The sequence below is a fragment of the Candoia aspera genome, chromosome 3 (genome assembly GCF_035149785.1).
Source record: "Candoia aspera isolate rCanAsp1 chromosome 3, rCanAsp1.hap2, whole genome shotgun sequence".
Taxonomy (NCBI): Eukaryota; Metazoa; Chordata; class Lepidosauria; order Squamata; family Boidae; genus Candoia; species Candoia aspera.
Genome location: NC_086155.1, coordinates 69578009 through 69722187, shown reverse-complemented (window position 1 = coordinate 69722187; position 144179 = coordinate 69578009). Strand labels below are relative to the sequence as shown.

The window sequence follows — 144179 nt, the reverse complement described above, 5'->3', positions numbered from 1 at the left end:
TCTTTTAATTAAATCAATAATTGTGTAAAAAATGGAATGTAATTACTTAACTGATTCATCACTACTGGCAATATAAATCCGTATGTTCCACCATCACCACCAACAAAATCTAGTACATAAATTAATGAATCAGCAAGAAAAAACGAATATAAGAGATAATAAGATAGGATCTTGTTTGGAAAGTAGGACTTATCATTCCTAAAATTATACATTCTACTTGCTGCATCTCTCATATATTGATGAGACTGATATTCAAATAACAAGTTTACATGTACAAGTACCCATAGAAGCATACCTTGTATTTCACACAACTATTGATGAGAAGAACCTAAATATATATGTTCAGGTTTTGTAAAACAGATCTGATTTTGGAAAACAAAGTTACTATTGCACTGCAAATTATCATGTTTTTAAATGCAAGTTATCCCAAATGCTACCAAGCAAGATTGCCAAGGATTAATTTATTTTATTAATACCTTGCCTTTCTACTCAAATAAGTACTCAAGGCAGCTTTTTTGAAAAAGGAATTGCAAATTAAACTACAAACCAATTTAACTTTAAGAGCTTTCCAACAGAAGAGGCATTTGGATAGCAACCATGTGCCAAGGTGGGCACAATATCAATAGAATTTAATTAAATCTAACCATGGATTACTAGTCCAGATGCCACCTGAGTAAGAAAACCTTAAAAAAAAAAACTAGCTCAATTCTGGTGAAGCAAAAACAAAACAAAACAAAAACCCTTCATAATGTCTTCACCAAATAGATTAAGCAATGTATAATGCCTTGACCATTCACAGGTCAAGATCTATCTCAGCAGATTGACCAATGTGATCAATGCATGAAATATCCAAAATGGAATGGTATCCAAATAAATTAAAACTCATAAAATAACAGCAGTGGCAGAAGTGACTCACAATACTATCTAGATCGCTGTTTCTCAACCTGGGGAATTCTGGGAGTTGAAGTCCACACTGCTTAAAGTTGCTGAGGTTGAGAAATACTGATCTAGACCAAAAGTGAGTATTGAATCCATTCAAACAGACATCAGCTATACATAGATGGCTATGACTGAGCCCACCCTTCACTCCTCCCAAGCACTGTACAGTGACGTAAATATCTAAAACGGGTAAAATATCCTAAGCATTATCAGGATTTGCTGAGAAAAAACATGGGAATTAGTTTTAATTCATCAACTTCAGAGGAGAGAAGCACCTTGAAGCCAACCGGTCCTTTGGGTATGAACCTAGGAAGCTTGCTTATGTTGCTCAGGTTCACGCATCAAAGCCATAACATGGGCATTCTCTTAAGGTTTAGTGTAATATGTAATACAATTAATATGTAATGCCATTCGAGCATATAACCTCCAGCTCAAGGCAGCTTTTTCAGCAAATCATGCTTAAGCTAACCATAGCTTAGTACATTGTATAAACCCAGCCAGTGAGTCAGACCATTGGTCAGAAAAGATGCAGATCACTAGCAGTTCTCCATACAAGGTATCATGACTGAACCTAGCAACATCTGTATAAAAAGGATGGTGATTTTCAAGAAAAAGGACATGGATTGAAATATAACCCAGTGCAAAATTTGCTCCTAAGCCACACCTAGCACAAGACAGCCACTGTAGTTAAGGTGTTGGACTAGGAGCAAGGAGACGCAATTTCTAGTCCACCCTCAACCATGGATGCTCACTGGGTGCCTTTGGGCCAGTCACTCTCTCTCAGCCCATCCGACCTTAGATGGTTTTTGTTGTGGAGAAAAATAGGAGGAAGCGCTATGCATGGTGCCTTGGGCTCCAGATATAAACAAGACAATGAGGCTTCAAGGTTTTGAAATAATTCTCCATCGCCAAATATCATCCCAATCCACTTAATATTTATTTACAGTATTTCATACTGCCAACTCTACATGGGCTCTATGTAGAAGGAAAAATGAAATGATGCAGAGCAACTGGCTAGATGAGGATCACTTCTAAAGCAGAGCTTCCACTCCCAAGTTATCATTTACAGAACAATGTGCAAGACTGAAAGGCCTCCCTATTGAGCATCTTTATGTCACCACTTAAAATATCTGAAATATGTATGTCCGTTAATTCTTTAGCATTAAGCCTGACTGTTATTCTTTCAATGGTTTTTGCATGGGATTGGTAGCCTATATGGCCATAGAAAGTTATAGAAATTTACTTCTCCCCTTCTTTGGTTTAGCAGCCTTGTGATCAGAAAGCAGTTCTACCTTCATTAAAAATCAGCTTCCTTGCTGTGAAAATCAATTCCAACGTGAAGTGAGACATTCACAGTCCCGGTATCCATATTGTAAGAATGGAAGAACTCACTTACAAAGCACTCTTATCTGCCCCAAACTCATACCAGCTGCTAACAAGTGCTCCTCTATGTTGCTGAAAACTGAAACATTTAATCATGCAAATATTTAACTTGCTGATGCATTGTCTTGAAGGGCCACATACCAGAAACCAAGTGGAAAATATCTAGATCCATTTTCACTAGATCTATGGAGGATACGGCTATTGATGAATACTAGTCATAATGGCTAGATAACCAGTCACAGCATCATAACTATGAATATCTGCTATCAGGTGCATCAGCCAAAAATGGCTATTAGGTCATGTCCTAAATACCGTATGTGCTTCCTAAAGTTCCAATTAGCTACTTTGGAAAATGGGATGCTGAATTAGACAAGCAGTCTGTCTAATCCAATAGAGGTCTTACATTGCTAAACTGATAACATACTTGGGATCTACATATTTCAGCTGGCTTAAAAGCTATCCAGCTGTGGCTGCTTTGATGTCTTTCATCTCCAAGTCCTTTTTCCTCTCTCTTCCTTGTGTTGGGAAAGAAAAGGAGGGCTCCACACCTTATACTGAGTTTTGGGGCAGTCTGGTTTAAAGCACTATAAGTATGAGAGACCCTTTCTTGATTCAGGAGGGTAAGAATGGGGATAATACAAAATAAGAACCTTTATCTGAGGTTCAGGGAAACCTCTGTGGAAATCTGTGACTGATGTGGATGAAAATAATAATAATAATAATAATAATAATAATAATAATAATAATAATAATTTGAAGTGCCACTTCATGTCAAAGACAATCCTAAAAGTTTACACTAATCATACAATAGAATAAAAAGAATGATATTACATGCAGTTAATGGCTAGAGAAAACCAACAAAAAGGTGCATTTTTAACAGATGTCCAAAATATATCAGAATTAGGCTTCGGTGAAGCACAAAGAGGACATCATTCCACATTATAGAGAGTTACTGACCAATCTAAATGAAGGCCATCAGATTGTGCAGGATGGTGTATCTTTTCAATTTTTTTCATGTCCCCATTTGAAAGAAATCACCACCTTTTATGTATCCCATTAAACTATAGTTTGGCATGTTGTAAATGAACTACAGAGAACTTCAGGTTCAGCTTGAGTCCATAAGAACTTTCAAAGCGTCAATGGTTTAGATTAAATACAGCTAAACTGTTTTATATGTTTGGACCTGGCCACTGTCTTCTACAAGCTATTTTGAATGATACGGTAGATGGCTTCCACCCAAATTTGCTATTGAACTGATTTAAGCACCAGTGGAACCAAGCAAACCTTTACGTAAGAGAATTTCATTTCAAAGGTATGATTGGTTTCCCTTCCAAATTAATAATTAATATTCACATTTGGCACAAAAAAACCCGCTCAAAGTCCCTCTTTGGGGGAAGATAGGCAGTAGTACAAATTTGAGAAATAAATAAATAAAATAAAATTAGCATGCAAGAGGCTCAAATGCACTCTTTAACATTATTCTTTAAAACATCTCAAGGAAACCAAAGATAAAGGTTATTATCCTACATTAAATGGCGGAATTCTAATAGAATTTTGCCACAACTGAAGTTTACTCTAATGTATTCATTATCATGGTTTTCAAGCTCACCAATATTTCTCATGACAAAACTATTTATGTTCATTGAGAAACGAAATGCATGCTTTGTCAGATCATCTACTGTGTGGCTCAGATGCACAGTGGGAGACCTTAGGCTATCCTAACTATAGCAGGAAAAAAAGCACAGTCACATACTTCCTAATTTAAGCACAAATTTTAGACATATTATTAAATTCACATAGTAATCAGTCACTTGCTATAGATAACAAAGTAACAAGTAACCAAAAGTATTTATTTTATCTGCAATAATTTCTATCTACTTTTCAAACCAGACCATGGAATAATATAGGATAATTGTTTTCAGCACTAACTTAGGCATTTCCTTCCTTTAGCTCCTCATAGTCATCCTAGTAAAACTATATATTGGCACATTTGCAAAAATTAAAGACATGCCCCTACCTGAGCCAATCATGTATTAAGCATTAGTGATATAATATTTATGATATACCAACCCCATTGGCAGCAGCCATCTGAGCTATCAGTTTTATTGCAAACTTATTAAAATATCTCCCATCTCCTCCAACCACCATGGTAGATCCTTGTCGATCTCTTAGGTCTATGGAAAAAAATATACTCTGAATAAAATTGTGCAGGTAGTTTAGCTTGGTCTGAAAAATGTATGTCTTCTTCCGCAAACCACTAGTTCCTGGTTTCTGATCATTATAAGGTGCCGTTGGCAAAGTCAGTATTGGTAGTGCGTTGTCTTCCATGATCCTTTCTGATATAAATACATTAAAAATAAGGAATTATATTAACGATGAACATTTACGATCAGCTTTGATACCAGCAAGAGCAGACAGAGGTTCAGTGAAGTAGTTCTATATCCTAAAATAGCTCCTTGAACCTTCAGCCAAATGTGGTTTCTGTAACTGAAGAGCTTTTCTTGCACTTGCTCTGAAAGATCACTGTCATAAAAAAGACATACAATTTCACACAGAGATCCCTCAGGAAAATGGATGTTCTGGAAGACTTTGAAAGCCTTTTGTTTGCTGCGGTGACCGGATCCTGGGTCTCCTGTATCATCGCAAACAGGATTTGACAGTGGTGAATTCTGCCTGGTATTCTTCTTTTTTAGCAGAGATGTGTATAGAACAGTCTTAGAGCTCTACTCCTCAGTCAGAAGCACTGATGAACTATCTCCAGCTGAGAAGTCCAAACTAAGCTAAAGCTAAGTTATTTTAGCCAGGCAAGCAGGTTTATTGATGACTGGTTTCCAGTTGTGGCTCCCATTTTCACACAGTCCTCATCCAGACATGAATGCCATAAAGGTAAGTCTTGACAGAAGCATGCCAGGCAAGCGCTAAAGTTATGTAGTGGAGACTTTAAAGGTCACTCTTAAAATGGAAGTGAGGACTTCTCAGTTACTTACAGTTTCTTTATCGTCTGTTATTTAAATAACCAGAAGGCTCTGCAGGGCCAAAAGGCTATAATGTCAGCCATAATATTAATTAGATAACATGACAATCAAAATAATTATCTAGCAATGTCAACGTTTTTCTTAATTTTCAACCATTCTCACGTATAAAGCACAGCTTGATATTCAGATTTCAGGCAGTTTGTTTCAGCTTCGTTTTAAGCAAAAACACCTTTCATAGCATTTTAATATAATGAAATTTATATGTTTACAAAATATACTGTAATGCAGATTTCTCAACTTGAACGCACACATTTCTTTTATTCTTTGGAAATACTTTAAAATGATATGAGCATTTTTTGCAAGGAATTAAGACAAATCTATATTCCTGCTATTTACTTTCCTAGACAACTTGGGTCTCTCCAGAGATTCAAATCTAGCTCCCGAACCTGCTTTAAATAATGATATTGAATTAAAAATTTTAATGTAACTGAAGAGGAAAATTATTAAATACACAGGGTGTCATCATGATAAATATAGTAACATTTGATTTTAGTTGATATAAATCAATTGAATTATCATCTACTGATTGGTATTTTTTGGAGTATTTTCTCCCCTGACCCAAGCCCACAAAATGCTGACTGCTGGCCTCAGTTTGGGAAAGGTTGCATACCCTGTCCTGTTACAAATGTGATGTCCTGTCCTGTTCCAAATGTCCAAACCTTTCATGAACTGACTTCCTGCCATCATGGCTGTCCAACCATGTAACTAGTATGGAACAACTGGATAAAGTACATGTTTTGATCCTTTGCAGAGAAAGAGATCAAACTTATGAAAATTCCTAAACAAATATACCTGATAAATAGCCTCTTGTATCCTTTCTGCTAGACCCAGATGAATGAAATACTTCAGTGCAAGATTATCTTCAGAATACATCCAAAGTAGATGCAAAGATGATGCAAAATAAACCCTGTCTTCTTTTGCTACTGTGCAGGTTTGTACTTTTTAATATATGGCTTATATCACCTTTCCTCTTTTTTGGTACATACAATCTTATTACTAAGGGTATTCAAAGCACAATATTCTGAATACTATGCATTTTGTAATCCATTCTGTCAGGAAAAAAAAAGGCTGGTCTATACATAGTATGGAAAATGACTAATTGAGGGCACAAAGGAGAAACAATATTCTTTTTTTTTTTAAAGTTGCCTTTATTGAAAATTCTAGGATACATGTAGGTTAAATTCACAGGTAGAAGCTGCCCTCTTGTGGAATATAGTGCCACCACACAATTCAAAGAGTTTTAACCAGTAAGGACTGTAACCTGGTGAACAATTGACAGCAATTTAATTACTGAAAGTTAACTAATATTTATTTTATTTATATTTCGAATTTAGTCACCACCCATCTCACTCAAAGAGCGACCCTGGGCGGCTTACAATAAAACTAGAATAAACAAAGATTAAAATACAATAAAAGCAATAAAAGCTTTGTCACAATAGTAACTATTAGTTTACATTACATTATCCAAACAGCAGACAGCACTGCAGACAACATTTATACATTTAAGATCTCTGAGTGGTATTTAAATTCTATTTCTTCACTAGTGCTAAGAGTTTTTCCAGTGGCAATTTGAAGGCATCATGGGGCATTTGAGGTCTTGCATTCAAATTCTTATTTAGCTCTGTTACTCACTGCATGATCTTGGGAAAGCATATCCTTTTCCAATTTCACCAGGTTCTTGTGACGTTTAAACAAAAGAAATATGTATTCACTATCTTGAGTTCCTCATAAGAACATGAGGAAAGAAACTTTTATTTTAAAAATGACCTATATGAAATTGTGTGGGATACTATAGATCAAAAGACAGACGGTAAGTCCATTGGCAGCTTATCTCATAAATGGCAAACTGAATCCAGTGGCAAGAAACCTGGGGAAAAGCACTTCAAATCACTGAGATGTCACTTTAAATAATTCACTATAAATATGGGTTGGAAATTCTTCCTATGGTTTCATAGGTTCCATATTTACCTGCAGTAAGATACCTTATATAAATCTGTATTTACTATACTTCCTTGATCTTGTCCAACCATATGAAGCTTGATAGCTTAATAAGTTGGGTTTCTAAGGAACTGTGACATGTTTAAAATTCAGTAAGGAAAAAATATCAGAAGCAGAAACCACAGTTGGATCCTTGTTTGTTTTCACTAACTAAAATTAGGGTCCACTGAACCTAGTAAGATTTACTCCTGTATAGTGATGCCTAGGATCACACATCCCTTCTATTTCAACTTGAAAAGAGCAGAACAGGATTGCTTCATTAATATCTTGTTTCCTGTACCTATTTTTTTAGGTTGTCCTAACAATATTTATTGAGCTCATTTGTATATTGTACTAAACCATGGTTTGAAACAAACTACAACTAGTAAGCTCACATACCAAATCATAAACCATGGTTTACCAATCATAGTATCTCCACTTACACTACACAATGCTCTGAACCAAAGTTATATTATATGAACCATACTACAGAAATGAATTATTGGGCCTACAGAATTATATATTTTCTTCAAATGCTTATTTAGCCCATTACTGATCTGTGGTACTGCTATAAATAACAAATTTTGTTTAGCAAAACAGTAATGAATCTCATGAGTAATCCTATACATTTGTACTAGTGCCACCGTAAGTAAAGAATACTTAAGTTTGCATCCTAAATTGTATGTATTCAACAACAGTTTGCAGTACTTCATATCGTAAACCATCTATCACTGGTGGTAAGCCATTAGCTGTGTTCCTATATCACATGTACTCATGATAGGATTTGTAACTAATTCAGTTTAGCAACTTATCTAGCCATTGTGGTTTGAAAACCATGGTTTATGGCTTAATATTTATTTATTTGTTTGTTGTATTCCTTTACCGCCCATCTCATAACGACGACTCTGGGCAGTTTACAACAGTTAAAAATAGAGAAATAACATATTATTAAAATAAAACAATACAAATATACACATAAATACATATAAATATGTAAGTACAAAAATATAAAATTCAAGATGGCAAGTAAGAATATTATTGGCCCCCTCATGGTGCCAACCACCCCCATGATTGGCTATCCCCTCTCCCGCCCCAAGCAAGGTGGCACAACCAGGTCTTAACCCCCTTCCGGAAGGCTGGGAAAGTGGGGGCCTGCCTTACCTCCGGGGGGTAGCTTGTTCTAAAGGGTGGGTGCTACGACAGAGAAGGCCCTCCTCCTGGACCCTGCCAATTGATAATCTCTCATAGGCAGGGTCCGCAACATGCCCTCTCTGCCTGACCAGGTGGGACAGGTCGATGTGGTGGGGGTGAGGTGGTCCCTCAGGTAACCTGGCCCCATGCCATGTAGGGCTTTAATATAATGTGTGATGACAGATAAATGGGACTTAAATAAACCATGATTTAGCACAATGTGTAAAGTAACATGTGTTATTAGAATGATCACAATGGAAGTAATTGTTAATTACTAATTATTTTTAATTAGCTCGTTGCATACAATATAATAGTTCCTGCAATCAGAATACAAAGCAGCCCAATTCAGAGGTCAAAGGTACTCTCTACTCACAAATGTTATCTTGCTTTAGCTTTTAAACAGGCTATCTTTTCTCCTGAAGGTTGTGCAATGACCTCTCTTCCTATAGCTGGTTTTAATCTCTGAGCTCCAGCAATGGTATTATCAGTATTTAAAACATGAATTATGGGAAAGTGTCAAAGAAAGAAGCTAAGCAAGTGTGAAGAAAATTCTTGATGGATATTAAAGATCAAAGCAGCTAATGATAGAAGAAGGTATTTCGGGTACTAGGCTTCAACAGGTCAAAATCTATGCTAAGAGGCAGCTGGAAAGCCCTGAAGTATTTACAAAAGCATTAGGGTCTGTGATCTCAGAGTCCCACTTCACTCCTAGCATGGGTAGGAGGTAATTAACTGGATTTTACAGCTTCCCACAGTTTAGAAATCCTGCTGATCTAGTTATTTAGCAGGCAATCCCTCTTTTGCGTCCAACATTCCTTATGAAAAACTAGGTGCCTACTAGGACAGTGAAAAGCATTAAAAAGGAACAGTTTACAGTGTGCACGTAGTAGGAAGAGGAGATGGCCTTGAGGAACAGGAGGAAGAGCTGCTACCAAGACAAGGGTCAGATAAAAGAAACTTGAGTCTGGGACAGAACTGTACTTGAGGAAACATCTGAGACAAGATTTTGTTAGTATATTTTTTATAATAAAAGTAATATTGGCCTGCATGACTTTGGTTACCTAGTCTGATCTACCTTGAAGGCTAACATGAATCTTGCAAGGCTGAATGTGCTTCCCTCCTCCCTCCTTTCATCTCTGTGAAAACTAGGGAGGATCTTACCTGAGATGTTTTCTCAGGTTACCGTTCTGCCCTGGACTCAGGTTTCTTTTATCTTATTGTTGTCTTGGTAGTGCCTCTTCTTGCTGTCCCTCAAACCCATTCCCTCTCCCCACTACAACACATCAACACAAGTAAAGCATCCCTTCTTGAGACATAAAAAGCAGCCACATCTTCTCTCTGTGGCTACTTAGCTTTGTGGGCACTCTCAGCAGAAGTGCTGCATATGCACAAACATGCTTGCGGAGGCAGTGAAAGAAAGCCCTACATCAGTCTGAGCCCACTGAATCTGAAATCTCCCAGTGAGTTCAGTGGGATTTATTCTCAGGCAGGGATGTGCAGATCAGAGTAAATCCAACCTGTTTTATTACCTAGTTTACAGGATGGATTTTTGTTCCAGAAGACACCTCTGAATTTGTTATCTATTTAGGGCCAATTTGGTGTTATTTACTTTTACAAATACATGGTTGCTAAGATTCTTGGCCTTTTCTCTTTTTTCACAGCAAAAATGCTACACACCCAGCAGTATGAAGCTCTTATGATGGTCAGTCCAAGCAGTACAGAAAATGAAAAGCAATTTTTCAGACAATCCCACAGTGTTAGGATCTTGTAGCAGATTTTTGCTAAGACAGGAGAAGAAAAGTTGATTTTTTTTTCCTTATAGAAGGAACTGCACTATCCAGACTTCATTGCTGCAAAAAAATTCTGTCCATCCACTAGGAATAGAAAACCCAAATCTAGTCTTAGCAGAATCAAGGCATTCTATGCTTCAATTCACTATTTTCAACAATTCAATTAACAGTCATATACCTGGGCTTCATCTAGAGAACATGGAAGGCTGATCTCCAGTAAGAATCTGGTGAACTAATAATGCAGACAAAATTATGAGCGGATAAACCTGCTATTTTTAGATGTGACAGAGAAATCTGATCTTAGCTTTCAGCAATTTCAGTCTGTGAAGCAGGTCTCTCTATACCTTAAAAAAGAAATTTGGAATATATGAAAGAGGAATCTGGTTTTTTTTCTTGTGGCATTTTCAGAAAAGTGCAGAAAATCCTACTTATAGATACTGAGGAGTCAGACCTTCTATGTTCCTACCCTCTCCCCCACAAAAAGTAGCAACAAAAGAGGAAGCAGCTGGGGACTTGAACATGGCCTAGTTTCGTATTCAATCGTTCCTTCTTGGCAAGCAGAGTGACTGCTACTCTCGGGCTGCTACTCAGTCTGCTGGAAATGTACCACCTTCCATTACGATCCTCTGAGTATGTTTCCAGACTCAGGACAATCCAGCCTTTCTGTTTAGCTAACTGCAATGATTGCCCATTTGCATGCTCCTTGCAGGCAGGAGGGATCTATACAACCGCTTAGCTGTGGTCTGAAAACTAAGATAATACTGTACTACTCATCTCTTTTTCTAAAGGATGTCTCTTACTTTCAGTGAAATAGTCTTATTCAACAGCTCTTCTTCTGGAAGGTCTCAATTATAGGGGGAAAAAACCCTACAGTTTACCATAAAAGAAAGGGAACAATTTTCCTGTAATCTTGAAGAGATGAATTATAAAACAGTAGAGATGCATTTCATTTTTACACCAGCTTCTCAGTAAAATTGTATCAGTTCAAAATGGAACTTTCACTAGGCATCATGGGCATCTGCAAGCTCTCCTGCAGCTTTTGTCAAAATGACTAAAGCAGCATCGTACTGTGCGCTAACATAATGTATGTACGAAAGGGGTACAGCTCAGGCTGGGAAGATGGGATCTTAGTTTCGGCAGAATGACCTGTTGGCAGTCAGGAATGGTTGGTTATCAAGGGTTGGGGATTGGAGGCACTGTTCTGCAGTAGCTCTCCTCCTTCCTGAGTAGGTGGTTCCAATCTCTGTCAGTGGAAAAGAGAAGTTGAGTCCTTGGGTCACCCAATGTGGGGTGCCCCAGGGCTTGGCCCTCTCCCCCATATACATGATCTCAGTGGAGGAGTCATCCATCAGTTTGGGGTTAGAGATCTTTAATATACTGATGATAGCCAACTTCACATTTCAAGCCAAGCAGGAAATGCATGAGGCTGGGTTATTTGAGGGACCGCCTCTTCCCGATTACTTCCGCCCATCCCATCAGGTCTGCCAGAAGAGGCATGCTCTGGGTCCCATCTGCTAAGGAACTATGTTTGGTGGGACCAGCGTTCGGGCCTTTTCTGCTGTGGCACCCGCCCTAAGGTGAGACTGGCCCCCTCTTTGATGTCCTTCAGGAAGTCCCTTAAAATTTAGTTATGCCAACAGGCTTGGGGGTCTCATAGAAATGGGGATTTAATGAGGTGGCTACAATGTGTGCAACACGTATGGTCTCCCTACCCTTTTTAGCTTTTTAATAATAATATTTATGTTTTCATTCTAGAGTATTTTTGTAATTGTTTTTTATGGTTTTACGGTACACCACCCAGAGTCATGTTTCTGTGACAATCAATCAATCAATCAATCCTGACTTGGTGCTTGGAGGCTGTGAGGGACTGAATGGGTGAGATAGTCGCAGTAAGACAGAGCTAGATTTTACAAAACAATAGAACCATTGATACAGAATCCCCTCTGTTGCTCTAGATAGGGATGCACTTCCTTTGAAAGAGCTGGTATGCAATCTGGGGGTTCTCCTGGACTCATGACTCCTGCTAGAACAGAAGATATAAGTATAGCCAGGAGAGCCTTTGGCCAGTTTTGGCAGGTTGGCCATTGCATCCCTTCCTGGAACATGAATCATTGAAGACAGTGACTCATCACCTTGACATTTCTCAGACAGACTATTGTAGTTTCCTTTATGTGGGCCTGCCCTTGAAGAAAATTCAAAAGCTGCAGCTCACACAGAATGTGGCTGTCTGGCTGCCCACTTGCTAAATGGTGCCAGTTGGTTCAGTAGAATAACATAAATTTTTCAGGGGTTGCATTAGTTGCCAGTCAGCTTCCAGACCCCATTCAAGGTGCTGGTGATTATCTATGGCTTGGGCTCTTCTTACACTCTACCTTATTCATGTAGAATCTTCTCACCCTACCTAATCTAGCAGCTGTAACATACTGCATGAGCTTACCCCAGAAAAGACTGGGCAATTGGGACCCAGAGAATGACATCCTGAGTGGCAGCAATCCCACTAGGGAATAGTATGCTCCCTGAGGCCAGGCTGCCCTCCACCCTTTTGTCTTTCAGGAAACTGGTGAAGACAATCCTCTTCCCTAGGACGTTTCACAAGAAGGTTTTAGTTAGGAAAGCAACTGATTTTCTTTTGATGTTGTATTGTTTTATGCAAGTTCTGTGTATTGTAAGCAAATTCTGCTAATGAATAATACAAAATCAACTGCTGGTAATGTCAAACTGCTCAGTGGTTTTTCCAGAAAGCATCAGTTTCCAAGGCCAAGAAGGCATTTCTCATCTGTAAGGTCCCACAGTCACTCTGTCCAGGCCTAGCTAGAGACAGTGTCCACACATTGTATTAAGCTGTGAGCTGGTTTCAAGGTTTGGGTGTTTTAGGTGAATCCATCCACAGTCCATACTTATTACTTTGCATGTGCATATTTCTCAAGCCACTTTGTGGCTGTTTATCTGTAAAATAATTTACTTATTTTAAACAAGCAAGTCCAACCAAGGGGATCCAAACACATCAATATGATCTGTGCATTGCTAAGTTTTCAACCTTTTATATTTAAGATAACCTAAGAAAAGCAGTGTAGCATAGCAATTAGGCAATGGACTAGGGCTGCAAACATTATTCAATTCATGAAGTTCATAGGGTGTCTGTGGGCCAACTACTAGCTCATAGTGAGGTTTCTAATGAAAATGAACTATAAGGTGGCAACAAGTGATGTTACTTCTGGGCTATGATACCAAGCATTTCTACAACAGAGAGATAATGTGGAAGGCAAAGAAAAAAGAAAGTGATGCAACAGGTTATAAGCAATGGCTAAGTGAAAGGAAGGAATTAAAAAATTATAGGTGCCTGTTCCAAGCTCACTTCTGCATTAAATTCTTTATGCCCATTCTCATGATCCATTAAATTGGAACATCTGTTGCATATGAACACATGCATACCTTTTCACTTTCATCTTGTGTGGCTCTTTAACCAGTGTTGATTAAATTTGTTGAACAAATGCAGAATAGCCACCATTTCCAGTTAACTACTGTATAAACAGAACTTAAATCAGGACTGAGATTTCAATTCTGGTAAATGCTAGCCAGAAATGGCAGGTACTCTGCAACTGCACATCATGCTCAGCCACAGAAATCCTACCCACAGTGGTTAAGAAACCTCATGGGATGGGGTAGGCATGCTCATGTTAACCAGGCAGAGCAGTTTAACATGCTGTACATAAGCAGCTATTAGTGTTCTCTTTCAGCTGTGAGGGAATAACATCGACTTATTCTTACAGAGTTATTATGAGGGTTACAATAATTCATGTGAAGTATCTTGATAAATGGTGATAATGATTAGATAACCTATTCTAGTTATAAGCATAGCCATAGCCTGGAAGTATGGCTGCTTCTCAGAAAAAAGAAAAAGTTGAATATGTAGGAAACTTCCTGGAAGCAGTAGAGATTACCTTGGCCAGTTTATGTTCTGGTTAATACTTGTAATTATTTAGCAGGATAGCCATTTTATGAAAGAAAATGTATACCATAATACTGTATATACGGTTTCCAGATGTACCCACTAGATGTAAAAAGTTGGCTACCACCGCATTAGGATTCTAATAGTTTCCCTTCTGGATCTGAAAAAACAAAACAAAAACAAAAGAGTTTTCCAAGTGCTGAGAAACTCTAATAGATGATTGGGAAAAGGGCTGCAAGGAGAGTGACGTGTTCATACACCAGAACACCATCATCCCCTTCCACAGCAAAGGCAAATCCATCTTTCAGTTGTTGTTTTCAAGCTGGTGCCTTTCAAACATGTTGGAATTCACCTACAATAAACCCGCCAGGGGCTTGCTGGCTGAGTGAGGACAGGACTTGAGAACAAAGACATCTGGGGAGCATTAGGTGGGGAAAAGAAAGTCTGTTCAGTTTAAGGGAGCAGCAATTCCATCCTGGCCTTGCTCAATAGCTCTTGTATGAACGTCGTACCAATAGGATAGCTTCTCTGAACTAACACTGATCTTTACTGCGGTTCCTGATTAGAAAGAAGCCAGCAACTGCTGATGAAAAAGTAAGTATGTTTTACGATCTATAGGTCAACTCTTTACACAAACGTTTACTACGAGGAATAGAGAGAACCAGTTTGGTCTAGTGGTTAAGGCAACGGGCTAGAAACCAGGAGTCTGTGAGTTCTAGTCCCGCCTTAGGCACGAAAGCCCAGTCCCTCTCTTTCAGCCCAATTCACCTTGCAGGGTTGTTGTTGTGGGGAAAACAGGAGGAGCAAGGAGTTATTTATAAAAAAATAATAAAGGCGGGATAATAAATATAATCCATACATTTATTTAAAACATTAGATTTGCTCTTTGCACTATCACAATCTAATGACAGGCTTTTGCACAATCAAGTGCTTGCACTTGATTCTGCAGAAGTATTACAATGAATTGTGCACATGCATGGAAAAGTTTGAAGAGTCTGTCCAAAGAGTTCCTGCAATCAGGAAGGAACCCAAGATGAAGCCTATTTCCCTATGTTAGGAAAATCCTATTTTATTTTAAAACAAGGATAACCTTTGGGCAGACTCTGTAAGAGTTGCTTGTATCCCAGGGCAGAAACTGTATCTGTAATGCCTGAAAGGTCAACTTAAATGTCAGAGATTGCCGAGCCTTTTACAGCTAGGTAGCCGAATGCCACCACACTCATCCCTTCAAAACTGGTAAGGAACCAGTGTGTAAAAATAATTATCTCGGCAGTACCACAACCCCAACTCGCCCTAACGTTTCAGCACTGCCTCCACTCTCTGCTAGAGGTCACCTCCCTCAGAAAGGGTATTTGCACCCGCGATGCCAGGAACATCCAGCCTAGAACAAACATTTGCAAAAAGCAGCACCAAATAGGAAGACCCATTGTAAGCTAAATGCACTTCCTCCAATGTAATTTTTATTCTTTGATCGACAGAGACAAGAAACAGGGCCGGGCCTTGCTGCATGCTTAAGGAGGCCTGCGGTGCGGAACCGAAATGCCTTAGGAAAGGATCTGAAAACTGGTCCCAAACGCGTGCACCTCGTCTGCACTTCCACGCCAACCAGCCCCAAAGCTCACAGACTCCATTCATAATAATGAGGCGCCCTGCTCAGGCAGAAGCCAAGTCAAGCCAAGCCTGAGGAGGAGGCCGAAGAACGGATCCCCGCTTCGTATCGCCCCCGGCGCAGCTCGCTTCTTCTCCCGAAAGCAATTCCTCGCCGTCGCTCCCAGCCCAGCGACGAGCTCACCGGCGCGGAGTTAGGCGGAGATGGGGGAGGCAACCGGAAAGAGTCACAGTACTATTGCCGTCTGAGCGGCCGTCTGCACACGCAACGCAACCGTTCCCACAACGGGTATGCAAGCCCGCAGGCATCCGGCAAGGAAGCGGGGGAGGCAGGCAGACAGAGACCGCCGCCCGACTTACCCCGTTGGCTGCGGCAATCCGGAGGATCAGCTGGATCGCCTCCTTCATGTAAAACCGCCCGTCGCCCCCCACCACCAGAGTGGCTCCCTGCCTCTCCGCCGGCTCGATGGTGGAGATAATGCTCTGGATGAAATTCTCGGCGTAATTGGCATTGCCTTGGAAAACCTTGACCCGCTTGCGGAGGCCACTAGTGCCCGGCTTCTGGTCGAGGTAGGGTTTGGTTTTGACGGTCACGATCTTCACCATGGTGGCCGGGGCTGGCGGACGCGTTGGAGAGGAGCTCGGTTAGCAGCAGACTGACTCTTCCTCCACCTTCCGTAGCAGCTGCGGGGCTGGGTTTGCACCAAGCAGCCATCTCCTCCCACTTAAATTTAAAGTCGCAGAGGACCTTTCCCCACCACCGAGCTAAAACGCTTATAAGGGACCCATCTTTGAGTTTGCAGAAAAGTATCCTGACACGTGAGCTGAACCCCTCCTCCTCTTATTGCCGGTCTACCCAGTGATGATTGCCTTCCTCCAACCTAATGGGTGGTGGCAAAGTTTAAGAGATTCTACACACCTTGAGGCTGCTGGATGGTGTAGGAATAAGGGGAATAGTACTTGGGCCAGTCACTTCCTCTCAGCCCTAGGAAGGAGACTGGCAAACTACTTCTGAAAAACCTGCCAAGAAAACTGCAGGGACTTGTCCAGGCAGTCTCCGAGAACAGGACACAATTGAATGGATTAAAAAAAAAACTTTAGTATTAGTACAGCTAAGGACAACTTAAGACCATCTCAAGGCTTTTCTCCACTCAGGGCCGCAACTGGGGGCGGGGCAAGGGGGCATGTGCCCCGGGTGCCGCGCTAGGGGATGGCCAACACCTCCTTCACCAACCCAAGGGGGGAAGCGGAATCCATGTTTGCCCCAGGTGACACACACCCTAGTTGCGGGCCTGTCTCCGCTTGTACCTAACTAGCGTACAAACATGCCCTGGAAATCTAGTCTGACCCCTGATGCTGCCCTTAGCTGCACTGCCATTAAAATAATATTTCATCCATTATTCTGACACTGTCCAAGGATGCCTAGGATATCCAAAGATGACTAGGGCCACAGCCAAACTGCCCACCAGATCCTCAGGGAAAACCCTGAGCACTTTCTGGAACTCCACAGGGTCCATTAATTGACTGGGGCAGGCCAATCAAACAGGCACTGTCTCCCTGCAGGGAGGGGCGACACCAATGAGCTGAAAGGCAACCAGGGAGGGATCTTTCCATGGCAACGGACTGATCATGTCCTCCACTGCCAGATCACATCCCAACCAACCTGAGACAAAAACCAGATGTAACATGTGGCCTCTGGTATGCACAGGCCGTCAATGACTTGGGATAACATCGGGCTGGACTGAAAATCACTGGGTGGCAAAGTGAAATCCCCAATTACCAGCAGCCTTGGGGACTCTATTGCCAACCCAGCAAGGGAATCCAGCAGCTCAGGCAGGGAAGCTGCTGGGCAGCAGGGAGGGTGGTACACCAGCAGCAATTCCAACTGTTCCCTTGAGGACAGGTCCAGCAGGAGCACCTCACATCCAGTTATCTGCAGAGCAGAGCCCCGGAAAGCCTGTAACAACTCCCGGATGACCACAGCGACCCCTCCCCTCCTCCCCTGGGCTCTTGGCTGGTGCAAAACCCGAAACCCAGGTGGGCGCATTTCCAAGAAGGGAGCCCCACCCTCTAAGCCCAACCAGGTCTCAGTAAGATGTGCCAGGTTGGCACCCTCCTCCAGGGTGAGATCATGCATGAGGGCAGCTTTGTTACACACTGACCTGGCATTCAAACGGAACACCCACAGAAGGACTGAGGGTGTGAGAGACATCTCAGAAGGGACCCTCCCTAGTTTCTTGGTCTGTAAAGGTGTGGGGAAAGAGATGTACTTTCAGACTTGCAAGATTCTATTAACCTTACAATAAAGACAGAGCTAGTACTTCTGGACGCGCTTCTTGTCTGGACTACCTTGCAAGGCTGACAACAATCTTGCAAGTCTCCTTCCTACTCTCTTCCTAAAAGAAGCAGAAAATCCCTCTTGGAGTTTTAGAAATGGCCTAATTTCTGTGGCTCCTCCTCTTCCTCCTGTCTCTCAAGGATATTCTCACAGACCATTACAGAATGGGGCTTTGAAGGAGCAGCCAGGCACCTCATGCTCTCTTGCTCACTCACCTGCCTTCTCTCTCTAAAACTGTGATGGCCCAAAGCAGCTTACTTTTTTTCTCCATCTTACAGAGAGGATGAGCCAGGCTTCCCATTTGGGCTTCCTATTTTCAGTTCCACATTACAGCTTTATCACTGCCAGAAAGGTAAAACCTCTTGAATCGAACTTGACTCTTGGTGGCTACATGGACCTGTTCTTGGGGTTTCCTTAGCAGTCATACACAATTAGGTTGCCATGCTTTCTTCCAGAATGTTTTTTTTTACCTCCCAGTTAGCCTATAGATCTGGGAATTCCTTAGATAGCTCCCATCCAACTACTAAGGGGTCTGAAAATGCTTACTTTTCCAAGATTAATCAAAACTAAGTGTTGCAACCTTACCTTTAGCTTAGCCTTGTTATATCAAATCCTTTCTGCTTTATCACCCGAAGAAAGAGACTAAGTAAGCAGTAATGCAAAGAATGAATGATCAATCAGACACATGACCAGGCTGTGGTCATATCACATATTTATGTTTAATTGAATCATGGCTTAGGGAATTAACAAATAAACAGCAACCAATAAACTCTAGTCACTGTGGCTGGGTTTCTAAAACTATGAGCCATAAACTAGCCAACCATGTCTTACCCTGGCATACTGTGCAAACATGTTTCACTGGACAGAATTCCCAACAGTTAATTAGTTACTGTTTCTATCCCACTATTGACATTTAACAACAGGTATGATACTTAAAAGATTTGGAGACTGGAAAATGACTGGGTATAAACATTGCACGAAGAATGGTTTAGTATAACCAAAGACTAAGTGACACACGTATCACATTAGACTTAGCATGATATGTGAATCCACGCAGTCTCTTTTAATGCATGGTGCTAAAATAAATGAATGATATGCCCAATGACTAACTTATACATGCAGTATATAATACATTCCAGGTTCAAAAGTTAGTAACATTATTACTTTTTTCCTGGAAGTTTATAATACTTTGTTCTTTACCATGGAGTAAAATTTGAGGATGAATAAGAAGTTGCAGCCTGGGAATGTGAAATAATTTCCCAGTTCCTGATACATCTCCCTTGTGTTTAACATGTACTGTAAACCTAAAGGTCAAATAATGGTAAGATATTAATAATTAATATCTTAATTATTAATTAATTAATTAATTAACGCGGTGGCGCTGCGGGTTAAACCGCTGAGCTGTCGATCGGAAGGTCGGCGGTTCGAAACCGCGCGGCGGGGTGAGCTCCCGTTGTTAATCCCAGCTCCTGCTCACCTAGCAGTTCGAAAACATGCAAATGTGAGTAGATCAATAGGTACCGCTTCGGCGGGAAGGTAACGGCGTTCCGTGAGTCATGCTGGCCACATGACCCGGAAGTGTCTATGACAACGCCGGCTCCAAGGCTTAGAAACGGAGATGAGCACCGCCCCCTAGAGTCGGATTCGACTGGACTTTACGTCAAGGGAAACCTTTACCTTTACTATTAATAATTAAGTCAGGTAGCAAACTATGAAGGGAAAAATCCAAGCTTTTGCTTGTCTCGGTCTGTGTTCTTTGAGTATAAAAACCAAAATGAATATGCATCTTCATATTGATTAATCAATTAGATTAAAAAAACACTATATTGCATTGATTGACAGTGTCATGTTCACTGATTCGATGTAGTTTATACATCGTAACATTTCACATGCCATGGCGCTGATGCGCGTTTCTCTTTGGGGGGGAGCTGCTGTGAGACCTTGTACCAAGCTCTGTATGTGAAATCAGTACAATGGAATGTGTTTGGGTTATCTTCTCTGCTCAAGGCCTTTTCCCGCAGACCATCAGAGACCGTTAGGAGCACCTGGGGTTGTAAACTTGAGAAGATTCTACGGGGGGAGGGATTTCATTTGCACCGAGGGTTTTTAGTTTGAATTTGGCGCGCTTTCATCATTCTCAGCTTTCTCTGTGATCCTGCATACTATTCTTTAATAAATCAGATATCTTTGAATTCTTGCTCATGATTCTGATGGTGTTTTAGAATAGGCAACCATTACAGACAGACTGACATCAATCAAGGCCATAGAGGCAAAGTACAATTCATTCTGCTGTGTTGCAATTTTGAAATGGCTTTCAGAAAGGTGTAACAAAATCAGACAGTGATACAAATTTAAAATAAGGTTTAACAAGAAAATGCTTTGTTTAAGGATATCATTGAATAAAAAACTAGTAATGTTTCCAAGCTTACTAGGGAAGCTGAAATAAACCTCTGTCTCATTTCCACATGTTGAACATCTGACCGAAGAGATGGAGAAGGGCTTAGAAATGGAACAAAAGTAAATTTGTATGAGAGGACACAATTTTTAAGGTACTTTGGTTGCAGAAAATTTAGTATTTTAAAAGTGATTAAAACAAGTATCCGGGATTTATTTAACAATATTTGTCAACTGGCTCAATCTGTAGAGACTATGGGCAATGTATAGCAAAAAGCAATAAAAACATTAGCAATAAGAAAAACATAAATGATTCTAACTATTATGATCACCCAGATGATCTGAGGCAAAGGCATGATGAAATAAAATTGTCTTAAGTGCCTTGCAGAATGTAAGGAGGGACAGGGGCCGCTTGCTGCAAAATGTGGGGGTGAACATGGAGAAAGGCTGTTGTCTCGTTCATACCCCATGAACATCACCAGTAAGTAAGTTCCATTCTGAAACTGGTACTTGCATGTATAATTTTCCTGGGATGTAAATTCTGATATTTGCTTGTGCCTCATTTGGTATCACGATTCTTGTTCTTGTTCCTAAAGTAAGGTGTTAATTTTCATCTAATTATGAAATTTGGGAGGGGACTAATATAGTAGTACTAATTATATAGCTATGTGGATGAGCAGCAGTAAGCCATGGGCTTGCACACTTTATGTGAATGTGACTGTAACCTAAAAAAGATGGGGGATTCTTGGATTTTTTTGTTGTACTACTTTATAGGTCTGAAAATTGCCTCATACTTTCAGAATAAACTATGGATACTAAATTATCAATCAACTGATATACCTAAAGCAGAAGTACTGGTTTAGTTTGTGTGCTCAAAAACTGTTTTCTAATAATAATTTCATTTCTTCCATAAATTACAATACGGGTACGCTAAGCATCAGTATGAATGCCTCCAGCTTGACTTGAAAGGCAGATTCTGAATTCACTAAGCATGGTTTTAATTTCAGAACTGACATTTACTTGTCTAGTATTCTGTTACCTCCAAAGTCAGAGCACAAGAGGGGCTCTGAGATAAATATAGCTTTTCAAGACTTCTTGCTCTTGAAGGTTATATAAATCTGATATCTTACTGAAATTTTAAGCTTGTTTGTAGAAGGCAATAGATAAAACTATCATTCTTTAGACTGAATAACAAGATAAACTAATGAAATATCCTCAGTGTAAATAAACATTGAATAAAAAAATCTTCTTTCCTCTTTGGTTTATTATACAGCTAGGATAAATCAGTTTGAACTGAAAAAAATAGGATGTTGCACAAATAAACTAGGCACATCCATATGACAGATGCGGAGACTTCCAAGATTCATAACCACTGGACAGAACCACAATTTTTCAGTCTTTTTAATTTGGAACCAAAATGCTACATGTACCAGCCTTTCTCAAACTTTTTACTCTGGAAGAACCCTTGAAATAATTTTCAGGTCTCAGGGAACCCCTACATAAAAATCAAAATATGAAAACTTCACAGTACAAGTCACTTATAACCCACACAATCCACGTTTTACAACATTTACAACAACAGCAAAGCAGAAGGCCGGCATTTGAGTCATTCTCACCACTGTAAGTGTTAGTATTGTGTGTTGCCTGAAGTTAAAAAAAATGTTTATTTTTTTCTCAGTCATGATCTCTCATGGAACCCAGTTAGGAAAGGCTGGTGTATATGCTATATGAAAAACTTTTAAAATATAGGGTTTTTTAATGCGTTTTAAATTGCTTTTCAAAAGTGCAGTCAATGCCTTTACTAATGCCATTTCCAAAATACAACTTAAGACAAGATGGAATACACACAGCTATATATCCATTCTTCTTTTTCATTTAATGGTATCACGTGCTGACAGACCTGTGTATAAAACATGGAAAAATGAAATCAACGTTTACAATTCTTGCAGAATATGAATAATTTAGAACTAACAGTTGTCATTCAGGATATATTAATTGTAAGTATTTGTTTATCCCACATTTCAAAACATGATACTGTATGTGTGTGTGTGTGTATACACATACATACCATATCCTAACAATTGAGTATTATAGTCAAGACTATAAAGCCATACAGCAAATATTTAGACAGTGTGAAATACCCCATAAGACATTCCTTCAGCATCGGTGTATAACCACTGTTTCTCTCAAATAAAATTACTTGTAGGCAGAAATATTAATAACTTTTTTACAAGATTTCATAGCTAAAATAGTAACATACTTATTATTGGCCTAGTACCAATGAACTATAGAATGAATGAGTGAATGAATGAATGCATTTAATTACCATCATGGAATATGGAGCTATTTCAATAGCAAAAGTGTCAAGTCCTCTATTATTGAAACAGTTTTTACTCTCCTTGTTATTGACGTAAATGACTGGTTTGCTTTCAGACTGTGAAGAGAAAAACATCAAACCATTGGAGCAATATCGATCAGTAAGATTGGCAATTATATGTATTAACAACATATAAAACATTGAGGGAAATAAGGAATAATATAATGCAGCTTTCTCCAACCTGGTGCTAGACATCAGTTCTCTTAATTCTTATCTGACATGGTTGTCTCTTGAAAGTGTCTAACATTGATTATAAAGTAGCAATTTCAACTCTTAAGACCAACTCCACCTTTTTAGTCTATAATTTCTCTCTCTCCCCCCCTTTCTGCTCTTAAAAAAACCCAAAATCTTAAGAAAAAGGAAATAGTTGCAAAATTAATATATCACAATCCATCAAAAGAGCAGAGTTGTTGAGGGACATTTTGGGAAATGAATAACCAAGGACACCCTGAATCTGAAAGGTGAAGCCAAGAATTCTAAAGCCGTAGTTCATGATCCTCAAAGTACTCCATGATTTCCTCAAAACAACTTACACTGCTAAAAGGAAAAGTTTAGCATTTAAACTAAGCATTGCTTGACTCTTCAATTTCTTATAGATCTTCAATTACTAATTAAAATGGAAAAGTAATGGCTTTGAAAAAAAAATGAAAAACTGGAGGATCAAACAGCATATTGGACATACCTCATGAAATCTAATTCATGGCTAATTTCAGCAACTGAAGTGCTTTGCCAATAGCTTCTAAAGACCTATCTTAGTGAACTACTGTAGATTGTGCCCATAGATACCAGAGGCTTCTTCAAACACAAAAGAGAGTTCTGTGTTTAGCAACACATATTTACCAACTTTTGCATTCATGGGATTTTGCTTAGACAGTAATACCCAATTTTCTTCCTCTAATCAGCACTCTTTGCTTCCTTCATGCAGGTCCGCAACTAGGGTCTGTGTCACCTGGGGCAAACATGGATTCCATGCCCATTTTGGCGCTCCCCCAGGACAATGCCCGGGGCACATGCCCCGCTTGCCCCCCCTGCCTTCATGTCATGTGCCAATGTTTACCTCAAGCCACGGATATCAAGGCTCAGAAACTGGAATATCCAAAATCCTGATGGCTTAAATAGGTCTCTATTTGTAAAAAGTGTTCCCACTGTATATATCATAAAGTACCTTGTTTTCAATGACAGAAGTGATCCGATTATTGCTTTTGTATGTGTGAATAATAATATTTTCACTGAGATTGATTGGCTTAGTTTCTCCTTTATTAACCATGCTCATACAAATCAGATTCTTAAGTTGTTCACCAACAGTTTCCAGGCAAACAGGTTTAATTCTAGGTCTGCCCTTTTCTGCATAGATGTGAATAGAAAACGGGCATGCCTATTAAAAATGAGGGAAAAAGTATTTAGTAGATCCATCACATTGCTACTACAGTATTTTGTCTATCATTCTAAATATTATTTACAGATATACTGAATTATCCTTTGAAAGTAAAGAAAGATTTGGTAAAATGTAACTGAAAATGGCTTTTGACTGCCTTGATCTGATGGCCAAAAACTACAATATAGCCAAATTAATATATCTGAAACTCTGAAATACTCCTTTTGTTAGAGGAAGGGTTAGGCGTTAGTTGTCTTCCTTGGTTAGAGATGAAACTGATGACCTAATTCTTTATCACAGTTCTGTGATTGCCCAAATATTAGGTCAGTTCTGAAATGAATCCTCCCTCCCTCCCAATGTTTATTATTTATCATAAATGGATAAAATTTTAAAAAGAGGTGATATATCAGTGGAAAGAAGGCTGAATCTACAGTATAAGACTTCATGCCCTGAGGCTGCTTATCTTTTTTGGCAAAAGGCACTACTGGGCCAAAATCAACAAGCAGAACGGTTTTCCTTTTTTCTCTGGGTCTTCATACTCACTTCCTCTGTTTCAGAGTTGGAGGACTTTCCAGAGCTGATAGGGATTAACAGAAAGTCCTGCTACAAATGAAGTTGGATATAACTCCATGTTGCCATTGGTAATATACGAACTGCTAAGAATTCATATAAAGTCAACAGTACACAAATATAATAGACAAATATAATGATTATCTTTCCTTTATAGACTGCACAAAATACTGATACTTCCCTTTGCATAATGGACATAATGACTTTGGGCATGAATATTGTTGGCAGAGTGCTAGAAAGCATTTGGCCCAGGAGAGATCAGAAAAGTCACACACCAGGCATTTCTATAAAAATAATTTTATTTACAGAAAACAAACATATTTAAAGGCTGTTTGCTGAAAGGAGAGATTTCTCTCAGCTGCATATTCTCTGCAAGCCTACACAGAAGGGAAACTGAAACTAAAACAAGTTCAGGCAAGTTCCTCCCTTAGGCAATGCAACCATTAACACGTGAAAAGGGGACAATTAAATTCAACCTCTTCACCCAGCCAAAAATGATTAGTTACCATAGTAACCTTAATCTGTAGTGGAAAACAATATTAACAAATATTTCATATGACAGATCACAACTCAATTTATGATACAATAATTAATTCAGAAACAAAATTTCAAAGCCTGATTTGCACAATTAAGCTTGTCTGTATAACAGCCTACCTGGATCTAAAAAGAGATTAATTTACAGAAATTCTGAAAGAATATTACAACTGAACATAGATATTTTTCTTGAACAATTAACAGCCATACCCCAGTTAATTCCATTGATTTATTGTAGCCCATAGAGCTCAAAGTCAGCCACAAGCTTCTGAGATCAACGTTTTCACTAACTTCCATATTATTCAAATCCATAAACCCCTTTTTTGTGAGTTCGCTGTTCTTCATATCAACAATTTCTATTTAAAATAGAAAACACAAAGCAGTTATATGTTGAGGAATTACAGCAAAACTACTTAATAGGACAAATGTTGGGATAGAATTCTGTGGCTCTTCCCATTCCTCTATTATTCCTTCTGACCATCACTTTTAAGGCTTTCTTTTCTTACCATTTCATAGCTATGCCAAAATTTAGGGCATGTCTAGGCAGCTGGTTTAACACTCTAGTCTGTGAGGAGCTGGTTTAACACTCTAGTCTGTGAGGAGCTACAAAATATGCCAGTGCAAATTTCCATTAAACAAGCCATTATCTGCATCAGTAATGAGGTGAGCGAGTAGTACTGTTTTAATAATTCACTGCAGGCCAAGTTAAGGTGCAGCATTGCCCTGAGAGTAGGAAAAATATCCACCAATTACTCTCCTTATGGTGTATCCGAGGGAAGGGCTGGGGGAGAACACAGCTTCTGGCAGATGGCTAGAGAAGTGGGTTCAGCCTTTGATAGACCTTGTCTGTTTGGGATGTGCCAGGAAAGTAGGAGAGGCTCTCCCCTCTTGCTTTACCAGGAGGCCCTTACCCCTCCCAGTTTCCCTACACAGCGTATGAGCAGGTCACACAGTAGTTCTGGGGAAAACATGTCCTCTCTCAACCAAGTTCAGCCATGTGACTTGCCCCCACACCACTTGAAGGAGTGCTGGCTGAGCCCATAACCCCAGCATAGTGCCAGTGAGTGGGGGGAGCCAGCATGTCACTCCCATGACCTGCTGACAGACCCCATAGTATTGTGAATATTTTCCCCCAACCCAACAAGGCAAAACAAAATAAAAAGGACTCTGTCTTGTCTTTTACTCAGAAGGAACATTTGAAATGTTTAGGTCTGCTTAGGTTTATGTATTACTATTTTTAGCCTTTTGTTATTTTAACTACAGAAGTATTTGCCACATCTTAAACCACTGTTTCAATCTCATTTGGGCGTATGGAATTACTCACTCTGTTCTTTGCATCACATCACTGGAGATCTACATTTGTGCAGGGCCTTAAAAGCCCTGAAAGTTTGCAGAGCAATATGGACTATCGCTGAATAGTGCTGATGCTCTTCCTTAGTCTTTTGTTGTAATCCTACTGGTACAGTTCATTAATTTCCGTTTGTCTTCTGCACTGTAAAGTTTCTTGCCAACATTCATTAATTCACCTATCTGACATCCACGTGCCAGAGAATCTGTTCTCTGGGTGCTTTTCTTAATTTCTTATTCTGAAGGCCAAATAAAAGTGTTTAAAATGAATTATATCTGCAGATTACCTGTATATGGTTTCATTAAAGAATCAGAAGGCAAACATGGTTTTACAGCTTTATAATTGAGCTATAATATACTTAAGCCATTCTGACAGCATATGGAGCTCTGTTAGCTTATTTTCTCCCATTTAAGGATATGTACTTTAGTGTACAAACTCATGGCGTAATTCCAAAAGAGAATTGATTGACATGATTTTGTTGTTGTTGGATCAAGGCGTGTGTAGCTTTGCATGTGGTCACTTGAATGTTTATAGTGAAATATATCAAGACATATAGAAACATTTATGCAGCCAGATTTATTTTTTAAAAGTTCTTAACAGAATCCTATTTTTTTAAGCAGTTGACCAGTGATCCTTCCATTCAAAAGTCTTTCCTATTTTTCAGTGCTTATAATCACACTGCAGCCTTGTTTGCAAGACCCTTTTCTTTGAAAAAGGAGGATATACAGTATGTGTTCTGGACTAGACCTAAAATTGATGATTTAGAAATAGTTTTTCAAAAAAAATAATAAAAGATAAAGCTGCTCTCAAGTTGACTTAGACTCTTGGTGGCTACATCCATGCACTTTTTTTAGCAGCATAATAGTGGACCCAAAACAGCACAGAATTACTATGGAACAGGCCGTACGTTTCCTCTTCATGACAGGCTTTTTTCCTTTTCATTATGAAAGGATATGCAAGCTGCTGAAACATTTAGACATGACATTAGAAAAGCCCCTCAAATGATGCTGAAAGAAGGATGGGAAACCTATTGGTCACCACTGATAATATCAGGAGCATAAGTCACCTAGTGCCTTCAACATAAACCCATATTCCAAAAAGTACTTCTAAGTGTACAAGGTGTGCAAGCTGGAGAATAACATGTTTTTTCCATGAACAAAATACTGCTTCCTGAACGCTAGGAAAATGAAAAGGAAAGAGTTCCTTAAGGGAAACAAATTTACATCCCCCGCAAAAAAAAACAAAACACGTTTATTGTGCAATAGAACGACCATCTGGAATTGAAGGACAGCTTGTTTTAATTTTGTTATTCTCTAACATAAGCATTTATTAAATACATTTGACAGTAGGCACAAGCAAAATAAAACACAAATGTGGACGTTATTCATTTTCCAAGTATGAAGGTGATTATTGGGGCACCTTGTAAATATAACTCCCTTGGTTCTTGATTTCCAGAGTTAAGATCTGACATAATAACATCCAGATTGAGCAAGTAAAGGTCTTCAAGTATCTAGTTATTGATTTTCAATCTCTACACCCTGAAAATTTCAGTCTTCAAATCCTAAGTTGCAGGCATGAAAAGCTTATAACCCAATAACCAAATAAGCCAGCTGTAAAGGGGTAAACTATGCATTCACAGCAATCCAATAATCCAAAGCCAAACAGCAAGCTTTCTGTTGTATGGTACACAGTGTTTTGTGTGCAAGGATATTATGTGTGCGCGCTAGAGGCAATTTGGTCTACATTTCTGAGCTCTATCCTCTGTCACAAACACACTCTTCCAGTTAAGCTTGGATGTATCTCTGTGAGGCTCTTTTGGTTAAAATTCTGGCTCAAACAAATACACAGGCATGAGTCCTTGGTCCAACTTGTAATAACAGATGCATTGCCTCATTGAAGAGCCAAATTAGGTCTGATCTGGTTCACTGTGGATTTAGCCCCCAATCCATATCTATACTGGGTTTAGAAAAAGCTCAGAGTAAAGTCAAGCAGAAAGACTTAGATCTTAATATGCATAGGAACAGAGCCAATAATGCAAACCTCTGCTTCAGTAAGGCTATGTATCTGTCCCTTACTACTCCCAAGTACATTTATCATATATTCTTCGTCTTTTTTAGAAGGGTGCTTATGCTGTCATGCCTAGATAGCTAGTCCTCAATGGTATTGATGGGAGAGTCAGTAATATTCCCCATGAAGCATATTTATGTACTGTATACGCTCAGATACTGAAACTGAATCAGCTGCCCATGTATTTTTGAATTGTCCATGTATCATTCTTGGAGATTGGAGCTAATCCATCCTCTAATACTAAGCTACTAGGGTTACCTCACAGATAACCTTGTGTTTCCTACTAAATGATCAGTGTTCTTAAGTTTCCAAAAAAGTGGCTAAATTCTATAATATAGCAACTGCTGTAGAAGTCACTGGATCTGAACAAAATCCAGTGACTTCTATCAGCAACTCCTGCAGCACAAAAAAATCCAGTGATGCTTAGCTTCTGTGATGAACAGGGTTTGTTTGTTTTTTTAAGCTTGATGATTTATATTTTAACAGTGTTTTTGTCTACAAACATTCTAAAATAAAATGTAAAGCAAGTGGGAATGGGGAAGCTAGAGAAGAGATGACAGTTCAGGGATTGAAGAAGTTTTCTCTGATATAGTTCTAGAGAAATGCAATCTTACAAGAAAAGGGGAACATAAACTAATGAAAAAACAGAATAAAGACAAGAAAATGAAAATGAAACAACTGCCCTGTACCTTAAGACACTGAGTTACATCACTATGGGACTGAACACTGCATTTCAATTACAAACTAATATGTATAGATATATAAATATGTATATGTAGAGATAGATAAACACGCCAGAGTTGTGTTTGAGGTGCACAGTGGAAAAATGTGCTAAATAAATAAATAAAATAGATATATTCAAATCAATTAACATAAATAGAATTTATTATGTAACTTGTTCCCATGTTACTTCATGTCAGTGTAATATTGACATGAAATAACATGGAAACTGAAACACAACTTTTAGCCATCTGAATTTTACTGTATTTTATTATACTTTACTTTTATTGTATATTTATTATGGTATTTATATTGATACTGGATTTTAAATTCTGTTTTTGTAAATTGTCCAGAGTCCTCCTTTGGGGGGGGAGATGGGTGGCAATAAAATTTGATAAATAAATAAATAAAATAAATATGCTGAGCGTTTATATTTAATATATTTATCCAAATATTAAATATGGCCCAAAGTCTGAAAGATAAATGAGACTGCATTTGTAGTCAGAGAAACAAGACAATTAACTGTATATACATAAGTTCAGTCTGACCTTTACATGCCGCCCAAGCTTCTTCATCACACTTCTCACCACCAGTTCTCATTTCAAAGAAGTTGTATTCTTCAAGGCTGAGAAAGCCATTGCTATCCAAATCAATCATTTCAAATATCTGTGATAAGACTGCTCTGAAAAGTGAAGTAACAAAGCAATTCAGCGTATTTGTTTTCTTTTCCTTTTAATTTGCAGGACTTGTCAGTAGACTTCAAAAGATTTGTTTTAAGAGAAAAATCGTAACATAACTGGAATTACAGGAAAGCATGGCTTGGGAGAACAAAATGAAGTGGGACATGGGCTGAAAGAATTTTGCCAACTCACTGCATAACAAACACTCTCTCCAACAAAGCCCTCCTAAGAGAGGGCTTTATACATGGACTTCACCAGATGGACAACACCGAAAACAGATTGACTACATCCTTTTCAGCCAAAGGTGGCGGACATCTATAGAGTTGGTAAAGACAAGACCTGGAGCTGACTGTAGTTCAGATCACAAACTCCTTATTGCACAATTTAGGATCTGACTAAATAGATTACGGAAGACCCACAGATCAGTTAGATATGAGCTCACTAATATTCCTAAGGAATATGCAGTGGAGGTGAAGAATAGATTTAAGGGACTGGACTTAGTAGATAGGGTCCCGGAAGAACTCTGGACAGAAGTTCGCAACATTGTTCAGGAGGCGGCAACAAAATACATCCCAAAGAAAGAGAAAACCAAGAAGGCAAAATGGCTGTCTGATGAGACACTGGAAGTAGCCCAAGAAAGAAGGAAAGCAAAAGGCAACAGTGATAGGGGGAGATATGCCCAATTAAATGCAAAATTCCAGAGGTTAGCCAGAAGAGATAAGGAATTATTTTTACACAAGTAATGTGCAGAAGTGGAAGAAGACAATAGAATAGGAAGGACAAGAGACCTCTTCCAGAAAATTAGAAACATTGGAGGTAAATTCCAGGCAAAAATGGGTATGATCAAGAACAAAGATGGCAAGGACCTAGCAGAAGAAGAGATCAAGAAAAGGTGGCAAGAATATACGTAAGATCTGTATAGGAAGGATAATAATATCGGGGATAGCTTTGATGGTGTGGTCAGTGAGTTAGAGCCAGACATCCTGAAGAGTGAGGTTGAATGGGCCTTAAGAAGCATTGCTAATAACAAGGCAGCAGGAGACGATGGCATCCCAGCTGAACTGTTCAAAATCTTGCAAGATGATGCTGTCAAGGTAATGCATGCTATATGCCAGCAAATTTGGAAGACACAAGAATGACCATCAGACTGGAAAAAATCAACTTATATCCCCATACCAAAAAGGGGAAACACTAAAGAATGTTCAAACTATCAAACAGTGGCACTTATTTCACATGCCAGTACGGTAATGCTCAAGAGCCTGCAAGGTAGACTCCAGCAATTCATGGAGCGAGAATTGCCAGATGTACAAGCTGGGTTTAGAAAAGGCAGAGGAACTAGGGACCAAATTTTCAATATCTGCTGGATAATGGAAAAAGCCAGGAGTGTCAGAAAAAAATCTATTTCTGTTTTATTGACTATTCTAAAGCCTTTGACTGTGTGGACCATAACAAATTATGGCAAGTTCTTAGTGGTATGGGGATACCAAGTCCTCTTGTCTGCCTCCTGAGGAATCTGTATAACGACCAAATAGCAACGGTAAGAACAGACCACGGAACAATGGACTGGTTTAAGATTGAGAAAGGAGTACGGCAGGGTTGTATACTCTCACCCTACCTATTCAACTTGTACGTAGAACACATCATGCGACATGCTGGGCTTGATAATTCCAAGGCTGGGGTTAAAATCGCTGGAAGAAACATTAACAATCTCAGATATGCAGATGAGACCACTTTGATGGCTGAAAGCGAAGAGGAACTGAGGAGCCTTATGATGAAGGTGAAAGAAGAAAGTGCAAAAGCTGGCTTGCAGCTAAACCTCAAAAAAACCAAGATTATGGCAACCAGCTTGATTGATAACTGGCAAATAGAGGGAGAAAACATAGAGGCAGTGACAGACTTCATATTTCTAGGCACAAAGATTACTGCAGATGCTGACTGCAGTCAGGAAATCAGAAGATGTTTAATCCTTGGGAGGAGAGCAATGACCAATCTCGATAAAATAGTTAAGAGCAGAGACATCACACTGACAACAATGGTCCTCATAGTTAAAGCAATGGTATTCCCTGTAGTTAACATATGGCTGTGAGAGCTGGACCATAGGGAAGTCTGAGTGAAGGGAGATAGATGGTTTTGAACTGTGGTGTTGGAGGAAAATTCTGAGAGTGCCTTGGACTGCCAGAAGATCAAACCAGTCTATACTCCAGGAAATAAAGCCAGACTGCTCACTTGAGGGAATGATATTAAAGGCAAAACTGAAGTACTTTGGCCACATAATAAGAAGACAGGATACCCCTGGAGAAGATGCTGATGCTAGGGAAAGTGGAAGGCAAAAGGAAGAGGGGCCAACCAAGGGCAAGATGGATAGATGATATTCTAGAGGTGATGGATTCAACCTTGGGGGAGCTGGGGGTGGCAACTACCAACAGGAAGCTCTGGCGTGGGCTGGTCCATGAAGTCACGAAGAGTCGGAAGCGACTAGACGAATAAACAACAACAAAACATAGTGTAATGAAGGTAATAGGGCGTATGGTAAACAAGCAATATAATATAAAGAAAACAGCCCAAATACACAATATAAAAAGTATGGCAAGCCCAAATTTTCACAACAGAGTGTTACCTTAACTCTTTGGTAAATGTCAAATTTCCATTTCCATCTCTACATACAAGTTGAACTTCTTTAATTTGCTTTTTCACCTTTCTGAATCTGCAGCCAGTTGTGAAAGGGATTATCCAATAGATACCAGCTTCAAGTTCCCCTCTCCATCCAAAAGCCTAGCCACAGAATAACAGATAAAATGTAAGATGTTCTAAAACGTTACCACCATTATTATTTAACTTCATATGATTTGGGTTCCAAGGTTAGAAACTGACACTGCCATGTGGTCCAGGGATGTGCTTCTTGTAGCCTGCAGAGAAATCCACTTTTACAGACAGGGCAGATGAGTAGCAGCTGGGGAGTGGGGACAGGAGACTCTTCCAGCAGCAATGGGATAACAATTGTTACAGATCTTTTGGCATCGCACTCTTCCCATCTCAAATAACTGTTGTTATCAAAAGTGTGATCTGTCTCCTCTGGGGTGAAGAAGATTCTATCATACATAACATTTTATCCATCATGTGTATATGTGCAGATGTTTATATGCCTGTGCACATGGCCTCCAGGGGTGAAAAGTTTGCTCTTCCTTACTGTTAACTGAAGATTATAAAAAGGAATCAAGATAGTAAAATTGAAACCAGAGAAATGCACTAAAATGAAGATGTTCTTGGGCTTAGAAATGGAAAAAACCCTGGGTTAATTTCTCTCATAGAACTGCTTTACCCTTTATGTAATCACCTGAGTATGCTAACATTAGCTGAAGTAAATAGAGTTTCCGTGGCTTCCAAATATTCTGAGGATATCATAGAATCAAAGCGTTGGAAAGGACCTCAGAGGTCATCTGTCCAATTCCCATACTTGGTGCAGTTTCCTGTCCACAAGGTCTGAAGATCTCCAATGAAGGGGATTACACCATTTCATCAAGCAACCTATTTGGTTGTCTGTTCTCCACATCAGGAAATTCTTTCTAATATCCAACTTGAATCTAATTCCTTGTTATTTTAACTCACTGGTTTTGTTCCTGCCCTCTAGTCCACTTCCTTCTCTCCACGACAACCCTCCAGATATTTGAAAACTGCTATAATACTGTCTTCTCTTCTGCAAATTAAACATACCCAGCTTCTTTATTCCTCAGAGGACTTGATTACCAGTGCCCTCACCATCTTGATAGCCCATGTCTGTGTCATGTTCCCGTTCCGATGTTTATGGTTCCTTGTAACGTTTCACATGTCATATCTGCAGTTGCGTGCCTGCCTGGCCACGCTGGTAAATTTCCTTTGTGCTGACTTGTGATCTTCTGGAATGTATGTTTGGGTTATCTCTGCTGTTCAAGGTTACTTTCTCAGGCCGATTCTAACGGTTGCTAGCATCTGGGGTGGGTGGTTGCTATGCTAGCCTGAGGGGAGGGTTCGCAATGGGAGCAAGGCTTTTTAAGTTTGTATTTGGCGCGCTTTTGCTCATTCTCAGCTTTCTTCGTACTTTGCATACTATTCATTCAATAAATTAGTTTTCTCTAGTAATTACTGGTGAGGCTCCTCTTATTGGAATAGGCAACTGTTACAGTCTGAACTTCTCCAGTTTGTCAATATCTTTTTAGATGAGGTACACAGAATTAGAAATAGTATTCTAAATGGGGCTTGCTGACAATTACGTTTTCATAATCTGCTTAAGGATGATTGTAGATCTCAGATTTGTGATTTTTCAGATCCTTATACTTCCTTTTTTTTCTTCTTCTGAAGATAGGGACAACATCTGCTCCCTTCTAGACTTCTGAGATTATTTCTGTGAGTTTTCAAAGATTACAGTTAATGGTTCTGCAATCAACTCCACTAGTTCCTTCAGTATTTAGAATGTAATTCCTCTGGCCCTAGAGACTTGAATTCATTTAAATTAGTTAAGTATTTCTTCCCTATCCTTGTCTAGTCTGAGCTGCACTTTCCTCCTTCCAATAAAGGCACAATAACAGCTAGTTAGGGCTTAGTTTCTCTTCTAAGAAGAGACAGACATCAAATAAGAATTAAGACACACAGCTTTCTTGCGGCCACCTGTTACCAATTCACTCCTTTCTCTTCTGTATGGATGTACAGCCTTTTTGTCTTTTCTTTTGTTTCTGATACAGTAGAATCTTGGTTAACCAGCACCCATGGGGATTGGTAGATGCCGGATAAATGTAGTTTCCGGTTGCTTGAGGGTTACTATTTCTGCTAGAGGGGCAGAGGAATGGGTTTGGGCTGTGCGCTGTGCCGTGCCGGTCTGGTCCCTTTCTGGTGGGGGTGGGCGGGTTTGGGCTTACCTTTAAAAAGGTGAGTTTGGACTTGCCTTTCTGCTGGAGGGTGGTTGGGTTGGTGCGGTGTGGAGCGCCGGGTTTGGACTTGCCTTTCTGCTGGGAAGGTAACATATCGGTGTGGTGCAGCGTGGTGCGGCGTGCCACGCTTAATTTAAACTTATCTTTCCACTAAAAATTGGTTTTGATTTAAATTTTTATTTAACGTATTATTTCTTCATTTGTTTGCTGGTTGCTTGAGAGTGCCGGTTGCTTGAGTTCCGGTTAACCCGTATATCCAAAAAAAGAAAAGAAAAAGGATTTGTTGTTGTTGCTCCTTTGGATATTTCTTGTAAGCCTTAGCTTACTCTGCACTTTAGCCTTTTTAACCTAATCTCTACAGTTTCTGGCAACTGCTTGATATTCTTCTTTGGTTATATGCCCTTCCTTCTATTTTTTATACATGTCCCTTTTTCTTTTCTGCCCTTTAGAAATTTTTCTGGGTATCCACACTGATCTTTTTAGATGTCTTCAATTTTTCCTAATAGTATGAATTGTCTGAGACTATGCTTTCATTGTGTCACTTTGTAGGATTTCTCATACTCCCTGGATACTCCTCTCCTCCAGAATTTCAAACCACTGGATCAGACATACCTTCTACTTCAGTTAAGCAAAAGCTACTTCTCAGAAATCCAGTATACAAATATGACTCTTCTGTATATTTCTTTCCTTTAATATCATGAAAATGAAAACATGGTCACTTCTTCCCAAGGTCCTTCACATCTTCAACCAATTCTTCCCTGTCAGTAAAGACTGCATTCAGGATAGCAGACCATTGTGCCTTCATCCACCTTCTTACAAATGAAGTTGTCAGCAAGAAAGGACAGGAATTTGTTGAGCATCTGACAAATTGTATTTCCACCAGATGTGTAGCTGAAATCTTCCACTATTACTATCCTCTGAAAATTTGGTCATCTGTCACAGAAAGTCCTCATTCATATCTTCTGCTTGTCCAGGTGGTATATAATAAATTTCCATGACAACAATACCTTTTTGTCTGTTTCCTTTTATTCCTACCAAAACACTCTCAGCAGGACTTCCATCAGCATGAGTGTATCCTGATTTTCTTGCTTCTCTGGGTGGTATGTTTCTACTTGTCTTTGTATTCTATGGTATTTATTTCCATTCTTCGCCCCTCCTGAGGAGCTTTATCTGCCCACTGCAGAACCTTCTCAGTGATCTCGGTATGTTGCAGTATGGAAACTCTCACCTCAACCCCTTTTTTTTTTCACCTCCAGTAAGGACACAGGCTTGCATTTCCAGCAGGTATAGTTGGGGATCTCTTCAGGCAGGAGAACAAACATTGCACGTATGTTGCAGATCACATAAAGCTGTCTTTTCTCCATGCTGTTGGGAGTTCATTGGATCTCCCTGCACAATCTCTCTGCAAAATTCCCATGTGTATGTTCAGGACTCAGTTCCTTGAACTCAGTCCCCTGGCAATGTCCCCTGAATGCTTGGAGGCAATCATATTCTTATTATATTTTTAATAGTTAGTGTGACAATGGACTTTGGGCCACACGAAGTAGCTCTAAATAAGAACATTCGTCTGGATTTCCCAGGCCTAATACTGAATCACACATTTTAAAAAATGCTGAAAACACACACACACACACACAAAACCACCTAAGTTGGTGAGTCCTAGGTAAATTTAAGAATATGAAGATTCTTTGGCAATTGTAATTTAGGAAACTATCACTCCAAATCAGTGTTAAAAAATCCTATACAGTACTTGCAGATTCAAATGTCATAGATTCAGCTTCTTGTAAATTGAAAATCATAAGAGATGTGTATTTTTCTTTAAAGTATGTTCTAAACCAAAATTTATATTCTAGTTGAGAGCTTATTTACACATTCTTATTTGTGTAAGTAAACACTGCATGGTTTTCGGGTTGGGTTGAGAATCTACATAGATCACATATGATTTTATATGGCTTTTACTTTCTGTTTACTCAGACAATATTTTAACAGTACACAATTAATTTAATTATGCTAGAAACAACTTTACGTTTCATTGACTTTACTAGTGATTTAGTCACCTTCCTGAAAGAAACATCATTAACTTACTGAGAGCTTATAAATAAGGATTCTGATTTAGCCTTAATTTAAGACTGGAGAGTACATGATGATGATGATGATGAATGAAGACCAGATATTTTTATCATTATAGGAGACTTTAAAATGTTCCTGACCTTTTTATTTTGTAGCTCAGTAAATCTTACAAACTGTATGTTTTTATCAGTTTCATTTTCTTTGACTACGTACAAAGTTGTGTCCGCTGCTAACCACGTGGTATATTTTCCTAAAGAACAACACAAAACAAGTAAAACCCTATTAATCCCCATCATAAATAAAGAGATAATTTTAATTCACTGTTGTGGCTGAATGCAAAATACATCAATTACATATTTATGTAAATAACAAAATTAACACAGCTGATGTAAGTTTGGATTTGATTTAAATTTCAATCCCCCAGAATGGTGTGTCAAACTGAGTTTTTACTGTACTGCAAATATTTAATGTAAAATATGAAATATATCACATGTATGGCATTTCTCAAAAAAATGACCCCATAAATAACGATTTAGAATGTTTTAAGTGTTAGTTTATCTTGGGTCTTTGCTGTCTATTTCATATACAATTCTATGAAATTATAACAGTATCCATCTGATAAAACCAAATATTATTACCTTCCATTTGGCTAAGCTTTATAGGCTGAATAGTAATACACACTGTAGATTTCTGAGATAAGAAGAATTTATATTTATGACTGACTATCTCTCCATTGTCCTGTATGAAGAAGCATCCTTTGGACTGTGTACATTGCCATTCCTAGAGACAAATCACATAATTGTTATAGAAGAGACTATTTAAAATTTTGGTATGATAGCAGTCTTGCTGGTCAAACCAATTATGTTAGCCTGGTCTATCTGACAAGTGTTAAAATACTAGTGGTTGTGACCCTTTTGCAGATTTACATTCTAAACTGGGTTAACCACATACATAATTTTAACTGGCCTTTGGATAATTGGAAAACCTTTCCCATACTGTAAATATCTTGAACTTATATAGAAGCCTCATCAGTGTCTGCCTCATTTCACAATCAGCCCTTTATTATAAAAAAACAGATTTTAAAAAAGTCTTTTTTCCCCCAGTGTAACCAACAACTCCTATGTTGTCTTGCTTGAAAACACTAAACTGTCTGATTTTTACAGTCAATCCTATATACTTTCAAATACTCTTCATTATTTGGCATCTCCTAGATGTGTAGATTTCTGCTCCTGAATTCTCAGAATAGCAATACTACCTGGGGGATTCTGAGAGTTGATGTTTGTATACATCAGTATTTTTCAAAGTTGGCAACTTTAAGATGTGTGGACTTCAACTCCCAGAATTTCCCAGCCAGCAAGAATCCTCAAGTTTTCTGGATCCAAAGTATAACCCTATATGCCCCTTTCAACCCTATTACTAACTTCTCCAAAGATATATTAAAAGGGGGCCCTCAGTGGTAGCCATTCTTGGTGGCTTCGTGGGAATCCGAACAGCTTCATCCCTCCTAGGCTTCAGGAAAGCTTTGACAACCTACCTGTTGTCTTGCAGAGAAGGAAGGTGCTCTTAGACTGAGAGGTGAGTTTGCTGGCTTGCAGTATTTGTATTTATTGGTGCTTGTTTTTTAATTTTTATGCTCAGATATGTAAGGAGTTTCTTGGAGAACTTTATATGTTTATACTGGTTGCCTAGCCTATGGGAATGGGCAGCATTCAAGCAACATAAATAAATAAATTCTGTCCCCTTGCAAAAGATCACTTCCACAACATCCTACAATCAGAAATGCAGCCTAAGTTGAACAAACCAAACAAATTTCTTATGGTTACCAATTTGATAGTTCACTAGCAAGAGAATGGAAAGCTAGTCCTCATTATTTCTTTACTAGGCTGTTGAAATAGAACCTGTTATTAGCAGTACAAAACTCTATATTTTCACGGACAACATATCATCTTTGAACATACTGGAATTACAGGCTAAATTGTGCAGGGGTTCAAATACCTAAACACACAGAAAAAATATCCTCAGAGAGGATGCTTTAAAATTTTAATATAGAACAAATGTCACTGCCTAGCAATATTCAAGATATAAAGGACTTCAGAGTTCAATAACAAATAGAGAGTTGTTATTTGAAACAAAAATGTAACTCCAGAGAACAATCAGTTCAGTCTTCTAGCTGCAGTTATATTATGTGGTCATAACCATTCTCTCTCCCTTACACAGTGGTCTCAAGATGCACATTTTTAATGCATTTTAACAGTTTCCAACTAATGTTTTTTATTTCTCTAGCTATTATTTTCTGTTGAAAGAAAACTAGTAAAGGTTGAATCAGGAAAGGGAAAACAAATGGAAAAAGATCAATATTAACACTCTACAAATATTGACTTAGCAAAGTGACTTTGTTGCTTTTCTCCCACAGGAGTGGGTATTGAATGAATGACTTATTTAAAAGAAATTACTTGTAAAACTTATTAGTCTAAATAACAGTCAATATTTTCAGGCAACAGTGTATATTTACCAATTAATGTCTTCTGATCTGAGTAGGTTTGAAGATATTTCTTTCCAATTACCTTTCCTATAGATGGTTGTGATATATAATCTTTCAGGCTACTTAAGCATTTAAAGTCCTAATAAATTATTCAATTTTACATTTCTCAAACAGTCATTAACAATTTTATCCAAGAATGCTTTCCTTTATGGAAAGACTTAGGTTGTTCTACCAAACTTTCACACCTGAACAATGTTCCTAAATTACAGGAAGTCAGCAAAACCAACATTATATAAACATGTTTTGCAACCAGGAATCTGTGTGGTCTGTTGCTGCCCTTGACAAGCAGTTAATAAAGCATAAAGTACAAAAGAAGGAAAATGTGTTTATTTAAAATGCAGAGCCTATACCTGGTAAGGAAAGCATGAACCGAGTTAACAACAACAAAACCCCTACCTTTGCCTCATTTGCCTCAATAAGCTTTGAATTTCTGTTGCTCCTGGCATCCATACTAACAGTGGAAGAAACACTTCGTTTGCAACTGGGAGCTGAGGAATATTGCAAGGAATTGTTGTGATCACCTGTAACACAGAGTTGTATTTATATACTATCTGGTCTTTGTTTCTGAATATTCACATTCCTAAAAATGAGAAAATAAGAAAATGCCCTACTATCAGCTGATTTAAGTACAATTTAATTCATCAGCTTTAGTAAAACTGTTTGGCCAGAATTCTGTATATTTATCTACAGCAGGTGGGATTTGCAGTGACTTCATTGAGTATTGGTAATAAACCTCCGTCCTATATCTGCCAAGCAACATTTGTACTCAAACATTACCGAATCCATCTGGTTTGAATTAATAAACATCAGAATCCATATTTTGAAATCAGTGCCATTATATACTACAGGTAGTCCTCGTTTAGCAACCACAATTGGGACCGGCAACTTGGTTGCTTAGCACTGTGGGCGCTACGCGGAAAATCACATGACTGTGACAGGTGTATGACCTTACTTCCCCTTCAATTGTTAAGCGAAGTGGCATGGTCACTAAGCAAAAAAATCACATGACTGTGAATTATGATTTTACTTCCACCTTCTCTATTAACTCGGCTTGTCGCAAGCTGGTTGTAAAGTGCGCGAATGGTGATCATGTGACCATGGGATACTGCAACATTTGTAAACGTGCACCAGTTCCGAAGTACCATAATGGCGATCATGTGACTGCCGGACACTGCAACAGCCATAAATGCAAGGATTGGAATAGAATACTCTCTGAAATCCAAGAAAGTTTTTACCAGTTAATGAATAAGATGTTAACTTGTTATATGACTGGGTATAATGAAGCTTCCTAAGTCCCAATAACATATTTATTGCTTGAATTTATATGATAAAAACAGAGCACTGCTAATATGTTTCCACAGCTTTTTTTGCCTTTTTCTTAACTATAATTATACTATTTAAGCAAAACGTGAAACTTTTATACTACTTTCTTTGCAATTGAGGGAACAAGACTAATTAAAATAAAAGTCATAGCCACTGCTGAAATTTCAGTAGTTTTGAGTCCACTTGATTTCAGAGGAACAGTCAAGTATCTAATTAAACTTATTCCACTACAATCAATGGCACAGTGTTTCCTGCTGTCTGTATCACATCAATATTTGAAGCGAAATCTAGTCAATTTGTCTGGTAATTCAGTGGAGTGATAAACAGATTGTTGATATGCCATATTTTATGTTCAATTGTTCCTTCAACTTTTGAATATAGTGATACGTAAGTCAACTAATATTATACAAAGAAAACCAGAATGACAGATATAACTAAAGTTTTTGAAGTCTAAGGCTGTGGAAATACTGACAAACTATAATTTATGGCATTAATGAAGCCAAAGTTGTTAATGAAATAATGAAGCCATACTGATTCTATTCAAAGTATCATTGGAGAAAAGATATGGATGTCCTCTAGCATGAAGGTTCCCTATTTGAAAATTAAATACCTCTTTCTTGAATTGGACTCTTTTTAGTTTTCTTTTCCTTACTTAGCAATGATTTTGAATTTGATGGTGTCATTTCTGATAAAATTTCAGTCTGACTTCCAAATTGTTGAAGTTTCAATTTACTGTTAACTTCCAGTTTCTCTAGTGCATTCTTGAGACACTGTTCACGGGTTGTCATATACAACTGACAAAACTGTAAACAAACACAGATATACACAGGGGTCTCTCAAGTATTTTAGAAGGAAAATAAATGCAGGCAATACTAAGAAAAAATATAACTAGATGACGAGTATTTTCTCTTAAAGTACAATTTTCATTTTCTCATGAATCCCACTGATGACACTCCAATGACACAGTCAAAAGGAGCCATGAGAAGACCATGCATCTGGGAGAAAGTAAAAAGCGAGTTACCCAAATAGAAGATTTATATTGTCCACTGAACACATCTGTGGATAGCCTGACTTTTTATCTCCTATCATTGATGGAGGAACATTTTCTTTTCTATGGATCTGTATGGGAAGCTTTAATGAACAATGAAGAATGGTTTAGATGAGGTAAAACCCAGGTAAGTTAAACAAATATAAGAAAGATCATATTAAACTGCACTTCCAATTTCTCCCATTCATGACAGTCATGAGAGGGTGTTTTTAACTACTGAACCAAAGTGCAATGAGAATGTGGAGATACTAACTTGGTTTGAGCTTCAAAGAGCATGTCTGCATTTTAGTCTTTTTATATTGACACAACTATATATTTATGCTATGGAGCAAGATTAAATGACTTAGCATAGCTGACAAAAGATTTCCATGTATTGATATCCAAACTGATTTATTTATGAATTCTGACTTATTGTGATCAAGCAGTATATACTTAATTAGTAATTAAAAGCTTATGCTCACTGCTTATTTCTACTGTGCATAACCTATAGTTCCAAGAATGTGAACTTACACAGATCCATAGCTTTATTAATGTGGCTACATACGGGCTCTCTGTCTTCCTTAGCAGGTAGCAACATTCTCAGAATACTTGTGCAGCACTATGCAGTCAAAATGGAGCAAAGACACTAAAATGTGGCAAGGAGACTAAATCAACAGAAGGAAAAACTCTGGCCCTAGCAACGTTGATCTGACCCTCAAGTAAGTGAGTGAATGAGTGCTAGGGGCAAATCATGAGGAATGGGCAATGAACTGGGCAAACACTGAGAAGATACTGCAATCACAAAGGAGACAGTCTGACTGCTTTGGGGAAGTTCTTCTCTAACCAAGTTTCTCAAAGGGGGATTATACTCCAAAGTAGTTAGACTTCACACTAGGAATGTAAAAATAACCTAACAAGTAGTAGCATATCCAGGATAGCATCAAACACAGGACTCAGTAAGTTGACTGCTAGGATAAACAAGAAACATTTATCCAAATAACCCAGTTAATCTACTCATATGTATGAGCAAGATGTAGCGATTTAGTTGCACTTGGGAAACACAGTTTCATAAAGGTAGGAAGGTAACAGATGATCATGGAAGCCGTTTGTTTCTAGAAGGCAATAATACCACCTTTCCCAGAACAAAAGAGACATATTTCTAGGTGATGACAACATGGATAAACTTATCAGTACTTCTATGTTGTCCTGTTCACTGTACCTTGTAATAGTCAAACTTTCCATCCTTGTTCACTTCAGGCAATCTAGAGATTGCATTAAGTTCATCAAGAGACATTTTTTCACCTCTCTACAAAGCAATACCAGTATCAGTCAATAATCGGGAAATAACACTACATAATATATATAAGAAACAAGTCATGTGAAATATATTTGTGGACTATTTGGATTCTTAAAACAATAATCATTCCAACTTAGAATTATAATTACTCAATTGGTCACTTACAGTTTCAAGAATTTTACAAAGTTCACAATGCAAAATATAGCCATCATTATTTCCATCTATTTTTGAGAATGCTTCAAGTAGTTCTGTTTCCTTAATAGGGTTTTCTTGTTTTAAAATGAAACAAAAATCATCAAAATTCAGTGCGGTAGTTTGGGGTGTCCAGTATTTACTAACAGTCTTCTGAGATGGATTTTGTCCAGCTTGCTGAAGGACTGTACAATAAAGCAAAATGTTCACATTTGTTGAAACTGATACTGTACATTTGTGTTATCTATTTGTTTTTTTTCAAAACAATCCAAACTTGTAGAGATTTAAATTTCACTTTCTGGGTTATACCACTACTTTAATTCTACTGTGAACTATTTAAAGCCCATTAGTGCAATACCAGAAACCAGATAAAAACTAGTATTTATGCAATCATTCTTGAATTAACAGTTTTTCGTGCAAAAATTATGTTGACTTATTTTTCTACAATTGCCACATTGCCTTGAGAGTCTCAATTCTGTTTTTGAAATTACAACTGTAGTTCTGCTTTACTGGGTTCAATCCAAGCCTCATATGCAAGTATAACAGGTGACACATCTGTTCATTGCTGATGAAGTGCTTATAAAATAGATTTGTATGGAGGCTCTTGATTCCTAGCAGTTTTATCAACGCACAGCACAACAATATAGTTTAGGGCATATGAAAAAACCTGAATCTGAAACAATTTACAGCACCTATTTACATTTTTAAAATCATATCTAGAAATAGTGATCACAATCTATAAATCTCCTTTAGGCACAGTATTACCTAATGGCACTTTTACCTTTTTTATTTTTTTATTTTTTTTAACAGCAGCCTCCAATGCTAAACGATTAACTGCTTCTGAATTCTGCTGAGTTTCTAGCATAGTTTGTGAGAAGGCTTCGTGTTTGGAAAAAGACCTCTAAAGCCTGACAGCATTTAAATCTACTCTCAACACTTCATTTATTGCGATTAACGATTCTATGGTATTTTTTTGCTATGTGGCTATTTAGTTAGCTTCCTTAGAAGTCTGTTAGCTTCCTTCTTTGATGCAATGTTCATTAAAAAAAACAACTCTGGGGAAAACCCTACTCTCTGGAGAGAGATTGTAAAGTTCTGTTACCTGGATATTATTTGTACTTCCTGGTAACCATACTTGCTATGAAATGCTAACTTGTCTCCAAAGACTACTTTTTAAACAAGGTCTTTTACATTATTCTTTAAATGTACTTGTAAAAAACAGTTGGATACTGGTAAGTGCCTTGAGACGTTTTCACCTAGTTCATAATGTTCTATTTCAGCAAGTAAGTAGATTTCATTTATGTACCTGTATTTGAAGAATTCAGGTTATACATGTTATAAATATTACAAATTATAAAGCAGAATTCATCTTATTTATCAAATACAATACAATCTATCCCATTCTGATAATTTGACTCAGAAGTTTGATACATGCTAACAGATGTTTTTCAAAGTCCCCCACATCTCTAAGAATATAAAAAGCCTGAACTCAATATTGTCTGTCCTAAAGAGACCTTCAGATGGTCATGGCAAATGTTTACCATGTACTCAAAGAACATGTGGACAAAGACGAAAGGGAAAACGTTCACACCATTCATCTTTAATATGCAGATTAGCTAAAGCTAATGCTGATATTTGGCAAGTACTCACTGTAAAAGTCTACAAAAACCCACCATGTAAGGATACTACAGAAGAATTTTGACACTAAAACTACCAATATACTAGATAAATATGCAAAACAATTAAAAAGTATGTGCATTTTATTTATCCCTTGCTCTGCACTGATAGCACTGTCAGTTTCTTGAAAACTCAGCATGTTCTTCTAAATGAGGGGTAGACAACCCATGACCCTTGTACCCCAAAAACCTGTAGGAGTACTGTATGATGCTTTGATTTGTGATTTGCAGTGATTTGTGATTTGCAGCAAATCACTAATTTTGGGCAATTGTTTGTTTGCTTGCTTGTTTTTCAGTTTTTAAATGAAATAAGCCTACAACAAATGTGTTAATCCTGTGGTAGGCTTAATGCATCTATTTTGAGCCAAACTCTCCCCCAAACTCTCATCATTCTTCTGCTCCATAAGTGCTCTATGCACTTATGTGTATAAAGTTTGCTGATGCATAAGAGCTCCTACAAACTGGTGAGGCACTCAAGAATAAGCTTTAGATGAACAGAGCAGGATATGTCTCATAAGCTATTCTCCAGGAAATGTGAATAAAGCAGCAATGCTTTCTGGGTTCTTAAGTTCTCATATTGTTGGACAATAAGAGTTCAATTGCATCCACAAATTCAATTATGGTTCTCTGCATGGGGCAGTTCTTATATCTAGAGCTTGATTGGATGGGAGAAGGGGAAAGTAAACATCATGTGAAAAAGGGTTCTCTCCCTCCTTGGACCTCATTTGCTTATCATAACTAATCCTTCCAGATGCTCTCCGCCTGATATTTCACAATTAAAATCCACCAACATTGTATAATAACCTGCCGAAGGAAGGAAGGAAGGAAGGAAGGAAGGTTGAAAAAGTAATTTGCAATTTTGTGTATCCCTAGATGGACACACACTACACCTCTTCTCCGTGAGCTGCACTGGTTGCCAGTTTACTTCTGGGTCCAATTCAAGGTGCTGGTTTTGACCTTTAAAGCCGTATATGGCATGGGGCCAGGTTATCCGAGGGACTGTGTCTTCCCTATTACATCTATCTACCCATCCCATCAGGTCCAGCAGGAGAGGCATGCTGTGGGTCCCATCCGCGAAAGAGTTCCATCTGATGGGACCTAGTAGGCGAGCTTTTTCTGCTGGGGTACCTGCCCTCTGGAATATCATTCCTCCTGAGGTGAAGTTAGCCCCAACGCTTACGGCCTTCCTTTAAGCTCTCAAAACATGGTTTTTTCAGCAAGCCTGGGTATCTCCTGATAACAGGGATCCTGCACGCTGGTTATACTGTATGTAAACATCTTCCCTCTCGTGGTCTTGTTTTATCCATGTCTATTGTTTTAATGAGTTTGCAAAATGTTTTAATTCTTGGTTTTATTGTACGCTGCCCAGAGTTAATTCAAGGGTGGTGGGCGGCCATATAAAGTTGACAAATAAATGAATAAATGCTAATAAATGCACTATGGCACAAGTTTTTGTGACTATAGTGGATGCATCTAATGAAGTGGACTGGAGTTCACAAAAGCCTACACCATGATGAATATGGTGTTTCTGCAGATGCAAATTATATTTAGTTGTTTATATGTATATTTTGCCTTCTACATGGATTCTATATACACAACTCTATATCCTCGGAATGTAGACATGGATTATAAAACTGTATGTCAAGTGGTCCTCACTTTTGTTATTGATCAGTAAAAACAACACATTTCTTTTCACCTTTCAAGAAGTGAGTATGAATGCCTTGGTCCAGACTCTTCTTTAGAGACAATATACTGTATTCACTAACCATCCATAGCAGACCCCAGGCCCTGCTCTGGCAATATAATTTCCTCCAGGCATTCTTCATTCTTCTATCTTTGTTGTTAACCACACATATTGTCTACATGAATTGACTGAGTGCATATATATTCTCACTGATTGGCTGGTGAATAGTTCATGGAATTTAATCCCACCCTTTTTTCTAAGATACAATTAACATCACCTGAATTCAAGGTTTTAGCAGTGAAAATTAAGGTCATTCAGGTTGCATTAAGAGATCTTCATGAAAAAGATGGGAGGGGAAAGTGCTAAATGGTGGGTTGGAAGCAGGGCTGCAACTAGGGTCTGTGTCACCTGGGGCAAACATGGATTCCGCGCCCATTTTGGCACCCCACCAGCGCTAATTTTGGCGCCCCACCAGTCCGGCACCTGGGGCACATGCCCCGGTTGCCCCGCCCCCAGTTGTGGCCCTGGTTGGAAGTAGCTAAAAGAGGAAGGATCTGGTATTTTGGGATACACAAAGCAGCAGAGTAAGTTGACTTAAATGAAACTGGGGATAAGATAGGATCAGGATCAAGTAAGCAGGGAGTAAAATTGGAGTTGCCGTGCCCTTCCAGTCATGCAGGAAAGCACTAAGATGAAAGGCTCTCTGAAGACTACAACGGAGGTAAGATAAGACACCTGCTGGTTTATCCCAGGGGCAGTGAGCAGGTTGATGATCCAAGATATGCTACTATGATTTAAAAATATGAATCAGTGTCTTCCAGATACATTATAAGAAGAAATGGTAAATTAAGCACTCACATGTTATGCACCACTGAAATTCTAGCAACTTTTTAATGAAATTTAAATTTTAAAAAAAACCACTTACCTAAATACAGCTGTTCTTTTGATTCAATGTTTTCTAAGCTGCTTTTAAAGACAGCCAAATAAGCTGCTCTGCAATTTCTATAAAACATTTTCTCTTCATAACTCTGTGACTTTTTTACTTCAGAACTTTCTGAGAGTGGTATTTGCTCACTGAATGGCAATGTACTGCTCTTCTGACTGCCAGACATCCTGTGAATAATGCAAACATATTTAGAGCCCATTCCTTTTTATTTGGAAGCTTCAATACACATCACCATCTGTCCATCCCCTCTGGTTACGGGAAATAATTGGCACTATACTTCCATTTCTGTAAAAAAACATTTACAAGCATCCATGTATCATATAAAAGTGCAATATTAGTATACTGCTATTAAACCACAGTGGTTCTGGAACAGTTCACAATAATAATATCCAACTCATAGGTCAATTATTCTGTCCACTCAGTGATAAATCCAGATTTCAGGTGTAATTCTAAAACATGTTTCATTAAAGAAAATCACAGCATCAACATACCATGCAAAAATGAAAATCCATGAAATTGGTACCAGATAATGTTCTATAGTGAATTGCTAAGGCCCTGCCTCTTGCTTTGGGGCAATGCACAGGTAGTGTAGTTCCTGCTGCAACCCATTTTCCAGGGGTACCTCAGCTGGCATCATTTCCCTAATCCTGGTGTGTGAGAGATAGGGCTCTCACACACTGTGCTGCCTTTCTGAAGATTAAATGCTCAGTATGCAAAAATTAAATGAATTTCAATTGTGTCAGCTGCTCGCCATGTAGTGCAGAGGCCTGATGATTAGAAGACTGAGCCCTTCCTCTCTGCTGCAGTGCTCCCTCAGCAAAGTGGAAGCAGAATGCCCTTCAAAGTATAGATATGCTGGCAACTACTACTAACAAGCAAGCTGTTAGGTTTTATCCTCCCACTGCCTAGATTCACACATTATGCTAAGTCATGGTTTGTTTGACCATGGGTTGAATTAGCCAGTTATTGGATCAGCATAACCTAAGTTGTAAACCACAGTTGAGAAGCTACAGTGGTAAGGTTTACACATCATGCTAAGACCAAAATATAACACTTTACAATTGTTTTGCAATCTAATTCAAAGTATTTAATCAATAGTGCCACCAAATTGAATGGGGCTTGCCTTTTAGAAAGAATGCTTAAGATTTCAGTCTTGTTGGACTAGAACTGGCCCAGATTCAAATCCCCAATCAGCTATGAAACTGGATCAGTCACCATACTTATCCTACAAGACTCTTTTGAGATTAAAGCAGGAAATTCCCTTGAGTTCCTTAGAGGAAAGATACAATATAAAACAGTTGTAGCACCTGAATGGGAATAATTGTGCACTTTATTCTGTATATAGATGATTGAATTGCTATGTATCAATGAAAATAAGTTTTGTTGAAATTAATAGTTCTTTCTGCCAATTATTGGCAGAATTAGTATTTGATTACCTTCTGTACCAAGTGAGCTATTGTTTTTTTTCCAAAAAAGAGCCAGGTGAATGTAAATTCAATAGGTCTATGGAAAAGGGCAACTCATAATCTGCTACAGCTGCCTCAGTGACAATCTGAACAGCATTTCTTTTCAAATAATTACAATAATTCAGCACAGTCTTTTTCTTAAGTATGACTAGTAAATGATAATCGTTTTCTTTTTTTACCAAAAGCAAAGAAAGCTTTTAGAAGGCCATCACAAACTGCATTAAAGTGTAGCATACCATTGGTCTAACTATCTGTAACATTATTTTATCCAGTGCTGACTTCTGAAAAATATATTCTGTTATAATAAATTGAATCTATCAAGTTCAGTAAAAAAAAAAAAAACATAGGTTGGGTCCCCTTCAGGACTCATTGGAGCCTTACTTGGAAAGTCTAAATCACTTGCACTTTTTTGAATTATATAGGTCTTTTACACTTGGGAAAGAAAGATAATAATCACTTCTCATGGATAAAGTACCCTATTTATAATACACAGTTCGCCTTGCTTGACACTTTCGTACTATAATGGTATAAGAGGGACCCCTGGGACACAGTCCAGATACTGCAAATGAGTGTCACTATAATAATTAAGGACCAATGTTAGCACACACAAAGGGCAGCGAGTTCTAGCCAATGTGGGGAAAAATGTTAATTTTCTAGTAACCCATTCCATCAAATATGAAAATTTGTTTATGCTTCTGAACTCTCTCATTACTTAGCCATTTCTTATTTGGGCATTTATGCAGTATGAAGATATTACCAATATGTTTCTAAAGCAAAACAGGTAAGAGTTATTTAGTGAAAGAAAGCTTTTTCACTAGGGTTATTCAAATAAAAACTGCACTGAAAGTTCATTACAAAAAATTTATTACAGGAAATAATTTTTGAGAACCCAGTATGGTGCAGAGCCAGACAAATGGAATTTTCAAATACTAATTCCTATTATTTCTCCAGAGTAAATTAAATATCTCAGACTCACATTTATATTTAAAACTACTTTCCCTTCATATTGCTCTGAGTCATTCCAGCAAGACTAGAATACAACCATACACTTCTAATAATTCATACCGAATATTCTGCCAAGTAGTCCTCCCAATAAGTTATTGATATCACCTTGATATACTAAAGTAGTACATCTGGTTTCTACTAAAGGAAACTGTGCCAGTTCCTACACTTGTCCACGCTGCACAGTTGAGGCAAAGCAGAATTAGGGAACAATTGTTACCCACTGACATAACTTCTCTCGATATTACCTACAATATTAATTAATTAATTAATCTTTCAAATTTTGCCACCACCCATCTCTGCCGAAGAGAGGGACTCTGGGCAGTTTACAACAGAACCAACACATTAAAACAATAACCATAAATAACATCTAAAATACAAATGCAATTACTAGATATAAATATAAAAGTAAAAATAAACATAAAAGCCAAGTGGCCATAAGAGATCTAATTCAGTGAGAAGAGCTCTAAGGCACCAGCCACCCCCAGGAATAACTACTCCCCTTCCCGCCTCAAGCGAGGCAGCAGAGCCAAGTCTTCAGGTTCTTCCGGAAGGTCAGGAGCGAAGGAGGGTGCCTGACCTCCGGAGGCAGAATGTTCCAAAGGGCGGGAGCCACTGCAGAGAAGGCCCGCTTCCTGGACCCCGCCAAATGGAATTCTCTTACAGACGGGTCTGGCAAACGATGTGAATATGATGCTGTTATGCTTCAGATTACAGCACAAGTTTGCAGTCTAATGAAGGCATATGTTTATAAATATATCTCAGTAAAAAAAATCAATTGCATCTGACACTGAAAAGATTAATGATCAAGAGTGATCATAATTGGTAGCTGGGGGAGTGGGGGAACCCACTTTTATTCCACAGTGTCTAAGAGATGAGTGAATGACCGGATCATTGAAAGAAAAGGGTAGGTGGAGGTATTGTAAAATATCCAAACCTAAATTGACAATATCAGGGTAATTAGTTTTGGACGTTTTGGATATTTGAATACTACATTCCTTGTGCTGGTTAATGACCGCAATAAAGACTGCTGCTCCTGTATTGTAAGAGGAAATTGTTGCTTCAATGAGAGCTCTCTTGATATTAGTGGAGAAATAAGCAACTCATCTGAACTGGGAAACTGAAGTGTCATATCACTGTATAGACATGTTGATGTGCTTAATAGTTTATGAACTCAGATATTCTCTGGACAAAAAGCACATATGTGGAGTCCTTGGTGGCCATGCACTGATGATATTACCTAAAAGGTAATGAAACGTCTGCAAGCAAACCACCAAACTCAGAGAGCAGCCAGGACTCCACAGCTCAACCCTGAGCTACATATATTCTCTTCTATTAGAAAAAACACATCCCCTGCAGGCTTATTCAAATAAATATGCAAGGCTGTAGCTGTGAGTCTGTTCAGATATTCAACATCTGTATAGCCTGAAGGCATGGAGGGAGCATTTGCTTGCTACTTAATATCCACTGTATAAAATATTACCCACAAATTCCAAATACTTAGGCACAAAGCAGCAGTCAATGCCTAGATAACTGAGGGGAGGGGAGACAAAAGGTGCCTATCATATTAACTGATCCACACACTGAATCTCAAATTCATATTGGAACACAGCATAAATATCTGCTTTATGGAAATTTTGTGATGGGCAGATATCCCAATTGCTTAATACACCATGTAGACTATCCAGGAATCTAGTTTTATAGGAAAAAAGTGAATTGGAAATAATCTGCAAAAAGTTCTGTGCAAATCAGCTAATTTGTGAATTTATGAAATGGACAGTTTTTAAAAACATTTTTGGAACATATTCCATCTCATGTTGCTAAGATTTTCTATAAATCAATGTATCTCATAATAGCAAGAAATAGGTGTGGCTTGGGAGGATCATATGCAATGACTCATTTAACATTTAATTATATCTTCAGTTTATATACAATTGAGAGCCAGTGTGGTATGGAAGTAGAGAAACTCAGGTTTTAGTCCCCCCTTAGGCACAAAGCCAGCTGGGTGACCTGGGGCCACTTATTCTCTCATAGCCCTGGACTGGGAAGTGAAAAAAAATCCACCTCCCAACCTGCACTGGATCAGTGTGGTTGATTACAGTCCATAACCTTCAATGAAGAGGATTCTGTCCTGCAGTGAATTGATTCAGGGCAACAACAACAACAACATATATATATATATATATATATATATGGTTGATTACAGTCCATAACCTTCAATGAAGAGGATTCTGTCCTGCAGTGAATTGATTCAGGGCAACAACAACAACAAATATATATATATATATATATATATATATATATATATATATATATATAAAAATTATTATTATAAGCAACTATTTTTGTAGTTTCCTTGGCTATTGGCCACTGTGCCTCTCTCCAAAACCTCTACCAGATCCCACTGGCTGTAAGGAAGCAGCTAACTCCTAAGAGAGCACACAGATCGTGGCTTACTTACACGGTAAGAAAAATATAATCTTTGTTAGAGATCAGCTTCAAAATCCTTTTTACAAAATTAGTATTTACACTTGGAACTGGCAAAGTAAGCCAAAACAAGATATTGCGAGACTTGTACAGAGAGCTTTTTCTTTCTCTGACCACAAGCATAGCCACCCCCAAGACATTTGAGATAACAACTGAGAACATTCACTTTTTATTTACCAGGCCTATATTTTCACATACCTGGTAAAAAAAACCATAGCTAATTTTCCTTTCAGTTATTCATGATGTCTTTCAAACATTTGTTGGTGTGCTCACATGCGTATTAGAAGAGTAATGCAATACAATGCTCATGTTTGACAGAACTGGGAGATGAATAGCTGCAGAGCGGCACTGGTCTTCTAGGAACTTTCTTAAAAAATAGAGAATGAAAAGAGAAAGAGTATGAAAAATACAAGGCAGCAATCTTATTTTCATCTGTGAAACACCAAAGGACCTAAGAGACTGCAATTCTTTTTCAGGAAAACTTACAGCTTAGCAGAATTCCTCTTAACCATTGAAGGGAAAAAAACCAACTCTGATTATTTTCATTGTCTCTTTGCTTGATCTTTCAAAGATGAAATCCAGAGTTTTGTGAGCGCCTCTTTTCTGGTTCTTGCCACTGCTCGCCTGCAATAACCACGAGAATTTTTATCGGATGAGAATCTGATGGTTTTTGAAAAGGGTAACGAGAGAGCAAAAACAAGGGAGAGAGAGCGCAGAATATGAGAGACCTGTTCACTGAGGATTTGGAGCGCCTGATTTACCTGCTGCAGCCGCTCTCCTTTGTGGTTCCCACACCTAGCAACTCACTTCGCCTCCAAAGCAGGCAAAGAGGAGCGCCTCCTTCAGACTGAGGGCCGCTGTTCCCGGCCGGCCGCTTTTGAGTGGTGCACCGTTGTGACTTGGGGCGGGAGTCTCAGCTTTGCTGCCGAGGAAGGGCTTGGAAGCGGTCGTGATGCCGCCGTAAGTCCCGAGCTTGAGAGGGAGACTGGCGGGCGGTGGAGAGGGACCATTGCAGGCGGATTCGCTGGCAGTGCAGGGCCGAGGTTGGGTCAGCGCGACGCATTTCAACCGAATGTGTTCTGCGAATCCTGCTCAGTGGGTTCAGTGGGTCTTGCGAAGGCAGCCGAAGACAAACGGGGTCTGAGGGAGCCACGGAGTGTTAATTAATAGTGTATCTTAGGCGGAGGGCAGACAGGGACCTCTCTCCCTACTGCATTAATGACTGTGTTCAACTACACCTGCACTGACAGTGGAGTGCATTTAGGTGTTGCTTTTGTAGGTAGGGTGCTAATTTTTGTATGTGTGGGTGCGCCTTCAAGTCAGTTTTCCTTGCAGTTTTCTTGGCGACCTTTTTCGGAAGTGGCTTGCCATTGCCTGCTTCTTAGGGCTGATAGAGAGTGACTGGCCCAAGGTCACTCAGCTGGCTTTGTGCCAAAGGTAGGACTGGAACTCATGGTCTCTTGGTTTTTAGCCTGATGCCTTAATCACTACACTAACCTCTTGGGGTGCTAATAGCCCAGGAATATTTAGAATATATAGAAATAACCGGTAGTTGTGCTTCAGAGTGTGGGCTTCCTCTCCCCTGTCATAATAAATATTTCCAACACTTACTGAGTAGACTTCACCAGTCGGGCCCCCTCCAAATGTATTGGATTACCAGCCCAATCATTTCCAGCCCAAGTGGCATTGGGTGTTCTGGCTGGGAATAAAAGCCAAAGGGCACCAGACTGTGAAAAGATGGCAGTGAGCATGTGGAATAGGATTTTCAGGTGAAAAGTGGTGTTTTCCATATGCTTGTTAAAGAGACAAACAGGTTTTGGCTTGATAAATCAGGCAAAAGTCCTGCTGGGATTTATGATGTTTAGGCTGTAGGTTCCCTTTTTTTTACTTGAAAGGTAAAAAAAGATGCAGTGCCCTTTGTTTCCTGGTGTGAATTGAAGCATTCTTTTCCAACCCCCTTTTCGTTTTATAATATTTTAATATTGATGAGAATTCCCACTTAAATGCTTGTTCTAAACATTTACTTTTGAGACTTTATTCATATTATTTCAGAAAAGTTCCACTTTATTATATATTTGGCATAATAAAGGATACATAACATTAATCCTGTTCTTCGGGTTCACACATCACATTAAACCATGGTAGATTAGCACAATGCCATTAGGATATTCAGCAACCCGTGATTAAATAAATCATGGCTTAACAAAATATATGAGTCCAACCATTGTGTAAAGTTTCTATTTTTGAACCTAGCATTCCCTTCATAGCTGCTGCTGGTAGAAACTCTCTATACAATAATGATGATCCACAGAGTAAGCAAAACTTACTTATAATGTTAACTGAACCCTAACTAACCATTGAGGTTGGATTCATACAACATGCTATACTAAAATATGGTTTATAGTTTAGTCTGGCATGCAAACGTAGCTAGTACTATCCTAGTAAGATGTGCACCTAAAGTAAAAAGAGAGCAACATCAAAGTTTGGGTTCATACAAAATGTTAAACCATATGTGCTTGATAGTTTGTTTGATTTTGGCTAAATATTATGTGAATCCAGCCATAATGTGCTTACCTATTCATTAGCTATAGCTCTAAAAATGTTCAGGCACATGTACATATGTGAACTGTTTAGACAGACCTCCATTCATTTTCCAAGTAGTCAGTTTTTGGTGAGTAGGAGTTCTACTTAACATGATGGAGAAGAGCTGAGGACTACTTTGCTGAAGTAATAAGGCAAATTGCTCCATTACACAGGTGATAGGCAGGGATTTTCTATTCTGCCCTGATAGTAAAAAGAGTTTTTATTTTTGAAGTATGCTGTGTCTATGTCAGGATTTACAATACATTTTTGTAGTTCTTTAAAATCAGGGGTGTAGAAAGTGTGGCTTAAAATCTGTATGTGACCCATTAGTATTTCAGACTTCCCTAGAATGAGTAGAGTCAAAATCTGGATCCTGCATTTCCATTTTTTTTTTTTAATTGTTGAGGGATTATGAGGTAGAATAGATGCCTGAAATATTTCAGGAGCTTAATGTATCCATAGAAATAGTGATAGTAATAATCTATTATGGTCACTGACCAGAATTCTGCGAGTTAATAAAATAATTAAAAGTTTCTATTTTGAATAAAATAAAGAACAACATAAAATTATAACTAGGTCATTGAGGCAATCAGGGTATGTCTAATTTACAGCCGTGTAACAAACTTTAACTACATTCAGGGAAATAAAATTGTACAAGTCTGATAAAAGTAACTGTACCGAAAATAAATCAGAATTGTCTGGGTACTTTCCCAAATAGGGAGTTATGAAGCAAGCCCTTACATCCTTATAGAAGGAGCTACAGGACATGAGCTATGGATTCAATGGATCCTTTTCCACAAGGGCACAATCTTAATTCGTAAGGGATTTCTTTTTATTTGCTCTTGAGAATAGCTGTTGGGAGGATGTTAAAATGTGCTACTGTTACTGCTCTTTAGAGTTTAGGAACAGTTATTTGGTTTAAATAGCTTGCTGGCCTAAAAAAGAGGTTGACTACTCAGGAACACTTTCTTGGGTAGGGAAGATTGATCTGACTGGGCTTCCAAATCTCTAGTGCTTTGCTTGAGTGAAGAGTCCTCAATCGTAACCCAGTATCAGAATGGCCTCTCTTGAGAACCCATAGTGTTGCAGCTTAAAGTATCCATTTCACACCTTAGCATTCCTGAACCCTCGTAGAAGACAGATGCTGGCCCCACCCACTTGGGAATGTAGCCCTGGACATGCCACACAAGATCTGGTATGGACCTCAGGATAATAGAAGTTGAACACTCCTGGTCTAAATGATGGAAAATTATGCCATCAATTGGGGGGGATGGTCATATTCTGAAGGTTGGGGGAGCTCTAATAAGGGGATTCAGAATTACATATAGTCCTAGTTAATAAGTTATTCACCCCAGTATAAAGCAATACATATTACTCAAAGAAAGGAGAATACAACTGTTTTTAAAAATCCAATATGGATGCTTTTCAACGAGTAGCATTTAAGCTATATGATTCTCATAGAAATATGGATTCTATGTGTTTTTCATGTAGACATATGGATGTAACAGGGTAGATTCCTTGAAGTTTAATGAGCAGAACAACTTACGTTGCTTTTCTTGGGTTGCTGATTCCTAAGAAAGCCAAAGAAATGAAGATACCATGATTCATAAATAATATGTTTCAGACAAGAAGGTTGTAGGATTTGCTTCAGCCTAAATAACTCTGTTGCAGGAATAGGCAACTTGGTGCCCTAAATTAGAACTTCACTGTGATCTCCCCAGTCTTGCTGCTAAGAGATAATGGGAGGAAAATTCAAAACCTTCAAAGTACGCCATATTTCCAATATCATGCTGTCACACCTGCTTTAATAAGTGGGTATATGTGCACCTTACCGCATAAGGACATAATGTAAAAATTGTGTGTCACAATTGAGCCTATGCTCAGAAGACAGAAAATGGTTCCAGGCTTGTTAATCAAATTTAAGATAGCTTCTGTTGAAATCAGCTGAACAAGTTAGTTATAACTTTCACCTCACTGGATTTCTTGGGGAACTAAATTTAATTAAAACAGGCTTATGTATTTTTTACAGGGCACTATATTAAAAAGGAACACACTGTTAAGAATTTTGTCAAATTGTTTCAGCTTTGATTGTCTCTTGGCAAGAATATGAGTGGCTTTTAACATGAAAAATATAAATACCATATAACATAGCTTGTTTGTTTTATAGACAAAAATATTTTTCATTACATTCAGCGGGGCTTAGCTTTTGAGAGTATGAGAATAAGCTCTCTCCAACTAGTAGGCAGCATTAGCCAAAACACTATGATACATTTCATTGATTCACTGTCCCATTTGGCTATTTGATCTGAGATAAACCAGTCCTGCTGAAATAAAATGTATTTTCTTATCCTGTAACTGTATGATATAAAAGAGCAATACAAAAGAAATGTAATGAATGCTTCTCAGATTTCTTTTTCACCGTATAACCTTGAATTAATGCCCCTTCACATTCCCATTTAAGATATGTCATTTCTTAAATTTGTAAAGGTCTCTGCAACTGTTGAGGGGACCTCTGCAATTATTGCATCAGGGAGATATATACCTAAAAATATTTGTGTAACAATGATGTGGCAACATGATTTAGCTTCTCCTGGTAAAGTGATACTTTCTTGGAGTGTGGATGGCTAATGAGCTCAATTATTTCCAAGTTTTCAGCATCTCCACAGGCAGAGGAAGGAAAATTTGGGTATGCTGTAATTCTGCTACCACCCAAAGTCTCTGACAGATTTTAAATAGCATGCTGCTTGACCAGTCTGCCGTTTTTTCTCAATTTTTTTTTCTAGGTTGCTATAGTTTAATGGGATTTTCATGTAGTTTTCCATTTATCCTAATCATAAAGCTATCTTGGGCCCAGATTCCACTGTACTTTTGCTTCCAGCTTCCTTTGAAGTCCATCATAAAAACTTCCATCATAACATGCCTTAGTGTAGAATGCAAATACATGGTCCCCTAGAGCATCTTTGCAGAGTGAATGTATTAATGTATACAATGTTTCCTTGCTGCCACTGGGATAGAAGATGTAATGGAGTCTGCATTCTTTAAGCAATACAGGGCACTATATTTAAAAAGGAACACACCATTAAGAATGTTGTCAAATTGTTTCACCTTTGATTGTCTCTTGGCAAGGATATGAGTGGCTTTTAACATGAAAAATGTAAATACCATATAACAGAGCTTGTTTGTTTTATAGACAAAAATGTTTTTCAGTAATCCCTTTTCAAAATAATTCTAAAATCAAAGCTAGCATTATACAGTCATACTTCAAAGATGACCTTAAACTTTCCTCATATGTTACATCTCAAAGAATAAATGAAGTAAAAATATTTTGTGGGAGCTTTGGCATTGCTCGAACGTGCCATTTATGCATGTAATTTTTTTGTGAGTTTTACTCTTTCTAGCACTGTGGTTAGTAAATCAAAATGTCCTATTTTTATTATGATACCTGCAATGTTCTTTTCTGAAATGAAAACCCTCTGCAAACCTTGTTTAATCTAAAAAAATCTTCTGATGCATTTCTTGAATGATTTTAAAGATTCTTAGTTGCTTTACAGAAAAAAAACCCTTTAAATATTGTTGCTTAAGACTTGAGAAGGTATATGGAAAGTTGGAGTTATCTCTGGGAAAAATAGTCTTAATTTATGTTGACCTTTCTTTCTTTAAAGTATTTAGTCTGCATTCAATAAAATTCTGATGATTGCTCTTTAGAAGACAGCTGTACGATGTAAAGTATTATAAATATTCAGCTTTTCATTACTAGTATTGCCATTAACAGCTGGGCATATAGTTCAGGAGAACAGATTTTACAGAGGAAGCTGGCATGTTCCTGAATCAGTACAGTGAAGAATGCGAGAAAATATTTTCTTATGGTTTAGGGACCTGTAAAGACATAGAGCATCTGTTCCTTAGTTCAGTCATAGTCTAGCAGCACTGAATCATGTTACGAGCTAAAATATAAGAACTGTTTCTTTTTCACCTTGAAAAATAACAAGGTAAGTTACTATGCAATTCTGTATAATTATGTTCATTATTAGTAGTATATGTTGTGGGTAGTCTGATATCCTGGTATCCAAATCATGTGTTCATTCCAGATTGTGTGCCACATGTGAGAAATCGGCACAAATGTGATCAGTTTTCAAAGCAGTACTTACCAGCTTGTTCATGTAACCTTGTCTGAGGCTAGCTCTTACATTGTAAAAAAATGTTGATTGTATGTGGTTGATAGCTACTAGTAAAGGATGTCCTTAGATTAACATTTCCTTTTAAACTTGCTTTCCTTCTTTTCTAGTGCTAAAAGAGCTTTGAGGCTGGAAAAGCTTATCACAGAAAAAGTAAGCTTTTTGTGTTTCTGTTCCTGTGATTAAATTATTTTGTAACGTGTGTGTATGTGTATATGATCAACATTTCAGTGGAATTCTCATAAACAACTTAGCAATCAATGACAATATATCTCTGAATATATAGAAGTGATTGCTGTAGATCTCTGAGGGCAATACTATGCTTATATAATATTCTGACTTTGCATGAAACAATTGACTACAACTAAGGAATTATAGTGGCATTCTTTGTTTTGTTATACACAAATCTCTCTCCAGCACCAAATGAATTAAGGTCTTCTGTGACATTGTTTATTAGAAATTAGCTTTATAATTGAAGCAAATGTACTGCTATCTGAATATACATCTAACAATATGGAATTGCAATAATACTATAATCTGCATATTATAAACTGCAAAATGGAAAGAAAACATAAAAGACATTTTTATGTTGAGAATGTAATTAGCTGAGAGAAGTAATTTAACATAAAATGATATACTGTAACATTGCAATAAATTTCCCATTCAGTTATCATGATAAAAATGAAATTATACTGTTTCTGTGTTTCTCTCTTGTTCTCCCTCATTGATAAAATGTGGCACTGTATTTCTAGACCCACTGTGCCATAACATATGCAGTTTATTTTCTTCCAATACCAGTTGTGGGTGGTGCTGTGAAGCTAAGGCAGGTAGCTTGTGAGAGATAAGAAATAATGGCGAAACATGTCAAAATGTGAATAAAGTGAACCTCCAGTTTTGTCTGCACATGCCATTTTTTAATTTTACAGAAGACCTAGTATTGCTTAGCTAAACTGAAAATTTGACAGTATTAAAATCTGTATACTTTTTTTTTGTTTGGATTGAAACAAAAGTGACAAATAAAATGTAATAACAGTCATTAGCAATGTAATTAGCAATTTCATTTTCCATTATTCATTATGTGCTGTAATACAGCTGTGACTGTAATTTTGCATCTGCTTCCTAGGTCAGAGGGGTGTTTTTGGAAGCAAGTGATCCAGCTTGAAATTATTTTATACTACCCAAAAGCTGTTTTTTCTTCTGAAATGGAAATTTAAAAGGGGAAAATGTTTATTTTAAGAATAATTATTTGGGATGTTTGCTGAGTTAGATCTCTTGCTGCAAGTTTATAATTTCATTAGTTTTTCAAAATTCAGAGGTAAAATTAATCATGAAAACTTTATATGACTTGGGAGAACTACCTTTTTGCTTAGAGTGAAAACCGTATTCTTAAATGTTGCAAGAAAGTGTTCAAATTACAAGATTGCTATATCTCATCCAGAGGTAGCTTCTGTGGGCTATTTTGAGAATATATGTAGGTGATAGAAACTTTAATTTGCAATTCTAAGAATTAAATCCTGAATGTTCTTCATTTCTTCTTTCATTCTACATCTCCCCCTCCTTTCTCCCATCCTATATTTTGAGTAGTAAGACTGGGGTTAGAAATGTTTCACTCTTTATATAGTGTTTAACAAATATTAGGTTAATAATAAAAACTTGCAGCAGAGAGAGATTTTCAACTATAAATGAGTCATAAACATTATCTAATCTTTAAAATATATAAATGCTTTAACTTTTATCAATATGAAAATATGGAAAGGAATATGGAATTTTATATTAAACAGTAAGTCTGTCATGTTTAGTTATGAAGTGAGGGTGAAGGGAGAAAAAAAAATAGTCCGGCATATGTGGAAGAGATGCAAGAACCGCTCAGAGTCCCTCTTCGGGGGGAGATGGGTGGTGGTATAAATTTGAGAAATAAATTTATACATAAACAAGAGGATTCTGCCTCTCTTAGGGACCTCTCTGGTATGGTGTACTCTGTTTGGGATATACTAGCCTGCTTCCATCTTTGTAATGCAGCTGTTGAGATTGAAGATTCCCTTTCTTCCAGATCATCTATTAGCAGCTTCTGAGTGTTTGATGACCCCTTCCTCATGATTTCGTGATTAGGAGCTTCATCCAATTCTGAGGGTGACAATGAGTGTGTAATAGATTGATTAGGGAGGGCTAGGTTGTGGTCAGCCTTTTCTAAAATTGAAATAAAATCTGGAGTAAAATCTGAGGAGTAAGTTAGCAGCTTCCCTCTAAATAGATGGGGTGATCGTTCATTATTATCTAACAAGTTAGTTTGTATAACAGAGTCCAAATCAGTCAGTATCAGAGGCAAGAGAAAATCTTGCCTTTGAGGAATATACTGCTTTAATTCTTGGGTCCTGTTGTAGGTCTAAGCCAACAGGAGTAATTTCCCCTTCTTGGATCTGCATTGAGCAGGTAAGTTGGGAGGTTACACTCTCCTCTAAGTGATTGTCAGTTAGGACAGGCTGAGGGGTAAGAGATGTCAGTGGAGAGGCTTGTTGTCTGAAGTCTGTTCTGAAGATCTATTAACTGAGCATAAAGTGAGTCATTGGGGGAGAGAGAAGGATGGTTGCATTCTCTCTGTACTGAAGCACTGGCTTCTGTCGTAATTATCCTCTGCTCTTGGCAGAAGGCTGTAGCCTTAAGCAAGTGAGGAGGGTTTAGCTGAATCGGGTTGGACTGGAGTGTCTTTAAAAATTCTAGAAGGGAAAACACTGTATTTTTGTGGAAGAGTTTCTGCCATCCTAAAAATGTTCTGCACATTATATGACTTATGAAAAAGAAGACAGATTCTTTTAAACCCTAGAAAACTAGGCAAAAAGTGATATGTATCCAAATCTATATGCTTGGGATGACAGTTTAGGAGCTTGCTTAGCAGATTTATTACAGCTTTCTGATGTGGAAGATTCCTAGGAAACAGGGATAGACAGCAGAGCCTGGTTCTTTTCAAGCACTCAAGCTATACCTTCAGATTGATTTTTAGTAGAGGACTTTGCATTGTTAGATGTTGTGGCATGGCAAGTACTAGCATCAAGAGTTGTTAGAACTTGAATGAGCTTATCAAGTTTGGATTGGATGTCGTTAGGGAAACGAAGATGGTGGCAACTGTGGAACCTGTAAATAAACAAAGTTCTCCTAGAGCCTTTGGGATGGTCTCTTGAAGAGTGATTTTTGTGTGGTCTTTCCTTTCCATTTCCTCCAGTATTTCGTGGCTGATGGCAACTAGGACTATAACAAATTTTGTTGAGTGATATGGAGGTGGGCGAGTGTTATCTTTCCTCAACCTCCTTTGGAGAGGAAGTAGATTCTTTCTTTCTCATGGTAGCAAGCTTGTTCTTAAGTAAAGGGATACTTACAACTCTGTGAGAATCATGGTGTGGTAGGAAACAATTTTTTTGTTGTTTCCCCACCTTGTTTTGTTGTTTCCACACTTTTTTTTTTGCACTGTTGAAAACTGCCTGGGCTGTTTCTCAGTTGCTTCTTTCTTTTGGTGGTCCTTTCCAAAGTAATCTATTTAATTCTTCTTTGACTTGGCTTGGCTTTTTCTTCCTTCCAGAGTCAGTGAATAATCATGATCTTCCTAATTTCTATAAGCATTATCAGTGACTTTATTTTGGGCCAGAGTGACTGCTTGCTCATATTTGCTCTGCAGAGGACATTTCTTATAGGAAAAGATTAATTTTATTTATTTATTTATTTATCCAATTTTCCCACCGCCCATCTCCCCCCAGAGGAGGAACTCTATATACAAAAATACTATGCATGTTTACTTTGGTGTTGGATTGTACGATAAATGTTCCTGTAGAGGTCCAACTTAATATTGTCCTCTGCAAATGCTACCTGTGCTTGTGACTGTAGAAGCACTACTGATCTCTGAATTTACTAAAACAGTTTACTGTTGGTTTACTTAATAGTGATTTCAGTTGAGTGTTGGTCCCTATGTTATCAAACCAATGCCAGCAGCAAAGGGGAAAACAGAGCAATTTTGGAGGAGTCTGATGGTTTGCAAAAGTGCCAGAAGAGAAAATACTCTTTAGAAGTAAAGTCATTTAATTGGGGAGTGGGGTGGGAGTATTGTCTAAGGAGTGTTCTGCCAGAATATGGCCAGTCTGTTAGGAATAAAATCAGAAACAGAGAAGAGGGAGTGGAATAGAGTATCATGAACAGCACCCCATATTTCAGCATTTTGGTACAAGTAACAACATTTTGTTAATATGTGGACCCTGCATTAGCTTCCAGTAGGTTTTTGTGTGTGATTCAAAAGTGCTGCTTTTAATCTCTAAAATATTTGGGATAGCTCTGTCTCATGCAGTCTCCCCCTTTTATGATTTGCATTCACTGAACAATTGATTAGGCTGAGGAAGATAATGATTATGCTGGAGAAAATGACATACCACCCTTGCTAAGGCTGTGGATTGTCTTGGGAGTTATTCAGAAGCCACATGCTACCACAATAAGGGCTAGATTTTGTGGAGTTTTCAGATATTAATCCAGCATCTATAGGAATCTGAAAGTGCATCAAGAGACATTTGTGCCACTTCTTGTAGACATTCACTTGAGATCAACCATCTTTTCCTGTTGTGGCACCCATAACTTAGACCACTTTCTCCCAAGAACTAAAACATGAGTTGACTTTGTTGCAGTACAGGAGCATGCTGAAAATATTTTTATTTACCTTGGCAACTTAGAGCTTTTGATGGTAATCCTGGGCTGGTTCTGGCCTCTGTTATCTGACATGCTTTCATATTGCTGTATACTGAATGTGTTTTATATTACAGTATTATGTTAAAATATATTTAACTATGTGGATCACAAGGAGATGTACTGAATGATAGGTAGGGTATAACAATTTAAATAATAAATAACTGTAGCGGCATTGAAACTGGGAATGTGATGGTGCATTTTACTGCGTTATCCTGCACATACAAAATGTTTTGTTGTTGTTATTTATTGGTCCAGGTGCCAGCAACATCAGTAAAAGGAAAGAAAAATGGCCTTTCTTTTTCACCAACAACAGGAACACATCTAATCAGTCCATTTTCAAGTCCCAGGAGTAATCATGTAGAAGAGCAGAGAAATGGTCTATCAAATGGTTAGTTGAACATTCTCTCCTACTTACTAAAGAACTTTTCTGGTTATTGATCAAGTCAGATTCTTGATTTAGTAATTTATGTCTGACACAGTAGCTATAGTTTCTTTTTCATTCTTTTTTTCCCCCTCCTAATGGTGAATTTGGATTACGAGGGCCAACTTTTTTACACCTTTCACAAACATACTTAAACAGTTTTCAATGGAGAGAATAAAAAAGCTTGCCAGATTTTGTATGAGTTCTTTATATAATGAATATTTGTAGAATCCTTTGGCAGAGTTCCTACATAAATCTGCATGCATTTTATTTTATCCTCTGTGCATCACTCATTTAAATGTACAACAAAACTCAAGACATTGTTTAAACATATACGTTACTACCTCTCCAATTAATTAACTGCAAAAAAATTTATGCTTTTATTAATTGACCCAGTATAACATTTCTATAAAATGTATCAACGTAGAATTCTTGATTAAGGAGAAGGCTTTATGTTGTGGGAGCTCTGAAGTTTTTTTTCTGAGGCAGAATGTTCTCAAATACAAACTGTACTCCACAAGTTCAACCATGAACGATTGGTTGAATTTCTTTTCATTTAAAACTCAGATGGGAAAATTCAGATGAGAAGCTCCTGAGGGGAAGAAATCATTGGTCAACTAGAGTTCCTTGATAGCTTTAACGTAGGGAAGTTCTGTGTAGAAAAACTGACATCTGTTCAGCTGCAGTACTGAAAATTCTATATCTTTTGCAATAGCTGTGGCTGAAGGATCTTAAGGTACCAGTAAAAAAAGAACAAGATAGCTCCCACAGTGTTGAAATCTGCTCAATATTTCACTCAAGTGTTGCAAATATCAGGTTGTTAAAAATAATAAAAATGGAATAATAGACTACGAAGTTGAAAATGCTTTGGCAAAATTGTGGCGAAAAAAAGTACACGGACATTTCCATGAAATCACCAGGAGTTAAGCAATATTGGAAGGAGCCTTTATCTTGTACGTCAAGTACAGAAAGAAAATATGCTTTAGAAAATTGTGGCTTAATGTGGACCAAGTAAAATAAGGAGAATCTGTACATCATATTGCAAGCTAGAGCTACTTTGTAAAAACAGTTATCATACATCGGAGAGTTTATAATATTCACTCAGTAATTCCTGTCGTCTTAGTTGAATGCTAATAATAGATGTATCTGTCCTAACAGTCAGAAATCACGCTGAGACGAGGAGTAGGTCTCTGTTTATTACTGCTGCATAAAACAGAATCCTAACAAACTGAAGAAGCGTGGGAAAAACCCAGACAGATAAACCCCAAAAGCTAAGGCGGGTCTGATCTGTGTCTCTTTGAATGGCTGCTTAATTCCTCAGTACTATGCATGCGTTTTCCCCCCTGGATAGAGGCCCCCTCCTGCTCGCCATCAGTACTCATGACAGTATCTATATTTATGTTATCTATAGAGTAATCTACAATTTCAAAAGTCCAAACATTGAATTTCATGAATCAATCTTTTATTGACAATATATATAGCTTTTGCTTTTACCAACTATATGATTTCCAGTTTGTGTACGTGAGCACACATATATATGACATAGAGATCAACTCAATTTTTCATATGCTTGTGTTCTGAGTGGGGAGAAAAGGGGAAATGCCTGAAGTAAAATCCCTGAACATTAGGTGTCAAAGGCAAAGGTGAGTGTATGCTATATTTCCATACTGTAATTAAATATGGGCATAAGGGAACAGTCCTTTTGCACATAAAAGAAGGAATCACATGTTCGCAGCTGACATTTAGATGGATAATTATTCAGCAAAGCCTCAATAGCTTTCCTTTTTTTAGTTCTACCAAGCTGCAAAACTGATGCCAAGGAATCAGATTTTAAACTGTTTTTTTTCTTGTTGCCCTCTTAATGCTAAATGTAATTTCTTACTAGTATGAGTGAACACAAGTAAGTTATGTTTGTATTATGATAACAATGTAATAATACATAGCTGGAAATTGAAACACATACTTCAAAAATCCTAATGATATTCTATTTAGCGTTTCTGAATCATCTTGTTTTGACATGTTACTTGGCCTTCAGCATGGTTTTAAAACAAGGTTTTAAATAAAAATCCCTTATTGTTCCACACTTGTTTTTAATGCATATTACAGTACAGGTAGTCCTCATGTAACAACCGCAGTTGAGACCGGCAACTCCGTCGCTAAGTGACGCACTCATTAAGTGAAATATCACATGACCACGCCGGGCTTACTATGTCAGTTCCACTGTGGTCCTTAAGCGAATCACCTGCGGTTGTTAAGCACAATATAATGTGACCACAACTTGCGACTTAACTGGTGGCTTCTCTGTTGACTTTGCTTGTCGGAAGCTGACTGAGAAGCTCGCAAATAGCGATTCTGTGACTGTGGGATGCTGTGACTGTTGTAAATGTGTGCTGGTTGTGAAGCACCCGAATCGTGATCATGTGGCTGTGGGAATGCTGTGATGGTTGTAAGTTTGAGGACCAGTCATAAAGCTACTTTTTCAGCGCCATCATAAGTTTGAACGGTTGCTAAACAGGGTAGTGGTTAACTGAGGACTACCTGTATTTTCTGTATCTGATCACACACACAAACTCTAGAATGAGGTTCCCCTGATATCCATGTAGGTCCCACCCTGATGGCAATCCAGAAGGCCTTAAATATCTGGCTGTTCTCCCAGGCCTTGGGCTAGGGGGGTCAAGGTCTCTATCAAATTTGTTTGAGATTGTCAGTGTGTTAGCCATCGGTTCTTATTTTTTATCATTTTCTTATTCCTTTTTATAATTATTATATTGTCTTTTCTATTCTATTTTGTTTTATTATACACTGCCCAGAGTCAGTTTCGAGTTGGGTGATGCCTAAATTGAATAAATTAAAACAAAATAAAATTAATTAATATACGATCCCACAGCTATTATTCTGTCTATATTAGCATGATATAATGAACAACAGACTATCTTACTAATTTAATTACATTTCTAAGCATTAATGTTTTAAAAACTGATTTTTAGCTCTACTAATCTCTTAATGGCTATACATAAAATGCAGAAATCTATGATGCCAAATTCAGCAACCAAATAGAAAGGTAATTAAAATACTTTAATGAGAGAAAGCTTCATTTCTGTATCAAATATGTGAAAGTACCAGATTTGTCAGGCTAATAATGGTTATTTGTGATCAGGAGGACACATTTTGCAAATGCTCAAGAGCACTTTTCTAGGATGTTCAGGACATTCAGATTAAGTCCAGTATAAAAGCCACTGTTATTCATGAATCAAACATAAGGCCCATCTGATTGTGTTTAGAACAAAATTTAAATTTGGGATGGGACCTAATGTGTTGCAGTCTGCAGAAAGTTTGTGTGAAGAGATCCTGCAGCCTTTCTCTACTTTAGTTCTTCACTTAAGAGATATTCTTGAAGGAGTCAAATAACAGAATGTTATACATTTTAAGCCATGACTTTGACATGCATACAATCATTAGATGCAGTGCACTGCAGGAATATACTCCTAATGATATTCACATGCTACTCTACCCATCACCCACCCCTTTCAATTTCAGATAAACTTTAACTTTCCCTTAGCTGGGATCATTTGGTTTACAAGACTTGGAAGCAAGCTGTGCTCAGTGGATCTCCACCTCCTACATGTGCCTTATGCTAAGCACTATACCTATTGCCTCTTCTTTTAAGCCCAGTCCATTCTGTCTCCCAGAGGGAGGCGACATAGACCATACAGTGATTATTTCTTTGCCTCGTTCCTCAATGTGCTTGCTTAGATAGGGCAGAACAGGAAGAATAGTTGAGCCAGCAGGCTCCAGGATTGAGAGTGATATGAGCCCAATAATTTAGAGGTATGAGCCCAGTCATGTTGGTCTGCATTGTCTCTTCCTGTTAATTTGAGCACAATGCAAATTATGACATTTTAGTTTTGCAAATATAACTGTGTTGCAACTGTTTTTAATAAACAATTATTAAACTTCATGTGTGAAGTGTGAACACATTTTTTGCTTACTTTTGCTATGGCTTGGTTGGGCGCATCCTGTGTCAGGACATGGGCATGCCTCTTCTTCAACTTGCCATCAAGACAGAGTACAAGGATAATACTTGCCCAGAAGCTCAACAGCAGCTGTTTATATATTTATTTGGATTTCTATGCCAACCCTCTCTGGGCAGCTTCCGTAAATAAAAGAATAAAGCCATAACCCTAACCATTATTAAAAGAGTGAAAATAAAATAAAGGTAATTGATAACCTGGGGCAACAACAATCCTCTTACGAATTATAAGCAAAATCCAGGCAAAAAAGGATTCTTTGACATCCCTCCTGAAGTAATAGGAGGGGACCATTCTTACATTGGGAGAAGACTAGTTGATACCCTGGGACAACCACAGAAGGCAAGTTTCCTTGTGCCTTATGACTCCAGAGTATAAGATGGGCAGATTCGGTTTGGAACAGGTGGGCCTAAAGGTACCTAGGACTCAAACTATGGAATGCTTTATAGGTGATAATCAGAACTTTGAATTGTGCCTAGAAACACACAGATAACCAGTTCAGGGACCAAAGAAAGTGTTAGCTGACCTGGCTTTTGCTTGTCAGCACACTGGCTGCCACATTTGATGAGACCAACTGAAACCTCCAAATACTCTTTAAAGGCAGCTGTCTGTAGAGCGCATTGCAGTAATCCAAGTGTAAGTGATGAGGGCATGATAGACTATTACCCGAGCATTGGGTCCAAGACCAGCATTGGCTCCAAGAACAGCCTGTGCACTAGTCAAAGCTGGGCAAAAGCATGTAGAACCTTTTCACATTGTACAGGTCTAATTCCAAATTCCTATCAGAAAAGGATTGGTTTTAAACTCCTTTAGCCAGAGAAGAAAGCAGTAGAGAGAGGGAAGTAACTAATGCCTGGAACCCCTCTGTGCTGCTTTCTTGGTTAATGGATAGGTTTTGAGTTTGGAAGAAGAAAATTTCTCCCTGTCTCCCTGCTACAAAATCATCTAGTTCTCTAGAACAGGGCTTCTCAACCAGGGTTGCGTGGAACCCTAGGGTTCCACAAGAGGCCACTAGGGGTTCCTTGGGAGATCATGATTTATTTAAAAAATTATTTCAAATTCGGACAACTTCACATTAAAGAGGTAAGTTTCATTCTTTAGTTTAGGAACACTGTTAATGCATATATAGAGGCCTACACGTGAAACGAATATAATAATGTAACTTCTGGCCTATATTTGAGCCTGAATGTTCAGGGGTTCCCCAAGGCCTGAAAAATATTTCAAGGGTTCCTCCAGGGTCAAAAGGTTGAGAAAGGCTCTCTAGAATGTTGAATTCCTTTTTCATGTCTTTTGGGCTTTCTGTGGATAGCGGGGGAAAATACATCCCTAACTTAAAAGCTACTGGTTTGGGATTTAAACCTCTGTTCTGTAGAAAATGCTTATCTATCTTACCCAGCTCTTGCAATGAGACTGACTGCTAAAAAACTATACAGTTGCTAAGGATTGGCCTTCATAGGGTTTTCTCCATTTTTTGGTGAGATTGCGCATATTATATGTTGTGATGACACTGAGTTAAAATCAAAGCCTGTGCACTGATTCCTTTTAGTGATTTCAAAAATATGAGGTAATTCTCCATCTGACACTTTTTCAAACCTAAGATAAATTGAATGTCTTGTTATTTACTCTGCTCATCCCAGTCCTTCTACCTTAGGCGACAATGCAGTATCTGTGAGTGGAATCGGGCTGGCTGATGTTAAGAATCCACTTCATTAGAAGCATCCTAATCCTTAGATACTTCTGATTTCCAATGTTTAAAAATATAGTCCATATTTTTCATTCAGGAGGGAGGGAGGAAGCAGAAAGAATTGCAGGTTTTGTATGTGTGTGTGTGTGTATTTTGGAGTTTTCACTTTGTTAGATAAAAAATTAACAGTAATATGAGAGGAGCTTGTGTTTGTCTTGTCAGAAAACTGGGAAATGTTCTTTATTGACAAGGAAAGTAAGTAATTTATTTCTACTTCTTTAATATCTCCTTCTAGAAATTAGAGAGCCTTCCAAAAACTTGCCAATCCAATCACATAGAAAGGAGCAACATCAAATGGACAACTATGACAAGTAAGGTTTCCTATTGGGGTAATTATCATTAAGCCCCAACTGTAGGTGATTTGGGAGGTTTATAATCACATCTACCAATGTTTTAACATTTACTCCCCTAAATCATACAAATGGTGATAATGGGCATGTAATTAGAAAACAGCATCTGTGAAAGGGGGTTCCTAGATAGTGTATGCTGGCTGGGGAATTCTGGGAGTTGAAGTCCACACATCTTCAAGTTGCCAAGGTTGAGAAACACTGGATTAGACAGTCATGCTCCCCAAAGAGTTAAAAAGCCACTTCTAGCACTCCTGCCTTATTTGTTCTTGAATACTATTTGGGGAGCTCATCACTACTTTTGTCTGCTGCTTGTAAGGGAAAGTCTCCTTCATGTCAAGTTCTGTTCCTGGTGACTTTTTGGACATATCTGTGTGAGATTTTTTGGCAGTAATATGAAAGTTGTTTGCTTTTGTCTTTTCCAACTTTTTACAGTCTAGCCTAAAACTCCTACTCCTTGGTTTTTCTTTTGGTTTTTCTTTTGTGCATTTCTTGTAGGTATTCAAACATTATAGGGAGTGTACTAGTAATATATAGTAATCATTACAGGGAGTTTGTTATGAAGGTCCGCATAAGCCAGGTACATGGGAGGATGTGAGAATGATTTGGGCTGAATTGGTCACCTGTTGCATCTTATTCCTCTAGACTTAGGCAGAGCAGGAGAGCAATTCAAACCATAACTTTTGTTGAATGCTGCCTTCAGTAAGATCTAAAGCATTAAACATTCTCAGGATTGAACTCTTTTGATAGGAATTACATGTGAAGATGGTACATGGAATTATCTCAAAAGTATACAAATACTTTTTGCACTAGTATTTTCTCAGCATTTCCATGTTTTTATTTTCTGAAGGGCACATTCACCCAGGCCTTTGGCGAGGGAAAGTAAGACCCTCACTTTATCATGCTAGCCATATTTTATCTTCATATTTTTTTATTGATTTTATTTTCTTTCTTTGGTTGTTGTGAGCTGCCCAGAGTCATTGAGAGTTGGGTGGCATACAAGTTTAATAAATTATTATTAATAATTATTAGTTCACTTTTCAAGCTTTATCTGTAGCATCAATGATATAGGAGTTTGCATTTACATGTGGTCATCTTTAGCTGCATTAAATCATTTATACAGGTAGTCCTTCGTTAATGATGGTAATTGGGACCGGAATTTCCGTCACTAAGCGATGCGATCATAAAGTGTGATGCTTAGCGATGGAAATCCTGGCAGTCCCTGTTGCCATTGTTAAATGAATCCCACTGGTCATTAAGTGAGGACACATCCCGATCCAAGCCATTCCCGGCTTGGTCCCTCCCAGCCCCGAGCCTCGGTAAGGCAAGGGACTGCCTCACCTTGAACTTCCCCCACCCACCATTCTCCCCCACAATCTCTGCCCTTTTGGCCACCCTGCAAAAAGGCACTCTTTGGTGGTGGTGGTGGCAGTGCTGGGGCTGGGGCTGGGGCTGAATAGAGGTCTGGAGCCTTCAGCAGTCTCAGCTGGCCGCTGCTGCCCCCGGACATCTACTTCAGCCCTGGTGCTGCCACCGCTGCCAAGGAGAGGCGCCTCAAGCCCTGCACCACCTTCTTGAGAAGGCCACGCCTGCCTTTCTCCAAATTGTGTGTTCCATTCTCCAAATCGTGTGTGCCCTTCTCGCAGTGCTTCAAAAGGTTTCTGAGACCTTCCGAAACATCACGAGAAGGCCACGCGCGATTTTGAGAACAGCATGCATGGCCTCAGGAAGAAGGCTTAGTGCGGCCAGCAGCTGCCTTGCACAGGGCCAGGCCAGGTGCACCTCATCAGCAACAGGAGGAAGAAGACAGCAAAGGTCAGCTGGGCGTGGCACGGCTGGTAGAGCACAGGGTGGTGGTGGTGGCTGGGACTTCATGCTGTGTTGCTGGCGTGGCTGGCTACGGGGCTTGAGGCGGCTCTCCTTGGTGGTGCTGGCTGCGCTGGGGCTGAAGTAGAGGCCCGGGGGTGGCCACTGGCAGCTGAGTCTGCTGAAGGCCCCGGGCCTCTACTTCAGCCCCAGTGCCACCACTGCCACCGAGGAGAGTTGCTGTGCAGGGCGGCCAGAAAGGCAGAGATGGAGGGGAGATAGGTGGCGGGGAGTTGAAGCATCCCTGTGGTTGTAAGTGCAGGCAAGCTGCCAACTACCCGAATTTTGATCACATGACCTCAGGGGCTCTGCAACGGCCATAACTTCAGGGACCAGGCATATATACCATTTGTTCAGTGCCACCGTAACTTTGAATGGTTGCTGAACGATGGTCATTAACCAAGGACTACCTGTATCATAAGTTGCCTTATTCTGCGACAGAGATTGGAAACTGATATTCCTTCAGCAATCCCATCCAATGTGGTTGATGATAGGAGAGGTTAAGAGCTGTAGTTTAGCAACATCTGTGGAATCCTCATCATTGTCCCGCAATATCAGTTTGGTTGTTTCAGCTGTTCAGAGCCAGTAATTGCTGCTTGAGCTTTCACTTTTTACATTCGTACAGTGTTGTGCATCTGCTGAGGATCGACCTTCTGATGGCCTTTAGAATAGTGCTGTGTTTTCCATTATTCCTTCTTCTTTGTTCTTGTATTCACTCTTTCTTTCTCCTTGATCTTAAACAACCATGCACTTGGAATGGGGCTTGGTTGGAATCCTTATGCACAGTACCATCGCTGGGATATAGAGTAACCTGGGCAAGATATAGATAGTAAATTAGTGCACTGAAACATGTTTGCAACCTTAATGCAACCAGGAAGGAAACCTAAACATATTTTTCAGATGTATGCCATAATGTAAATAGTTGCAACTTGATATGGGTGTTGTTTTAACTTTAACTGGGGCAGGGAGAGGTTGTTTGCTAGAAGCCTGATTTTAACTGCAAGGTCTTGTTTTTGCTTGTTTTATTTTGTTGATTCTTATTTCAGGTGTTCTGCCATTAATGTCACATTTGTCTTTTCACTTAGACTCTTGATGCTGCAATCTGAAGTTGAACATTCCGTGGAGAGATTCTTGCAGATCCGAAAAAACCTAACCAGCCTGCAGGTCTGTCGTTATTCTTTTCCACTTTATTAAATTAATTAATTTTTCTTGAGCTTTTTTCTTTATTACCGCTTGGTCTTTATGTTCTTCATTTTCTCATTGTGGAAACGTACTGAGTTGAGTTCAGTGGAAATACAAAATGTTCCGTAGATGCATACCTGTAGATTGGGGGCAGTGTATCCTTGTGCCATCCCTTCAAGGTAGACCAGACTAGGAAACCAAAGTCACGCATGCTAATTCTACATTTATTATAAGGTTATAATAACAGAATCTTGCAAGTCTGAGTGTGATTCCCCTCTCCCTCCCTCTATCTTTGTGAGAACTAGGGAGGGTCTTGTCTGAGACGCTTACTCAGGTTACAGTTTTGCCCTGGATTTAGATCTCTTTTATCTGACTGTTTTCTTGGTTGTGGATCTTCCTCCTGTTCCTTAAGGTTATTCCTTCTGCCCATTACATCTTTCTGGGGGGTCTGGAACAGCTCTCTACATCCTCACAAATTCTTTGCTAAGTATCTGCTCCCTTCTGCCTTCACCTGCTACTTCCACTGTCTGAGAGGTGCATGTGTGTGTAAAGGGATTTGGGGGAGTTGCTCATTCTTTCTAATTTTTTTTAAGTTGGTAATAATTGAAAATATGGGGATTACTATAAGTGTATGTGTTAAAATGTAACAGTTAAATAATTGAATTAATTAGAAGTAATAATAGTAAAACATCTTTAAAATATTTAAGTAACTCTGCTCTTTTGCAATGCAGCTTCTGACATGCTCTTTAAAATCTGGTGCTTCCCTTAGCCCTAAAAATGTTGCATCTGCTGAATTTGGATTGGGGGGGGCATATGAACTGAAATCCCTGTTCAACCATCCCTGCACTTTCACGTGTCTATGTTGGTACATAATGTTAAGTCAGAGTTATGGGGAACCCTTCATTATATCTGATTCCAAGAGAGATGGCAAAATAATCCAGACTCCCAGCAGGCAAAAACTTCAAATCTTATCCAAAATGGGATTCCTGCTTTCTCAGTTCCCTAACCAGCCAACTACAGCGGGGAAGTTAACTTTCAGCTTCATTGTGCTAATCATGTTGGGCATATTTCTAATACAGTATCACATGTTAGTAATACGGTATATTTGTGTAGCCATTTAAACTATGAAGCAAAAAGAGTGGAAGATCTGAGGAAAGTTATTTTTAAGTTAAAAGCTTTAGCACTAAGATTACAATAACTTTTTCAAAAAATCTGTGTTTTTAGGCTTTAGAGGGCACCAGAGAGCTGGAAAATATTCTAGGCGTTTCAGACAAGTCTGGTAATTTAAAAAGTGAAGTGAGAAGAACCAGGAAACTGAGTAAGAAGGATTTTATCTAATTCCATTTTCTGTAACAGAATTTAAAGTTTACATTTTTTAGGAGGGCCTCTAGTTATTATGGATATGTATTGCAATATGCATTATTTTCCCTTTATTGGTTTATTTCATATAACTTAGAAGGCTTTAGAGACACTTTACATGGAACAAAACAATTAAAAAGATAAGTTTTTTCTTTTTTTCTTTTCTATCCCACCTTTATTATTTTTTATAAATAATTCAAGGCAGTGAACATACCTAATCCTCCTTCCTCCTTCTATTTTCCCCACAACAACAACCCTGTGAGGTGAGTTGGGCTGAGAGAGAGTGACTGGCCCAAGGTCACCCAGCCAACTTTCATGCCTCAGGGGGGACTAGAACTCACAGCCTCCTGGTTTCTAGCCTGGTGCCTTAATAATAGAAGTTATCATTTAAGGCAACACAGCTCAATCTTGTATTTATCTAGTTAAATATTAAATTTAGTGGGACTCCCTCTCATTCATACAGGACTACACACTTAAAGTGCTTTGTTGAGGAGGTTGTAAAGTAACTTCATTTTTAATTCTTCATAGATGAAACTGCCAAGTTTGGCATCCTATCTATATTTCTCAACTTACTGTCCCATTCATATATAAGACTGTTTGTAGACTTCAATTTAGCCAATACCAGTATTATGGCTATTATCTACGTATTTTCTTCTAATAGTAGAATTTTGTTTACAAACTCTTTAATGCATCCTAACAGCCTTACCACTGTGTGTAGTAATGTGTACTATATGTAAGATAAATACATGTATATGTATTTCCAAATGTTAAATTAAGGTATATTGTTGCAATTTATATGAAACTTTGCTGAGGTTGCATTTGCAGCTTTTTTTTTTTTAGATTTTTTATCCCACCTTTATTATTATTTTTTTTATAAATAACTCAAGGCAGTGAACATACCTAATACTCCTTCCTCCTCCTCTTTTCCCCACAACAACAACCCTGTGAGGTGAGTTGGGCTGAGAGAGAGTGACTGGCCCAAGGCCTCCCAGCTGGCTTTCATGCCTCAGGCGGGACTAGAATTCCTGATTTCTAGCCTTTAATTTATTTTGGGTAATATACAAGTGATATAAAGTCTAAGGGTGATTTTCCTTCTCATTTCCTTAAATAAGATGAGAAAACTGGAAAAAATTACAGACTGTGATAATATTCAATATAATTTGAAGAATAGTTGCAGTAATGAAAAACCAGTTAAAGAAACATATAGGCTGGGTTATTAAAGTCTGTGAGGTGAAAGGTCCCCTGTGCAAGCACCAAGTCATGTCTGACCCTTTGAGGGGATGCAGCTTTCACGACGTTTTCTTGGCAGACTATAGTGGGGTGGTTTGCCATTGCCTTCCCCAGTCATAATTACCTTCCCCCCAGCAAGCTGGGTACTCATTTTACCAACCTCGGAAGGATGGAAGGCTTAGTCAACCTGAGCCGGCTACCCGAGAATCCAGCTTCCGCTGGGATCGAATGCGGGTCGTGGGGAGAGTTTTGGTTGCAATACTGCTGCCTACCACTCTGTGCCACACAAGGCTCTTTAAAGTCTATTAATTAAAGTCTACTTGACATAAAATCTCTGAGATTTGATTAGTATTTAAAACTTGGCCTTTATGCCTAAGGCTGGTCATGTACAGTAAATAAAATGGCTTGATTCCCTATCCACTTGGAGCCCTCTATTATCATTTCTTATGCTTTCTCAGAAAACAGAAGGAAGACAACTCATTCTATAAGAATATCACTCATTTTTAATCTCATTATTTCATTGGATGTTATATAACACCTTTTTATACATTGCAATCACATGACTAGAGATTTCATAATATCTGAATATTGTTTCTTATTTAGTTGAACAAGTCAGAAAAAGAAAGCTGCAGAAACGGAGTGCTGTAAGGCTTTCTGCCCAAGGTGAAGTTTTTATTCCTTAATATTGTGTAAGATTTGCTTTGATGGTTAACTTATCAGAGGATTCAATTTCTTGACACATTGTTTCACAAGGCACCATCCCCACCCCAGTATAATGTGACTTCCTTTCCTTCCCCAAGCACTTAAGCTGTTATATAAAGACAAAAAATTGTTTCTATTGTCATATTTAAGGGTCTAACAGAACTGATGAGGTCTGAGGAGCTGTGTTTGGTATTAGTTACTTTGCAGTTTATCAAACGGCAAGAGGCTACATGCATTGGACAGCTGTTCCATTTTTAAAACTCCAAATGGAACGTTGAATACACTTATTTTCATACTCCTTCCCCCTCTGGCTGGCGAGGGGAAGGAGAACCTGCAGCTCCTTGTGATGTCGACATACTTTCTTGATGATCGAGAACAACGGAAGCAGAGGTGGCAGACCCAGTTTTCTCTAAGTAGGTGCATAGGCACCTAGAGTGATATTGCTAGTGAACTGCAAAAACTGCATTCCCATTTTTCATTATAATCAGTTATTACAAGCTTCCCCAACTGGCACGCTCTCCATCAACATGTGGAACAGAATGGCGAAGCTGAAATCCAACACAACTGAAGGGACCACATAAGCTGGATTTATCTTTGTAACAGGGATTATGGGCTGGTGGGAAAGCAACTAATGTAGGCTATCACAAACTGAGTCGAGCCACAGGTGATTCTATGTATGTATGTATGTATGTATCTATCTCTATCTATCTATCTATCTATCTATCTGTCAATCATATTTATGTATCTGCAAATTCATTGGAAGCCTTGGCTGGGAAACTTTAGAGGATCAAGAAATCAGGGACAATTTCAATTTGCATTGTGGCTTTGCCTGCACATAATAAAATGATAGAATTTACTGCGTGGCATCGGGTTTTGCAAACGATTACCATGGTCTTTGAAGCTGCATGAAGTCCAGTTTGCATGAAATCCGGTAATTCTTATATCTTTGGAAGATTTAGTCCTACAGGATGAGCATTGATAGCACTGGTATTTATTATTTGTTGAGTCTGCATTATATCTGCAATAATCTGACAGTTACAGTGGCTCTTGACCTTTTATTTATTTCTTTGATTGCCAAGTGTAATTATTTTCTAAAATAAATCTGCAGCAGTTTTTTTTAAAGGATACCAGGGCCATCCAGAGATCATAAATAATATCCAGTGAAGTACAATTATATTCTTCCCCATGGAGCCCTTGCATTCTCCAAAATATTTTTTTGTAGAAGATTATTGGGCCCTCATAAAACAATGGAACTGTGGAAGAGAGGACTGTAGAGGGAGGAAAAAGTTGGGAACGTTTTGCACAGTGCTCATAACCTCCCACTATTTTGATACTGTTCTGTGCTTTCTGGAGGTCCTGCTCATGAATCCAAACATGCAGATTACCTAGACTTTTTTCTTATGAAATTATTTTCATACCAAAATCTTTTTCTTCATAATGTTGAACCCCTGTAGAAGAACGGAATGTATACCATTGGGGAGTTTCTTAGTTTTTTTAAAATTGTGCTATCTTTATTTTAGGATTTACACAACAGGGTTTGTGTTTCTCACTTCAAAATTGTGGATAACATGGCAAAATGGTAGGAAATGTGATTCAGCAATCATAGTCATGAAGACTCTAGAGCAGTGCTTCTCAACCTTAGCCATTTTAAGATGTATGGACTTCAACTCCCAGAATTTCCCAGTCAGCATTGCTGGCTAGGGTATTTTGGGAGTTGAAGTCCATACATTTTAAAATGTATGTTGGTAAATGCTGCTCTAGAAGCTGCATGTGGCCCTACTAACCCTTCAGTTGCCCCTCTTTATGCTAAGGCAATGGTGTAGTTTTCCTACAAAAGCAGTGATATGGCCATTTGTGGTAAGGAGCACTTTGCACAAGCTCCATTCTCTTTATTTCATACCATTGGAATCCTGCCTTGGCCTTTAATACAGATTAAGCCTGACTTAGTACTTGACTCCCTTTAAGAAAACACATGCTGCAATTTTTCACTCAGGTATCTTTAGTTCACTGATCTCAGTAAAAGCTACTTTTCTTTGCAGTGTTCTTGGAGAGGCTTACAACAAATAGGAGCCAAGAACATACAATGTTTTCAGTATTCTTGACACTTTCATGCAAGCAGCATATTTGAGAGGAATACCTTCTGTTAATGCCTGGACTTGCACCCCCCACCCCCTTTAACTTTTGTACCTCTTCTCTCCTACCCACATCATCTTAAGTTCAAATCTTTCAGTGAACAGTACAGCCTTGGTGCAATTCAAGGCTTTAATAATGATAATATTTCTCTAATGTCTATTACTGGAGGACTTGAGAGCACTAAACATTTATGAATACAGCCTTGCCACATTGCAGAGACATATGAACTCTATTTTACAAAGTCCAATATCAGCAAGGCACTTAAAAAGATGAGCTGTATAACATCACTGCTTAGCTGACCCACCTGAAGGTTTAAGCATATCTTATTTAAAAATAAGCACCTTATAGTTTTGTTTCATATGGTGCACTTCAGTGACTTAAAATCAGGAGGTTATGAGCTGGTGAGATAAATGATCTGTTTTCATGGTCTTGAGAAATATTTCTGATTGCCAGTTTTTCACAGACATTCTTCTTAAAGTTGTCTAATTAAGTTTGACAGTGGAGGAAAAAGAAAACCAACCTTGATAACATCAGTGTTACACTGCTTCATAGAATTGGAAGGTCTATTTAGACCAAATCCAATCCCTTGTTAGTGCAGGAATCGAAATTAAAGCATCCCTGGCAGATGACTATCTGCTTGAGCAGATCCCGCACCAGAGAACCCACTGCTTCTTAAGGTTATAAGTTCCATTGTCTAATAAACAGGTCTTACTGTTAAGAATATTTTCTTAACATTCAAACAGAATATGACTTCTTTCATATTAAAATCATAATTCCATATCCTATACTGTTGAGACAATCTTTGTCATCTTTTCATATATGGAAAATGTATTTATTTGATTTATCCTTCCTTCATTTTGTCAACTCAAGGCAGTGTATATGCCTAATATTCCTTCCTCCTCCTATTTTCCCCACAACAACCACCCTGTGAGGTGAGTTGGGCTGAGAGAGAGTGACTGGCCCAAAGTCACCCAGCCAGCTTCCAAGCCTAAGGGAGGCCTAGATCAGTCTCCTGGTTTCTAGCCCAGCACCGAAGCTACTATACCACACTGGCTCTCTGAACTGAAATACAATATCCTTCTTATAACTTCTGTTAATCCTAAATCTACCACGTTTTTTCAATTGTTCTTTGTTGGGCTTAATTTTTCTTTATATATATATTTATATCGATTTATATGGCTGCCTATCTCACCAGTGTAACTCTCAGTGGCTAACAAGAATTAAAATACAGTATACATTCAATATATGTTTTTAAAAAAAATACAGTTCTCAGCCAACACAAAGTGGCTCCTGAAAACACCATTCTCCAACAGCATTGGCTCAATTATTCTGGCCCCCGTGCCTGGAAAAACAGGCCAGTCTTCAAGGCTTTCTGAAAAATGAGCAGAGTCAGGGCCAGCCAAATCTTGGGCATTATGGTGAAAAGGCATCCTTCCTGGGTCCTGCTAATTGACAATCCCTAATAGATGGGATTTGGAGCATGCTCCTCCTGCATGACCTAATGGGATGGGTAGAAACAATAGGAATAAGGCAGTTCTTCAAATATTCTGGCCCCAAGCCATGTTTGGATTTATGGGCAATAACCAGCACTTTGAATTGCACCTGGAAGCAGACCGGAAGCTAGTGCAACTTGCATAGCAAATGTGTAATGTGGGCATAGTGAGACACATGAATAATTGGGGTGGGGGAGATGGGCGGGCATAGTGAGACACATCAATAATTGGGGTGGGGGAAATGGGTGGTGATATAAATTTAAAAAATAATTGCCCATGCCGCTGCATTCTGGACCAATTGAAGCTTCCAGATGTTCTTTAAGGGCAACCCCATGTAAAGCACATTGTACTAATCCACTCAGGAGGTGATCAAAGCATGAGTGACTCTGCGCAGTGCCTCCTGATGCAGGAAGGGACCCAATTGGTACACAGCATGAAGCTGTGCAAAGGCTCCCCCATTGCAGCTTCCACCTGCTCTTTGAACAGGAGCCATGAATCCAGGAGTGCCCCCAAATTGCACACAGGTTCAGTCTGGGATAGCGCAACCCCATCCAGAAGTAACGATGCATTCACCACCACCCAGACCTAACCCCATCTTGTCTCCCAGGCAGCCTTTGCCAGCCCTATCCACTTCCCTATCCACTTTCTAGAGACTAACGGGATCATGCTTGCTGTGGCATATGGGTGTGTCATATGGGATCATGCTTGCTGTGGCATATGGGCTTTTTGATCATGTTTGATATGATCATGTTTACAGAAAGACTTGAGCCCAAGCTGTAATTAGCCAATCACCTAGAAAGGAAATTTCTCAGCACATGCAGTGGACTAACAGTATAGCTGCCCATGTAGCATTGTTTCCAAAATATTTGGAGATTCACTTAGATAAACTGCGAGCCTAACTGTACTTTTGGCACTGTACCCACTACTTAAATACATCTGAGTAATGGATATGGATTAGGAGCAAAACCTCTGACTGATACAAGGATAGGGAAAAGAGCATGTGTGTTTTCTTTCTCAAAGTTTGGTTAAAGGCTAGGAAGATATGTGGCTTTTCTGTCCTCACAGGCAAAGAGTGAAATGAGAAGACAGCTGACTCCCAATCTTGTGTCTTAAACTCAAGGCATTGCTTCCTTTTTCCTGAGCTTGAGGTCATTTCGCATTTCTATTGATATCCGAAATCTCTGTAGCTCAGCAGTGTGTTCTTGGTGCCAGACAGGCAGCCACACATCTTGATCAAATAGATTAGTTTTCCCTTGTAGTTATGATTTAGTTTTTAAAAGAAACAGAATAAAGGACATTTCAGCAATGAAGACTTAGCTTGCTGGGTGTCAGATGTGTTGCGGGGTGTTTTCTCATTCTTGTTAATATGTACTGAACGGAAGAACATTCTTTCCTTGTTTTTTCCCCATCTTACTACGTTCTTTTGTACATGCCTTGTGACTGTATATAGAAATCTTCAAGATAGACTTTTCAGTTCTTAATCAAAACATTACATTTAGTAAAAGTTATTGCTGTTCAAAAATTACTTTAAAGATGAGACCATCACTGTAGCAGTTTGTACCTTAGCTTAGAATGGAGTATAGTTTATTAGAGAGCCCAGCTGTGTAAAGCAGAAATAAGCATGGCCCAAAGGTTGAACACAACCTCTGGATGATATGTGTGGCCCGCTGAAGATCTCGTAATCCTTCACCGTTCAAGGCAAGCCGCTAATCAGTTGGTTGCAAATACCTGGAAGCCCTTCAGTGGAAGCAAAGGACGGTTTGGTTTGGCTTCTCTCTTGCTGCTTTTGCTGCTTTTGCTGCTTCTCTTTTCTTACTTTTGCTACATCTCTGTCGCTAGTTGCTTTGGTGGGAGGAATGGGAAACCATGAAGATTTCCATTTCTTCACAACAGAAAGGACTAAAAATCCTTTCTCATTGCTGGGTTTTGTGTAAGGGTATTCATATTCTGTGATGTGCAAAGGCAGCCCCTAACGTGTGACCAGGAAGCTGCTGCAGCCTTCAGGGCCCCAAAGGTTGCTCATCCATGATATAAATCTTACATATAGTTGTAGACAGAAGTATACAGTCTTTATTTGATACTGAACAGGATGGTGAAAGGGCAGTTAAATCTGGGTTAAGAGTTGCTTTAGAAATTTCTCCTGGTCATTTTAGCCACCAGCCCCTCTTGGATTGCAGGCCTATTTACCACTGTCACTTTTACTGGATCACTTTATCTTGGATGGTTACTTTTATTACTGCTGTTCCTTTCATTTTCCTTTCTGTGATTATGCTTCTATTTTTCAGTATTTTCTTAATATTTATTGTGAGCCACTTCAAAGCTTTATTCAGAAATGTGGCCTTTTTCACTAAACAAAGGGCAAAGTTTCCTTATTTTGTAATTATAGCCAGGCTTCAAACCACAGCTGGAAAACTAGTTCAAATTGTGGTTTCCAACTCTGAATTGCTTGAGTCAGGAGTGATGGAGAGTAATGGAGAGTGAAATCATAAAAGCTTTGAGGGTAGTGCTATGTGTGAACTAAACTTCTGTCCTTTTTTCCCTCTCTCTCGATCATTGGGGAAAAACAAGCGAACATTTACTAATGTATAGCATAGCTACAAGAGGAAAAAAAACACTATTATCTGTGGATAATAATGAACTATTTTATGTTTTCAGAAAAAATCAGTCAAACTGGATACAGTCCCCAAATTCCAGTGAAGATAAAAGCAAATCAAAGGAGCTAGTTGGGATTTAAGAATGTTAACATGATGGAATTCTACTGGTCTTGAAATCAGTGGTTATTTTAAAAATTGGGCATTAGCTAATGAAGAGAACTAAGAACATAAGCAGTGGCCTGCTGGATTGGACCCCTGGCCCATCTAGTCCAGCAGTCTGTTCTCACAGTGGCTAACCAACTGCACAAGGAAGCCCACTAGTCTCCTAGTAGATGGCCTTCAGAGGCAGGCACACTTCATCAAGGCCAACAGCCTGATCTGCCTAACTTCCATGAATTGGTCCAACCTTTTTTTGAGGCCAGCCAAGCTGGTACCCAGTACCACATCTCATGGTAGTAAATTCCAAGTTTATTTATCAATAAAGTATTGATTTTTTTTGTGCTCAAGGACAGCTATTAATAAAATGTTGAATTGAGATGATTTCTTCCATCTTGAATGCTAAAGGCCTATTTAACCAAAAAAGCACCTGGAATTTAGCATGGTGTATGAAATTGGTTGTGGAGGACAAAATATTTTTTTAAGATTTTAACAACATTGATTTTAACTACCATAATGGGACTTGTATCTGTTTTGCTGTCCTGATAAGAATGGGAGTGTCAAAAATAATTGTGCAAAGAGGGAAGGGGAACTGAAGAAGGAATGTAGCTTTTATTTTGCTTTTTCCTTTTGAATGTGGTTTTCCATAATTATTTTTAATTAGTTACACTCAGGACAGAAAACTTATGACTGTTATTTGGCTTGGTACTAATGGAATGTCACATTATCATCACATGGTGAGGCATGAAATTTATTTACTTTACATAAACAACCTCTACTTAAAACAACTTAGTTCAGAGCATTCCTTCATCAATGGACAGCATTATGTAGACCTTAGTATATCATTTTGTATTAGCAGCATAAAAAATAGCACCATTGTTTGCCCATGACTAGCATTTACAGTAAACAAAATGTTTTTCAAAGAGAATGTAAGCAAACTTGAGAGCAGCTGCCAGTAGATGAAATCTAGTTGTGTTGCTGCTGTCTAAAGCATGCCATGTATATGTGTAGGATGGGTGCTGCATATTTCCAAGGAGAATTTTTGTTTCAGCATTTGGAGGAGCGAATCCAAACACAATTAACCTTTATCCTGCTGCGTCCCGGACAGTACTTGAACTCTTGGGGAGAGGCTCCTGTCTTGTGCTAGATAGAAAAAGTGGTGCTTATTCACTGGGCCAATTTCAGTTGATTAGGAAACAGAAGTATCTGTTACCAGTGGGTTTGTGGTATCCAAGACAAAGCACTGAAATTTTGCAGTCTTTTTTTAAAAAAAAAAAAGCCATTAGTCCATCTAGTTAAGGGCTAACTACATTGACTGGCCATGTTCTCCAGGCTTCAGCAGAAGTCTGTCCCAATCCTGTCTGAAGAGGGTAGGGAGAGAAGAGATTCAGGACAGAAATGACAATTTCAAACTTTTTGATTGAAAACTATGGCCATGGTTTCCTCTATGTGGCAATTCAAAGAAAGTGCAATGGCTCTTGCAGCACAGGCAGTGGAAGACCCCCTGTGTTTAAAACACAAGTTGTCTACTTTGTAATTTTTAGTGTTTAAAAAGGGTAGAGAGAAAAGAGATTCAGGACAGAAATGACAGTTTTAAGGGCTGGATCTCTGAACAGCTCATAGGCTGCTGAAAGCTTGCATTGGCTTCTTTTTAGTAGCATTCAGTCAGTTCCCTTCTGATATGCATAATCTTCTTATATTTGGGGATAGTAGCAAGAAAGCTTCAGGGTTTGTTTCCTGTGTTGGACAAAGTGAACAGTTTTATCTCTTTATTAATGATGGTATAATACTAAAACAGCTCTGTTTGAGCTTGATTCCTAATGACTACATGGACATATTCATGCAGTTTTCTTACTAACAATACAGACATGGTTTACCTTTGTTCTCTACCAAGATGTTTAGTCAGGTTTTTTTCCTTTCCCCACATTAGGCTATTGCCTGGAATTCTCTGGTGGCCTCCCATCCAAATACTCACCAGGTCTGACCCTGCTTGACCTCCCAGTCCAGCCAACATCAGCCAGGTTCTGCATCAGCTGAGAAGTCTGGAATGCAGAACTGCAGGTCATAGCAGTTGCCTTATAAACTATTGTCTTCTCCATTTAAAAAAGTATATTCTGAGCTTGCTGTGTAAGAGATTCGAAATAGCATTGGCTGGAAATAATGGAAGCTGTAGTCCAACACATCTGGATCAGGGAAAAAAATCACTTCATAACTTAGTAAGGCATTTTATAAATTTAGCCAATATAAGAGGGGGTTTTGTTGTTATTGTTTAATGACCTTTCAGCATTTTGTGCCTGTCTATCAAAGTTTTTTTATACTTACAAATCACACCTGATTACCTATAAAATAATAGTGTTCCTTGTGGCATTATCTTTCTCATGAGTACTGATGGTGAGCAGGAGGGGGCCCCTATCCAGGGGGAAAAGCGCATGCGTAGTTTAGAGGCTTTGAACTTTCCTTTGAAGAAACTCAGAGCAGACCCGCCTTGAGTTTTGGGTTTATCTGTGTGGGTTTCCCACGGCCTTTCAGTTTGGCAGGATTTTCTGTCTACTAGAGTAGGACAGTAAACACTAGAGACCAAGATACCATCTCAGCATGGTTCTTCATTCTAAGATAGGACAATCTTTGTTACAATATTTTTAAAAATCTTTTTACAATTTTAATACATTCTTAGAATCCAATCCTATCCATGCATATTCAAAAGCAATCCCTAGTATGTTCAGTACGACTGATACTGTGGTATCAGAAATGAATTGCAATAGCACGCTGTAAGATGGAAACTTTGCATTGCAATCCCATACATGTCTACTCAGGTAAAATCCTTGGGGTTCAGTAGGACTTAATCTCAGAAAAATGAGTAGAATATTGAGGTCTTACTTCCCTTTGAAGACTGCGCCGCTCTTGAAATTATTTTGTAAGAAACTAAGTTTGGGCTGTATTGATTTTTGTGTGGCATTTTTTGCTTTAGGTGAGATTTTAATCTGTCTAGCAGAGAAATGCTACTTAGTAGGAAGAAAAATGGTTAGTACTCCATTATTCTCTTGATCTCTGAATACTGTAGGATATGATGTTTTTTTCATTGTATAAAAATGATTGTCTTAATCTTTGGCACAGCAGTAGTTAAGATGTTAATTTTAAAATACAACATTCAGGGTATGTAGCATCATAGATTACAGTAATGTTAGATATTTTGAAAGCAAACCATACATTTCAATTGTGGCTTAATGTTCTATACTTTGTAGATTAAATGTTATTCATCTTGTTGGTTGTGATACACATTTACATAAGATATATAACTGAAGGTCTCCAGATATATTCAAAACCAACTGTACAAATGCACCCAAACATACACTGACTTATAAGATTGCATTCCTTATAGGCAAACCTTCCAGCACTGCATCATGAGCCTGGATCCAGTTGTTGTATGCTCTCATTTGTTGTAGTTTTTATCTTTCAGTGAGCTTTACAATAACACAGGAATATGAATATAAAGTGACACGAAAACTTAAATTACAAATTTTTATCAGTGCTGTGCTCCTACATGACTGCAAATGCTGCAAAAGAATACCTGTTTCTTTTGTTTCAGACATGTAATGTTTATTTGAAATAAAACAGGGTGTGGGAAGGCACACTGGAGGCGATTAATAGCAATTACATTTAAAGAGGTGTAAATAACTTGCTATCCAGACATTACAAATATCCAGGTGCTCTCTATGTGCTGATGACAACAAAATTGAAAAGAAAGACGGTAATAATTCTGACTGGTTTTCTCTGCAGAAGATATTGATTATTTGTGTGTGGTGAGAGATTTGGAAAATTCAATTAAAGGAGTTGTGCAAAGGTTTCATAAATTTTCCTTGTACAGCGTGTACACAGACAATGTTGCGTATTAAATCAATGCAGCACTTCACAATATATTTTCTTTGAAACATAAAAATAAATAACATTTAAACAGTTCTGCTTACTACAGAAACAAGTTTTATTTTCTGTGAAGCATTTAGTCATGTTCTATCACTGACTCATACACATTTGCCAGCTGTAACAAATTTTATAGACATTTTCTCCAGAGACATAGTTCATGTACTATGAATTTTTAAATGAGCAAATGGTGAAGAGGAGATGTCAGCAATATAAAAATTGATCAGTTAAAAGATAAAAGCATAAGTAAAGAGATTTGTATGATAGTCTTAATAGGTTTTATTAAATAAAAATACTATAAAAGAACCATAATGAATAGACTAAAGATTTTAACTGTGCTTGAGGGTTATGGAGAAAAATTATTCTGGCACATTTAAGAAAAGAGAGGTTTTATATCAGCAGACAAGTGACCATTTTTTCCTGTCTCCCTTTACCCACTTTGGAGTTGCACGCGACTTAAAATGCTTGAACTTTGCACGTGCTTGCAAAAAATAAAGCAAAAATCCAGAGTTACACTTTCAGTGAGCTCGTTGGTCTCTTGTGATATGGGTGAGATTCTTACTGACTTCACCCAATGGATATAACTCCCACTTGAAGTTGAATGTCCTGTATTAACTTTGGGGAGGCCATAACTTCCCACAATTTATCTTCTTGTGAGACAAAATTTTAAGAGAAAGGGTCAAAAACAGTTTTAATAAAGGAGGGTCCTTTCTCTGTATCTGTGATTATAATAAAAACTTGACAAAATGATTAATGCAGAGTAAATGGAATGGGATTAGCTTTGGGAGTGTTTTGGTGGTGATGTTTTTTTAACCCATCTAGTTTCAAGGTTATGGAACACCAATAATCCTAAAAAATTAAGTAAACATCCATTCTGGCCATTGCTGTTCAGGTGAAAAATCTTCAGCCTTTACATTTAGTTGAATTTAATAGTAAGTTATATTCTATAATAGTATATATTCTATATAACGTCGCAAAAGTGGCATCCCCCAAAGAGTCAGAAAATGACTCGGGGACCTTTCTTCTTTCTTCTATATTCTATAATGGCCCATTTTGAAATCAGTAAATAAGTAGGAAGAACTGAAACCAAGATTGTGCTGTATTTTGTGTTTTAAGTGTGTTAAAACACCATGTTAAATATAAGTTGTTCTTATTCTGCAGAGAATCTCCAACCTGTCAATAGCTTTGAGTTCCTGAAATCTCTCATTGGCTAAGGTGAGGAGGCATTAATGCTTTAAAGTACAGTAAAGAAAATCATGTATTGGGAACTTTCTGAGGCATGATAGACCTCTGACAGCATTAAACGTGTAGTGTTACAGTATTCAGAAAAGACTGTTTCAGTGGTGTTTATTGGATTGAATGTAGTCAATGGAAAAACAACTCAATTGTGATCATAATTATTTTCTCTGCAAATTGGTGATTCTCTAATGCCCAACATATTTTGCAATAAAGATATTGTGGTGCTTCAGATATGATGTAATCAAAAAAGCATTATTTAATCCAATTGTATATTCATATGTTGTAATTCCATCCTTGCATTGTTCAAAGGAAACACCATTTTTGTGTGTATTTTAATTTGTATATCTAAATATTTGTTAGGATGTTACTTTTAATTTTAAAAAATTTGGATGGGCATCAAAGTGAAGTTCCCAAGGATTTCAATCAATTTTTTTTCTGCCAAATTGGAGGGTTCTATTTTTACATGTGTTCTCAAGATGTACAGTTTGACATTTGTTTTCAGAAATGGATTTCATTCAGCTTTGATCATATGGTCACATTTCAGAACAATGTTTGCTTTTGTACTTTTGTAAAATCATGTTGTGCTCGACCAGTCCTAGTGAGAACAAACTGGCATGAAGTAACATCCATTAAGTTGAATGCAGTTTATTCCTTTCTAAGTCAGGATAAGGTTGTACCCATTTAAGTATATAATATTTTCAAGGCCATGTCACAGGTACTGTATCATCAAACAAAATTTACACACAATACATAATCAACACTGTATCATCCCAGGCTGATTAATATATTGGAGTTTAATGTGGCAGCACCGTGCTTAAGCATCACTGAAAGGTGGGTGATTCTGAATTGCATGGTGGCCTACTCACCCTCTCATTCAGTGAAGTAAATATTGCTCCCTTGTTTGTTACCCCTGCACTACCAGAGCAAGTGGACTGCTACTGGACTTCCAACATGCCAAAAAAAAAAAAAGAGGCACCATTTATCTCCACAAAAGAACAAGCAGAAGCAGCCCAGCCAAAATGTACTCTTTCCTGTATGTTTGAAGATAGTTTTCTATTTTTTAAAAAAGTTAAAAATCAGTTTGCACTGCAGCTGTGCTATTTATAATTCTCTTATTAATAAATATAACTTTATTGAACAGTACAAAATTAAAGAAAAACAAGAAATAGTACTGCCTTAGGTTGTTCAACTAGCAAGAAAAATACACCCTGAAATGCTCAAGGGATGAAAGAAGCATACATACTTAGAGCTGAATCAGCAAAAGTTGAGCAACAAAACCTAGTGCAGCACAAAACAAAATCAGGTTATTTGCTGCTAGTCCCAAAGCAATATAGATTCTTCATCCTTGGCATTTTTAAATACAGTCTGAAAGCTCAGCAGGACACAAGAGCATGCACAAAGTGCATATACCTCCTAAACACTCAACAAGCTGACAGATTTGGCAATCTTAAAAATACCCTGAAGCTCAACCTTAGTAAGATGCCAGAGTGTGGGTGTACACCACAGCTCAACAAATAAACCAAGACAGCATTAGTAACCTGTTTGAAGCACAGTAATACATGTATGAACCCACACACACACTTTTTGCATTCCTTGTCTGCAAAATAAAATGCCGTATAGCACATAAGCATACTGTAACTTGTTCACCCATAACAAGTTATAACTTTCCATGCAGAAAATAATTAACAAACAAACCCAAAGTGATTCCCATGCCGAGAAGCCGCCTTCCATTTGGCCATGTGCTTAACTGTTGCTATCCTCTCAACACTCCCCTCCTCCATTATTCCATTAAATCTAAACCAGTAGTAGCAGGAATGACTGTCCCTGCTGCTGTACCAGCTACATGGGGAAAAGTTTGGAAAAAGAAACTCCTAAGTCACAGAATAACAACCCAGACATAGTACTCAAAATGGTCAGAACATTTGAAACACCGTTCAAAAAAGCCAGGTTTTGTTCATATCCGCTCACCACAAATGTATTTTGTTGAAACTACTATTTCAATGTCAGAGCATTTTGCACATTCTTAACATGAATCAGAGCACTGTATCCCAATATGACTTTCTCAGGTGTGATTCAATGACCACTGTGAGTGTAACCCAAATGAGTTAATGTCTAGGAGACAGCATTCCTGTTGGCTTTGAGAGGTAGGCAGTGGGCAAGTGGCTGCCAGGGATTTGCCAATGATTAAAAAGCTAGCCATCAGTCCCAGAAAAGATCATAGAGGCAGTTTTGTCTCAGGAAGCATGGGTTAACTGTGCCACTAAATCATGGAGTGTCACTATGTAACCTGCTCCAGACAAGAGTCTTGCTCAGGGACCTGGTTAGCAGATAAGAGGCATAACCACAACAGTTGCTAGATCTAATTAGATATGAGCACTGGTTGCCTAAAACTGGAATGAGTCTATCTTCTCATCTTCTTGCTCAGGTAGTGCAGAATAGAGTGTTTAGTGTTACTATTCAAGCCCACAGATGAATTCTCTTTTCTCCTCAACAATACAACAAGCATGAGGATAGTATACCTGGGTCCACCAATGAGAATCCTAGATAGAGCAGGGCTTCTACATGGGGCTACCCTTGAAGAGTATCCGGAAGCTTCAGCTGGTCCAGAATGCAGCTGCGTGGGCTATTTTTGGCGCCCCTAGAAGGGTGTGCATGACACCTTTGCTACGCAAGCTGCATTGGATACCAGTCTGCTTCTGGGTCCAATTCAAGGTGTTGGTTATCACCTTTAAAGCCCTACATGGCATGGGATTGGGTTATCTGAGGGACCGCCTCTTCCCCGCTTCCTCAGCCTGTCCCACCCGATCATGCAGAGAGGGCATGCTGCGGACCCCGTCAATAAGAGAATTCCATCTGGTGGAGTCTAGGAGGCGGGCCTTCTCTGCAGTAGCACCTGCCCTTTGGAACATCTTGCCCCTGGAGGTGAGATTAGCCCCATCGCTCCTAGCCTTCCAGAGGAATTTGAAGATGTGGCTCTGCCACCGGGCTTGGGGCAGGGAGGAGAATAGTCATACTTGGGGTTGGCTAGTGCCTTGAAATGCCCCTCCTACGCAATGACTGAATGAGACCACAGCCATCGGGAATTTATTATATTTGGTAGTTCTGTGAAATTGTTTTATAGTGTGTTTTATATTGAAATTTTATTATATATATATTGTTTTATATTGTAAACTGCCCAGAGTCCCTCCGGTCAGAGGAGGTGGGCGGGGACAAATTGGATAGAGAGAGCAGGGCCTTGGCTGCTGGAGTGGAGCATCTGCTGAATGGCTCATGCAGCCAGGGTCATTTCTGCAAAGGAGTTTTCTCCACAGAGGAAGGGATTGTTAGTATGATTATGCTTCCCTTTACTCTCAGATCACACAGGCTGACAAACACAAATGCTTGCTCATCACTGAAGAGTTTCAGCTGGTATGTAGCTCAAGTATGAAGTGGGACTACTAAAGCTTTTCCATCCTTGGCAAGCAGCTTCTCCAGAGATAGCCAAAGTATTTCCCAGTAAGAGCATTTTTATGCAGAAATATTGAAAATTCAAAAGGGTTCATAAACGTTTAAGCACCACTGTATACCTGATAACAATAGAGTTCCAGTAGATCATGTGTTATCTGTTTCCTGACCTAGTCTATCTTGTCAGGCTGACAGTTGACTCTGTACCCCCCCGCCCCAACAGCAGCAGCTGCAGTAATAGTAGGAGGGCATGTTCCCACTGTATCTCATAACCCTTGAGTTTTTATTAGTCAGCAGAGTGCATAATTACTAGAAAAATAACCTCCGTTTCTTGCACACACACAAAAAATTTGCTGAAGTCACTGAAGAGACATAAACTCAAGAATACCACGTGACATCTTTCACTGAACCTGTATGTATTATAGTAATTCATAATACATGTTTCAGAATCCAGACCTTCCAACACTGAAGTGTGATTATTTATTTTCTATCCTGCCTTTATTATTTTGTTTCTTAGCTGCTGTAACTTGCCAATTACCAAAACAAATAAGAGCATTTTATCTATTTATTTGCTGCAAAGACCAAATAATCAGCATAAAAATAACAGTATTGTAATAACCATCATTTTTTTCTCTTGAAATATTAATATTATAATATTTAAATTATAATATTGGAATATTATGGCTGTGCTCCCATTTTAAATCATAAACTAAAATAGTAACGTGCATTTGTATTGTAACATATACATTATCACACTTCAAGGAAAACAGGATATTTTATTTTCCATGGTTTGTGCGTGCTTGTATATGTGTATAATTGTAAATTGCAGTGGTAAACAGTGTAACATTGGTGCTATTTCCTGTTATTTTAACCTTTTTTTAAACCTTCACAGGCCTTATCTGAAGAATATATTGAGCTCTGTTGCAAGATTCTACAACTGCCTGATCCTACTTAAAAGGTTAAAAAAAACGCCTGTAAATCTATCTCTCCAACAAATACCAGCTAAGCATTGCTCAGTGTACTAGGCAGGTGCACATCTAGATACAGTTTCTTGCATCTAATTTAAACTTTACAATCTGTACAACCAGTTAATCTCAATGTAAATAATACATTTTGCTATAGCTTTTTATGCAAACATGTAATGGCACAAATTGTATTCCTTCTGTATAGCCAAAAGGTAAGAAAACTTGCCATATGTTGGTAAAATGCTGCGCTGAGCTTTTCACTACACTTAGGAAGGGCTACTCTCAGAGATGGATGCTATTTCCCAGGCCTTCAAACGAACTGCAGATTTCACAGCAATTATATGCTCCATGCTGTCTCTGATGGCCTGCCAATTTTACCACAAACAATGAAGATGCCTTGCCAACTTACAGCACATTGTTTATCTTATCAGCACACACAAATTCAAGCAAATATGCCATTTATCTTCGGATATAACCATTCATTTGCTAATAAAGACTTACGAGTTCCAAACATCGTATTTGCAATTACTGTTTTAGCAATGTTGGCTTCCCAATGAAGTTCAGTTTTTAATTGTCAATGAAACTATCTAATATCTGTTTTCTGTTGTTGGAACTTAACTACGAAATATATTAAAACTCAATCCTGTAAAAATTAAGCATTTTTGTGAAATAGTACTTGTAGGTATAAAAATGAATTAAACTAGTTCCAATATACAGGTAGTCCTTGTTTAACATCCACTTGTTCAGCAACTGTTCAAAGTTATGATGGTGCTGAACGAGGGGTACTTACGACAGGTCCTCAAATGTGGCCATCGCAGCATTCCCACATTAACATGATCATGATTCGGGCACTTTGCAACTGGCTCCCAATTACGGTGTTGCAGCGTCCTGCAGTCATATGATTGCCATTTGCAACCTTCACCACCAGCTTCTGACAAGCAAAGTCACTGGGGAAGCTGGCAGGAGGTTGCAAATGGTGACCACGTAACTGTGGATGCGATGACCGTGTGGAATTCACCTAACAGTGGCAACTGGAACTGTTGGAACTGCCATTGCAAGTTGGTGTAGTCACGTGATGTTGCGCTTTATGACTGCATCTCACTTAGTGTAAGTGAGGAGTACCACTATATGCTTTGGGACGAAAAAATTCAGTCTGCATATTAGAGGAACATTTTTCAAGACAGATGATTTTGAATGAAAGTGATGAAATGTTTTGTTTGCTTTATAAAAACCTATGCTTTTCCAAATTACTGATAGCTTTATTGTTTAAATGTAGCAAAGACTAGAAATTTGAAATTTACTTTATTATGGTCTTTAACCAGCATGGTCTTTATTATGGTCTTTCTCTTACTAATAAGAGAGAGAAAACAGATTGCTATAGAAAATCCATTTCCAAGAAATTATCATAAAACAATAGAGCAACACATCTAAGGCAAATGTTTTGTGTAGTTGTACAGCTCAGTAAAGGTATTTGGCAACCAGAATGTGAATGAAGAGTTAGTATCTCTTTTTAAAAATGAACACACAATTTATCTGTATGACACTCAACTTTGGAAATAATTGGGAAGACTAGAACCGTAATATGCATCTCCCTAGAGCCACAGGGGCAAAGTCTCTGAGGATAGGAATTTCATGAAATCAGAAGAGCATTAAAAGAAGCTTTAGAAAAAGCTCATCTATACTTACTCAGTATTAGGTTGTGCAAATACACTGCAGTAGAGGGCTTGCTGCCATCCAACATTGGGCAATAAAATTTAGGAGTATGGGTGAATGCTTTATCATTGATTTGGTCTCTATAAGGGTTAACCAGCCTAAATATTCAGGAGAAAATCCAAGACTACATAATTCCTCCATACAAGTTTGATACCGACATGATTGGTAGCTGTCTGTCAACCACAGAGATAACAGCCCTGTAGGAGACTGGAGCTTTAAATTTGCATTTGCTTTTTGTACATAAACCATTCTTTATTGTTGCCCGTTTTCCTTCAAGCTGCAGCTGTTTATGCTTCTTGAAAAGCCACTAATGACAAGGCACTATCAAAAGAGCATAAAAAGCAAAAGAAAAAAGTAGGAAGTGCCTTCTGCTTGTATAGAACAACTGTTCTGTACCATATTGGAGTGGTTGAGAAAAATCATCATCTGGTTTCAGATTGTATGAATTAGTGTAGTGTAGTGGTTCTGGTGTTGGATCAGGAGTGGGGAGACCCAGTTCAAGTCTGACCTCAGCAATGAAACTCACTGAATGATCTTGAGCCAATACACTCAGTTCAACCCATTTCACAAGGTGGTTGTAGGGAAAAATGGGAGGAGGGAATGCTCTGTAAGGCACATTGTGTTCCTGAGGAAAAGCGAGATATAAATCTGATAAATTATAACGAAGTTTGATTTTAATACAGTAAAATTTTTGATAATTTTCCATTTACCAATTTTCATTTTGACATTTCAATATTAAAAAGGTAGTTTTCTACTGAAATGTCAAAATATCAAAACCCCACACACTGAAGGACGGGTTGATCATAGTTTTAAAAGCAGGAAAGGGGGATTATTCATAAAAGGTAATTGCTAATCGTTTATGTCAACCATAATTCCAAGGAGCTTAATATATTACATCCTTTTAAGTTGTGACAGAAATTTAGTATACATTATAGCTAGTTCTAAATATGCTTAATTACAAGTTAAGTCTCACTGATTTTAGTGGAATTTACTTCTTTACAGGTTTCCAAAGGATTTCAACTTTAGTCTATTAAAGCACCATGGTTACCAGTTCTAAGCTTTTCCCCCTTTTCAATAATAGCTGGGATGTTAAGAACCATTTCATATTTCTACATAAAGTACAGTATGTCAGATAACTCTCACTATATTGAAGGCCATCAGAAGGACAAAGAAGAAATATACATAAAACTAATGTTTTTCTATGCTGATGAACACTTGCTCTTGACCTCTGATTACTGCAGGGGGAAAAGGCTAGAATAGGATAATAAAGGATAACAGAAACATGAGCCCAGTACTTTGTCACCAAGAGTTGGTGTTGTACACTTTCCTACCCTGAAGAAATTAACCAAAATATGTACTTGGGCAGAATGACAAAAAATATCAATAAATACCCATCTACATACTCTTCTGAAGCACTATAAAATGCATCTGCCTAAACTAAAAGCCTAAGATACCAGCTTTTTGTTTGTGGATAAATACTAGGCAGCAAGGCAAGACCTGGGCTAGGCCAAATTTACACCTAATTTGTCTCCAACAGAAGGATATCAGAGTTAAGTTTGGTACTATTTAATAAGATTAATATGGAAGGATCTCCATATAGTTTTTTCCATGCATGTATTTCTAGCAGGTAGCTGAACCTAGGGAAAAATGTAAGAAAGGTAGACCTACTGTGTCTATATTTTAAAAATCTTTATCCAATAGAAAAGTTTGAATCTAAAAGCCCACTTGCAGAATGGGTGTTTCTGCCCCCTCCTCTATGCTGTAGTCCAGTGCCACTCAACTCAAACCCAAGGTCTGACAATCCTTGGAATAGTGCTTGAAATGCCAGTGCAGGCTGAGGATGGATCTGGGACATCAGTGAAAATCAGTCTTGCGTGAAAAGACTTGCCCACTTACATAAGGCATCCTTCATGATGGACCATACAAATTAGCTTTAGTTTAATGCACTCAATCAAGTACACTTGATATGTGGCACTTTTACTTTTAATAGCCGATATACCCATCATTGACGACCCAGAGAAGGCTAAATACCCAACGTCCATAAATCCAATTAAAATAAAAATATCAACATTACAGCAATAAAAAACAAAACCATATACACACATATCAATTACATTAAACAAATACTCCAAGGAAGTATAGAGGTAATAACAAATATCTCAACCCCCAAGGTTTGCTGGAACAGCCAAGTTTAACTGCTTTCCTAAAAACCAATAACAAAGGTTCCACTTGGATTTCCAGAGGAATGCTGTTTCAAAGAAAGATGCCAGCCATCAAGAAGTCTTGGTTCCCTGATCCCTGTTGATTACATTTCCCAAGAAAAGGAATAAAGAGAGCCTGCTGTATCAGATCTTACTGGATAGTCAATACTACTTGAGCCACTCCATTCTGGACAAGAAGTTTATAGCTCCTGAATGCTTTTCAAGGGGACCCCATGAAGATCACATTGCAATAGTGCAAGCCAGAAGTGATCAAGCCAGAAGTAACTTTAGAAATTCCCCACTCCAGGATGAGTCACAACTGGAACACCAGATGGAGCTGTATAAGCACCCTTCTAACCACAACCGCCACTCCTCATCAAGCAGAGCTATGAGTCAAGGAGGGTTCCCAAATTATGGGATAGCATGACCTTGCCCAGAACTAAAGATGGAATCTCTCTGCAGTTGGATAAATACTGAAACTAAAGCTACTTTGTCTTGCTGGAATTGAGCCTGTTCCTCCCCATCCAGTTCCTAGCAGTTTCCAGGCATCAGATTAGCACTTTGATGACCTCATCTATTTGGCTTAGGGTCAATATGTAAGTGGACTACCAGCTGCAGACTGATGATACATCACCCTGTGGCTTCATGCAGGTGTTAAACAGAGGTAGAGAGATCATCAAGCCCTACGGCACCATCACAATAATCTCTCCCTCCTACCACTACTGAATGAAACATCCTTTAGGAAGGAAGAGAACCACTGCAAATATACGTTTACCATTATTATACCTCAACCCAGCCCCTAACCAGTTACCTGATCACTTTACCAACTAGGAATGCGAGGGATCCAGACTACAGGTGGAGCTGATGTCAAAGAGAACCCCATCCATTTCTTCAGAACTTAAAAGTTTACATTCATCCCAGAATCATGATCTAAAGCCTGGGGCAAGCTAACAAACAAGCATACATACATACCTATGCATTGAGAAAAAGGAAAAGAGAATGATATCCAAGCTCAACTGAACATGGAACTTTGGCTAAGAAGGATTTACTTATTTGCATCTCTATTGAGGATATGCATATATAATAGAAATGCAAAATTTAAATCTTTCATTAGGCAGAATTTATAAGATATTAAAAAGCAAAGAATATTTTTTGTTAGAACCTAGTATTACAAAGACCCCTTCAATCAGTCACACCATGAAAAATCAAGTCTCATACAAGATGGTTTACAAAACAACCTGATTTTGCAACATGATTTGAGGTTCTCCCAGTGATCTGTTAATTAAGCTTTCTTGTTTTAGTGCTGAGAAATGAGCACTAGTACTTTTCTGTCAATCTACTAAAGGATGAAGGCCTCTTCATTAAAGGTTATGGACCATAATCTACCATGCTAGTCCAGCATGTTGGTGCATAGATGTTTTTCAACTTTCCAGGCAAGGGAAGAGAAAACGTGACTGGCCCAAAATTATCTGATCAGCTTCCGTGCCTAAGGGAGGCCTAGAACCCAGGTCTCCATACTCCTAATCCAATATCTGAACCATCATGACACCACACAGACTCGTGTGTATGTGTATGTGTGTAGATCTCCAGTACTATAATGTTTACATGTTGATATATGGAAAATATCAGCCAAAACTATACTTTGGAACTCTTTTTAGGGCCTTCAGATATTATAGAGGTTAATACTGAAATAAGACTGTCAGAAAAGCATGAACCATGACACTGAATCATGACTACTGACCTTTATGATTTTAAGCATATAATAGAGAGGATAGTGAAATTTAATATAAGGCAGTTTATTGTATGTAATCAAATACTGTATACTGTAAGAGACAGCATTTAGTAGCAACAGATATGAGTCATTACTGTAACATATAATCAGTAACTTCAACATGTTTTATTTTGGGAAGGACATTAAACCAATTCACTCATAACATTATTAAATTATTTGGGTATTATATCTGTTTAAAATAAACTTGCACAGATTATTGAGATGGTCCTTATTTTCAGGATTTATTTTGAATGAATTGTCAAGCATTCTGGCTCTTTTTTAGTGCACAGAAAAGTGCAGTAAGCACAAATCTCTTGTGAAACAGCACATATTGACATATAAACATTTTCTTCTAGATTTTCTTAGAAAATACATGAAATTATTAAAAAAAATATTCCATTATAGAACACTTTAAGACAAAGGTCTATAGAAATATTAATGGTATGTCCCCAGTAAGAGCCATTAATTTTCCAAGCTGGCACTTAAACTACTTTATTTTTTTCTGGTTTCGGCCATCTTTTGATTCCCACATTGCAAGGATGTTAAAATATAGTAAGAAAAAGAGAAAGTGCAAGCAGGATACAACAGAGACAGCTAGTGGAAATAAATCTGGCAGCCGCTTTGGAGGATCCATCGTAGCGCTCATTAGAGTCAGGATGCCCATCAGAGTTATTGAGATGAAGAACTGAATGTTGGGGTAGGAGAAGAGAAAAGGCATTATGGTTAACCACTGTTTCCCAATGCCCAATAAGTGGTTTCATTGCTTAGATGTTGTTTTCATCATCCTTACATAGGATATTTCAATGAATTCAGTGCCTCTGCAGCACAACATCATATTTACCAGTTGCCAGGGTTGATGCCAATAAAATAACATTAAATGTACAAATTTTTCAAGTAGAAAAAAATCCTAATATTGCTAATGTATATAAAGTGCTCACTGCATTACAAGCATGCTAATGCACAGGGATGGAGTCCATGTTATCAGTCAACTTGAAGGTTTATAAGCTGCTAGATGCTGCCCAGAAGTAATGCTGAAAAGATACAAGTTCTAACAATTCTTCGTTAACAGCATTTCCATATAATGGAATTCAATAGGTCAACTGGGAAGTCTGGCAACTCAATATGGTGGCTTATGCTTTGGTAAGAAACATAAATGCAAAGCACAAATATACTCTTGCTAAAATTAGTGCCCAGAATCTATTTTTGTAAGTTACTTACTAAACTCTTCATAAGTTTTGCAAATGTCTTAAACCAAGGAATGTATCTTCTTATGAACATGGAAAGTCTTTTTAGTTGCAGATCTTCTTCAGATGTTTTTTCAAATATTGAAAAAGAAGTTGTACACACCATGAGAAAAGCCAACATTGTCACAGTGTAAGACAAAAGAAGGCCATCCTTTAATAGAAGGGGAAGCATGCTGTAAAGGGAAACATGAATTACTGTGAATTCTAGCAATGTTATACAACCAAAAAAATTACAGTGTGAAATAAATCTTAAAATGTCTTCTCAAACTATGAAGAATTGTTTAGAAATAACATTCAAACTCACCTGAAAGTTGAAGTTAGAAGAAACCATGTAGACATAAAAGGAATTTCATGTATAACTAAACAGACTGGTCTAGGGAGAAAACAGAAATATAAGCACAAAAGCATTGTTTAAGAAACATCATAATTCTCCAGCTGCCGCTCACATGTCTCTCATAATGGTAAAGGAATTATTAGGGCAATAAAATAAATGAATTAACACACTGAAGACTGCATCTTTCTATGGGGGTAAGCAATACTCCAACTCTCCCTTGACAGCTCTGCAATATAAGAATTTGGTTGCATGGTCATTGCTGATCAGCTACAGCTTCAATGCACACTCAGTATTCTGTGAGCTAAGAAAAGGCCATGATTTCACATTCCTGATTCTATCAGAATGGGAGAGCAGAAATTCACATAGACACGCAGCTCACAGACTATAAAAATGTATTAGTCCATGTGAGGAGCTTGAGCCTTATTCTAGAACCTCTTCGTCAACATTACAGTTTATACACACACATTTCCAGGTACCAGTGTGAAGTGTTTTAAAGGTATAAAATACTACTTACACTGAAACAAGAAGAATAGATTTTTCATGCACTTGGAATGAGAAGAGAAAGAAAGACAATGCACAGCAAACCTGTGAAAAAGAAAGTTAACAATATTAAATGCTAGACAACAAGATCTGTTTTTACTTTTATTGACAGGTCTATTTAGAGGATTTTTGTGCTATTAATCGTGGCCAATCAGTATTCAAAACTGTTTGATACTAAATGTAAGTACATTTCAGAAATCAGTCAACAGAATCAAGATTATTTTGAAGTAAGTACTGTATATGCCACTATTGTATATACAAAAATCTCAAAGAAGATAATGCCATTTTTAAAAAGCATGAAATGTGAAATCTACTATTGGCCTCACTTGGTGATTACATGGTTAGCCTGAAAAATAGTTTTAAACAAAAGTTCTTAACATGTGTTACAAAAAAACACTTGTATCCTTCAATGACATATAGAAGGCTAAAATGTTACTTGTTTTCAAAAATATTATTTTAGGATTTCAATAACCAATGTGTTGGTACATGGTGAGTTCCACACTTTTATCACCAAAAGCTTTTATTTATATCATAAAATATGACTACTTGGCCACAGTTCACAAAATAATAAAAAGCTTTAAATTAGTAGCAGATACCACTGGATGCCTTTATTATCTGATTGGCTGTTGATGAGAGCTGCTAGCATGAGCCATCAGCCAGGCAAGTGACTCACCAGGGCATCTAAACAAATTAACATAACTGACAAATCACTGATGTACAAACTAAGCATTCTAGATAAATTGAGAAGAATTTAAAATAGGCTTCTGATATGGTACAGCTCTACTTTCCCTTTCTGATCTGAAATACAGTATTAGAAATTTGGCTGAGAAGTTTTATGGTCAGTTTTGATGGCATCTTAAGCTTTTGAGTATTCTGACATACGTTGGAGGTAGCTGCCCCATGTCAGGGACCACTAACAGGATATGGGCCTATCATTTAAGCATGTTATTCATTACCCAAGGTTACTGTTCAATAAGATATCATGGTTTTCCTTAACATGGATTATTTACTGCCAAATAACTCCAGGGACATGATAAATAGACAACTGTAGTAATGTCTATGGAGGAGAGTATCTCCTAACTATTTGTGCAAGTAGATGATGACAGATTAGGGACCATAGTTGAAGATCCATGAAGAGTTCATAGGAAAATAGCTAGAGAATATATGTAGCTCAGGGTTGAACTGTAGAGTCCTTGGTGCTCTCTTGAGCTTGGTTGTTTGCTTGAAGATGTTTCATTACCCAACAAGGTAACATCATCTGTGCCATCATCATATGCCATCATCATGGCACTGATGAAGCTACCTAGTTGGGTAATGAAATGTCTAAAAGCAAACAACCAAGGTCAGAGAGCATCAAGGACTCCACAAATAGCTAGCTATCAAGCTCTCATGAAATGCACTCTAGGATAAAGGAACTTGCTGAAGCGCTTTCAGGACATCTTCAAAACAAAACACAAATCTTAAAAAATGGACAAGATACCATAAGATGGGAGACAAAGCATCATAAAAGATAGATTTGGAATATTTTCCTAACTCAGGATTCTCTGCACAAAATAACCAGTAAAATCCCTTCTACTTCATGATAATTCCCAACAATACAGTACAATTTGTACCTTTACTAAATAAATATTTCATCCCAAACTTATTTTTACCAATTTTACTATGATACTTTGCTTTAGTAATGGAAAATTAAAGGAGCTCTTGGTGAAAAAAAGGAATAAAATATGGAGTTTTAAGTTAGCTCTGATGGCAGGTATGATATAACCTAACAACAGAAAGACAGTCCCCATGCCAAAGGCTGAAGGACTACAATTATTAGGAATGCTTCACTGAAGAAATAGTGAAGATACTCAATTCCCTAGACAATATTCAATCATGGAAGACTGGTTAAAGAACTTTCTAGCAAAGCTGTAAAAGCATGAAGTACATGGCTTCTACCAGCTGAGGCCATAAGAATATTTTGCATTCTCTTATTAGATTTGTATCCAGCCTGCCACTCAAAAGCTCAGGGCGGTGTACATAGAGCTCTCCCCCATTTTTCCACACAACAAAAACCCTGTTAGGTAGGCCAGGGTAAGGGCACTTGATTAACCCAAAGTCTCTCAATGATCTTCCATGGCTGAGGGTAGACAAGAAATTTGGTCTCCCCGCTCCTAGTCCAACTCCTTAAGCACTATACCACACTGGTTCTCTACATTTCCTACTGTGTAACAAAATTAAGTGGGCATGTATGTGTGTGTATTTCTGTTCTCTCCTTGTGGTGCACCTTATGTATGTGTGCACTGGGAAGCTCTGGATCACATGACCAGGAGGGAGGGGGCTTAGACTGGAACAGTCAGCAGCATTCCAGGCCATTGCCCAGCTATCTCTCCCACAGGATTGGACTGGAGAAATTTTTCAGGATTTTTTTTTCTCTGCAGCCTTCAAATAGATTCAGCCCATTTTTTAATTTGATCCTTTTGCTGAATTCTCTCCACTACTCCACATTTGGTTTTCTTCTACTCAATTTTTAAAGAGTATATCCTGCTGATGGTCAGACAGAATCCCAAGCTCCTTTATAAAATTTATTTCCCCAACTTTGGAAAGAATAAATAAATTAGAGGAAGCATGCAGAACATGGCTTCTCAAATTCTTTCCAACCCCTTAGTCTCCATGCTAGATCACATGATCAAGTGGAAGCAGGAAGGGGGTGATTAACAATGGAGCAGTCAGCAGCATTTTGCCTATCTGACTCTTTTATAGGGATTCACTGACTGGAATTGACCTTCCTTCCTTCTCCGCATCCCTATCAACCATAATACAGATAAAGGGAAGAAGAGAGATTATTACGTTATTACAAAACTATGAATTTTTATATTTAAATATGTGTTATCATACACTTACCAAGCCATAGTTAAATCCTCGGAGAGAAGGTTGCAGAGTCAGTTTTATGCAGCTGGGAAGTATGGTCAGGAATGTTAAAGCAAAACTAAAAATAAAGTAATAATTTCATCATATTAAAACTGTTGATTTCAATAACTGGATTAACCTTAAATCAAGAATCAGATGAGAATTGTTTAAGAACACCTTGGTATTGCTCAGTTTTTATAGTTACTGAAGAGAAGTAAGAAATAAGATTCCTTATAAAATCATAAATTAATAAACCAACAAGCAAAGAACAGCACCACAAAATATTAATATATTTTTATTAAGGTTGTTTAACTAGTATCACAATTCTAAATTGTTTATGTTCTTTGAAATACATCTTTTGCCAAAACCATAGTATGAAGTTGCTTGGGGAGTTTTATTCCTACATACCTTAATTTAAGTTGTGTTTCTGTTGTCAGGATTGTCTTTATTTTGGAAAAGACACTTACAGTGCACCAAATATTGGCTACTTTATCCTGAAAATACATTTAACATATTGCATTATTTTGAAGGTGGAGATGTGCAGAATTTTATATACATGGAATGGCAGAGACCATTTGCATGAAATCGTATGCGTGTGTGCTCTTGTCACAAAATCATGGATTTTTGAGGAGACCACAGAGTTGAATGCTATAAAACTAGCTATCCTAGGCATTATCAATAATATTTTAAAAAAAATGAAACATCATTCCAAATGTGAAACCATGCTATATTCTGCCACATTCTCTTACTAGTAAATATTTAGCTCTGCTTGCTAGTCGCCAGCAATGAAAGAGTTAACCCCTAATAAATCAAGAAGTCTAAAGACATTAGCAGTTGTGCTAGGATCACTTTCCAAATTAAATTTGTAACCACACAGCTAGCATGCTCATGAAACTCATCCCTAAACAGCTGCTTGAATCACAGCTGTGTAGACATAACAGCAAAAAAGCTACTACAAACAACTGAACAATCTCCTTGTTCTCTTACAAGAATACAGAACACACACAGCAAATTTGCTGAAGGTGACAAGTGCTTGGCAGCACCCACCAACATAAAAGGTACGAGCATAATAGCCAGTGAAGTTTTACAACTATCAGCATTTGAAGACATCTCTGTAAATGGGAATCAATTCAAAGAACCTGTCATAGGCACCCCAGTATAAACTTACTGTGCATTGCTTAGGTAGACAGTTTCTTAGTTTATCCAGATTAATATCCCAATCAGCCATTCCTCTGCCAGCTCTAAAAATCTTTCAGCTACCACTGAAGAAATTGTGTGAAGTTTTTAAATCATATAGACCCATTTCATTAAAATCTACAATGTGTTTCTTTTGTTTTTAAAGCATGAGGTGAGATTAACAGCCAGAAAAACAAACTGGTTGACAGTTCTTTGGTTTATGAATTTCTATTCTTCATGTAACATTTCTATTTCTATTTCATCGTGGAACATTTCAGTCAAGTGTATGTCTGGGGAATAAGATCCTAAGTGTTTCTTACGATGTGCCAGCGCTACTGCTGTGCTTCTTAATGGTTTTCAGATGTAAGTCTGCTGCAAACTGTATCACTATTTCTCTGTCTGGTGCAAACAAATTAATAAATGTCATACTAGTAATAAAACCATCTACTTTATGGTCAACCTCTTTAGGCTTTACTTCAGCCAAGCAAGTTGCAAAATTTCCACCAAGACAAATTTAAGCCATGCAAAATTTGAGCATCAACCCAATGTCTATTTTGGAAGAGTTTAAAAAGAAAAAGAAAAATGGAATTCATTTTTTCATGTTTGATTAATTAATTATTTTTTTGGAAAAAAAAAAAACCCTCTAGATTGTGCAAGGACACTGTTTATTATTGTGGAATATATTTGAAAAATGTATGTCTGAACTATAGATCTGACGATGGGATTAATGCTGTCTATTTGTATAATATCCTAGAAGATGCCAGCTGAGCTAGGGGTTAAATGCTGGATTAAATAACTGGCAAGAAATGACAGTCAGAGAAGCCAGATCATATTACTAGCCTTCTGGTGTATCTTCCACATGAAATCCCTAAGGGTCAAAGTGAAGGTTTCTCAAGGGAGCTAAAAATATAAAACATTTACAAGAAGCTTGGGAGGGGGAATGAGACATACCTCAAACAAACCTCGATCTACTGGAAAGAGCCTTCTGAGCACTTGCAAAATTTGTTCAATGTCTGTACAAAATGGGAGCCAGCAGAGAGCAAAAGAAAGAATGACAATAAAGGCCAATTTCAACAACATCCACAACCTGTAAGAAAAAGAGGAAAAAGAAATCAAGCCCTGAAGAAAGAAAAATTTTATATACTGTACAGTACTTTCAAACTTAAAGCTTACTTTCCCAAGTAGGGAATCTAGAAGAGTTAAGAAAACTGTTAAGTATGCTCTCTCCACCCCCCAAAGAAGAAAAAAACATGCTAAACTCTTATCTTCTAAATATGGATGTACATTTGTGACCTGTGCTTAACTAATGACAGGTGTTGAAGAGAAAAGATAGTTGTGTGTATTTTGATACACTATAGACACTCTTAAAACTATTTAGTATGTTATTTAATGACTTAGAAGAAACATGCTTCTCTGGGGGAGGGGGATGAAGCATTATAATGACATGAATCCCTACTCCAAAAGCTAATCAAGAAATGAATGACATGCACAAATTCCCAAGGCAAAACAGCCTAAGTGCATTCCAGGACCATTTTCTGGATGTCACTTTTCAAAGGTACTCACCCCTTGCCCATCAGGCCTTTTTTGAAGCACTTTCCCAGCAGGTAGCAGAAGAAGGGCAAAGCATGGTAAAGCTCCATTTGTTTGTAGTTTATAGCTAAGCAAAATGCTATTGAGCCCAAAAGGTCAAAGTCATGAGAGAGAAACAGCACTCCCCACACAGCAAAACCAAGACTCACAGAATTATATATGTTTGTTCTGTTAAGGACAACAGTCTGTAAAGAGCTTGCTTATAAAGAATATACAACTGTAACAGAATTCTGTTGGTCATCTGCTGCCACCAAAACCTGCTCTCCATGCCCCAAGATTAACACAGCGTAATTCTGAGATGGCATGAAAACAATTTTTATGTTTTAAAATAATAAAATGGGGCATACAGAAAATGTAGCTTTCACTCTAGATATGCTACTTGTTGCTTTGACTACCCTCATTTCCCCCTCTTTCTTCCCACACACAGCATCAGACTTATTCCACAATATTCATACATTGCAAAAAATTATCTTCACAGAATATGAAAAGATACTGAAAATGTCCATAGTCAATCAGAATGAGACCTGGATAAAGCAATGTGCAGAGAGCACTAGAAATCTGGGGGGGAAAAAACATTCAACAAAACAGGTAAAATATGAATATTTATTGTTCTTTAGAAAGATTATGTAACTGGTACTATCAACCTATTTAACTCTGCCTTCTAAAAAGATGCAAACAAAGTAGTGTTAAAATCCAGTATTGCAATGGACACTATTTTGCTTTCGATTATTTTTTCAAAAGTGTAACTTAATTACCTCACATGTTTAATGTTTATTAAATTTATATCCCACCTTTTGTTCATGAACTCAAGGCAGTGTACATAACACTCCCTCCTTCCATTTTGCCCTACAACAATTCTGTGAGGTGGGTTGGGCTAAGAGAGTGTGATGGGCCCAAACTCATCCAGCGAGCTTCCATGTCTGAGGGTAGACATGTGAGACTCAGAAACATAAAATTATTATGGCACACAGACATTTCACCACAATAAGATCTGAGATTTGCTTGGGGCAAGGAATTAGAAGTTACAGTAGGCAATAGTAAACTACTACCTTATCTGATACAAGGACAGACTAGACAAGAATGGCATGTCTCCCCGATGATTTTACATACAAAATAACTCACAGCCGCTCTGAGTTGGATGCTACGTGGACAGGATCTCATGAGATGGCAGAGGAAGTGTCTTGTAGTGTTACCTGGGAGGTTTTGGAGCCTGTGACTCACAAGGAAGTGGACAGGGTTCTCTGTAGGCTTATCTCTGCTTTTTTTGGACTTGACCCCTGTCCCTGCTAGCTAGTTAAAACAGGGTATCTTTGAGACCACCTATCCCATATAAAACTTCCAGGGCCAAGAATATTATATTAATTATAATATTTACCATAATACATCATCATCGTCATCTTACATTGTATGACTGTTATTGTACATTACTGTTATTAAATTGGCAGTGGCTATTACTTCTGTATACCTTTTCTAAATTCATAAATAAAAAGTGAACAACCTGTCCCAACTATGGGCTGTAATTTATTCATTGTTAAAAAAAAGATTTGGCCTTTAAAGATTGTAAGAGATGTATATGATCATGCTATTGGAGGTGGGACCAAATATGGTCCCTTTTTTCTTTGGGGAGGGGGGTTAGAGGAAAGGTTAGAAGAACAAAATGGGTATGTTAAGCATCACAGAAGCTTAAAGCATTTCTTCTTCACTTTCTGGGAATACAGTGAGGTTTCAAAAATTCACAACGCTGAATTTCATGATGTGGGGCACTCAGTGGGGCCTCATGAGACTCATTAACTACCTATTCCTAAGATCTCCTTTTATGTTTTGCCAAAATCTGAATTCTATTTGGATTTAAAGATTGATGCAGTTAAAGCTGTTATAAGCAATACTGTGCCAGGCACTGTTTATTCCTGTTTTTATGCACAATTATTTGTGTAATCTGAAGATGTGGAAAAGATTTATGAGAACCGATGTCTAGTTCCTGAATTCTACATGCTACTCCATCTTTTAACAGGACAGGACCAAGAATCTGGATCTGAGAGTAGGAATGGTGCCTCCCTGGCCTAGAGAGATTATAGTTAAGAACTTCTTTAAAAAGCCAAATTTGATTCAGCTACCTATCTTAAGCTTTGAATAAGATTCTGGAGCAGTCCTACACAGTTTTAATCCATTCAAGTTTGGTTTAAGGCCTAATTCTGGATCTAGGCCACCCTCTAGTTTTCAGGATTCCTCAGTAGTTTTTGATACAATAAACAGTGATATCCTTCTACGTAGTCTGGCTGGACTGAACTGAGAGGTGATGCTGATCCAGTCTGGCAGAATAGTTTGAGATAGTGCTTTGAAACACTTGCTCTCCCCAGCAGCCACTGACCTGTGGAGTGGTGCAAAATTCTATTTTATCCTCATGCCATTGATGGTTTAACATCTACACAATGATGATGGGAGAAAATTTGGGTTGCACTGTCATCAGGAAAAAATGACATATATGTAGATGATTTATGTTAATTATTTGGGGAGGGTTGTTTATTTTGTTTTGTTATTATAATTTCATAACTAAATGATTTTTAATTTGTTTTTATATATTGTTTTTTCTGTATTTAAAATTGCAATCATTTTTTAAAATGAGAACGCAGGCAATTCTGCCAGTTTTCCCATCTTTTAATCTCAGGAAGGCTACAGAATATCTGAATATGTACTTGAAATAGTTTTGTGGTAGCTGAGAGTGAATAAGCTGAAGCAAGATTAAAGTAATGTGGGTAAGAAAATCTGCTGTTAAGGAATTAAACAGTCTTGCCTGTCCTAAAGGACTTGCTTCATTTTTTTTTTAGTGCTTCTTTATTCTAGCGATTTGCGGAAGCACAGAGCAACAATAGAATGGCCTTTTATGAATTTCAGTTGGTACATTGGCTACCTTTAAAACATGAATAAGAGTCGCATTTAATCAATCAATGGAAAATCTAAGAAATACAGACCAAGCCTTGCTCACACATGTACTAATCAGCACCATGTCAAATATATAACACTGGTCTTATGCATATCTCATGTATGTGTTAATATTTTGTTCTTTGCTTTTTTGTTCTACTTTTATTTTAAAATACTTTAAGCTTCCATGGGCATTTTAAAAAAAATAGAGTAAAAATAATATAATAAACACAAAAGAAAATAACTAGGGCCACATTTGGATATAATCTATTGAATTTAACAGAACCTACTTTTCAGTCCTGTAAGTGTATTTTAGGATTATGCTGCATGTTTTAATTTTGTAATCCTTGTTTCTTTTATTATATATAAATAGGTCAACTTGTATTTGTTTGTTTTGAGAGTGCAATAAACATTGTCAAATCAATGTTTTTAATTGTAATTGGACTAATATTTATTATTCATTTGATTATTCACTACATTCCTTCCTTTTTTCACATAAAAACAAAATTATTTTTGTTGCAAGGAAAAAAATCGTACTAACCTTCTTTTTCACCGATGTCTCTTTTAAATAACAGCAGTATAAGATTACTGCAGGTATATAAACTAGCAAATCAGCAACAAGAACTGCAAGACAGAAAATTATACACAAGAATCAAACCAATATTTCTCATGACTCTATTCTGCTTTTCCTTAATTATTATCATTATAAATCATTTATGGAATTTCCCTTCATACTTTTCCCCTGCACGCTATGGCTCAGGGATGCCCTGATCAAATGGGGACCAGCCATGGCTGGGAGGTTGCCACTTTGTCTCTTCTTATTGGAAAAAAAAAAGTTATAAACATTCCATGGAAATGACCTAATCAAGGTTAAACCACCATGGACAAAATGGGGATGGCCTATTCTCTCCCACTCTTTCTGCCCACATTTCACATATACCTAGGTGACTATAATATGTGCATGCATGTGTGTTTCTGTGCGTGTGTCTGTGTGTGTGCATACAATAATCAGAGAAGTTCCTAGAGAAGACTTCTTGTTTAGGGTTGATTTAGGTACTCATCTTTGCGCCAACGTGAAAAGAGAAATTTAATGGAGGGTTTGTATTACACTGCTAACCAGGGGAAGTTAGTTTAGTTACTTCACACACAACATAGTTAAACATGTCATGCAAACTAACCCTATACATTATATTATATAAAATGAGTGCAATTTTGCTTGTGCTATAAGATTTCTAGTCTTTTTCCTCCCCTTTGTCACTCTGTAGAAGCTTCTATGGATGTCAGAGAGTCTGGGGTATTAAGTATCTTTTCTATTGGCAAACCAGCATCCAGAATGAATTGCTGAATTATTTGGATCCACTGAATCCACCCCATTAACTAAAACTCTTCAATTCAGACACAAACCTTAGAATACAGCAGTCAGGGTTCTTGTACAAGACTTTCTACAATGTTAAATGCTTTGTCAAAACCTTGTGGCTGCAAAAGAATCCAGCCATTTATTTACTATTTTATATTGTGCTTGCCACTTCTCAACTGAGGTCAGTGTATAATCCATTAGTCATATGCACCAGTTATGCCCTTTCCTGGATTGGGAGGCCCTTCGAACAGTCACTCATGCCGTTGTTATCTCCCACATAGACTATTGCAAGGCTCTCTACATGGGGCTACCCTTGAAGAGTATCCGGAAGCTAGAGCTGGTCCAGAACACAGCCACGTAGGTTATTTTTGGTGCCCCTAGATCAGCACACATAACACCTCCAGTACGCAAGCTGCACTGGGTACCACTCTGCTTCCAGATCCAATTCAACCCGTCCCACCTGATCATGCAGAGAGGGCATGTTGCGGACCCTGTCTACAAGGGAATTCCAGTTGGCGGGGTCCAGGAAGCAGGCTTCTCTGCAATAGCTCCCACCATATGGAACATGCTGCCCCCAGAGGTGAGTTTGGCCCCATTGCTCCTGGCTTTCAGGAGGAACCTGAAGACTTGGCTCTGCCATCTTGCTTGTGGCTGAGAAAGGAGTAGCTCCACTTGGGGATGGCTGGCACCCTAGAACACTCCTCACATACATGGACTGTGTTAGATCTTGCCACTTGGACTTTATTTTTACTTCTATCTTTATAGTTATTTATTAATGGTATTTATATTTTTATATATTGTATTTGTATTTTATATTTACCGTTTTAATTGATTACTTTTGTTGTAAACCGCCCAGAGTCCCTCTGGTGAGAGGAGATGGGTGGTGACAAATTTGATAAATAAATAAAAATAAATAAATAATTTATCCCTACTGCACTTTTTCACCTTCTCCCTTATGAACAGTGTGACAAAAAAGGACTCACGTTACAAATAGCAGGATAAAAGGTAATGGGAACAACAGAGTAGATAGCTGCTGTTAAATCTATATAATTGATTAAGAATATAAAAGCCATTTCTAACAGAAAACTTGGCAAACCTAAGAAACAGTTAATTCTTAGGAATAATGTCTTGATGTTTAAATATATATCTGGGATATATTTTAAACATATTATATAACCTTCCGAATTTCAGAAAGTGGATACTTCAAAAATGCCAGCAAAGAAATTGAATTCTAATAAGATGCATTCTTGTCAGTAAAATCTGTTTATAGGTACATGCATATGTGTCTGCATGACTGTCTATGTGCACATATGTATATGCATACAGTATGTCTCTCTGGGTGTATGGATATGGATGCGCTAAGAGAGAGAGAGAAAAAAATCAGTCCCTGGGAATATCCAAGCCATTTATTATGTGAGTTCTAGAGCAAAATGATTACAGGGTTGCTCCTGAATCTAAACTGATTCCTTTCCCTTTTCTGACACAGGTTACTGAAGAAATAAAGCAACATACTTATACATTCAAAATTATGTATATTGGAGTTAAAGCTCATATTTGAAATTTGGCACACAGGTTGCTTCAGCTTCACTGAGTCAACGGAATTAAAAAAGACTAACTGTACACAGAATAACAAATTGCCATGTAAGCCCTCTCTACAACATTCCTCCAAGATGTCTTAATATCACCTTGCAATTTCTCTTAAGTTACAGGCATTACTAATGTTCAAAATGCTAGGAAAACAACAACAGCAACAACAACACTATCATGTGTCTGGTGGGTCTCTGGAACATGGAGACTACTAGAGTACTTGATGGGATTGTTCCTGTAAGACCTCCTCCCAATTGCTGATCCTGGGTGGCTCCTTGGTTTACTGAAGAATTAAGGGAAATGAGGTGACTAAAAAGACATATCCAGCAGCAGTCATAGAAAACCAGAAGTAGGTGAGACCGTGTTGGTAAGGGTTCATTTTTAAGCCTATATGACAGCAATAACAAAAGCAAAGCATGAATTCTCTGCCTTACTGCATTCACAGACATCCTCTCAGCAGCCTCATTCAAAGCTATCAGAGCTTTTTAGGGAAAGGGCAGGATAAGTGAATGATTTTGTAGTTTTCTTGGCAGATGTCAGTTGGACAAAATCCAATATGGTGAGCAAATCTGGATCCTGTACTGTTATCTGAGATTCTTTTGAGCTTATTACACTCAATAAAATGAACAGGGCTTTCTGTCAGATCTCAAGGAGAGAAGTGTGTGGTTCTTGGTCCTTTAGGACCTCTTGTTGGCTTTTGAAACCATAGATCATTATATTCTGTTGGGCTGCCTGCAAAAGTTGGGAGGTTGGAGGCCATCAAGGTATCTGGAGGCCATCAAGGTCTGGACCCTAATTTATTGCTAGAAGCATCCATTTTTGGGGAGGTGTTTAGAGTTCATTTATTGTTCTATACTGCTCTGTATTTATTCTGTTGTAACCTACCCAGTTTTCTGATTGGACTATGCTATAAAAATAGGAAATACAGTAACAGAAATTCATAGCAAAAGATACCAAAACTAAATATCACCTGGAGCTGATATTAACCCACTGGAACAATTGACTAGCTTGCAAATCAAAAGAAAGGGAGACGTACAAGTGGTACATGGGACAGAGGTTCATTTTCGTAATACCAAGCTCGATTATTGCCACTATACCAGCCCACTTGAGTATGTGTACCTCACGGTGTGGGAAGCATACTTATTTATTTTATAATAATTATAAAATTATGGTAAATAATAGTTATTTAATTATTTAAAATTTTATATTTTATAATGCCAAACTATTACATGAGTGATTTTTGAAGAAATTGTTGTTGTTTTTCAGTATATACGCTCCCTAGAGAGAGAATTTTCTAAAGTGGATAAAAATAATGGTCAACATTTAACAATATTGAATTCTGTAACCTTGATAACACACATTTAATGGTTATTGTTAAAAGAATGTCTATCCATTTGCTTAGTTGATACATCAATGATTTGTCAGGCGTGTTGATTTGAGCATTATTAAAGATGGTTACAAGGGTAATTTGGTTCTAGTGATTTTTAAAATGTAATCAATTACTAGAGACCAGATGGAAAGGTTTGTGGCCAGCATAAGAGGTGATATGGAGGAGTGTCTGATTCTGCCCAAGATAATCAGCAATAAGAAAAAGCTAACATAAGATTTTTTTTACAGGACTCTACTCAGTCCTAGAGAAAGAATAACACAAACCAGTTAATGTGTTGTTTAGGATGCTTAATAAATAACTCATATGACACTTCTGGGTTTATTTTTCTTTCATTATTAAACACCATATTAACTACCAATTAATATGGTTATGAAAATAATAATCATTTTGGTTTAATTGTAATAGTAAGCACTACTGAATGTTATGATTCTGTATAAGAATACTAGCAGTTTTTAGAGGGCTAGAAAAAGCTATTACATAATAAGAAAAATACTGATACAGTATCAGTGAGAAGCATTTAATTTTGTATGTGCACATTAGCATCCATTTCAACAGCATGACCTAAAAATAACCTAAAAACATAGGTTGGGCCCAAATTAGCCAACCTGTGAACAGCAGGGAAAGTACTAGTAGCCAGTTACAGTTTTGCTGCAAGAAGAGCATTGGAGAAGCAACACTGCTGTTTGTTTCTTCTCTCCTTGCTGTTCCAGTCCGCTATGGAAAGTCCCCAAATCCCTGACATCTTTTCAGGAAATGTGGAGGGTAATGTCTAGTCTAGTATTTCCAGAAAAACTGAAAACACTCGAAGGAATAAGCAGTATGTATGTATGTATGTATGTATGTATGTATGTATGTATGTATGTGAATTACTCAAAGCTTCTACTTCATTTAGCATTCTCATCATCTTGTACACAAGAGGACATCTGTAGATAATAATTGACATGAACTCCAGAGTTATCAAAAATTTAGTTTTATATAATATGGAGTAGTGGGCAAGCTGTCACTCTGCTGCCATTATTTATTGATTTCTTTGTATTCAAATATTTCTTGCATATTAGACAAAGCAGATTTGATTATATAATGTAAAATAAAACAATGTAACTGCTTTTATACACAATCATGTATGTTTGTGTGTGGGGATAGGGTGTGGGGGGGTTCAAAAACAATATTTAAAATAAATTATGCTACCAACATATTTGTATAATGTTGATTTCAACAACTGAAAACAATTTAAAACCAGATTTATTGCTAATTATTCAACATTTAAATGACAAAATTTAAATTTTGAATAAAGAGCAATTAAAGCTACCTGTTACATTAGTCAAAACTGAGTAAGGTCAAGCATATAGTCACTAAGAGAAATTCCACAATATGGAGAAAACTGAAAAATCCAATCTCTGTTGCTCTCTCAGTATAATTGGTTTTAAAACTGAACCTATGGGAAGATGAAGATTTACCTCAAGTAATAGCATTATATTTGGCAAGTCATTCAGAATCATATAATATAGTTCCTTACCTTGAACAATCCCTTTCATTATAGTATTTTGCTAGCATAAAGCTGTATTAGTGTTCAGAAAGTGATGTCATTAGAGATTATCATTACTTCTCTCATACTCTGCAATGGAGCATCTCCAAATGTATAGTATAGGATCAAATCAAATGCCCTCTATACTTAGATTGAAAAAAAAATCATTTCCTACCTGATGCACGCATGAATAACTTGTGTGGCTGACTCTCATACCCATGAGATGTGTGCAGAGTAATCCAACTTGGATTTATTAACTTTGCCCTAAAAAAAATTACAAGTGAGAAAAAGTAGGCAATTTTCAGAGGTGAATACTTATATGGCATGATGGCACAAATTAATCTAAACTCATAATAACTGTACTTCATTTGATAGTATTTAATCATCAAGTGTCAAGAAACTGCATAGTAGCTTTTCTTTTGTATATTGTAAAGACACATTCTTCAGATTTTTAACAATATAAACAAGATAGCAAAGACCTACAAATTTTGAATAATATTCTTCACCTTAAATGAATTGACAAGAATTCTTGGTTTTTATTCCAGTTTCTGAAAACTAAAAGCAACAATAAAACACTGCTAATAATTCCAACATATTTATTGCAGCGTTTTCCTTAAAAGACAGAAAAATAGCTATGTTGAACATAGGAAAAAAGTAACACCCACATTGTAGCAATAGCATTATGAGGCCAGTTCAAGGTAATAAAATGGCATACAATCTTTTGAGTTATGCAGAACTTTTATCATCTAGTTATATTTCTTTTATAAAAGAAAAAGAGGAAATTGTAACTATTAATTTTGTTCATTACAACTTCATATAGAACAAAGTAGGCAACCTGCTGTTCTCTTGATATTTTTAATTTCAGTCCCCACCAGCACAAGGCAGAATAGCCACCAGCATAGAACTGCAGTTCTAAACATCTGGAGAGCACTAGATTGCCCATCTCTAAAACAGAATATAAGAAAACAGTGTCCTTCAACACAAGATTTCTATCACGTTCAAGCTTTAAAGGGATAACTCTTTAAAGCTGCTTCCCAAGTAGCATCTGCAAACTAGAAACATAGGTACATATTGATCACTTTATCTTGCTACAGATTAAAACATGTAAGTCCCACTTAAAGCCTATGCTTCTTACCATGATAATGATGATAATTTATTAAACTTGTATGCCACCCAACTCTCAACATCTCTGGGCAGCTTGCGATAGTGGATTGTGTGATCAAAATTCTAGAGTGTTCCAGTATCTTAATTAAAAATGCCTGTGGCCACATACAGTAATATACAATAAAATACAGTCTTTGTAAACATAAGATACATGTGTTTATATAATTGGACAAACAAAATTAGATGCTTAAACAGAATACATAAATCCTGGGCTATATACAAGATCTATTTGCAATGGATAATCTCCTCTGTGTCTCATCTGTAACAATTTTGATATATGGATAGTAATTTCATGTACAGTTTGTTAGCAAATGTGAAATAAGTGTGAATACCTTAACTAATATATTGAAAGAAAAACTGTTACAGGGGTGGGCAACTTGCAGTCCACAATTGCCTCTTGCACCTAAAGCATGGCCTCTAGAACCCTTCAGAGCAGCTGGCATGTGGCTTTTGGAGAGATTTGGAGGATTTAAATTGGAGGAATTTCCCCCAATTTAGAGAAAGTGGAAGTTAAGGAACAAAATGGGCATCAAGTCCCTGCAACTACAAATATGGAAATATTTTCTTGGTGTGACCCCAATCCAGTGATCCAGGAATTCAAACATCGTATATAACATCCATATCCAATCATTTTCCTTATTCTCCGTTACATTAAAAGGGACATCTTGTGAGGGATGGCAGTCTCTGAATGTACCACAGAAACCTATGGGTGTAAAGAGCTTCTGAATTAGCTTTCTTTTTTTCTCTTTTAAGAACTGTTTCAAATAATGGCTATATAATAATTAACTTACACATAAGCACACAGAAGACTGTGATAAGCAGTAAGAGGTGGATAATCAAGGCCCCAGTACTGTAAATTATTGTCACTGGTGTTAAAGTACCTGAAACATAAAGTAAAATCCTGAATAAATATACATTTTCAGCATGTTTTAGCATGTTTCAATCACTTTGGTTTTACAAATCTGAGGCTATTCTGTGAACAAAAAAGCCTTTTTTATCCCCCCACGCCCCAATCATCTTTGGCAGCTTTCTGAACAAGTGTTTCTTCAATAACAGACTGCAGAGTGATAATGGAAATAAAATATGCTTTTGGTTATATTAATTGTACATAATTTTATAAGACGCCACAGTGTGGAGTGAAATCTACAATATAGGTATAAGATTTCACAGAGGTTTTTCAGTCTTCAGTATAGGTTGTCCCATACTTATGAAAAAGTACGAAAAACCTTTGAAAAAAACACAAGTTGTCCCATACTTATGAAAAACCAAGATGTAATTCCATTTCTTTCACTGGAAAAACACAAAAACATCAGAGATAAAGAGGAAAGGTTGACTGCTTTTGTCAGCACACAAACTGCTGCGCTTAGAGGAAAAAACTGCTCCATGTCAAGTATATCCAGATGGTACTTGTTGGCTTGTAGAAAGGATGTGTTTTTGAAAACTAAATGTACCTTAACACAATGTAACAAAATTGTAGAGACAGTAGGAATTTCAACACAATAGGTGATAAGAATCATGAACTTGCTCAGACTGGTCCTGTAAATTCTCTAGAGAACAATGCAAAAGTGCAAAGGCAAAGAATTTCCATCTGTATGATCTTTCTCTACTGTACATTTCAGTGGAGAATAATCAGAATTTAGACACATCTTCAAGTTGAAAGGCTTCAGAAGATTTTATTCAATGAAAATAAAAATTACAAAAATAAGATATCAGAACCTTTAAATCTCTGTGAAACAGAGTGACTAGTATTTTATAATTGCCAGGGGCAAGTCCTTAGTTTTTCCAGTCTATCCAGTCAAATGCAGCCAGTTTCTGACATTTATTACAATAAATGATATTTCTTGAATACCTTATAAGCAGCCTGAAGTATCTTATGAACAATTCATGATAAATCATATTTCTTAAAGCTGCATCTCTACCCTTTTATCCCACCATTTCAAATTTTTCACACCAGGATAGTTTTAACTTCTTCATTACAGTATTAATATCCTGCATTTTACTTGTTAATATCTCATTTATTCATCCAGCATTGCCCTCTAATTCAGCCTTAGACTCCATTAGAAAAGGTTCGTGCATACTGATGAAGGGAAGGCTAAGAAGTTCCATATTTCTAACTAGCAATAAGGAAGAAAAGATGCTGTCAAGATTGTCTTTGATAAATATATGCATGGACTCCAAAGCAAGATAGGGAAGGCAGCAAGATTTAAATTCATGCCTCTGGCTCAGGAAAACCACATATAGGAAAACTACATACAAATCACATTTCTAGTTTATTGCCCACCTTTTTAATATACTTTGCTTCTGAACAAAGGATGCAAACGTGAAGTACATGGCAATACCACTTGAGTATTTATGCATAGTGTTAACACTGTAGCCTCTTCAAAGGCAAAGACTTTTGGGGACCAATTTTCTAGAAAAGCCAAGCTGCATGTAGTGTAATGAATCACGAAATATTTGTTGCTGTGGCAAAACAAAGCTAATATAAAATTGCTTCCAAATATACTTTCCATACTGTTATACCTTGTTGCTCAGCAATATATGAAGGAAAATTCTAATTGCCCAATATTAAACTAGTAGAACGGATTCAGTAATTATAGTTACATGTTTTGATGGCAGATAAGCCCACTTTCACTGGCTCTTATTCCCTTACTTGTAAATTCTTATGCTTTATTAATCTTCTGGAACAGAAGCAATTATTTTCTCTTTCCCATCACTTCATCAAACTCAATTTGCCCATAATTTAAATATAATATTCTTTATTATTAAATATAAATAGAATTCACACAAAAACATTTACCATTATTATATACAGTAAATAAGCTTTATACTGAGACAGAGTGCATTAGCCCATTAGCTTCCGGACTCTGTGCTCTGATAGGCAACAAATCCCAAATTTTCTAGTCTTAGAACTGTCTTTTCTTTTAACTGGAGAGCAATTTTTTGTATTTTTATTTATTTTTATCCCGCCTTTATTATTTTTTAATAAATAACTCAAGGCAGCGAACATACCAAATACTCCTTCCTCCTCCTCTTTTCCCCACAACAGCAACCCTGTGAGGTGAGTTGGGCTCAGAGAGAGAGACTGGCCCAAGGTCACCCAGCCAGCTTTCATGCCTAAGGCAGGACTAGAACTCACAGACTCCTGGTTTCTAGGCCAGCACCTTAACCACTAGACCAAACTGGCTCTCCTGTTGAGTCTGAGTCTTTATGTACTCTACTTATGGACCGACTATTAAAGATCAGTTACAACCTTGCTATTGATAATTTGATGATATAATAAATTTAATAAACATTAGGGCTGTGCACACTTTGAAAATTTTGAAAATGCTACTAACTTCATGTGGGCACAGCATCTTCCTGCAATTCTTTAAAGCAGCCCATCTTTCTTCAGAATTTTGTGCAAGCCTGAGAAAAGGTGCACTCGCTTTAAAGAGTTGACTCATTAAAGTTAATGTGATTCTTACATCTTCAACCTTGATATAGAAGCTTGAAAAAAGAGGGGCTACTTGCTGTGCCTGCACTCCTGCAATGTCCAATGGACAGCACCTTTCAACCCATTTTCAAAACATGCATAGCCCTAATAAACAAAAAGGGGTGGGGGTAGGGGGAGAACTTCTGTATCAGTGTTTCTTCTGATCTTTCTGGATAGTTTATTACAGCTGGAAGATGAGAAAAACTTGAGAATGGGCTCTCACCTTCAGGCAGACTCTTCCATTAGCATACCCTGTGTTGGCAGAATGCTGGGAAAGCCTATAGCCCAGGAGAGATCAGAAAAGTCACACACCAGGCATTTCTATAAAAATAATTTATTTACAAAAAGCAAAACATATTTAAAGGACTTAGCTCTCCTGGCTTGCTACATATCGGCAGAGAGAAAAAAAGAGGAAGTAAGAACAAGTCTGGGCAGGTTTCCTCCCCCCAGGCAATTTGCATGAAGCACGTGAGAGGAGACAATCAAATACAACCTCTTCACCCGGCCAAAATGATTAGGTACAATAGCAGTCTTAATCGTTAGTAGGAAAACCTCAACACTCCCCTTTTTACACTATAGATTAAGATGCAAACCAATCTTCTCTGACAACTTTATATGTCTTTCCATTCACATTACTTTACCATTATCTCCCCTTTGGTTTAACAGAAAGCTACCATTCTTCTTCCTGTGTTTTTCCAAACCTAGGTTGTTATAATTCCAAGACTTTTTAATGTGAAATGGCTTTTCATGCAGGCTTCAAAATCAAGCCTTTGTTTTTCTGTTGATGTGAACAGCAGCAAATCATCAACATAAATGCACAGATACATACAGCCTTGTTTGTCCTTCTTCATATATACACAGGGATCTGCTTTTCCTTTTTCAAAACCAAAACTCTGCAGTTTTTCATCTACTTTTTGGTTCCAGGATCTAGCAGCTTGTTTTAACCCATAGATTGACTTCTGCAGTTCACAGACTAGATTCTCCCCTTTTTCATAGCCAGGGGGTTGCTGCATGTATAATTTGTGATCTAAATCTCCATAGAGAAATGCAGTTTGAATGTCATAGTGGTTAACTGACATTCCCTTGAGTGCAGGAACTTTTAACAGTAATCTAATTGATTCACCTTTAGTAACTGGTGCAAAAGTCTTGTCAAAGTCTAAATCTTTCCTTTGAGTGAACCCTTTTGCAACCAACCTTGCTTTATATTTTTGGATTTTGCCATCAGCATCCCTTTTCAGTTTGAAAACCCACCTACAACCCAGACAGCATTCATTGGGAGGTAGATTTACCAGTTTCCACGTTTTATTTTCTTTCAAGGATGCTAATTCCTGTTGCGTGGCAGAATGCCAATTTTGTGCAATCTCAGGTGGTAAAGCATTCACTTGTTCTAAACACTCAGGTTCTGTGAATATGTGAAAAGCCTTTACTGTTTCAGCCTGAAAACGTGATGGAGGAACGCCTTTATTACTCCTCTGAGATCTGCGAGGTAATACAGGGCTTAAATTTTGACTCCTATCACTTTCCTGAGAAGCATCTGTCTCATCAGACAGATCTTCAGTTTGCTTTTCTGGTTTAATTTCCTCATCAGGCAAAAGATCACCATCAGCAAGTCCTTGCTGTTCTCTTGTGGTGGTCAGATCAACTGGAGAGCTAGAATTTAATCTCCCCCAGTTTTGTTCAGCAAAAGAAGCGCTTTTGCTAATTATTAATTTCTCTCCCATTATGAACCTGTAGCTCCTTTGGCTTTGTTCATAGCCAAACAAAGATGGCTTTCTTTGTTGTGGGGCCTCCTTTCCTTCTCTGCTGTTTTGGAATGTGAACCCATGCAGTGCTACCAAACACTCTAAGATGGTTTACCTTTGGTTTCACACCATAAAACAAATGGAATGGAGTGTCCTGAATCACAGAGTTATACAACCTGTTCTGTACATAACAAGCAGTCGATAAAGCTTCTCCCCAGTACTTAAAACATAATCGTGAATCTTTTACCATGCGTTCCATCGCATTTTGCAAGGTTCTGCCCTTTCTTTCAGCAACACCATTTTGCTGAGGGCTGTAAGGGTTAGAAAGAATTTGTTCTATCCCCTTTTCCACTAGGAACCTTCTGAATTTGTGAGAAAGATATTCTCCTCCTCTATCACATTGGAGTGCAGATACAGGCCTAGGGAATTTTCCATTTGCCCATGTCACAAAACTTTTAAATTTCTCAAATGCTTCATCTTTATGTTTTAAGATGTAGATAAATATGTATCTTGAGAAATCATCAATGATGGTCATTGCATACCTTGCTTGTCCAAGACTTGGAGCAAAAGGACCAATAATGTCAGAGTGTACAATTTCCAAAGGTCTAGTTGTAACTCTGTCACTGTGCTTACTCACAGGAGCTTTTAGTGTTTTGCATTCTTTGCAAACTACACAGTCTAAATATTTATCACAGGGTTTTATCTTTAGGTCAGCACACAGCTGTGGCATTTGTGCTATATACTTGAAATTAGCATGACCAAATCTCCTGTGCATCAGGTGTACATTGGTCATGATATGGCGTGTTGCCAACTGCAGCCTTGCAGCTTGGCTTCCTTGCATTTTGCACAATGTACAAGGAGTCTTTTAACATACCAGTAGCACACAATTTCCCATTTTTTTGTATCTCACAACCATTTTTCTTAAATGTTATGATATACCCTGTTGCAGCCAATTGTGCCACAGATAAAAGGTTTGATTGTAAATTTGGCACATACAACACACCTTTTACAGTTTCTCCTAAGCAGGATAAATACAAGTCACCTTGTCCCATAATTTTGGTCACAGACCCATCAGCCAAAGATACACTTTGTCTTTCAGTTTTAGACAGTGACACAAAAGAGCTTTTACAATTACATAAATGACAACTGGCCCCAGAATCTAACACACATACATCAGAATTACCCTTCTCAGCAACCTGTGCAATTTGGGTTGTCTGAAGAGCCTTCTTCTGTGTTGCCCTTGTGTTCTTCTTCTCTGTCTTTCTAGTCTTGGGTCTCATGGCACAGTCTCTTTGCAAATGTCCAGCTGAACCACAAGTGAAGCATCGCTGGCTGGCTAGTGCTGTGGCCTCAGGTTCCTTTCCCTTCTTTTCCCTCGTTTTCTGGTATTGCAGCTTTCCAGAAAAGATGGGGGGGGGAATCTTTCCTCTCTCTTCTCCCATTCAGCGAGTAAGGGCTGTGTAACATACGATGGGGTGAGGTCTGTTTCAGGCATAGCCTCCAGGGTACAAATCAGCGTGTCCCACGTTGCATTTAGTGAGGACAGGAGGATATAGGATTTTGTGAGAGGTGTAAATTCCATTCCTCTCTCCTGCAACTCAACAAACAGCTGCTGAATATAATGCAGGTGCTCAGGAAGGCTATCTCCTTCTGCAAGGTAGGCTCTGTACAGCTTTTTCGTCAGAGTAACTTTACTCCCTGCTGTTGCCTTTACATATAAGTCTCTCAAAGCGTCCCAAAGTTGCTTTGCAGACTGCATGCCTTGCACGTGGACTAGCTGATTGTCCTCAACTCCCAAGATAATGGTGGCTCTAGCCCGCTCATCCTGTCTCAGCCATTCAGCACTGGGATTTTGGGGAGTTTGCTCACCAATTGGCAGCCAAAGATTCTCTCTGCGAAGATTCATCTCCATCTTCAGGGCCCAATTCAAATAGTTGGTCTCTGATAGGCGCTCCAGAGGCATCACTGAGGGCTGGGAGGTAGCCATGGCTTCTTCCTTCTTTTGCAAGTCACCTCAGCTGGCTTCTTTGTCCTGTAGACCGGCAGTTGCTGGAAAATCTCCAGGCGGCTCCAAAGAAAATCTTCACAGGTCTTTGCTACCTGCCTTTAAATTGTGCATGAGGTGTGGAGCTGATCTCTCTTGGTTTTACTGGGCTTACTGGGCCCATAACCTGTTGGCAGAACGCTGGGAAAGCCTTTAGCCCAGGAGAGATCAGAAAAGTCACACACCAGGCATTTCTATAAAAATAATTTATTTACAAAAAGCAAAACAAAAGCAAAACATATTTAAAGGACTTAGCTCTCCTGGCTTGCTACATATCGGCAGAGAGAAAAAAAGAGGAAGTAAGAACAAGTCCGGGCAGGTTTCCTCCCCCCAGGCAATTTGCATGAAGCACGTGAGAGGAGACAATCAAATACAACCTCTTCACCCGGCCAAAATGATTAGGTACAATAGCAGTCTTAATCGTTAGTAGGAAAACCTCAACACCCTGCATATACATTATATATCCTGAATCATAATCTTCCCCTGACCCATGATACTTTGAGAGAGTATTGCTATATTACATTCCTGTTGACCCATTAGATGAGCAAGGCACAGGAGAGAAAGATAAAGCACTGAAGATACAGTTAGGAAGAACTGTATCTTCAGTGCTTTATCTTTCTCTCCTGTGCCTTGCTCATCTAATGGGTCAACAGGAATGTAATATAGCAATCCTTTTTTTCCCCTGTTTTCAGATTCCAATCAAAATAGATCTCTTAGAGAGAAGCAACAGCACAGAAGACACATGTGCTTCTATTCAAAGACAGAGCATAATATAGAGACATCAGATATAAAGCCAGAGATGAAAAACCAGTGGCTTCTGGTTCAACTCCCTATTTTAGAAATGTTTTAACACTTGAAATCTGTTTAATCTTTTTTCATTAATCTGCCCAATGCTTCCTAACCACTGTAGACATAGATACTGAATACAAATATATGATTGTAATGACATATTTTGAGATAAATCTGAATAGACATACTACAGTATATTGGATCTGAAAAATAATTGCAATTCTATAACCCTGTCTGGGGTACCCCACTGAAGAAAATTGGTCTTACTTCTGCATAGATGTGTACAAAGCTATACTGCTAATCTAAGATTCTTTTTCCTACACTTTATGGGCACTCCTTATATAAATGGAAATAGAGACATACCACTGTTTGACTGGCAGATTGTAAGTAACTTCTTGCCAGTGTCTTTGAGCTTCATAGTCTCCATACATAGGTGGTTTTCCTGCACCTAAAACACAAAAGGAAGAAAAGATGAGAGAGATGTTAAACTAGAAATTATACTGTGCATTGTTATGATTCTACTAGTGCCTTTTATTTAATACTTTAGAAATGAATATGTTTTCTTTTCTAAATGTCTGTTCAGGGTTAAAGAGAAAAATATTTAAAATTCTTTCAGATACAGAAATGAAAACTTTTTTTGTATACTGCAATATGAAATGTACAATCATACAAGTCAGTGGGGAAGCCAGCAGAAAGTTGCAAGTCCCAGGCCCGTAGGCAGGTTAAGTGGCTGCTGCCAGGTAGGGGAGGGGGTGAGGGGTGCAGGGGAGGGTTGGGGTGGGTGCGTAAGGGTGTGAGGGGGTGCACGAGAGGCACTGCACAGGTCAGGGAGGGTGCGCAAGGTGGTGAGAGGGTGCGCAAGAGGTGACACGTGGGTCGGGGTGCGAGGGTGCAAGGGGGTGCGTGAGAGGCACCGTGTGGGTTGGGGTGGGTGTGTTGGAATGCGGAGTGGGTTGGGAAGGGTGCATGGGGGTGCACAAGTGGCCAATGAGGCATGAGCACAGAGGGGCTGGAAGAGGGTATGTGGGTGGGGGAGACTTACCTCAGCAATTTGCAACCTTCCCTGCTGGCTTCTCCACTGACTTTCTGGGGAAACCAGCAGGGAAGGTTGCAAATGGTGATCACAGGATTGCAAGGCACTTGGCAACAGGTCATAAGTGTGAATGGTTGCCAAGCATCATGATCACGTGATTGCGGGGGTGCCGGGACAGCCAGAACTCCAAGGACCGGTTGTAACTACCATTCATTCAGTTCTGTTGTAACTTCAAACAGTTGCTGAACAAATGATTGTAGGTCAAGGACTACCTGTACCATGCATTTGTTCACCCTAGATTTTATGAGTGATTTCCTCTAAGAAAAAGATATTATTCTATCTTATTACAGGTAGTCTTCATTTAGCGAATGCCTCATACAACGACTGTTTGCAGTTATAACAGTGATGAAAAAGTAACTTTGCAACCAGTCCTCACATTTACCACCTTCACGGGTCTGTAAAGCAAAGGAAAGCTGAAAAGATCATAAGCACAGTCACGGTTTCACGTAGTGACCACTTTGCTTAATGACCAAGCTGCCTGTCCCAATTGTGATTGCTAAACAAGGACCTGTAATTCACTTGAACAAGTAAGAGACAACTTCAACAATAACACTGAATACAGTGTTTGAGTCTTTCAATTTTTGACATCTACTTCTGAGCATAAGAAATATTTTTTTACTGGAATATGTTTAATACCATACTTTCAGTTTTTATTCCTGAAATGTCTGCAGTTGCAAGACTTCACAATAACATATCCTGTTTAAAAGATGATTGCCATAAAATGGATTGTATCTGAGGAACAGAGACATATTAAGGTGTTAAAAATATGTGATTAGAATCCATGGAACAGGAGAAAGCATCTGTCTTCACTAAGCCCATACCCACTAGCAGAACTGAGGAAGACATTCTACCCTATGAGCAAGAGATTTACAACTATGATCCAGTAGGGAGGCTACATATATAGAACTGAATCCAACCCCACTTCCTCCAATCTTTGCTTTTAACATATGAACAACGGCAGAAATAGACTTACCGAATAAACAGAGTCAACAAGTATGAGCTTGCTTTCTTCTTCACATGATTTCAATCATGTTAAAGATGAAACAAATAGAAAAGGGGGGGGGGAGAGGCAGAAGGCTATACGTGACCTCTCAACTGTGTACCTGGGAGGCACAATTTAACATGTAGGTTCGATAAGGTCCGGACAAAATTAAATGTTTTAATTTAAATTTAATTAAAGTTAAATTCATCAATTTTTAAAATATTATTTTTGTATTTCTGCATAAAACATTCTCTCTTTTCTTTTTCTCACTTTATAATATTTTAATATTATTATTGAATTTCTGCATAAAACATCTCAGGTAGTGCATCCTGGACCTAATCCTACATAACTACTAGTACAATGATGAAATACTAGATTAGTCTGTTCATATGTGGACCATTCTTAAATAAAAAAGAATGGTTTTTAAAATCATCCTAGTTTTATAAGATGCTCAAACAATACACCGTGCATTTACTTCAAACAAACATTAAACATGGGATGCTCAGGATATACCTGAATAATACTGAAAAAATGAGCAAACATAAGATATTTTTGTTTATTTGTATAGTTATGCTGATATTTGTAGTTCTATAAAAATACAAAACAGTTGTTCATACTTCATACATTTTGTATAACTATCCCATATTTATTTGATTTTAAGACTTCCCACTATCATAATCTGAACGTCTAAAAAAAATTATCTTTATGCACTGGCTCAAATTCTGAATGTGTACTACCTGAGTAAGGGCCAAGTGACACAGTCCAACGGACAATAAGTCCAAGTAACACAGTAATCGTGATTAAGCTCCATTTCTCCATGGCCGTTCTTCAATCCAGACCCTGGAAATAAGAAAAGGGACAATTATATCACACATTGTTTTATCCTAGTCTATGACCATAATAAAACCATTTATCTGTGATATCACACAACTCTGTTCCTAAAGGCAGCAACCCAATATAGCCTTTCCATAATGCTATTATGGGGAAAATAAAACCAGTGAAGACAAAGGGTGAATCCAGCACAATAGCAGATAATAGAACAGCAGCCAGAAATGCTGCTGAAACAATCATGATCCACTGATTTCTTTTTATGAGAAGGAAAAAGTAGCTGACTTGGTTAAATATTAGGACGACTGATAAGGAGAGGAATTGGTTGAGCTAAAAAAGATAAATAAATGGAATGTGAGCCCCTGTAATAATATTTAGAAGTATAGTTAAAGTAATCATCTCAATTCTAGAAACAAAATTCTACAATTTTATAAGAACTGCCTCTTCTATAAAATTTATAGCAGGCAGAGATTATGTTTGCATAGCATACTGAACAAAAAGAGTTAGGTTATGCATGAAACCTCAGTTATGATAAAAATTTATACATAATGATATGCATATTCCATTAATAAATAAATTCTCTTGATGACTTACTCCCAAATACAGGTATAAACGTAGGAAAGGGAGCTGAAGTGTTATATTAAATTTATTTTATTATGTTTTATTATAAATTAATATTATATATATATATTACATCTCAATGGATGTTGTGGAACATTAATTAATTGATTGATTATTTATCAAACTTATATTGCTGCCCATCTTACCACCATGACTCTGGGTGGCTTACAAGGTTAAAAATCCCCCCAAAATACAAAAACAACCAGAAATAACCACAAAAATAATTGAAAACATTTTAAAAAATGAACTGTTTAAAACCATTAAAACACAATCTGCAGTAGGGTACCATTCATTTTCTTAGACACATAGCCATTTAGTGGGCTTCCCACCAACATCACCAGATCCCCAGGCCAGATGGCAAATTAATCAATTAACTCCATTTCTGGTGTTTACATACACTGAACTATAAGCTAATTAATAGAGTTTGCACAACACTAGGCTAAAATGTGTATTGTGCAAAGCCAGCCTTTGTTTCTATTTGAGAAACATATATATGTGGTAGCATACATGACCATACCTCCTTTACTTTTGAAATCTGACCTAATTGCATCGTAATTTTTGTCCAAAAGATAACAGGCTGGTTGTACTAGTTTATGACTGTTTTGCATGATGTAGAGTTTCTGTCCTGCTTGCATTTAATCACAAGATTAATATACCTTGGGGACTTCTTTATTTTACCATATCCCCAAGGCATTATCTTCATCTCATCCCCACCCTTGCATGACACAAGCTTAAATCCTTAGTTGTTCCACTTTTAAAACCATGTTTTCCTACTTAAGCTGACAACAACCCATAACAAGTGAATATATTCTGACGTTTTTCTACTATAGTTCTGTTGGCACTGCAATCAAGAGACCTCTGAGAAGTGTTTTCCCTTCCCTTCCCTTCCCTTCCCTTCCAGCAAACTGCCTAGTAAGAAGGGAGAGCTCTTCCTGATTTTCCAGGCAGCCAACTGAAGCCCTCAGATTTAATCGCAAAGACACTGGACAGCCAGTCTACGGCAAGTGCAAGCTGCTTGGTAAAGCTGCAGGATTGTTCTTGGCTCACCGCAACTGACTTCTGCAAGATTGGAATGGGCAGTGTGGATAGCAAATTTTCTGATTTTTGTTATCTGCTGGCTCAAGGGCAGGTGAATATCATTTTAACTGAGCTACAGGGAAAGGGCTATACTAAATACCAACTATCCAAAGCAGTGCATTTTAGAAATCCTGCCAATATAGTTAATTTGTGATTCAGTGTGTCATATGAAACCAGAAAATTGGGTTGAATAAACCAATGTCAAGTATACTATTTTTTATTGTAAACCGCCCAGAGTCCCCCTTTTAGGGGGAGATGGGTGGTGATAGAAATGTGAATAATAAATAAATAAATACTATGCATACACCTCAGCCTTAGAATTAAATATTATAAGATTCAAATAGAAATGGAGTACTTTTCACAAAGTATTGACAAGTGCTACATTTCAAAGCAAATTAAGCTTGATTTTGACATACCTATACAGAAAAGATGTTTGTTCTTCACCCATTTAATTAAACCAGATTATCTGTCTCATAATATGATAGACCCAAACCACATTATGGTTTAGCATTCTGTATTAAACCCAGTCATTGTTGCCTGAAAACCATGGTTGGCAACTTGCGTGAATCCAGCCTCTAACTTCTGTTAAAGCAACCTTCTCCAGCCAGGAATCATCCACACTGATAGTCACATCAGTCCTGGTCACCATGTCAATGACTACATTCACGCAATGTACAAAACCACAAAGTAGTCAATCACATTTTAGCTACATAATTAGTTTAGGATTCAAGTTTGCACAAATGCAGAAAACTGAAAGGTAATGAAGCATGCCTGAGAATAAACAGAATTCTTAGCAAAATGGTTCAGCATTAAACAAGGAGTAAGACAATGGTGTGTAATGTCCCTTGATTGTTTAATATATTTATAGATAAATGTATAAGGAATGCTTGTGGGGTCATTAATTTTTGGTTATCTTTTTTTGTTCTTGCTTTCAATGTATTGTTTTCTCTTATTTGCAAGCCACCAAAAGTTTGATTAGATTGCAGTGATATAGAAATCTAATAAATTAGTACAATGTTAGGCAGAATGCACAGTGTAACAAAGAATATGGATCTGAAAATTAAAGTATCAAAGGTCAGAGTAGTTGTGTTTGACAGGGAATATGGAGTGAAGGATTGCAGATTACAGATGATGAAAAACTATAACAAGTATATGAAATTGCACACCTTGGTAGCATGAGAAAATGGCTGGAGAAATTTAAAGAAGGATAAATGTTGGTATAAAGACAGTAGGTAATACATGGTCTGAACCAGGAACAAACACTTATCAAAAGAAGCAAAAAAAAAAATAGTTCTGCTTCTGCTCACTTTCTTATTGGGAAGTGCAAGACTGATGCCAGGAAAAATAAAGAATTTGAAGGCAGTGGGAATGTAGTACTTAAGAAGTATGCATGGGAGCCAGGTGTTAAAACAAGAAGAGATAAAATCAAGAAAAAGTGGGTGCCAAATTAATGTGGGTCAAATAAAGAAGTTAGTGACTGGCATGAAAGTAGCATGTTGAAGTGATTTGACCATACAGAAAGAATAAAAATTGTACTGCAGAATAAATAAATATCTGAGGAGTGAGTGCTGAGAGGACAGGGAAGACTGAAAGTTGATTGGTGTTGATGAAATTCTAAAGGAGAGGTGAGAAATTTAAAGAAGAAAAAGCAACATATGGACATCATAGAAGCAAGGATGGTTCATATGGACAAGATAAGTAGTATCTTGAATGGTATTGATGTAAACTAATTTTAGCTATACAGTATTTCCTTTTATTTTTCTGATTTCATGTTTTAAATTTCTTGCTCTTTCTCTGCACACTGCATAACATTACATACCTCAGAGGGAACAGCATGATGGGTATGTATGTTTATACAAGAATGTATAAATATTCCACAGAATGTAGCAGAATTATCTAGGAAGCATCACTGGTATTTATGGAAGGAAACCAGATTAGGGCTCCTGTGGACATTTAACCACTGCCCCATATGCAACCTGTGCATACAATTAATGTTTCCTCAACTCCCATACTTTCCGTAGGCAAAGCCTTCATTCTACTCCATAAGAGTCACATCCCACACCAGGAAACGCTGTGGTTGGGAACACAGTTCCTAAAGGCAAAGAAGCTCTGGAAGAAAAGAGGAGGCTGGTAACAATCTCTGTCCTGCCATAGTCCACGAAAGCTCTTCCCTTCCTGAATGGAAGATTTCGCTTCGTACCAAAAGTCGCCCTGCTTTTGTATCGCTTGCCCTGCCTGCAGCACAGCCATCCCCAGCCTGGCGCCCTCCAAATCAGCACCACCATTGGCGTAACTCCCGGCCATTGGCAAGGCTTTTGGGGATTTCTCAACGGTTCCGGAAGGGGAAGGATCCAATTCCTGATTCCCGAAGGGGAACAAGCGCTCCTCCTGACAGGAAACGACAAACCCCATCGAACCCAGAAGCGCGTGCTCGACCCCCTTCCGGAGCGTTTATAAATCCCGCCTTTGCCTCACGCCACGTCTTTCCACCGCGAGCCAGCCAATCGACCTCCCCACCCGCCATCGGACACTCTCCGACTCACCGGAACTGACAGGCGGGAGAAGGGACTCACTGGGCGTGCGCGCGTCCGACCCGCTCATTGGTCCCGCCTCAAAGGCCGGCCGCATGCGCAATAGATTTTTTGGGTGGGTGGGGGCGCGTCGTGACGTTAGACTTCTCTCTTTTGCTCCCTCGAGGTTGAGTATTTCAGCAGACTCGTTAAAATCAGTGGAGATAGTTACATTGGCTTGTGGCTGCTGATTTTAGGTGAGGCTAGCCTCGCAGGAGATTAAGATGAATATGTGTGTATTTACGTTCGCAACATTAAGCTGTTTATTTTGTAAACAACACAAATATAGTCCATTATTACTGTATTGTAGACTGGGATCACACATTATACTGCACTAAGCTATGGATTTGTTAATCGTTTCTTGCACAAGCCACAGTTCTCTTGGTACGTGCAATATGTTAAGTTATAAGCAAACCACATTAGTTCAGTATCATAGCACCCATCAGAATGGGAATAATAATATCAAAGTGGTGATAGAAGATCTTACGTATATTGAACTTACATACAAATATATTTTATATTTAGTATTAATATATTAGAAACATTTGCACTCTTAATGATGGCTCTGAAACCACGTTATATTTCCTTGAAGAATTGTGTTGGCCTTACTCTTCCTTTCTAACAGACCTTGATAGATAGCTCTGCCCATAGAAACAAGATAAGGTGTACATTCCAAAGATAGATTTTCCAGAGGAAAGGTATTGTTTAATAATGGTCAAGGGGCCCTAGTAGGGAAGGAAGGAAGGAAGTTCCTAATATGGAATGATGCTAAGGTGGCGTATGGGTAACTGAGTAAGGGGTGGTATTCTGAAGGAGGAGTTGAATGGAACGTATATAATGTGCTGTAAGAAGGGGGTCCTGTGCGATCACCCACCCAACAGCTTGCTGTCATTGCTTTTGCTCTTGGGTGAAGAATATAGAACTTAATTTCATGCAACTGCCTGTTTCTTTGGTCCCGGCTCAGAAACGAACTTGGTAAGGAAATAAAAAATTCTAACAGTGGAATTTTTTTTTTAAAAGGCATTAGAGGTTGTTTGGCACACCCACAGGAGAAAATGGGTAACCTCCCTACTGCAAAAAATATCATGTATCTTCAGGCCTTCTACAACTACAGAACATTAAAAGCAGAAATAGAATCTGATCAAATATATAAGTTATTTGGATTACATTGGCAAGGATCTTTAAAAGTCTGACCTAAAAGTTGAGCAAATTAATAAAAATTCCAAGATAGATAACATGTTCTGCCACGGCTAATCTTCTGGTCATAATTCATCTCCTCTTGTCTAGTGATTTTTACCTGTACAATATTAATATTAAATTGCCTTTGGTCAGGTCCTTTGTAATTCTGCTGCTCAGTTTTATAGTCCCGTATGAGAATCCTTATTTATGGTAACTCATATGTAGATTTCTATTTGTATTGGCTCTGTTCCTTTGGCACTATGTTGCTCCTACTTCTGTTTGTTGAACCTCAAGATTAAAATAAAAAAACAATTGCTAATCAACTTTACTTCAGAAGGATCTAAGAGGCTGTATTTCTTTTAGTTCTTTCTCTTAAGGTTAACTCTGATAAGCTTTGACAGAATGTATAAAAACATTAAGAAGTCCAACAATGTTAGTACAGTTCGATGCTCACCTCTAAGTTGGTAATATGTGCTTTAATGCACTTCCAACAACCTGGGCATTGCCCAGTTGTGGTCAAGTTTTCTTCCCCAGTAACCAACTGAGCTAAATAGTATGAGAAGGGGGGGGGAAAGGAGGAAAATTGTGGATATTAATGGTAAACAAATTTTGATTTCACTTCATATATAAGACATTTGAAATCCCAGTTCCTGTTCACTAAAACATTTGAGTTTGGCCAGTACATTTACTTACAAGGGATCAGTATCAATTATTCTTGTGTTTTTTTTAAAAAAAAAGGAATGAATAGTGATGTCTAAATTACTTTGAGACAGGGCCTTTTGAGAGAGATAACGGGGCAACTGCTTAGAGTATGGTTCAGTATATGATTCAGTACTTGAAATGATCAGATGGAGCAATATTATTCATGTTGAGTACAACTAATCAGTTAGAATACATGCCCAAGAAGTAATTCATTTATTTTGACTTTAGTGGAGAAAAATAATGGAGGAAAAATCATTGACACAGCATGCTGTGAGAAGAAGGGGAAGCTCATAAGATCATTCAGCCTCCAGTCTTCTCCGAATCTTAGAAAGCCCATGCTCTGAAACCTCCAGACATTGAATTAAGGGTATTTACCTAGCAAAAAAAAATTGATGCTTGCATTCACCCTCCATTAGTGCAGTCTAATATGATTAATACAAGAGCAAGATGTCAAAGTTGCTAGAGTTCCCAAGGTTGAGAAACACTGTGCTGTAGTTACGAAACTGGTGAATGGTGCTGTCCTTACCCAGTTATTGTGAGCCAAGCTAAGGAAAGGGATTGGTAGATTCCCTAGCTTCAGTTTCCTTCCCATCCTGCCAGTGTGAAAACAATAATCACTATTTTGATGTGGGATGAAGTTTTTTTTTTATCTGTTCAATCGTGTCCAATTCTCAGAGACTGCCTGGACAAGTCCCTGCAGTTTTCTTGGCAAGGCAGAAGTGGTTGGTTTATTTTATTTTTATTTATTTATCAAATTTTTATCACCGCCCATCTCGCCCTCAAAGGAGGGACTCTGGGCAGTTTGCCATTGCCTCCTTCCTATGGCTGAGAGAAAGTGACTGGCCCAAGGTCACCCAGTTGGCTTTGTACCTAAGCAGGACTAGAACTCACAGTCTCCCGGTTTCTAGCCTGATGCCTGAACCACTACACCAAACTGGCTCTTGGGATGAAGTTAGTTGGATGCTTAGAATGGCAAGTTTAGCCCACTGTCAAATTGCCCAACAGGCAGCAAGCACAAAGACTGTGTGGGGTACAGCAGGAATGAGCTGTTTGCACCCCATTCTCTGCACCTGCTACATGGGTATAGTCCTCTTCCGAAACGCTGCTAATTGTAGGTTCAGGAACAGGCCAGCTGACAGGAGGTGTAAGTGAAGTGGAATGGATCTCTCCCAATATTCCTGCTTGGTGCAATTCCTCCTCTGTGCCTGTTACCTTGTCAATCAAGGTGTTTCTGAATACAGGTACATGCTCTTTCAGCCCACTGGTTGAATAGTGTCAGTTTTTATGGCTTTATGGGTTTAGCACTCTTTTCAAAGAGTTTACTTGCATCCTTTTAGGGCCTTTTTCTGATCTATTGTCTTCCTGTATGTTTCTTTAGTTCACATTACTTTAACCTGTGAGATGCCGGGGGGAGGGGGCAGTTGGGAACAGTGGCATAAACCAGTCTAGAAAAATCAGATCCTGAAAATAAACACTCCCCATTCCTGCTGCATGGTGGATCTTCTCTGTGTTGACTGGTGATTTACTGAAGTGAGACTACAGAGGAGAAAGCCAACCACCTTGCCTATAATGCCTGGCACACTCACAAATCACAAAGTCCCACTGAACATAGTAAGACTAGCAGATGAGAAAGACGTTCATAGTCCTACATTTTTAAGAATTTTATTCACACTTTCCTGGTAATTAGCCCCTAAGCCCCACTACTCAGAGGTGCTTATTGTTTAGACTTAATAGGAATGGTTTCCAATGACAGTCATAGACTTCCTTCTGTACAGGTCTGCATGGCAAGAGACCCAACCAGTTTCTCTCTCCCTCAGTGCAAATCTTCAGGACTTGAATGGCAGCTCTAAATTTGCACAAGTGGCCATGCTTTCAAAAGAAGGGAGCAGTAGTTCTGTTTCTCCTCCCCACCATTAATGGATCTAGCACACGGTCTTGTCCCTGTAAGCACACAAGGAAAAGAAAGGATGGTGCTGAACCAAGAGCAATGCTGACATATCTTTTCTCTAGAAGCTGACCACAAGCCAGCCTCAAGACCAACTCACACATATACTTCCAAAATGCAGTTTCATTGGGTAGAAATGGCAAACTGTTCTGGAGAACTTCCGGGGAACTTCCAGAGTTCCCAGTCCATTCCATAGAACTTCTGGGGAAGAAATGGTGAACTGAAGATGTCTCCATTAAAAGCAGAGCTAATGACTGTGGCAGAATGAAGAGCTGGCGAGTAGACCGGCTCTTTGTAATTCCTCTCTGAACAAGGAGAGGACTTGAGATCACCCACAAGTGCTCCATACAGTTGCTCCTCGCAAGGAGACCACAAAACAGCATTCTCTGGTGGGTTTAGAGCTCTGGGAGAGAAGGGAACTCCATCAAGCCCAAACCACGGTCAGCGCCTTTTCAAAGGACACTGGGCTCACATACTTCCTTTTCTAATCACTTTCAGAAATTGCTTGTTAACTGCTTTTCAACTATTAGGAACTTTTGGATCAACAAGTTTTACAGCACCAGGTGAGTTTCTTTCAATCCTTGGTGAAAGAAGTTTTAAATACAAGTTTAAGTATTTAAAAATATATATTTTAGAATAAACAGCAAAAGGGTAATTAGAAGTTTGATTTTGGAAAGTTACAAATGGACTAATGGTCCAGATGGATTTGAAATAAGATTTTGGAATTAATTATAAGAATCCTTCCCATGGGAAAATGCTTTTGTTTTTAATTCTCTTTTTTAAAAAATGATAGGATGGGACTTTGAAGGTTGGACACTAGAGGGAACTAGAACTAAAGATTACAGTTCAAAGAGAAGAACAGTTAAATTTGACTTACTAATACAGAATGAAGCAAAATATTTTAACATTGGACATATTGAAGAATATTTTTGAACAATGGACCCAGAAATTAATTTTTAAGAGTGTGCCTCTGTAGATGGACTGTGTTTAAATGATGTTATGAAAGACAAACTAGTTTTACCTGACAAAATTGAGACTGATCTGAAAGTGGATTTAAAAATGTCAGACTACAGGTATGATATGGAAAAGGATGCTATGCTGGACATATAAAAGAAACTGGCTGCTGTCTTAATAATTCAAAGGGATATACAAATAAAAAAACCAAAAGAATGACCTGGATAACTTTCCTGTATTGGATTTACAAAAGAGGCCTTTTAAAGCTTTGAAGAATTTTGTGAGAAGGGACAAAATAAAAATGGAAAGAAATCAAGTTCATTATTTGAAGGGACTAAAGATCAAGATTGTTAAAAGTGAAAGGAAGGAATATAAAGTTTGTTTATTTGATCACTCCTTTTCAACATCTACATGAAACTGCTGGGTGAGATCATCTGTCACCATGGGATGAGGTATCATCAATACGCTGATGATACTCAATTGTACATAACCATCCCGAGTGAGGTAAGTGATGCTGTGACTGCCCTCTCTTGGTGCCTGGGGGCTCTAGGGGTCGGGATGGGGAACAACAGGCTTCAGCTGAACCCTGGTAAGATGGAGTGGCTGTGGGTTAATGGCTCTTCCATATCTGGGACTTTGTGATCTTTAGTTCTGGATGGGGTTGCACTGCCCCAGACCCGATGCCTAATCTGTGGGTCCTCCTGGACTCACACCTCCTGCTTGAAGAGCAGGTGGCAGCCATGGCCAGGAGGGCCTTTGTGCAACTTCATGTTGTGCACCAGTTACACCCCTTCCTGGATCAGGAAGCCCTTTGAAAGGTCACTCATGCCCTTGTTATCTCCCATATAGACTATTGCAATGCACTCTACATGGGGCTACCCTTGAAAAGTATCCGGAGACTACAGCTGGTCCAAATGCAGCTGCGTGGGAGATCTTTGGTGCCCCTAGAAGGGCACATGTAACACCTTTGCTCCGTGAGCTGCATTGGGTACCAGTTTGCTTCCGGGTCCAATTCAAGGTGTTGGTTATCACCTTTAAAGCCCTACATGGCATGGGTCCAGGCTACCTGAGGGACCGCCTCTTCCCCGTTACGTCAACCTGTCCCACCCGATCATGCAGAGAGGGCATGTTGCGGACCCCGTCAATAAGAGAACTCTGTCTGGCGGGGTCCAGGAGGCTGGCCTTCTCTGCAGTAGCTCCCGCCCTCTGGAACATCTTGCCCCTGGAGGTAAGGTTAGCCCCCTTGCTCCTGGCCTTCCAGAGGAATTTGAAGACCTGGGTCTGCCACCTAGCTTGGGGCAGGGAGGGGAGTCATCATGTTTGGTGATGACTAGTACCCTAGAGTGCTCATCGCATACAAGACCTGAGTTATCATCTGCCATTTGGATTCTATTTTTATCTATAAGTATTGTGGATTTGTAACTGTATGTCTAGATATTCTATTTTTATATATTGTAATTTTATTGTATATTTATTGTTTTATTGATTATTATTGTAAACCCCCCAGAGTCCCTCTGGTGGGAGGAGATGGGCGGTGACAAACTTGATAAATAAATAAATATAAATAAATAAATAAAATAGATATGTTGTTATCTCTGGTAACCCTTAATGGACTTTTGCTGATCAGGACTGAAACAATGAGGCTTTAAGGATTTGTTTATTGATAAGAGATGGGAGAGAATACAACAAATGATCTCTTCTTCCCATACGTTGTACTTTAAGAGAAGGTGATAAGTTACTAAAATTGTTTATACCTGTTGTGATGAAGGGGAATTCATATATATATATATATATATATCCACACACACATATACATGTACATATATACATTTTTTTTCTTTACTATATTCTTATTTTTTCTTTTATATTTTTCTCTTTTCTGCACTTTCTCTTTTTTCTTTTTATTCTTTTATATTTTTTGGTTTGTGTTCTTATCTTTGCAATTGTAATTTTTAATAAAATCACTATTTAAAAAAAATGCAGTTTCATTGGGTAGAATTCATAGCCCAAATCACCTTGGCTAAAATGTTTCGTGCTGAAGGTAATATGGAAGGCTAGTTGGTTATAGTGGTGTTTGACCCAATACCTGTTTCAGGCAAGCAATTCATCACTTGAGGGCACATTTAAACCTAGCCTTGGCACATTTTCTAAACATTATAAGATGGGTCTGCTTGGGCAAAATGAATTTGTCCAAACGATTAAGAGTTCTTTTCAGGAGTATAATTTGGTCATACAGTCATGGATAAAATTCGTTCATTTGATTTATGTTACAAGTACTGCTTGACTGTCATCACATCTTTAGAAGATAAGCCATTGTATTATTTTTTCAGAAAATCTACTGTACAGTCCAATACAGGACTTCTCACAACAAGTCCCATCTGTATGAAGACAATTTGTACTTCCCAAGAAGTCAATATTTTAGAATTGGAATGTACTTCTTTCAATCGACCAAGCTCTGCTAATGTCTGAACCCCAGAGTGTGATTGCTAATATATTTCTTTATTTATGTTTCAAATTTTATCACCGTCCATCTCCCCCCAAAAGGGGGACTCTGGGTGGTTTACAATAAAATTAACATTAAAACCATAAACATACAAAAATACAAATACAATAACCAAATATACATAAAAGCTAAACATAAATATAAAATCCAAGTGGTGATAAGATCTGATTCAGTGAGGCAGGCTCTACAGCACCAGCCACCCGCAGGAAGAACTATTCCCCTTCCCACCCCAGGCGAGGTGGCAGAGCCAGGTCTTCAAGTTCTTCCGGAAGGAGCAAAGGGGCCTGTCTCACCTCTGGGGGCAGAATGTTCCAGAGGGCAGGAGCCACTGCAGAGAAGACCCCCGCCAAACGAAATTCTCTTACTGACGGGGCCGTAGCATGCCCTCTCTGCATGATCAGATGGGACGGGTCAATGTCATGGCGATGAGACGGTCCCTCAGGAAACCTGGACCCATGCCATGTAGGGCTTTAAAGGTGATAACCAACAACTTGAATTGGACCCAGAAGCAAACTGGCACCCAGTGCAGCTCACGCAGCAGTCACATGTGCCAATCTTGGGGCACCAATAACTGCCTGTGCAGCTGCATTCTGGACCAGCTGAAGCTTCGGGATACTCTTCATGTAGAGCGCATTGCAATAGTCTTTATGGGAGATGACGAGGGCATGAGTGACTGTTCAGAGGGCCTCTCAATCCAGGAAAGGGCGTAGCTAGTGCACAACATGAAGTTGCGCAAAGGCCCTTCTGGCCATGACTGCCACCTGCTCTTCGAGCAGGAGTAGTGAGTCCAGAAGAACCCCCAGATTCCACACTGGATCTGAATGGGGCAGTGCCACCCCATCCAGAACTAACGATGACAACTTCCCAGATACAGAGGAGCCATCAGCCCACAGCCACTCCATCTTATCAGGGTTCAGCTGAAGCCTGTTGTTCCCCATCCAGACCCGCACAGCCCCCAGGCACTGGGAGAGGGCAGTCACCACATCACCTACCTCACCCAGGATGGAGATTAATACTTGAGTATCATCAGCATATTGATGATACCTCATCCCGTGGTGACAGATGATCTCACCCAGTAGTGTCATGTAGATGTTGAACAGGAGAGGAGAGAGAACCGAACCCTGTGGCACCCCACAAAAGAGAGGGGTCGGATCTCTCGCCTCCTATCACCACCGATTGGGACCAGTCCTGTAGGAAGGAGGTGAACCAGCTCAAGACCATGCTGCCCACCCCCAACTCCCTGAGCCGACCCAAAAGGATACCATGGTTGATGGTATCAAAAGCCACTGAGAGGTCAAGGAGAGCCAGAATGGATGCACTACCCCCATCCTGCTCCCACCAGAGATCATCCATAAGTGCGACCAATGGTGTTTCCATCCCATATCCTGGCCTGAAACCTGGCTGAAAGGGGTCTAGATAATCTGTTTCATCCAGAATCCTCTGGAGTTGCAATGCCACCACCTTTTCAACCACCTTCCCCAAAAAGGGGAGGTGGGAGACTGGATGTAAATTGTCCAACACAGTAGGGTCCAGTGATGGTTTCTTGAGGAGGAGGCACACAAAATATTTATTTAGTGCTCTGCTCTCACCACTCAGGAGTGCTCTAAATCCAAGAGGAATTTAAAAGTGATCTCTGCTACAATACCCCCCTTCCTTTGGTTTAGAAAAGTTCTTATAATACTTTCTTGCTGGCCTCCTAAATCAGTTATATTATAATTGAATTTCATTCTGTAGGAGTGATGTCTTCTACCACCCCAGTTTTGCTGAAGTCTGCATCCAGGGTGCATGTGTGTACTGGGGTGGGGGTGGAAAGAGGAGGACTGGTCCAGAAAGCCAGCCAGAGTGTGGAAAGTTAGCATACAGTGTCTGCCTTTCCAATCCTTTTCTCCACTTATCGGTCTCGTCTTCCTTCTGCAGTGTCCTGAAGTGTCCTCCTTAATCCCTTTCCCAGCCCACCACAATTGCAATTGCCAGGCAAGCAGTCCAAAAAGGACACCCCCTGCAGTCTGAGAGAAGCCAGTTGCAGGGGATTGACAACAAGCAGGCAGGACTGAAATGAGGCCCATCAGCATCCTAATGGGGAGGGCAGGTAGAACAGGATTCAATAGCCTATTAGGCCTGAAAAACAAAGGCAAAACAATAGGAATATGTGGGGTCTTTCCCACTGAAGTGTCATCCCTCCCATCCTTGAGTGAGCAGGAAGCTATACCAGATGAATTTTGCTGCCCCTACTACAATCCCTAACCTGCCTCTTCCCAGCCATTGCAATCCCTTGACTTCCCTTCAAGGAAGAGTGACAAAGCCTAACAGATTGAAAACCTGTTGAGGTTGCCCTTGAGTGATGTCAAAATAAGGGGGGAAATAACCACTTCAGCACCAATTATACCTAAGGACAACTTAAGCCTCCCTTATTTATGGGTTGGGAAGAAGGTGAAGGCAGCATCACAGGGCCAGGGCAGAGAAAAGAAGTTGCCAGTGCATGGTTCTGCTGTGTTAAACACAAGTGGAGAAAAACCCAACGCTTGTCCTTACTGTCATCACAGCTCAGTGATGTCTGGATGATCCTGTAAGATGCAATAAATCACAAGTGAGGAAAGGGCCTGAGTTATTTAATCTTGCAGAGCAGGTGGTTGTCTTGGTGGTTTGCAATAGATTGGCGAGGATGCCTGACCCAAGCATTTAGCAACGCCACAACGGAATAACATCCATGGTCATACTGAAATGGGGAAAAGTTGGTATAACCTTCATTAAAAAGATATTGTAGCATGCTGTTTGGAAGGGACCCCAAATGATTGTACTCAGAATTCTTTAGTATTAAATATAAGCCTTTGCATCAGGTTTTCATTGGATGGATCACAGCGCTCCAGCACACAAAGAAACCCAAAGTGAGTGACCTCAGAAACTTGAAGCTTATCCTGGCTGTTGTGGAAGGACAAGTTAGAGAGTCAGGCAGAACGATTACACGGTTCACATTCACTGACATCTTAATAAACTATGTCAACTTCTAGCTGTATTCCTCTGCCTACTTATGGGGGAGAAAGTCCTATTAAACAAAATGGGACTGGTTTTTAATTAGACACAATTCCATTTGCAGTGTAAATCAGTCAGTCAATTCATTTGCTGAGGAGAGCCACTGCTGGTCAGGTAGGCAGAAGGGATAGTGTGGCATGCCATAACTTCCTACTCCTAGCTGATTTATAGATGCACAATGTATATATGTGAACACATTAACATGTGAACGAAACCAAACTTATTTTGGCGGGGAGGGATCCATTCCATATGCAAAATCTGACATTCCATTAGGACCATTTTAAGATTTCAGGAGGCTTGGGGGCAAAATATTCATTTGAGTACTCTTCCTCCACCCCACTTCCTTCTTCCTGTATCCTGCGATAATGTATTTTGCTCCATTGTTCTTTATCCATTGGAGTCAGGAGTTCAATAATTGGGAAACTGGAAATACTGAAATAGCTCTTGGCATTACATACGAACTGATTGGTTTTAATGTTTTGAAGTAAAAATATTGATCCATCTAATCATTTCAAACAGTGAATTCTACTCTTACCATGGACCCCCCTCTATGTGTGGGACCTGGGTTATTGTTTCATTGCTTCCCCCTTTGAAAAGACCCTGTATATCAGCATGATTAAAGGTAGGATAATATCACCTGCTCTATAAATAACTAAAAAAAAATGCCAAGGGAATGAACTCAAAACGGATAAAAGAGTAACAGGAAGATCCTACATTTACTCAAAAAAAATAGTTCTGTTGAACTTAATGAGGCTTATTCCCAATCCTAATTAAAGAAATAACTGAATCCCCGTGCTCCTAAAGGTTGATCATAAATTATAATACTAGCAGAAGCAGCTTTGTGGGAACTCAATGTATTTGGAGGCCAGACTTGTTACTTGGTTTTAATTGTAATGTCAGCTAGACATCATCCTGCTTTAGGAATTGGGAATGAGGTTATTATGATGTTTCCTTTTGCAAGATGGGAACTATGATGCCTTTGGCACAATCGTCCAATGCACATCTATTGTGAATGAAGTCCCAGTTCAGTACAGTGAATTCCTAGTTTGTGTGGATGAGCATGGTTACTCTCAGGTATGTCCATCTGAGATTGATGGAATGGGACAGCACCTAGCCATCCTTAGCTGATTTTGGGCGGGGGGGGGGGAAGCTAAGCTGGGATGGGAGACCACCCAGAAATCCTAGGGAGGTAGGCTATATTGGGAAGATGAAAAACATCTTGGAAGAAGGCAAGGCAAACCATTCCATACTGTGTCAGTAGAGCTACATGGACATGTAGGAGTCAAAGTTGATTTCAGGGTGTCTTTACTTCTGAATAAACATGCACAGGATTACACTTCAAGGGGAAAAGGCGTGGTTGGGTCATCTCTATTGAGCCAAAGAGTAACACAACAGAGGCTTCAGCCAGGCTAGAATAAAGTATATTAGCAATTTTCTTCTGTCCAATAATTGGGGATATAGTCTTCCATCACGACAAATCTTCTCTTCCATCTCCTCCTGCTCTTCCATTTAATTCTCTGTAAGTCATATTACTCACTGATTTCCTAGAATAGCCACACAATACAAAGTGGAAGAGACAAACTGTCAGATGATTGTATATTCTGTTCCATGTAAATTTTGCATTCATGACACAGGTAGAGGAAATAAAAGAATTGATTTGATTTGATGCAAGTTTACATGTGTCCTTTGGGACCAGGCTGTATTCCCATTTAATTAATCTTGTTTCCCATACAAGCCAGTTGGATGCCTTTCCTAATCCTCACTGCAGGATATAATAACTGTCAGTACTAGTATGAGCATCCAGTCCCTCTGGAAACAAATGCTCCTGGAAGTTTCGTATAGCTAGTATGAGAAGTACAGTAGCCATTAACAAAATAGGATATGCTACATAATGTTGCAGCATATATGTTCCTCCCATCCACTCGAAGAGTTCCTGATGAGGGTTCAGGCTCCATAGCCATTCCCTCCTTTGTGTTATTATGGACAAAATTATCTCTTTATCTAGCTCTGTAATCTTTACTCCTTGACTGTCAGTATTTCCTGGCTTTGGGGGGAAAAAAAA

At 38.3% G+C, this 144179-nt stretch overlaps 4 protein-coding genes across 7 annotated transcripts in view; 1 reads left to right on the top strand and 3 right to left on the bottom strand.

The window, feature by feature from the left end:
• PGM1 (phosphoglucomutase 1) overlaps positions 1-16564 on the bottom strand; it is a 40187-nt gene extending 23623 nt beyond the window's left edge. Inside the window, exon 1 of one of the 2 annotated variants that reach the window (XM_063298060.1) lies at positions 16233-16564. In XM_063298060.1, coding sequence (XP_063154130.1) covers positions 16233-16478 — 246 coding nt within the window. In that variant the 5' untranslated portion in view covers positions 16479-16564. Of the gene's footprint in view, positions 1-4392; positions 4666-16232 lie in introns of those variants that run through there. The other variant, XM_063298059.1, reaches the window with a different exon arrangement.
• Positions 16565-22429: 5865 nt separating this feature from the next.
• Positions 22430-48099, bottom strand: EFCAB7 (EF-hand calcium binding domain 7). Its single transcript, XM_063298061.1, has 13 exons — positions 47913-48099; positions 43601-43812; positions 43358-43444; positions 41722-41914; positions 40185-40309; positions 37885-38026; positions 37387-37496; positions 32893-33047; positions 30144-30277; positions 25671-25816; positions 24147-24356; positions 22931-23038; positions 22430-22504 (listed from the first exon to the last, which is right to left on the bottom strand). The coding sequence occupies exons 1-13, from the start codon at positions 48097-48099 to the stop codon at positions 22430-22432; spliced, it is 1884 nt and encodes a 627-aa protein (XP_063154131.1).
• A 16548-nt stretch (positions 48100-64647) lies between these two features.
• On the top strand, positions 64648-93697 carry ITGB3BP (integrin subunit beta 3 binding protein). The gene is made up of 7 exons (XM_063298058.1): positions 64648-64753; positions 70794-70869; positions 73857-73935; positions 75178-75271; positions 77146-77205; positions 88700-88753; positions 93114-93697. The coding sequence occupies exons 2-6, from the start codon at positions 70853-70855 to the stop codon at positions 88750-88752; spliced, it is 303 nt and encodes a 100-aa protein (XP_063154128.1). The 5' UTR covers positions 64648-64753; positions 70794-70852; the 3' UTR covers position 88753; positions 93114-93697.
• A 5397-nt stretch (positions 93698-99094) lies between these two features.
• On the bottom strand, positions 99095-131821 carry ALG6 (ALG6 alpha-1,3-glucosyltransferase). 3 transcript variants are annotated; one of them, XM_063298055.1, is made up of 15 exons: positions 131778-131821; positions 127446-127548; positions 124997-125081; positions 117378-117467; positions 115598-115686; positions 110105-110187; positions 107138-107202; positions 106618-106803; positions 106006-106141; positions 104287-104372; positions 103873-103957; positions 100964-101034; positions 100420-100488; positions 100090-100288; positions 99095-99556 (listed from the first exon to the last, which is right to left on the bottom strand). In XM_063298055.1, the coding sequence occupies exons 2-15, from the start codon at positions 127525-127527 to the stop codon at positions 99359-99361; spliced, it is 1524 nt and encodes a 507-aa protein (XP_063154125.1). In that variant the 5' UTR covers positions 127528-127548; positions 131778-131821; the 3' UTR covers positions 99095-99358. The 3 variants fall into 3 exon arrangements, with proteins under 3 accessions (XP_063154125.1, XP_063154126.1, XP_063154124.1); XM_063298056.1 differs by lacking the exon at positions 131778-131821 and adding an exon at positions 131435-131457; XM_063298054.1 differs by lacking the exon at positions 131778-131821 and adding an exon at positions 127822-127882.
• Positions 131822-144179: the final 12358 nt, after the last annotated feature.

Coding starts and splice junctions, on each gene's coding strand:
- EFCAB7 (XM_063298061.1), bottom strand. CDS start 48,099: ATGTCTGGCAGTCAGAAGAGCAGTACATTGCCATTCAGTGAGCAAATA. Junction 23,039..24,146: donor CTTCTGTCATTGAAAACAAG/GTACTTTATGAT, acceptor TTCTCTTCACAG/TCTGAAAGCAAACCAGTCAT. Junction 22,505..22,930: donor TAGCTCCATATTCCATGATG/GTAATTAAATGC, acceptor TTTTATACACAG/GTCTGTCAGCACGTGATACC.
- ITGB3BP (XM_063298058.1), top strand. Junction 73,936..75,177: donor AAAACCTAACCAGCCTGCAG/GTCTGTCGTTAT, acceptor CTGTGTTTTTAG/GCTTTAGAGGGCACCAGAGA. Junction 75,272..77,145: donor GAGAAGAACCAGGAAACTGA/GTAAGAAGGATT, acceptor TTTCTTATTTAG/TTGAACAAGTCAGAAAAAGA.
- ALG6 (XM_063298055.1), bottom strand. CDS start 127,527: ATGGAGAAATGGAGCTTAATCACGATTACTGTGTTACTTGGACTTATT. Junction 106,804..107,137: donor ATTGACTATGGACATTTTCA/GTATCTTTTCAT, acceptor CAGAACAAACAT/ATATAATTCTGTGAGTCTTG. Junction 106,142..106,617: donor AAAGGCCTGATGGGCAAGGG/GTGAGTACCTTT, acceptor TTTTTCTTACAG/GTTGTGGATGTTGTTGAAAT.